Source organism: Heloderma suspectum, chromosome 6, assembly GCF_057233095.1.
Source record: "Heloderma suspectum isolate Gila_16-S chromosome 6, 16-S_ref, whole genome shotgun sequence".
NCBI classification, from domain to species: Eukaryota; Metazoa; Chordata; class Lepidosauria; order Squamata; family Helodermatidae; genus Heloderma; species Heloderma suspectum.
In genome coordinates, this window is record NC_139463.1 from 128,650,598 (window position 1) to 128,788,830 (window position 138,233).

A 138,233-nucleotide genomic window follows, 5' to 3' on the forward strand; every position below is an offset into this window, starting at 1 on the left:
TATGAGAAATACTGATTTCACTCTGGGAAATCACTCTGGGAAATCAGTTCCCAGCACATCGGTGACCGAAACTGACACCAAGTAATGTGTGTGTGTTTTATGGGTGAATAAGTAACTATATCTTCAAAGGAAGACATTGTAAAAGCAAATAAACCCATAAAGCTGTGTTGCTTTGCAGGGGATGACCATCTCTTTGTGAACCTCATGGCGTTGGTGGAATACCTCCGCCTTGTGCCCCAGGCACCCCAATTCATCCACGGCAATATCCGGTTTCATGCCGCCGTGGTGAGGGAGGGGGAGAATAGTGTGTCCCGTACCCTCTACCCATGGAAATGCTATCCAGATTTTGCCTCTGGAGGGGGGCTCATCATGCCAGGACCCTCCATCCCAGCACTCTACCGGGCCTCTTTGTGGCTCCCCGTCTTCCCCCTCGATGACGTGTATTTGGGGTTCTTGGCTTTGGCGGCTGGACTTCCCCATCAGCACAACGGACGCTTCCGAGTGTGGCGACCTACTGAGGACCAACTCACGGTCTACCAAGAGTCCTTGAGTGTCCATGGGGCCTCCACGGAGAGGATAGAGCAAGTGTGGAGGAAGCTCTGGCACCTCCGCGGAGGGAAAGCTTGAGCAACCTGGGAGCCTTCTCTGCAGCTGAGGACTGGCTGGCTTAGGGGGGCAGCTCCCTTCCCTCAGCAAGGTCTTCTGCTCCAGCTGACCCCCTGCCTCTACCCAGAGCAGGGCTGAGTGAGCAGCCTTTCCCTCAGAACCTTTACTCCCCAGGAAGAGTTCTCTCAGTTGCATGTTGATCAGGTTGCAGCCTACAGCTATTCATTTGCTCCTCAAAAGGATCTCGGACATGGAGCCAAAACTGCAGAGCAACCTTTCGTGATGGGGCTCCCTCCACATGTGTCAAGACTACAGTTTGGCCCCAAGGGCTCTGCTGGCTGTGGGATGATGGGAGTTGTCCGACACATCTGGAAGGCGCCAGATTTGGGAAGGCTGCTTTAGAGACTTGTTGGCCCCAGACACGAACAAGCCACGGAACCACCTTTTCTGCTGTCTGTTCACATTGCCTGACTATTGCTCAGTTCCTCTGCAGTGGCCCCAAACTGGGGGGGAGGGGTGGCAGGGGAGTGTTACACCCTGAATGCAATTAAACTTGCTTGCGAGCGGCAGATGCGTGAGAGAGCGCGCGCGCAGAATCTGGACACACCCCTGTGGAGCTCACTGCCACATCCAGGGTGGTGTGGATCCCCGCAGTGTAAGCCTGGGTTCCCAGACCGAGACAGTGAGAGAGCTGAAAGCACCATCCCACACAGGCGCGCGCATGCCACCGCTCTCGCTGCTTCTAGGGGCCCCGTGTGGCTCCTCCAGCTCCACCCCCGGGAGGAGGATCTATGCTGCGTTATCAGTGCCGGGCTGCTGTCGTGTTGCTGCTGTTGTTATTGATTAATAAAGTACGTTAACTTTTAGTAGATAACATGTGCCTACTGCAGAGCCATTAAACCCATTGTTCTAGAACATAATAAAAAGGCTTGTTTCATTATGAGATGGTCATGTTTCCTGATTTTCCCAGCCTCGTACATAAATATGCTTCCTGCATGATTGCTTTGTCCCATACTCCACAGAATAGCTTTCCGCAACCGGTTGCCCTCCAGATGGGTTGGGCTACGATTCCCACAAGCAGAGCTGGCTGGAGGCTTATGGGAGTTGTAGTCCAACACCTCTGGAGGGCACCAGGTTGGGGAAGGTGGCTTTGGAACCAGGCGCGGGAGGCATAATGCTTTTCTTCCACTACCATTTCTATGCAGAGGCACGAGCACTGACGTGCAAGGGGGCCTTCCGGGCAAAGCCCCTGCTGGTTTCTGCCCCTTATACTGTAGGGAAATAGCTTTAATAGGGAAAGAGGCTCCATGGTGCCCTCCTTGCAGGGAAGCTTTGCCAGGGTGGAAGCTTCTACGTCCTCCATATCCCGGGATGGAGGGCGGGGCTGTGTATAGGGCATCAGTCCCTGGGGATGGGGGGTTAAGGCGGAGCTGGTGCCAGGCCTGCAAAGGGAACAGAAAGGAAAGGGAACCAGGGCATCAAAGCTCTCTGAGGAGCAGGCAGGCTGTCAGGCCCGGCTTTCTGACACACTCTGGCATGTGGACACAGGTCACCAAGAACAGCGAAACTCTTTGTTACAGCAGATCAGGCCAGCTTTCCAGGGATCGCAGCCACACTTACATGGTCACAGCCCCAGAGAGTACAGGCCAAAGGCTACCGGCGTGTTGCTCTGCTCTAGAGAAAGTCCCGAGGCTAGAGGTCACGCAGAGTCACAGTTAAGAGTCCAAAGTCCAGCAATACATTCCCAAACGGAGTCTTAACGGTACAGGTTTCAAGGCAGACATGAGTCTAAGATTCCTGACAAGGCCAGGGAAGAAAGCATTTGGGGCATTTAAGACACTGTTCTCAGCAAAGGCTCTGCAGCCTGAGCACCGGCTTAAATACAGGGGAGGGGCTGCGAAGCCCCCTTCTGACAGGGGGATCTGGCCCGTAAGCGAGCACTCTGTGGAAGAGGGAGTCTCCCTTCTGCCTGTTTCAGCTGATGCCTCAGCCTCACGACACCTCCCCAAGCCCGCTCCTCTTCCGAGTCCTCCCGCTCAGTTCCCACAGAAGATTTCTTCAGCTGTAAATCAGAGGCCTGACCAAGGCCGAATCCTGCTGCTGTGGCTGAGAGGGCCCATCGCTGTCCTTCAGCCTGCAATCAGATGAGAAGCCAGGCAGAGCCAAGCTCTCAGGTCCTGGCCTGCCCCCGACTGGACCGGCTTCTACAGCGTCCTGATCGAAGTCGGAATCAGACCCTGGCTTCAAAGCCGCAGGGCCCACCGCAGCAGTGGAGCGAGGCCCAATGCAGGCAGACGGAAGGGCCGCCGGCAGCTGATGCGGCAGCCTGGGCAGGAAGGAGGAACGGGCAGGGAGGGGGAAAGCTGGGGAAGGGGCTTACGGAACCAAGGGTGGCACAGAGAGAGCGAACTAGGAAGATTGTTTGGTCGCCTGGTCCATGTCTCTTACTGACCTCATCTGCAAGCCATTTCAGCAGGCTGTACTGAGGGAGATGAGAGGGCGGAGCAGGGCCATTCAGCAGCCCTGCTGAAAGATGTAAGTTTTTCCTCATCTTTCCCCATCCCTTTTTCCTTATGTGTCGTGTCTTTTTAAGCCTGGGGGCAGGTGTATTGGCCCCAGAAGCGTAACCAAGTCACCGGTAGCATTAGAGGGGCCTAGAGATCAATAATGCTTGCTTAAGTTCATTATTGGTACAATTCCCTTGCTAGTAGGCCTCTGAGCAAGTTGAGATGAGTCAAAAGCCGAAATCAAGATGTGCCTGGGAAGCGCAGTTTGTTTGCCTTAAAGCTGCAGCTGGCTGTTCTGAGAACCAAACACTTCTAGTCTATGCTGGGAAGGAATGCTAGGTGGCACTTGCTGCTGTCATGCTGCCTCATTGCTAATATGTATGGTATAAAACCCATTGTACCCCACAGCTTGGGGTTCAGAGAAGCTGTCTGATCCAACCATTGGGTACGCCTGTGTGCTGTAAGTTACTCAATAAAGTACTCCTTGTAAGTAAGCCTGGATCTGATTTATCACTATCTTGGCACCTCTAAATTAAGAGTTTGAAGCCTACGGCCAAGGCAATACAATTGGCGCAGAGAGCAGGGTGCCAAGAATACTGCTATGTTCAGATTCCAAGGGAAAGAGGATGCGACTGTCGGTGTGTTAAACCATCCCCTGGTGGTCCTGAGCAGACTGAGAGCATGGGCAGAGGCTGAGCAGGACTGCACACCAGTGGGTCTGGAAACTGTGTTGGAATCTCTGCAGCTGGAAAAGTGGTCAGCTAAAGAGAAGCAGTGTGCAGGACCTCTAGCATGGCTGTTGCTGACAGCGTTGCAAACTGTCAGGCAGAAAGAGTCAGAATGGAGAGAGGAAACAGCAGAAAAGCTCAAGGATGAGCTGGAGAAAGAAGATTTAAGGCTGTTAATTAGAGAAATGTTGCAGGACAGCCTGGCCTCTAACCAGGCGTGGGAGCGTGAGGCTGAAGAAGCAGCTGTTAGCCTGATACGCTGAGCTCGGAAGAATTGCCCAAAGAGTGCCGGATTGAGCAACATCATCACCTCACCTAATTGGGATGAAATCCCTAAGAAGTGGAAATTGAAAATGAAGACCCAGAAGATGAAGACACGGAATGGAGTAAAGGTGAAAAATCAGTGCCCCCAGGGCACGGGCTAGACCCCTCTTAGAGTGGAAAGTGCGCCAGCAGACGGTCCCAAGGCAGAATGAAGCAGAGAGACCACGTTGAAGATCTCTGTCAAGGAAACAGTGTTTAGCTTTGAACTGTTTTAGAATTTCATAGAGCCTGTAGCTACTGACCATCAGCTATATGATTTCTGAAGAGTGTAACCATTAAGCTTTTGCTGTGAGATTCCCTGCGATAAAGAACTCCCACTGCTTTGAGTGTCCAGTGTTGGACTGCCTGAGCGTGTGCGCTGAAGAGATCGAGAAACCGGACAGCATGTTCCTGGCCAAGCCAAGACGCTCCTACCATGGTCCTGCAAGCTGCAAGCAAATTGTGTAAGCTAGGAGACCCAACCTGATTGAGAAAAAGAAGTTATCGTAGTAGCTGTCTCCAAAAACAGTGAGACCTGCATAGCTGGCTGGCTGACGCTGTAAGTGATGTTACAGCTGCAAACTAAGACTGTTTTCCTTTTTGATGACCCCAGTGGAAAAAGCTGACCTGAGTCATTTGTCGCCCCTGACAAGACAAAGATTTGGCAGCCGTTTACCTCATCGTGTCTTGTTTCAAACTTGGGATTTACCAATACAAACAAACTGTGAAGCTTTATTTTCAAGTCCTGCAAATCACCCCGCTGCCTCCCAAAGAAAATTGATGGCTGCGTAAAGAATGCAAGTATGAGGCGACCCCCATCTCCCCACAGCGTCCTGAGTTTCGGCACTTTGAGGGAGAAGAGAAGAATGGGGGGTGTCATGTTGAGAGTCCCTGGCTAGCCTAACTAGTGATAGACAGCCCCAAGAGTTTTTCCCCTCACTCAAGCCTCAGTTTCCTTAGTCCTTGTTTAAGAAGCATTACCAGTACAATTGCTGTTCCCTTGCTGTTGAGAGCCATGCAGTCCAAAACTGCCTTGTAGCTTTAAGTTTACTTTTGGGAAGGGGAGGGGATCGCAGCCAGTTAGCTCTCCTTTTCTCCTTGCAAAAGAGATGGCTGTGTTGTTTTTAATGTGTTTGAAATAACATAGATTTTGATTTCCAACCAGACCCATTAAAAGCTCAGAAGCACTAGCAAGGTGTTTACGAGCTCCCTCGTTAGGCAGTCGCTTCCCCTCAGCAATCTCCAAGCAATTAAGCCAGGACAGTGTGAGGGGAGGGGAGGGGAGGCCATTTTAGAGTGAAGAAGTGTGATGAGAGCGAACATAACGTCAAAGGCCAGCATCTGTAATGCAGTGGGCCTTGTGAGTTATAGCCAATTTGGTTAGAAGCAGCCTAGAAGAGTTTAAGCCCGTTCAGCTTTTAGAATGTCTGAGTCTGTGTGAGTGTATCCCTGTCAGTGTTCTCCGAGCGGAGCCAGGGGGAGTCACCCAACTCCCTGTCCACCGCTGGTTTAGCCTTGGCGGGCAGGGAAGCTGGAAGCTGTCCATGAGAACCCGACAGAGGCAGAGTGCGATTCGCAGAAAGATTGCCCGGGTTGAAGCGTCACAGCTGGAGGGCTGAGCAGTGCCGCTCTGTTTAGACAAGGCTCAAGGCCCTTGCCTGTCAAGGGATCTGGGAGGGGTGTACAGTCAGCCGCACCTTCTTCCCCTTTTGAGCTGATGCAGAGACAGGGAGCCTTTGCTGGAAGCATCTCGTCTTCATTGCCCAGAGCCTTCTCTGTTTCCATCCATCATCATCTGGGCTTTTGAGAGGCACTGTGCACATGGACTGGAACTTTAGATTGTTAAAGACTTGCCATGGAAAGTATGGTGAGGCTTTTCATAGACTTGAACTCTCGTTGCTGTGGACTGTGTGTCTGTGTGTTGGTAGTCGGCTCAGTGTATGGCGGAGAAGACAAGTGAAGGGTTAAGGCTGGTGCATGGAGCGGAGAGTTTTATGGAGAAAGTTTGAAACACGAACTACAAAACAGGCAGGTCAGAAAGAGAGAGAGAGAAAGAGAGAGATTTCTCTTCCCAGACAGGGGGAAGAAGTAATTTGGGCTGTTACATATCAACAAAGTGTGATAAATCATAGAATCATAGAACAGTAGGGCTGGAAGGGGCCTACAAGGCCATCGAGTCCAACCCCCTGCTCAGTGCAGGAATCCAAGTCAGAGCATGCCCGACAGATGGCTGTCCAGCCTCGTCTTGAACGCCTCCAGTGTGGGAGAGCCCACCGCCTCCCCAGGGAATTGGCTCCATTGTCGTATTGCTCTTACAGTCAGGAAGTTTAAGGGCTTTGTATGTGCAAAGTGAGAAAATACATCACCTAAAAGAGGAGTCCCTCTTTGAACTGATTTCAGACTGGTTTCAAGGAATCAGGGGTTGGGGGGGTGGAAGCGAGTAGTTGCAATAATTCTGACTGTAATTGGCAGCTTTATAGCTTTGTATGCTTGCTCATATGGCTGTCACATTTTAAAGTATATATTCAAGACAGCCCCCAAAGGTCTTGCCTATATAAACTTTTGGATCACATCACTTGATTGTGACCTTTGTTGGAGCGTTAGCCCCAAGGGTTGCCTTATTCTGCAGAATAAAATCATGTTGGACCAGATCTCTGCCTCCTCTCGTTCTTGGTAAACAAATGGGAAAGTCTACCAGGGAAAAGAACACAATTTTTGTAACACTCTGACTCGGATTCCTGCACTGAGCAGGGGGTTGGACTCGATGGCCTTGTAGGTCCCTTCCCACCCTACTGTTCTATGATTCTATCACAGGGTTGTTGCAAGGATAATATGGAGAGGAGCGCATAGAAGGCGGGATATAAGTTAATAATAATAAATAATCCCTTTCAAGCATCCACATGTGCCCGTACGCTCACCGCCCCCCTGCCTGTTCGCCCAGCCTCCCAGCAGCTAAAGAGCTGCTTTCTGTGTCACCTGGTGGAAGCCATCTTTGTTGAGGGCTGAGGCTCTGACCAGGAGAGCCAAATCTGGCATTGTGCAGGCTTGCCCTCAACAAAGATGGCTGCTGCCAGATGGTGCTGGAAGCTGCTCACTAGAAAGTAGGTTGCAGGGGAGGGGTCTGCACACCTGGCACAAGGCAAAGGGTTTGTGGGATTGCCTGAGAGCCCTCCAGATGTCTTGGACTACAACTCCCAGCATCCACCAGCCAGCATGGCTGAAAAAGCCCCTGCCTGGAGGCGCTTACAATCTGTTACAATCTACTATTCAACGTGGTGGTGGGGTGTATGTGTGTGTGTGCATGGGTGGGGAGACAGCAGGCCTGGCTGGTGGATGCTGGAAGTTGCAGTTCAAGAGATCCAGGGGCATCAGGTTGGGGAAGGCTGTGCTGGGCCTCGTGTGACTGGGCTGGGAGACTCAGTCTGCCCCACGCAATCGTTCTCCTACTGGCTAATCATTAAAAGAGCCACAGAGTGACCAGCTTGGGATGATCACCAGGGGGTGGGGGTGGGAGAAGCCCTGGGGGCTTATTCCAGGGGGGAGGGGAGAAGCCCCCAGGGCTTATTTACTCTCCCTGTGCGAGCCACCCCATTAGCATAATTACCCTCACCTGGTGTGGGTTGTTGTGATGTCTGAACCCAGGGAAGGAGGGGCTGGGGTGGTTTACAAACCACCCTGAAACTCCTGGCTTGTTCTAGGGTTGCTGGGTGGTCTGCAAGCGGCCCCAGCCAGCCACACTTGCCGTGCTCAGGCGTCACGATAACCTGCACCCGGCTCATCAGGCAGCTCGCAACCAGCCCACGCAGGGAGGGAGAATGAGCCACCCTGGCTTACTTTCCCTCCGATTATGTGCATCTGCCCAAGATAGACACATTTGCACAGGTCTGCCCCAAGGGGGCTCATGGCATTCTGAGAGGTGCCTTTGCACAAACAAGGACATCCTAATTTTTTTTCTTTTTCCTTTAAGAAAAACAGCTTTGGCTTAGGAGTGAAAGCACTGATGATTTCTATGCTTTGGTTGGCACAGGAGTTTGTAAGTTAAGGCACCCATGTAATGCAAGCAGAAAACACCCCCTGCAGTCTCACCTGCTGTCCTTGCTCACAACTTCGCCTCCAGGCACCCAGACTTTCCCTTGGTTGCTCAGCACCCTAATCCTCTTCCTCTGCCATTGGGAGAACAGGAGGAAAGGTGTAGGTGCCTTAAGTCAGCTCTTAAAATGAAAAAAAAAAACCCGAGTCTTGAGGCACCTTCAAGAATAATGCATTTATTCTGGTATGAGCTTATTCTGACACTGTCCACAAAAGTTTATGCCAGAATAAAATTGTTAGCCTGTAAGGCATCCCAGGAATCATGGCTGTTTTCACAGCAATACACTTAACATGGCTACCCCTCTGTAAATTCTTAAAATGGAAGTTTTACTTTAAGAATTTTCTCCTAAAATTAGGAATGCAATTAGAATAATAGTCTTAAGAATTTGCAGAACAATCTGGACAGAACTGTGTATCATTCTGGATACTAGCTGGTGTGCCCTGCCTTTTGTATCCAGAGTGGGGGTTAGTGCTCCTCTGCCTTTCAACAGATACATGACAGGCAGACATTCAACAGTGACGCTTCCCCCTCACTGCTCTTCCCATGCCATGAAACACACACCATCTGCCCAACGTCCTCTTGTTAGGCAATTGCTAAAAGACAACGGGTCCACCTTCTATTTCACCAGTGGTTTCCTGGAAACTGGAGTCTTGCTGAAAAAGATGGTACGTTAAACAGCAGCAGGACATGGTCAAGGGAGCCCCTAGCTTTTGCTGTGGCAAAGGGAGAAGCTGCACCTGCTGAATTTCCTCCCTTCCTTCACACACCTCTAAAAGGCTCAGGAAAGGAGTCCCCCCACCCCCGCCGCTCCCTAGAAGGAGCTGCCTTGCCCAAAGCCTCCCCAGATGCGTGCTTGGATGAACCCAGCAGCCCTGTGTGTGACTTGGGACGTGGGAGAGGAGAAAAGGGCATATGGCTGGCCAGGCCCTGTGAGTTGGCAGGGTGCCGGCAGAGAGCGGCTTATTCCCAGGCAAAGCCAATGGCCACCTCAGAGAGGCAGGACAGCAGGGAAATGGGAGGAGAGCAAGGGGCAGAAGGGAGCCAGGACTCCGGGGCTGCCGGGAGAGGGGTCTGAGTCTGTTGGAGACGAGGCGTGGGGCAGGCGTACAGCCCCCGGTGCAGAGGGAGCTTGTGCCGCTTCCTCACGGCCGATGATGCTCCAGCGGTCCCCAGCCACGCCAACGGCCATCTGCTCCTGGCAGGCTCCTCCCGACCACGCCGCTGCAGGCCCCCCCCCGCTGGGTGGTGCTGGGAGTTCTCCTCTCCGTCGCCCTGTGTGCCGGCCTCAGGAAGTGGCGGAACAGCCCGCCTGCCCGCCCCACATTGGCCACCCTGACCGACGGCACCTTCAGCTTCCGCCTCGACCGCAGCGCCTACGAAGCTGCCTTCCCCCACCTGCAGCGCTACAAGTGCCGGGAAGCGATTTCCAGAGACGGCTTGTGCCGGGGCTCCTCCGGCACGCCGCTGCTCCTCTTGGCAGTCAAATCCCACCCGGCCTCGGGTGCCAGGAGAGCCGCCCTCCGCCACACCTGGGCCCGGCCGAGGGAGCTGGGAGGCTTCCAGCTGCAGCCCGTTTTCCTGATGGCGACGACCTCCAATGCCAAGCACTCCCGGCTGGTGCAGCTGGAGAGCAGCACCTTCGGGGACATCCTGATGTGGGATTTCGTAGAGTCGCATCACAACCTGTCCCTCAAGGAACGCTGCTTCCTCCGATGGGTCCACGAACACTGCCAGCAAGCAGCATACGTCTTCAAAGGTAAAAAACAAGAACCCCGTGGGCCGAGATTTAAAGGGCAGTTGCAAGGGCAGTTGCAAGGGCAGTTGCAAGGGCTGCTACAGCCATCCAGAGGACTGCCGCACCCAGGGGACTGCCTCTTCCCTTATGCTCCTGCCCTGAGGTAGTCCTCTGAGGCCCTTCTCTGAGCAACCCGACTGAGATTTGGTGGGTGGCTACTTGTGAATGTGCCTTTACTGCAGTGGCCTGCAAATTATGGGATGTCCCCCCAGAGAGGGTTGTGTGGTGCCTAGTTTGTTGACTTCTTGGTGCCAGGCTAGACCTTTTGATTCTCCCAGGCCTTATAAAACTATTGTTTAATTGCTGCTTTCTTTCTAATACAGTCAGGGCCAGAAATATTGGAACAAGGATAACTGTTTTGGCAGTTGGCCTCTGTATACCACCACATTGAAGTTGAAAGGAAGCACACCCAGATGGGAGCGAAGTCAGGACTTTCAGCTGTAATTCAAGGGGTGTGACAAAAGTGGGGCGCTAACCATTCAGGAAGTACAGCCAGTGGCATACACACCTCCCCCATCATTGGTGGCTCGTAAGTAATGGAACAAATGGCTGGTGAGCAGCTGCGTGGCCAGGTGTGGCCTGTTTCCTGGGTACCCCATGACCAATCAAGCAGATAAAAGGCCTGGAGGTGGCTCTGAGTGTTACATTTGCATTTGGTAGCTGTTCACTGGAACTCCCAACATGAGGTCCAAAGAGGTGTCCATGCGAGTGAAGGAGGCCATCATTAGGCTGACGAAACAAAATAAACCCATCAGAGGGATAGCAAAAACAGTGGGAGTGACCAACACCACAGTTTGGAACATCCTGAAAAAGAAGGAATTAACTGGCAAGCTCAGCAACAGCAAAAGGCCTGGCAGACCACGGAAGACAACTAAAGTGGATGACCGCAGAATTCTGCTCATGGTGAAGAGGAACCCTTTCACAACATCTAGCCAGGTCAGGAACACTCTTGCGGAGCTAGGCATGCCATTGTCAACATCTACAGTCAATAGACGGCTTTATGAATGTAAATACAGAGGCTTCACAACAAGGTGCAAACCACTGGTAACACTCAAGAACAGACAGGCCAGATTAGCCTTTGCCAGCAAACACCTAAAAAAGCCTGCCCAGTTCTGGAATAAGATTCTTTGGACTGATGAGACCAAGATTAACTTGTACCAGAATGATGGGAAGAGAAAAGTATGGAGAAGGAAAGGAACAGCTCCTGATCCAAAGCATACCACAGCATCTGTCAAACATGGTGGAGGCAGTGCTCTGGCATGGGCATGTATGGCTGCCAATGGAACCGGGTCACTGTTTATTCATGACCTGACTGCTGATAGAAGCAGCAGGATGAATTCTGAAGTGTGTACGGCTATACTTTCTGCTCAGATTTAGCCGAGTGCTGCCAAACTGATAGGACGCCGCTTCATATTGCAGATGGATAATGACCCAAAACATACAGCCAAAGCTACCCAAGCGTTTCCCCAGGCAAAGAAGTGGGATGTTCTTCAATGGCCAAGTCAGTCACCTGATCTCAACCCAACAGAGCATGCTTTTCACTTCCTGAAGACAAGACTGAAGGCAGAAAGACCCACAAACAAGCAGCAGCTGAAGGCAGCTGCAGTAAAGGCCTGGCAAAGCATCTCGAGGGAGGAAACGCAGCATTGGGTCATGTCCATGGGTTCCAGACTTCAGGCAGTCATTGACTGCAAAGGATTTTCATCCAGGTATTAAAGGCAATCCTTAAGTTTGAAACAATGTTGGTTTGTTCCGTTACTTATGAGCCACCAACGATGGGGTGTGTGTGTGTGTGCCACTGGCTGTACTTCCTGAATGGTTAGTGCCCCACTTTTGTCAAACCCCCTGAACTACAGCTGGAAGTCCTGACTTCGCTCCCATCTGGGTGTTTCCTTTCAACTTCGATGTGGTGGCATACAGAGGCCAACTGCCAAAACAGTTATCCTTGTTCCAATATTTCTGGCCCTGACTGTATGTGTTGTGCTGCATTTTAAAGTAGTTTTCTGTTTTTGGTGCTCTATTATTTATCTCATTTAAATGCTGAAGTTTTGTTGCTGCTTTAAAAATAATACTTCTGTGTTTTATTATTGGTTTTACTGTTTCTGCTTTTATCATGGATGCGGGCCTGGGAACTTTGGCTATAGGGCGACTCATAAATTGAATGAATAAATTAATAAAAATGATACAGCTGGAGGTGTGCGTGTGCACCTGCTATTTCACTTCAATGGATGTCCTTTGAGAAAACAGGCTTGAGGGAGTTTTCTGACACAGTGGGCTCACATGCATCTAGAACTAAGCTGGTGTAATTTAAAGAGCCTGTGCATGCTCCCACCCACACAGAGAGTTCTCCCTGCGCTTGCCTCCTTGACACAATTTGCCTTGATGTTTGGATGCAAATACTGCCTTGGAGGCAAAATTGCTGGCTGGTTGTTGATTCTGTTCCAACTTTTCCCACCTTCAGTTGTCAGATAATGTCAGCCACATCTTACAAGACTGTTGTAAGGACTGCAAAGAAAAACCTATTTGGCCGTGCCTGAAATATGCAATTTAAATGACAAGTTCTTTACGTTTCAAAGGCCTTTTATGCAAAATGGGTTTTCTTTTTTTACACAAAGATAAACACATTCAATAATTTATATACCACTTACAAGATATATATAAAAAAATGTAAATATGTGTACACAGAGAGAGAGAGAGAGAGAGAGAGAGAGAGAGAGAGAGAGAGACAAACAGTATGTATATTACTGATTAAGAAACAATGCAATATCCAGAAGCAGAATTTGTAAAAAGAACCCACCCAGTAACCCTGTGTTGCCTTTGCAGGGGATGATGGCCTTTTTGTGAATCTGACGGGGCTGACGGAATACCTCACACAGACCCCCAATGCCTCCTACTTCATCCATGGCAATGTTCTGTCCCATCCAGCCGTACAGAGATTTGGGAAGTATGCTGTGCCTCAGAGCCTCCACCCTTTGGGACACTACCCCCACTTTGCCTCTGGAGGCGGGGTCCTCATGCCAGGATCCTCCCTTGCGGCACTCTACAATGCATCTCTGTGGCTCCCCGTCTTCCCCCTCGACGACGTGTATGTGGGGTTCTTGGCTTTGGCAGCGGGGGTCCCCCACCGGCACAGCGGACACATCCAACTGTGGGGACCTGCTACTGCTGAACTCACGGAGTAGTCCCAGACTGGTCTTGGGTCCTCAACAGGGAGGTTTGAGCAAATGTGGAAGGGGCTCTGGAGTGGCCATGGAGGGAAGGCCTGAGCAAAACCTGCAATGGAGGACAAGCTGGCTTGGGGGTTGGGTCTCTCCCCACCCTAACCCCAGGATCTTCTACTCCAACCAACTACTGTAGCAGCCTTTTGTTGAGAGATCCTTAACCTTTTAAAAAGAGTCTGTTGAATTTTGATAGCGTTTCTATTTCCTTGCTCCCACAAAAGACCTTCCATTTAGAACATGTAGAACAGAAAATGCAGAAGGCCTTGCATGGTTCAGTCACTTCACAGGGCTCTTGACAAAGAAACGATTCCATGCAAATACTCTCAAACAAAATGCTCCCTTGGGGTGTAGGGGTGTGGGAGGGAATACACCTGAACATTAAAAGCTGTTCCAGACAGATACAAGTGTGCAGATGTAACTCACTGCGACACACTGGATGGTGTTAATGTTCAAGCCTGGGTTCCAAAATTAGAGATATCTATGGGAGAGAGACACCGGAGTAAAAAAAATCCAGGAAAACACACACACACAAACACACACACACCAGCAAGCTGCTTCTGTTTAACAAAGGAACTCTGTACGGTTACATCAAACTTGAATCCCAATATGAAAAATCTGTGTGTGTGTGTGAGAGAGAGAGACAGACAGGCAGAGAAGTGTTGGGATGCCTGCACTCAGCTTTGAAACACTTTTTCTTCATCCTCCCTCAAATATGCATGGAGACAGAATAGCACTGCAATTGCAAAATGGGGTTTCAGTGGAAGTTTATTGAAATCCAATTGGAACCAAAACATGAAATACACACAAAAGACAGACTCAGAATTGAGGGAGGGAGGTGGGGGGAGAGAAGGCTAACACACTGGGAGGGGCAAGCAGGGTGAAAGCATTATTTAAAAAAAAAAAAAAGCTAGAGGAAAAGAGCTTAAATCCAACTTGGCAGGACTTCTCCACTCAAAAAAAGTCAACGTCTTCAGGCGCATCCAGATCTCTGTACTCTACGATTGCACGAGGGTCACCTCGGACCATCCTGTGGAGAGATGGCACGCAGGTGAGCTGGGAGGCGAGGCCGGGGTCTGTCCCCTCCCCAGCAGCATTCTCCCTCGCAGCAGCCCAAGTTCTACTCTTTGGTCTTTCTTGAGTCAGACACCCCCCCCACACACACACACACACCTACCTGTTTCGTGGCTTGTTCAGATATCCACCCTGCCCTCTGAAGGTGTCATAGTTCCCTCTTCCAGCTGCATACGGGGCAGGAGGGTAAGGTGGGCCACCTATGACAGACCAAAGGGGGAAAACATCAGAACGGCAATTGCGAATTCTTGGTTTGCCTGTGGATGCTGCTGATGGTTTGCTTCCATTCTTGTTGATTGATAAAGCAGTATATAAGTTTAGTACATAATATCTCTGTATGAAAGACTCATTAAGCTGGTCATTCCAAGCAATATGTGGAAGCTTCTACATACCTCCATATCCCAGGATGGGTGGGCGGGGCTGTCCATAGGGCATCAATCCCTGGGGGGCCTGAGGAGGGTAAGGCAACCCTGGAGCCAGGCCTGCAAAGGGAAGAGGAAAAAAGAGGAGCCAGTGTGTTGAAGCTCTCTGAGGAGCAGGCAAGCAGAAGGGCTGCCGGCAGCTGATCCTACAGCCCAGGAAGGAAAGGAGAACGGGAGGCGGGTGGGGAAGGGAGATGAAAGAGGCTTATGAAATCAAAAGCAACGTACACAGAGCGAACTGGGGACAGCGGATCACTCAGACCCAATCCTTGTTATTGGGACGAGAGTATGGGGTTTTAAGACAAAGGAGAAATGTTTTCCCACACAAGACATTCTTGCCCTGTGCAAGCCCACAGGCTGTTGAAGGCTATGGCCGCTGGCCTAAGAGGGCCTCGTACCACCGCCACACTTGCGGAGCGGGTGTTTCTGCTAACGGCATGCTAGAGACTGAGGGGATGCTGGCTCTTGCCGTTGAGCTTTTCCAGGGCACCGAGCTGGCTGGAGGTGGCTGCACGGAACTAAACCACTTCCAGGACCTGGCAAGGCCATTTGCAGGACCTTCCAGGGGCCAGGAGCAACTCCTCCCACTGCTCTCTTTCTCCACTCACCTTGTCCCGGAACAGGTGGCTGGTTGAGCTTGAGCTCGGGCAAGGCAGGCCTCTTGGCATCCATGAGGAAGTTGTTGAAGAAGGCCACCTCCTTCTTCACCTCCTCAATCTTCTCAGCATGCTTGTTGAAAATGTGCTTGCGCACAAACTCCGGGCCCTGGTGGTGGTGGAGAGGGAGAAGGTCAGGGCACATGGCCTCTTTTGCTGCCCTGCCCCACACACACTTTGGCCAACCTGGACCTCAGGAGAAGTGGGACCTGGCCGTACCTTGAACTTCTTCCCGCTGAGGGGGCACAGCCACTTGTCCTTGCCCAACTCCTGGGTGTTGGCTGTGACGAATTTCTCCACTTCCTGCTCCGGATCCTTCTTGCCCATCTTCTGGGCCTCTTCCTCAGATAGGGACTCACGGACACTGAACAAGGGTGTCAATTTATCCTCAAAGGTCTTCTGCCACTCGGCCACTGAGGGAAGGGGAGCAAAGTGAGTAGAAGGCCAGGAGTTCTGGATCTGATTCCCCTCCCAGACAACCCAATGGCCATAAGCGGAGGGAAAGCCCACCACACAGCAGAACAGGCATCTCAGTGACTCCAGCAAGCGAAGCCAGCCACAGACAGCTGAAGGCTCTGCTGTTTTAGGGTTATCGTTCCTATGAAGCTACTAGTTAAGTAGCGGGGCTATGTATCCAGGATGTCCAGATGAATCCCAGAACATTTGGACAATAGGAACTAGATGTTAGCATCATGTACCAAGGCAGTATATGAGCTAAATGTAGACTTTAAAAGCCTTTGGTAGCCTGAAATTTCAAGGTGGTGTGGATTTATTCCTGGGGTCTCTGGATAAGGGAGGTCCAGATGTATGGCTGTCGCTCAAGACAGGAAGAACACCTCATTCCATTTCATTTATTATATTTCTATACCACCCCACAGCTGAAGCTCTCTGGGCGGCTCACAAAAAATTAAAAATCATTAAAATACTTTACATAAAGTATAAAAAATCGTTCACCTAATACCCTAAAACAGACAGCACACACAACAACAACATATTTCTAAAACAATTTAAAACTATCAGGAAGAGACAATCCAGGATCTGAACAAAAAACTCATTATATGCTGCCTCAGGCCTGAGAGAAGAGGGCAGTTTTAACCTGGTGCTGAAAAGGTGACAATGCTGGCCTGAAGAGGCCTCATCAGGGAGATCATTCCAGAAAAGGGGGGCCACCAACGAGAAGGTTTTGTAGCAAGGTGCATCTACAAACCTTTGCTTTTAATCCGGTAGATGTACAAGGTCTCGGTTGATGAATAAAAGGGATTATATGTCCCACAGCTCAGTGGAGGAATCCCCTCCCCCATCTGCAATCACGAGGACCAGGACATGGCAGAGAGGGATCCCTTCTTGACCCCCAAATGTAGTGGGACAACAGACGAGGAAATGCTGGCCATCAAGACCAATCACCAAGCATCACCAAGGTCCTAAGCCACACAGCCAATCTGCACCAAAAGCCCATCACACATGGGTGGTGCTTTTGGTTGAGTCTGGTCGTGTCTTTCACACCCTGTTTTTCATACCTTCCCGATGGGTGACACGGTTGGGAGGAATGGGCCCCCGCACATGGATGATCCCGCAGCGGTTGGGCATCTCATCCTCGTTGAGGTACTCCGAGGTGTTGTAATAATCCACCGAGTGGACGATGCGCAGGTACAAGAGTAGCTTGTCCAGCACCTGCCAGGAATGAGAAGCAAGGAAGTTGGTGCCGATGTGGTCCCAAGGTCAGCTGGGGGGAGCTCATACCCCCTCCACAGTTAATCTTAAGATCAGAGCGAGCTGCCCCCACAGGCGAAGGGAAAGCCCGCCCGCCTGCCCGCCCCCCCCCAACACACACAGCAACCGTCTTGCACCCATCACCTTGACAAGCTTCTCATCCCTCTCGACAGTGATCTCTGCTGGATTCCCCTCCTTGGGGGGCTCTTCTGAGGGCTCCCCGCTTTTGCCCAACAGCTCCTCCTCCTCTGCGCTCACCTCCTCTATCAGGTAGTCGGTGATGTTCTTCAGGATGGGATTCTGGGATGGCAAGCTCTGGGGAGAGCACGTGAGCCACAGGGGGCCGTGAGTGCCAGTAGCAGGGCAATATTCTCCACAAAGGCAGAACTCCACAAGAGGAGGCTGCAGCCAAGCTGACCTGTCCCAGGGCGCACTACTCAGCTCAAAATAAAATGGGCGCTTATGATTATCGTTTATCATATTTCTACACCACCCCATAGCCGAAGCTCTCTGGGCAGTTGACCAAAATTAAAAACATTAAAAATACAATATGCAAAATTTAAAAGCACACGAACAGACAGTATACACAGAGACCACACACCTCTAAAAACAACTTTGCGCAATAAGCCAAGCCATAAACAAATTTGGGATCAAATAAAACTCATGACATCCTGCCAAATACCTGGGAAAAGAGAAAAACCTTGACCTGGAGCCAAAAAGATAACAGTGTTGGCACCAAGCGGGCCTCATAAGGGAGATCACTCCACAACTGGAGCGCCACCACCGAGAAGGCCCTTTCCCTTGCTGCCATCTTCCAAGCCTCCCTTGGAGGAGGCACCCAGAGGACCTTAAATGTTGAGTGTAGTGTACAGGTATGTTCAAGCTGGGAGAGGCACTCCATCAGGTATTGCAGCCCCAAGCCATGTAAAGTTTTCTAAGTTAAAACCAGCACTTTGAATTGGGCTTGGAAACATGCAGGTAGCATGCGGGCCAGAGTTATATGTTTGGACCTTCTGGTCCCTGTTATCAGTCTTGCTACCACATTTTGCACAAGCTGTAGCTTCTCAACCGTCTTGAAAGGCAGTCCCATGTAGAGCACATTGCAGTAATCTAACTTGGAGGTTACCACAGCACAGACAACTAAAGCCAGGATATCCCTGTCCAGATAGGGGTGTAGCTGGGCCACCAACCGAAGTTAAGAACATAACAGCCATGCTAGATCAGACCAAGGGTCCATCTAGTCCAGCATTCTGTTCACACAGTGGCCAACCAGCTGCCTACAGGAAGCCCACAGGCAGGACATGAGCGCAACTGCACCCTCCCACCCATGTTCCCCAGCAACTGATGTACATAGGTAGCACATAGCCATAAAGACTAGTAGCCACTGACAGCCTTTTCCTCCAGGAATTTGTCCACCCCCCCCCTTTTAAAGCCATCCAAACTGGTGGCCATCACTACCTCCTGTGGAAGCGAATTCCATAGTTTAACTCTGTGCTGTGTGAAGGAGTCCTTCCTTTTGTCTGTCCTGAATCTCCTACCCATCAGCTTCATGGGAGGACCCCACTGGGTTCTAGTATTTTGAGAGAGGGAGAAAAATGCCTCCCTATCCACATTCTCCACACCAGGCATGATTTTGTAGACCTCTATCATGTCTCCCCTTACCCTCTTTTCCAATCTAAACAATCCCAGCTGTTGTAACCTCCCCTCACAGAGGGAATGCTCCAGCTCCTTGATCATTTTAGTTGCCCCTTTCTGCACTTTTTCCAGCTCTACAATATATTTTTTTAGGTGTGGTGACCAGAACTGGACACAGTATTCGAAGTGTGGTCACACCGTAGATTTGTATAGGGGCGGTATGATGTTGGCAGTTTTATTCTCAATTCCTTGTCTAATTATGCCTAACATGGAGTTGGCCTTGTTTACAGCGGCTGCACATGGGGCTGACATTTTCATCGAGCTGTCCACCACAACCCCAAGATCTATTTCTTGATTGGTCACTGCTAGTTCAGGTTCCATCATTCGGTAGAAGGCACTCCATGCCACTGAGGCCACCAGCCTCAAGTGACAGACATGGTTCTAGGAGAACCCCCAAGCTACGAACCTGCTCCTTCAGGGGGAGTGCAACCCCATCCAGAACAGGTTGAGCACCCTCCATCCGGTCAGAAGAACCATCCCTGACAGTATCCCAGTCTTGTCTGGATTGAGCTTCAGTTTATTAGCCCTCATCCAGTCCACTGTTGCAGCCAGGCACTATTTTAGCACATCCACAGCCCCACTTGAAGAAGATGAAAAGGAGTAGAGCTGCATGTCATCAGCATACTGATGACAGCGCATTCCAAATGAAGACTGCACTAAACGGTTTCATGTAGATACTGAACAGCATGGGGGACAAAACAGACCCCTGCAGAACCCCATACTGGAGAATCCATGGGGCCAAGCAACATTCCCCAAGCCCCACCTTCTGGAGCTGACCCTCCAAGGAGCGAAACCACTGCAGCACAATACCTCCCACTCCCAGCTCAGACAGTCGTCCCAGAAGGACATCATGGTCAATGCTATCTAAAGCTGCCGAGAGATCAAGGAGAATCAACAGGGTCACACTCCCCGTCTCTCTCCTGACACAGATCATCACACAGGGCGACCAAGGCTGTTTCTGTGCCAAAACCCAGCCAGAACTGGATCCACAGAATCAGTCTCATCCAAGAGTGCCTGGAGCTGGCTCACAGGCACCTGCTCAAGGACCTTGTCATCCACACCAGCTCAGCTTTCCCCAACCTGGTGCCCTCCAGATGTGTTGGACTACAACTCCGAGAATCCTCTATTATTAACGGCTGATTTTCTTGAGTTGGTCATGAGGTAGTGAGTTCCGTCCACCAGTAGTACAAACTCTGCTCTAGTCCTCATTATCGCTGGCTCAGGGATCAATTGCTCCTGGCCCTTTGAATAGGTATAAAGAAGCCCGAGGTAACTCACAGCGTGCACACCCCCCCAGATGTTCCCCCAACTAACCGAGACTTCGGAGGCAGAGCGAGCCTCCCCAGCCCCCCACAGCTGGGTCCGGTCATCCATCGTGTGTATCAACTTGGCCGCCAGCTTGATGTCATTGCGCAAGATCTGTTTGTGCTGCGTGATACCGTTGATGTTGCGGACCCGCCGGGTCAGGTCACGGTTCACCCCGGGGCTCAGCTCACATTCCCGCAGCTGGGAAAGACATAAAATGAATTTAGCACAAGGGCTGAACCCTTTCCACCACAGAGAGGGATCCCCCGTCCCCTGGCAGGCACCTGTGTCTGGGGTGTGGTGCTTTAATCACACACACAGCATCACTTTTCCTCTCCACCCCAGGAAGAAGCAGGTTGAGGGGTTGGGACAAAGAGGATATATTACTCCTCTTGCAGTTGCCCACTCCCCTCTTTGCTTTACCCTGATGTTCTGAAGGTTCCAACATATCTCCTTGATGTTGACGCTGCGATCAAACGTAACCCAACCTCTTCGGAAAAACCTGAAAAGGGGAAAAGGGGAACTGTTCAGCTACTGGGCCTCTTAAACACCGCCCCCACCCAGACAGCGGGGCCACTGTTGACTAGCTTGCCCTGGCTATCCGTGGCACACATATTCTAACTTTTCTCAAACAAAGCTCACACTGGGGCTCTTTCATTGTATCCACATAACAATCTTGCAAGGTAGGCTAGGGTAAGACACAGAAACTTATTATTTCTCTTCTGAATTGTTAGAAAAACTGTAAGAAATTGATAAGTTGCCAAATGACTGGCAAATACATGATTGTTCCCACAGCTTGACCATAAAAGGTTTTGTACTGTTGATTTTTAAAATGTGTATTTTTAAAATGTGTATTCTAGGGAAGGTTTTATGACTGTTATGCTATAAATGGTTCACGGCGCTTCTCTAGCAGAAGAGCTTTTTATAAGTCGTGGAAATCTGCAAGTTGCCCAAGGTCACTTTGTAAAGATTATGGCTCCTCAGAGATTTGAACCCAGGTCTCCCACATCTGTGCGCACTGATGTGGTTCTCCAGAGATGACTGTTGCTACAACACTGACCACCCAGAGAGAAAACACAGTGGGGGGAGGGATGCCGAAATGCAAGTTACCTCCTTTCTGGCTGGGGATCTGAAAGAGCCACTCGCATAAAACCGGGGTATCTTTTGCAAAGCTGAGGGAAAGAAAGAACCCAGTTAGAGCTGGCAAGTTGGGCTACAGAGGGGAAATCAAGTCGGACAATCCCACTGTGCTCATTTGAAGAAAGCGCTCGACACGTCAGCCTCCTTGCTCTAGGGGAACCGCCCATCCCGGCTGCTGAACCACCATCTCGCGATTTGCCACCAAGTGTGCTGGAACTGTTGAATTGCTAGGTGAGCAGGGGCTGCTGGAAGCCGAAAAGCTAGGCAGAGACTTCACATGGATGGCCTGGAGCACCAGAGGCCCCTCCACCCCCCTCCGGGGTGCCCCATCACGCCTCACGACCCTTGCCTGGTCTTCTTTGGCCTGCCAGGCTCTTCCCTGCTGTGCCGTGTCAGGCGAGGCCTTGCCCCCGCTGGCATACTCACCGCCACGATTTCTGCCTGGGAGATGTTGGGGGCGATGTTGCGCACAAAGAGAGAACAGGTCTTGTGCAGGGGACGGGGCTTGGGCTCCCCTTCCTTCTCCTTGGCTTTGGGAGACTCCTCACCCTCTTTAGCTGCCGCCGCCACGGCTGCCTTCTCCTCCTTGGGCTTTTCGTCTGCAGGCCAAAACAGATGGCAAAGAAGAGTTCGGGGCAGGGGCAGGGGCAGGGGCAGGGGCAGGGGCAGGGGCAGGGGCGCGTCCACGCGGGGCGCGTCCACGCGGGGCGCGTCCACGCGGGGCGCGTCCACGCGGGGCCTGCCCCCGCCCTCTGCCTTAAGCCGCCTGGGCCCAGACCAGACACACCTCCCCACCCACAGCTTGCCCCTCAGAGCCCTCGCCCACGCACCTCCCTTATCCTCCTCTTCAGGACGCCCGCTTTCTGACTCGGTGTCAGACTCGGAAACACTGCCTTCATCGTAGCTGTCGTCTCCGCTGCGCTTCCGCTTGCGTTTGTGGCTAGTCTACGAACCGAAGGAGTGCTGCTGTCAGCCAAGCTTGTTTCCAGGGCTGAAGCTGCTTGCCCACCCCACAAGGGTTCCCTGGACTGGAATCTTATGTGATCCCGTTAAAACACCAGTCGCTCACAGCGCTAACACAGCAACACAGCAAGGCTGGCTGGGGCTGGCGGGAGTTGTACGGAACACTGCAGCACTCTGCATGGCTCCTTGGCCCTGGACCCAACAGACGCAGACTGGAGCAGGCCAAAAAGCCCTCCACCCACAACAGAGATGTCCATGCATTTGCTGGGGACAAACAGAGGAGGGGGTTGCTGTGGTCCTGCCCTGCTTGTGGGTTTCCCTTTGGGGCATCAGGCTGCCCACTGTGGAAAGCAGGTTGCTGGGCATCCTTGCCACAGGACAAGAGATGTGTTTTAACCACAGCATGTGCCTGAACCGGCAAAATAAGCCCCCCTCCCCCCTTCAGCTGATTTCCTGTGGAAGCTGCAACCCAAGAGAGACGGGTGGCTTCCCTCCCCTGCTGTGCCAGCCCTCACCCCAGTTACAACTAGACAAGCACTTTAGTGTCCAAACTGAACGTGACACAGGTGAGAAGGCCCCAAACCTTCTTTGCTTCTTTGTCTGTCTCCTCTTTCTTCTCTGCCCTTTTCTCCTCATCCTCCAATGTCTTCTTAGCTTTGTCCTCTGCAGTCTCCTCATCGCTAGTCTAGAACAGAGCAGGATGCACGTCAGAGAGGGGAAAGAGCTCAAAATGCCAGCCGGCCTCCTGCTAGGACATCTGCTCAGCTTAGAGTGGCAACAGCAGCAAGAGGGGAAGAGATGGGTCAGGGAACAGTGTGAGCGAGTTACTGGAACTGCCCCACCGTGGCTCCCCCCGCCCCCACAAGCCTTCCTTTCCAAACCTTCACCTTCTTGGCCTCCTCTTTCTTGTCGTCCTTCTCTGAGGAGCCTTTGCGGTCTACCTCCGACAGCCTGTTCTCCTCCTTCTTCCCTGGCTCAGCCTTATCCTGCCGCTCCTCCTCTTCCTCCTGATCCAGGATTTTCAAGTCGTTCTCTGTCCCACCTTCCATCTTAATGACAGCTGCAAGAACACAGGAGGCACCATCACAGCGGACGCCCCCACTTAGAATGCAGGCAGGGAAGAGGCTGGAGATGACCCAAGCCAACTAGATCCTCTCACTCCCTGCTGTTTTGCCTCCATCCCCCCACCCCAGTCTGGGGTTTTAGGGAGACCCTAATGGTGAAGATAAAAGCTCCCATCCAACTGGAGAGTCATTGCTATTTCTACCCACCACCGAAGCGCTAGCTGCTCTGAGGATGTCAACCGCCACACCTTCGAAAGTGGCCCGTGACGGGGCTCCTGCTGCTAGACTCCTCAGGGCACTTCCGAGACCGCAGCCCCCCCCCCCTCCACTGTTAAAAACAAAGCACCTGGAGCCTGTGACAAGAGAGAGCAGGGTCTCTCCAGCAGGGGCCCAATGCCTGGAACACTAGCCTGCCCTGAAGGCTTCAGAAAACCCAGTGACCACACAGTTGCCCAACCCACCCAATTCTATGATGAAGACAGCCCCTGCTTGACCGTCCAGCCTTCCGGGCCTTTCAAAACAGAGTGCCCCCTGGCCAAACAAACCTACCAGCATCGAGGACTTTGATGATGGCGTTGGCTTTGTCAATGTCCAACTGCAAGGTCTCAAACCAGCCATTGTCCATGAGGTATAGGAAGACGTTGAGGCGGTTCTGAAGGGCATTGTGGGATTCCTGTTTCCTCCTGCCGGCTTCATCTGGGTGATACTTAGACCGGAACCTGAATGGAGTCCAAATTAGCAGGGGGGTGGAGGGGAGGAAGAAAAACACAGAAAAGGAAGGGGAGACGGAGGCGTGTTAGCCAAAAAGGAACTCGGAGCAATGCCCCTCGGTCAATAACGCACGCATGCAAAGCAAGGGAGGATGGGAGAAACTCCAAGTGACTGTTTTCTGTGGAGATGACAGGGAGGAGAGGGCATTTCGGGGACAGTCTGAGGAACTTCTGGCAAAGGAAGCTGATCACTGGGAGGGCAGATGGAAACTCTGAGGGCCTTTGCCACAAGCCAGGTCAGAGCCCCTGCTCCTGGGGAGGGTGGAAGCTCCTCTCCGAAGGGGGGCGCCTCTCGGTTCTGTTGCCTGCCTGCTGAGCCTACAGAGACAGCAGGTTTTAGTGGCGGAACTTTGGGGGAGACATTTTGCATCAACTCCCCATTCAGAGCCTTTTCTACTGAGCTAGTGGGGCGTGGGAGGGGACTAAGGTCGTCCAAGAAATGGCCCCACACGGGGGGAGGACTCAGGCAGCAGCATTTCCACCTCCTTCTCTGCCAGCCTCCCTGTTTCCTGTACCCTCTTGGCTAGACCAGAACACCTCTGCAAAATTAATCTTGGGCACTTCTCTTCAGGTCCTCACTCCATCTGGCTCCTGTCTCTCTATGCATCCATGCTGCGCTTCTAGCCCCCACTTCCAAGGCTCTCCGGTTCGCCCCCTGACTCCGCTCTTTAGCCGACCCTTTGACCTCTCCCCACACCATCTGTCCTGCACAAGCTCACCTGGCCAGTGCCATTTTGGTCACGCTGCTGCTCCCCATCACTAGCCCCCCCCCCGAATCCCACTATGCCTGTGCAGGCTTCCTTGGCCACTCACTGTCATCGCCTGACCCTCGGGCCTGGCCTGGCCTATTCAAGGCTCCTCTGCCTAGCAGAGATTACGAGCCCTCGGGGCTGGGAACGCATCCTGCCCCTGCTGACGCTGCTTAATCATTGAGGGCTGGCTTAAGGACAGCCTGGCAGGATAAAGGCTCAGCCTGCCCCCTCCCCAAGTGTGTGTGTGTGTGTGTGTGTGGGGAGGACTAACTGCACCGGGGCCATTGATGAATCAACAGAGTCCAAACTCTGCTGGGAGCTCTAGGGGTTCTTTGCAGTGTCTGGGCACCCACCCTTCCTGCAATGCTGTCATTTAGAGGGGACATGCGATGCTCCCGGGGTGGGAGGGCTGGAAATGCAGCTTTGATGGGGAAGGCAGTTAAAAGGGGAGGGATGGGAATTAATACAACCAAATCCAAAACACGCCTTCTACAGTTTTACCTTGCAAATACAAGATATGCGTTTAGATTTTTTTTTTCTCTCAGCTCTGATTTAAGAAGACAGAACACATCATACATACACTGAGGGGAGTCACACTCCGAGCCTTCCAAGCGAAGAGAGTTTTCTTCGGCGGATTTTAAGAAAAAACGCACACGGGTTTACCAACATTGGCATCTCTCTCTCTCATGCTGGGCCGCAGGACTTCAAAAAGAGAAGGAGCGTGCCTGCGAGTCCCCTGCGCTGCCTACATCCTACCAGTTCACATTCAGCTAATCACTGCATTGTGCACAGTGAACACCCTAACTGTCTAAGCTACGGAGGAAAAAAAAAGCATCACCACCAGCAGAGAGAGGAAGAAAAAAAACATTCAAGGCTCTTTGGTTTTGTTTGATTTATTTATGGATTCTCCAGGTTGAGGACGGATGATTTTTGGAGTCTCCTGTGAGAGGTTCTTGGGAGGAGGGGAGAAAAGGCCATGTTATTACAGTTAACATCCAGAGCAAAAACAAAAAAAGAAATAAAGGAAATCCAAATGGTTAAAAATGAAGAGAGAAACAGCTGTGTTAGATACCCAATAGCATCTGGAAAGCTGCCACATGCCGTGTCCACCCTCATATCCTTCCTCCAGCTGCATGGCAAAGGACCCCTCCTCCACTCTGGGTGCAAACAGGCCTCACCCACCACTGTGGAGAACCTACTGCCAGCATCTCTGCCTGTCTTCTCCCCTCCTTGGCCTGCAAAATTCACCTCTGTGCCCACATGTGGGTGAGTGTTTTTCTGGGCACGGGGGGGGGGGAGGGAGAAGAACCTAGTTCTGACAGGGAGTGGCAATCCAATTCACTTGTCCCAGGACTGGAAAAATATTCCAAGTTCCCAGGCACTGGAAGCAAGGGTTTACGCTAGGATGGAAAATGCGTTAGAGGGCTTATGCAGCCATTTTTATCCATCCTTTTCCAGCTGAGAGCACCCCTGCTGATGCCCCAGGAGGAGTCTCCTCTTGAGTCCTGGAGCCTGACAGGACCTGTAAAGATCTTACAGCAGCTACTGTCACACGAGATTTATCCTCATTACTCTTTACCTTAAAGCACCTCTCTCAGATGAGAGGATGCCACACCCAGGTTATTGGCACAAGAATGCATTTTCTCTAGATTTTTACTTGAAAATAAGCTGCCCATTTTGTGTGTTCCATTGTACACTGGAATATGCAGCATCTTACAGACACAAAAAGGATTTCTGGCTCAGCTGTGAATAAACAATGTCTGTCTTAGCCTTATTTGAGCTGAGAAAATGTTCTGAGGTCCCTGAGCACCAGCATCAAACCTTAGCAAAGGATTTTGGGGACCCTGAACACACCCACATCCACTATTGCTGGCAAACTCTGAACTCAAAGGTTATCTCTTCTGAGCACTGATCACACCAACAGCTACTTTGCGCCAAGTGAACAGCTCTCGATTTACTCAAGCGCAGTAAACTAGGAGGCTACAATTCCAGGGCAAGTCTGGGACAAGATGTGCTCTAAGTCTTATTCCACCCCCCAAGATTCTGATCGAGAGCTGTTCCAGCCAGACCTGAATGATTTCTGTCTACCATCAACAGCTACATACTATGGCGTTCTAAAAAATCTGCCCCTAGCCCCTGTCATTTGATGTGCAAAGACTTATCCCCGCCCTCTAAAAGCAGCACTGCAACGCCTTTTTCTAACTTCTTGCCCTAAAGTGCCTGTGCAAAAGGGGCAATGAACAGACTCACAACTTATTCTCATTGCAAAACTGGCCGCAGTGTGTGTGTGCGCGCACACAGAAACAGCCCCCATGACAGATAGGAGACAAGTGGCAGCCTGAACCCTTGGTGCCATCCTCCCCACACACCCCGCCTGCCTTTCCCCACACTCCATGGCTTTCTCTCCTTCACTTCCACCATCTGCTCCACAAACAATTTCAGACTGTGTGTGGGGCTCGGAGGTGGCCATGGTTTCCATTGAAAAATGATCAGTTCTACAATAGGAATGGATTGTGAAAGCCAGTCTGGCCTTTAGAGACCTCCACCTACACCACTGCTTCTTTACATAGCACTTGGAACTATATAAAATGCAATGTTTCTGTTACCTAAACCTTGGTTACCCTCAAGGCCCTCTTTCTGGGCTTTTAAAAATTGTTTTGTTCTTTTAAAATGTTCCACTTTATGTTAGTTCTTATTTTACTCCGTTTTAGGGATTCTTCCAAAAAGGTGGCCTATAAATCTTAAGAATACATAAGCTTTTGTATATCTTGAATGTTAGCCTCTGCAAAAGAGATTTCAGGATTCTGAACTTGTATTCTAGAAGTATACAGAATTCAGTCACGTGAAATGAGAAGTAGAGCAATTACAGGAACTGGGAGAAATACAGACAACTGAATTAAGAAATGAAAAGCTATTTATGATAAATGGGATTCTGCAAGTAACAGAGGCGAAGTGGGGACAAGGAAGCTCTGCTTGCCTGCCTGCCGACTTAGGGTGAAAGACAACTGAGGCCTTCCATCACCAAACAGACCGCCACCAACAGAATGGTGAGGGGGCAATACCCCTGGGCCCCCAATCTGTTTTGGAGACTCGGAGGTTCCTTTCGGGCAGGTCTGTGGGGCCTGCCAGGGAGCAGAAGGGAAAGTGGCACTGCACAAGCAGAAGCCCACTTGCGCTGTGCTGGGTGCCCCCTTTGCAGATAACGTGGCACTTTCTATGCTGACTGAGGAGTCACAGCATCGGCTAACGTTGAGGCCCAAAATACAGGAGGCTATAATTAGTAATGAGCAAAGGTGACTTAAGTCATGAAGTTTAGAAGGTATGAATAAAACAGACTTCCAAAAAGGGCCGCTGGCAGAGCTGGGCTTGCATGGGCATCTCGAATAACTGCATAGAGGAGCCCTTCCCACCACTCTCACCTCCATCTTCATGCATTCGCTAGTCCGCAGCCTGGATTTCAGCCTTCTGCTCCATCCACTGCTCTGGCATGGCCTTCTCTGCAATTACTTTCCCTGTCATTAACTACACCCAACTGTATTAAGGCACACCCCACTTCACCATCTAAATCAGCCTTCTCCAACCTGATGTCCTCCAGATGTGTTGGACTACAACTCCCATGGGGCTGGGGTTATGGGAGTTGTAGTCAAACCCATCTGGAAGGCACCAAGCTGGGGAAGGCTGATCTAAATATCGGCACTTTGACCCGATGACCACAGTCACTAAATGTCACTTGACTTTGTGACAGAACTCTCAAGACCTATTAAATGCTCTGCTGCTACCTTAAGCCATGTACATTGGGAAGTGTGGATTAGCGCCCTCATCCGGAGGTCCCACAGGATGACATTTTGGGGAAGCAGAAGGCCTTAACAACGCCAGCATTCGGGACAGGGTCTCTTCAGCTCGTGGGTGTATAGAGGCACACTTTGGCTTCACAACCCCCAGGCTGCCAGTAATGAAACTGTCAAGGGGCACCAAGGGGCATGTGTGGAGTCTCCCCACTGTAAGGGGACAAGCTAGAGACAGCTTGCTACCATTCCACACTGGCACTCAAACACCACCTTGGGATCTAGACATTCTAACACGCTACACCCACCCTTGCAGGACCAGGAAGCGGCAGCCTTCCCTATGAACAAACGCCTGACAAATCTGTCGACCTGTTTGTTTACTTTACCAGCCGAGTGTGTGAGCACAGATGCATCCTTGGCGGATCAAGCCCTTCCCTCTTCCCCAAGCCCACTCTCCCCCTGCCGTCCAAGGCAAAACAGCCCAGCCCACGAGAGACGTACCACTCTTCATCCTTGTGGGCTAGGAAGAAGTCCTGCATCTGTTGGCGCCGGAAGTCCAGCTTGTAGTCATTGTAGCGCTTCACGGCTTCCGTCTCGTCCACAGAATCATCCAAGGAGAGGAGGAACTCCTTGAAACTCTTCATCACAGGAGGAGCCATGCCTAGGTCCACCTCTGCAATATTCCCCAGCCTGGAGGAAGAACAACACAGCTGTGTTCTTGCAGCTTAGTGTATCAAAGACAGGCTAATGTGGCTCCTCGTTATAAATCAACCGAGGCTGTGCAGACTCTTTTTGGGTGTACAGTAATTAGCTGTAATTATCTTATTTCAAGTTTTATTCCATACATTTATGCCTGGCTCTTCAAAGTAGCTAACAAATTAAAAGGATTCAAAACAACTAAAATGCACCACTATGACATAGCAGAAAACAAAAAGATATTAAAAGTAAGAGAAAGCCAGTGTTTGACAAGATTAAAACAGGATCTAAAACCCTCAGCAATTACGACTATTTATTAATATATTTATAACCCACTCCATTAAGAGTACCCAAACATTAAAATAATACAATCAATAAAGACACAAGAACAACAATTTCTAATAGCAACAAAGTAAAACCAATACTCAAAGCAACACACAAACCTAGCAGCACCAAGAGTGAAAGAGTACCAAAACTAAATCTAGGAACAATTAAACTAGATGTTACAAGTTAAAAGACTATTGAAATAAAAGCACCTTCAGTTTCTGAAAAACACACCCAGAGGGAGCTTGACAAATTTCAGTTGGGAGGCCTTTCCAGAGTTGGTGCAGCCACAGAGAAGACCCTGTTTCTCACACCGAATCTCCCAAAACGGCAGCAAGAGCAAGGCCTCAAATGTTAATCTTTATTCCCAGGCCAGACCTATGTGGGAGCAAGCGCTTCCTAAGGTAACCTGACCCCAAGCTGTTCAAGGGCTTTAGAAGGTTAGAACCAAAACTTAGAACCAAATAAGAAGCCAAAGGAGATGATGTAAGATCAAGGTTACATGCTCCAATGACCTGCGAGAACTGCAGAAAGGTCTGGCTGGTGTGTTTTCGGCCAGCTGAAGTTCCTGGACTGTCTATGTGGTGCTGCATTACAATAATCCAGTCTGAAGGTAACCAAAACATGGATGATGACTGAAGCCAAGCCTACTTTCTCCAGGAAAGACTGCAGCTGGTCTATCAACTTCAGGGGAGAAAAAGCACTCCCAGCACAGCTGCCACCTGAGCACCTCGGGAAAGTGATGGACCGAGGAGTAACCCCGGGCTATGGAAATGCTCCTTTCAAAGAAGTACAACTCCACCCAGGAGAGATTGAACCACCACACCAAGAGTGCCAGAGCTCTTGACGAATAGCACCTTAGTCTTAACCGGACTGAAATCTCAGTTTATTAACCCCCATCCACTCCTGAGCCAATTCCAGGCACCTGCTTATCACTCCCAATGCCTCCTTGGGACCAGACAGGAGATGAGAATGGGAGGCAGAACTGTACTTCATCTATATACTGGTGACATCTCAGCCCAAACCTCTGGATGACCTCACCCAGCAGCTTTAGGCAAATGTCTTAAGGCATGGTTTCTTCTCAAACTGGGGAGAGGTAACAAGTGGAGTACCACAGGGCTCAATGCTCTTCAACATTTTTATTAATGACTTGGAGGAGGAGGTGCAGGGAATGCTGATCAAATTTGCAGATGGCACAAAATGGGGCGGGATAGCTAATAGCCTGGAAGACAGAAACAGAATTCAAAGGGATCTTGATAGACTGGAGTACTGGGCAGAAAACAACAGAATGAAATTTAATAGGGATAACTGCCCAGTCCCCTTCATGGATCACTGCCTTGTTGTGGCGAAGGGGCTTGCGTAACTCAGTGAAGCCATAAGCTATGCCATGCAGGGCCACCCAAGACGGACAGGTCATGGCAGAGAGTTCTGACAAAACGTGGTCCACTGGAGAAGGAAATGGCAACCCACTCCAGTATTCTTGCCAAGAAAACCCCATGGAATGTATCACAAGGCTAAAAGATATGACGCCGGAAGATGAGCCCCTCAGGTCGGAAGGTGTCCAATATACTTGTGGGGAAGAGCAGAGGGTATTTCCAAGTAGCGCCAGAAAGAGTGAAGCGGCTGGGCCAAAGCCGAAAGGACACTCAGCTGTGGATGTGTCTGGTGGTGAAAAGAAAGTCCGATGCTGTAAAGAACAATATTGTTTAGGAACCTGGAATGTCAGATCAATGAATCAAGGTAAGCTGGAGGTGGTCAAACATGAGATGGCAAGATTGAACATCAACATCTTGGGAATCAGTGAACTAAAATGGACAGGCATGGGCGAATTTAATTCAGGTGACCATCATATCTACTACTGTGGGCAAGAATCCCTTAGAAGAAATGGAGTAGCACTCATAGTCAACAAAAGGGTGGGAAAAGCAGTACTGGGGTACAATCTCAAAAACGATAGAATGATCTCAGTACGAATCCAAGGCAAACCATTCAACATCACAGTAATTCAACTCTATGCCCCAACCACTGAGGCAGAAGAAGCTGAGGTTGATGGGTTCTATGAAGACCTACAACACCTTCTAGAACGAACACCAAAAAAAGATGTCCCCTTCATCATAGGGGATTGGAATGCTAAAGTAGGAAGTCAAGAAATCACCGGGATAACAGGCAGACATGGCCTTGGTGTACAAAATGAAGCAGGACAAAAGCTAATAGAGTTTTGCCAAGAGAACATGCTGATCATAGCAAACACTCTTTTCCAACAGCACAACAGGCGACTCTACACATGGACATCACCAGATGGTCAATATCGAAATCAGATTGATTATGTCCTTTGCAGCCAAAGATGGAGAAGCTCCATACAGTCAGTCAAAACAAGACCTGGAGCTGACTGTGGCTCAGTTCATGAGCTTCTTATTGCAAAATTTCGGCTTGAATTGAAGAACATAGGGAAAACCACTAAACCATTCAGGTATGACCTCAATCATATCCCTTATGAATATACACTGGAGGTGAGGAATAGATTTAAGGGATTAGACCTGACAGACAGAGCGCCTGAGGAACTATGGACGGAGGTCCGTAACATGGTTCAGGAGGCAGCAACTCAATCCATCCCAAAGAAAAAGAAATGCAAGAAAGCCAAGTGGCTGTCTGAGGATGCTTTACAAGTAGCTGAGGAAAGAAGGGAAGCGAAAAGCAATGGAGAAAGGGGAAGATATATCCAACTGAATGCAGAGTTCCAGAGAATAGCAAGGAGAGACAAGAAGGCCTTCTTAAATGAACAATGCAAAGAAATCGAGGAAAACAACAGAATGGGAAAGACTAGAGATCTCTTCAAGAAAATTGGAGATCTCAAAGGAACGTTTTGTGCAAAGACGGGCATGATAAAGGACAAAGAAGGCAGGGACCTAACAGATGCAGATGAGATTAAGAAGAGGTGGAAAGAATACACAGAAGAACTATACAAGAAAGATCTGAATGTCCCTGATAGCCATGATAGTGCGGTCACTGAACTTGAGCCAGACATCCTCAAGAGTGAAGTCAAGTGGGCCTTAGGAAGCATTAGTAACAACAAAGCTAGCGGAGAGGACAGTCTTCCAGCTGAGCTATTTAAAATCCTAAAAGATGATGCTGTTAAAGTGCTGCACTCAATATGTCAACAAATTTGGAACACTCAGCAGTGGCCACAAGACTGGAAAAGGTCAGTTTACATTCCAATTCCAAAGAAGGGCAACGCCAAAGAGTGTTCAAACTACCGCACAATTGCGCTTATTTCACATGCCAGCAAGGTGATGCTCAAAATCCTACAAGCTAGGCTTCAGTAGTATGCGAACCAAGAACTACCGGAAGTACAAGCGGGGTTTCGAAGAGGCAGAGGAACTAGAGATCAAATCGCCAACATTCGCTGCATCATGGAGAAAGCAGGAGAATTCCAGAAAAACGTCTATTTCTGCTTCATTGACTACGCTAAAGCCTTTGATTGTGTGGATCACAACAAACTGTGGCAAATTCTTAAAGTGAGGTGAATACCAGACCTCCTTACCTGTCTCCTGAGAAACCTGTACGAGGGTCAAGAAGCAACAGTAAGAACCAGACATGGAACAACCGATTGGTTCAAAATTGGGAAAGGAGTACGACAAGGCTGCATATTGTCACCCTGCTTATTTAACTTATATGCAGAGTACATCATGAGAACACTGGGTTGGATGAATCACAGGTCGGAATTAAGATTGCCGGGAGAATGATCAACAACCTCCGATATGCAGATGATACCACCTTAATGGCAGAAAGTGAAGAGGATCTAAAGAGCCTCTTGTTGAGGGTGAAAGTGGAGAGTGCAAAAGCTGGTTTGAAACTCAACATTAAAAAAACTAAGATCATGGCATCTGGCCCCATCACTTCCTGGCGTATAGCAGGGGAAGAAATGGAAGCTGTGACAGATTTTATTTTCTTGGGCTCCAAGATCACCGCAGACGGTGACTGTAGCCATGAAATTAAAGGACGCTTGCTCCTTGGGAGGAAAGCTATGGCAAACCTAGACAGCATAGTAAGAAGCAGAGACATCACCTTGCCGACAAAGTTCTGTCTAATCAAAGCTATGGTTTTCCCAGTAGTAATGTATGGCTGTGAGAGCTGGACTATACGGAAGGCTGAGCGCCGAAGAATTGATGCTTTCGAACTGTGGTGTTGGAGAAGACTCTTACGAGTCCCCTGGACTGCAAGGAGGTCAAATCAGTCCATCCTAAAGGAAATCAACCCTGAGTGCTCATTGGAAGGACAGATACTGAAGCTGAAGCTCAAATATTTTGGCCACCTCATGCGAAGAGAAAACTCTCTGGAAAAGACCCTGATGCTGGGAAAGACTGAAGGCAAAAGAAGAAGGGGACGGCAGAGGATGAGATGGCTAGATAGCATCACCGATGCAATGAATATGAACTTGAGCACGCTCCGGGAGAGAGCACAGGACAGGAAGGCCTGGCGTGCTATGGTCCATGGGGTCACGAAGAATCAGACACGACTGAACGACTGAACAACAAAATGCCCAGTTCTGCACCTAGGAAAAAGAAACCAAAGGCACAGTTACAAGATGGGGGATACGTGGCTCAACAACACTACAAGCGAGAAAGGTCTTGGAATTGCTGTCGATCACAAGCTGAATATGAGCCAACAATGTGATGTGGCTGCAAAAAAGGCCAATGCTCTTTTGGGCTGCATTCATAGAAGTATAGCTTCCAAATCCTGGGAAGTACTAGTTCCCCACCACTCAGCACTGGGTAGGCCTCATCTGGAGTACTGTGTCCAGTTCTGGGCACCACACTTTAAGAAGGATGCAGACAAGATGGAGAGGGTTCAGATGAGGGCAACAAAGATGATCAGGGGACTGGAAACAAAGTCCTATGAAGACAGACTGAAAGAACTGGGCATGTGTAGCCTTGAGAAGAGAAGACTGAGGGGAGATATGATAGCGCCCTTAAGTACTTGAAAGGTTGTCACAGAGAGGATGGCCAGGATCTCTTCTCGATCATCCCACAGTGCAGGACACGGAATTATGGGCTCAAGTTACAGGAAGCCAGATTCCGGCTGAACATCAGGAAAAACGTCCTGTCAGAGCAATACGACAATGGAACCAGTTACCTAGGGAGGTGGTGGGCTCTCCCACACTGGAGGCCTTCAAGACGAGGCTGGACAGACATCTGTCAGGGATGCTCTGACTTGGATTCCTGCATTGAGCAGGGGGTTGGACCCAATGGTCTTCTAGGCCCCTTCCAATCCTACTATTCTATGATTCTATGGGAAGCAGGATGGAACCTTGTACTCCACAGGCCAAAGGATGAAAGAGCCGTCTTCAAGTACCATCTTCTGAGTTTAGCTTTCCAGATAGGAATGGTGCCACTGAAGAGAGGTATCACATATACCAATCCCAGACAGACCACAAGAACACCATGGTGAACAGTATACAAAGCTACTAAGAGATCCAGAAGACTCAGTGGAGTAGCACTTCCCTGTCCAGCTCCCAGCACAGGTCACCTACTAGGGTTTAACAAGGCAGTTTCCACTTCAAATCCAGCCCTAAAAACAGACTGGAATGGATCCAAAGAATCAGTTTCATTCAGAAAAACCTAGAACTGAGATGCGAGCCAAGGGGATCAGGTACAGAAGTCTTGTTCGTATGCTCGCCAGTAACAGTAGTCAAATTGGCAGGTGTGCAAGAGCCTTTTCAGTGGTGGCTCCGTATTTATGACACTCCCACCCCATGAGACGTACATTTGGCTCCTTCTCTACTTCCTTTTAGGCAGGCCCTGGAGATATTTTTTTTTTTATTTCAGTCTGCTTGTAGTTAATGAGGGTAGGTTAATGCCTCTGTTGCTGCTTGCTGTTTTTAACTGGATGTATATAATGGCTTAAAAAAAATTAGGGGATGGATGGCCTGAAATTGTATATATTGCTCTGTTTTAATTTAAATGCTACTGATGTTTGTTTTAAATTGATTGTTTTATATTCGTATGTTGCCTTGGAAATCTTTTTTTTAAAGTAGCCTAGCAAGTCTTCAAAATAAATAAATATGCAACCCAAGACCTCGTTTGATGAGGAGGACTGATTTATTATGTTACTGAAATTTCTACCTAGTCTATATAGAAAATACTCAAAGTGGCCATCTGTGCTCCAAATCAAGGTATCATAACCGTGGAACTCCCGCCTTGTCGATATGTACTAAGGTCTGAGCGCCAGCATCTACCAGATTCTTTAGAAGACCATCCATTTGAGTTGTGTTTTGGCACCCAGGTTGAGCTCCAGGGCAGCTGAGCTGAGATTGTATCACGTGTTTTATTTATGTTATGACATAAAAAACAACACAAGGATATTTCTCTCTTTGTACCCACTTGCTTTTGGGTAGACTAAAAACTGAGCTCAAGAAAGCAAACAATGCTCAGCCCCAAATTCTCTGCTCTTTGGGCAGAGCAGCCTGAAGTCCTGCTTGGGAGACACGGAGACAAGATGGAGGTCACAAGGGATCGGCTTACCTGGCTTGGATTGGTAAGATGTGATGCTGTGTCACGTGCATGTCGGGATGAGCCCAAGGTTGGGGAGGTCCGTATGTTGGGCCAGTGGAGACCCCACTATAGGGCATCTCATAGCCAGTGTGGTAGGGGTCTGCCGTGTGCTCATCCCTGCAGAAGTGAGGGGGGGAAATTAAACCTTCAAGGGGATTGGGAGAAAACCTGGGTACTGATCACATGTTTTGTTTTCTTCAAGCAGGGTGTGTAGTTAAATGAAGTGGGAACTTTGACTGTAAAAGCCATTTAAGAATCCTCGCCTGGGTACTGCTTGCTAGCCCTTCTTCCTACAAGGCATAATTCAACTTGAAAAATGCATTGCTGCAGGATGCTGTGATGGCCATACTGAAAAACACCTTCAGAAAAATTAACCATGTTGAGTTAACCCCACCCATTGCCCTCCCCAAAAGCAACCTCACAGTTCAGGAGCAGAGTATTTATGCTTCTGAGCAACAGGTGCTGGGGGCAAACAACACGGAATCCTTCTTCCCATCATGCTTTATTTTATTTATTTGTTTATTAAATTTCTTGACTGCCCACCTGGCCGGTCACCTGGCCGCTCTGGGTGATGTACAACAATACAAACAGTTTAAAACAATAAAATTGCACATTAAAACATCATATTTCTAAAAGTCCCCTAACCCACCCCAAATGCCTGCCTGAACAACCACGTTTTCAATGCGTGGCAGAAGCTCACTAAAGAGGGGGCATGGCGGAGTTCCCTAGGGAGGGAGTTCCAGAGAGTGGCGGCCACCACAGAGAAGGCCCTCTCCCTCGTCCTCACCAGCCTAGCTGTCCTGGCTGATGGGACAGAGAGAAGGCCATGTGAGGCTGATCTGGTTGAGCGGCCTGTCTGGTGTTGCTGGAGGCACTCCTTAAGATATAGAGTTTTAACAATCAAAACCAACACCTTGATTTTGGCTCTGAAAACAACTGGTAACCAGTGCAACTCCTTCATGCTCTGCTTGCCAGCTTCCCAGGGCCAGGATCTCTCAAAAATACAAATGGATCACCTTTGGTCTCAACCAGCCTTCCCCAACCCGGTACCATCCATATGCTTTGGACTACAACTCCCATCACCCCCAGCCTGCATGGCTAACTGGTCTAGATGAGTGGCTGTTTCACTGCAATTCCCCCTTTGGAACCAGAAACTTAAGAACTACCTAACGCAGGATAAGAAGGAAAGAAGCAACACAAAGACAGTAAATGGCTGCCCTACCAGTCTCGCCGCATCCGTTTCTGTGGAGGGCTCAGGTCGTGGCGGGGCGGGGAGAACCGCTCTCGCCGGTTCCGATCGTAATCACGGTATTCACCTCTGCTCCGGCGCTCTCGGCCTCTGTCCCACTCCCTGTGCATAAAGAAGTACACAACTGCTAAAAAGTGTAAATTGTTGTGAACCACCCAGAGAGCTTTAGCTATTGGGCGGTATAGAAATGTAATAATAAAAAATACAGCTGTCCCCATTCTGCAGCGGGCGAGACAGAAATCAAAGCAACTTAACACTGGAGGGAGAATGCTCCTTTCCGCTCTCCATGGCACGTGCGGCAGTGCCTCTGCCAAAGAGTTCTGATGTTACATATTTTATCATATTGGACATAGAGATGGTTCCTATTTGATAGATCAGAAAACAGAGTCCAAGAGGACTTCCCTGAAACCACATAGTGAATCCACAATAAATAGGTTTCAGCTAGTCTCCTACAGCACAGATCAACTATCCAGCCCCTTCCATTTCACAGATCATATGGGCATACCTGTCGCTCCAGTCATCCCTGCGTCTATCATCACGTTCTCGAGAGCGATCGTAGTCACTCCTTTCGCGTCGAAATTTGTCTCTGCGCCTTCGGTCATATTCATCATCACTGTCCCCCATTGTGGTGGGAAATTATTGTCTGAAGAACAAGGGACAAGCAAGAGACATTTAACACAAGGGATCCAGCACAGCTGTCCTCAGGGTGACAAGCATGAACCAAGTTCCATGGCACAGCACGATTCAAAAGAAACAGAGGGAACAAGAGATGCACATCCACACCTAGCACTGGAAGAAGAGAAGGGGAAAATAATTGAGGACCACAAGAAAAGGGACCTCTCATGCACCACTAAGATGCAAACCGTCTGTTAGCTGCCTTGCTTGGCAACAAGTGTGACACAAGTGTTGTATCTTCTTTCTAATTCCTGAGTGCCAGTACCAGATCTCCTCTGTTTATGTGAGCAATTCCTACTCTTTCCCCAAATTCAACTTCTCCAAGTTCTGCCAATGCCTCTCTGTTATGATCAGGAGCCCCCTTCCCAATACACCTGGAGATCAGCATATATCTGTGTGGGTGGGTGGGGGGGGGAACATGTCTCAAAAATAATACTCCTCCCCCATGAAATCAAAGGAAAAATCTATGAAAACAGACACATAACTCATTTGAGGTATATTTTATATTAAAACAGTATGCAAATTTTAACAGCAGCAGCAGCAGTAATGGGCTGGAGCCAGACTAACTTTGTTGCAATTAGTTCCACTGATTTCCATGGAACACCTTAATCATGACCCATTCTTTCTCCCTTGTTGCCCTGTTTGTAACTATCTCCCTGAACACCTGCATGACGCCACCTCTCTTGCTTCCTTAAAACCCACCTTCTCTGTGACGCCTGAGGACACAACTCCACTTCCCACCCTGAGTCCCCATGCCCTACAGCAGCCTTTGCCAAACTGGTGCCCCCCAGATGCTTTGGACAAATGGTCATTCCTGACCATTGGCTATGCCAGCTGGGGCTGATGTGATAGTCCAAAACCACACACTGCTTCCCTGTTTACCCTACCTCCACTTCCCTCTCCTTTCTCTGATGTTTCCCCTTCGTAGTATGTTAGATTGTAAGCTCCTCAGGGCAGCGGCCTGACCTCTTCTACCCTTCAATACACACCAATGGTGCTGTATAGACACACAACTGACATTAACAGCCTAGCTACAATCCACTACATTTTTGTCTATGGGAAAACATAATTGCATACCACAAGGGAAGAGTTTAAAAATGGAAATCTGGAAATGGCCAGCTCTCAGTTATACAACTCTATTCTGATTGATGTCCACCAGGCCCCATCATTACAAGCATTCCGGTGGGACCTAAAGACTTGCTTGTTTCTCTTGGCCTATAATTGAGTTAAGACTTTATTTGGTGCCATAGTGTCTATGGTGCTATTTAGTTTTAATTATATATCTTTCACACTTTATCACTGTTTTACTGCCTCATGGTTTCACATTTCTCCGTACACCATTGGAAGGGTTTGCCCTAAAATCAGCTTATAAGTATTTAAATAAGTCATTCCCCTCCAACACAATATTAACTGTTTTAACTTAGATTCCTGCACTGAGCATGGGGTTGGACTCGATGGTCTTATAGGCCCCTTCCAACCCTACTATTCTATGATTCTATGAACTTAACTCACCCAGGTTCCTGCAGCTCCCACAATACTTACGCCCCCACACTTCTAAGTTCTAACTAACTCTGAAGATTCAGGCTTCATTCATCAAGCAGAGAATTAAGGGGCCGCTGGGAGGCTGCGCCCCCTGCCTCCCAAGAAGAACACCCAGGCAATGGGGAGCCCAAGTTGGCCCCCATACATCAGCCAGAGAAGGAATGGCCGCAAGGAGCTTGTTTTGCCCTTCCCTGCCAGAAAGAAAACCTGTAAGAACTTTGAAATTAAGAACAGCTGTTCGAGTTCCCCCCTTTTTCCCCTCCTCCCTCCCAGTCACTTGTGCTTGTGTGTCATGTCTTTTGGAGTGCAAACCTGAGAGCAGCAGCTCTCTCGTCTTCTTAATGTCTGTAAGCCACTCTGGGAGGAGCGTTTTGGGGCTGATAAACGCTGTGAATGAACCGGCCAGCAACCCCCCGCCCCCCGAGAACCAAAGCCCACCGCCCCGCCCCGGAGCTGGGCTGGCCAGCGCTGGGAGGGAGCCTGACGCGGCCCGGCCTTTCCCGAGGCGCCGCCCGCGCTCGGCCGCCCCGAGGGGAAGCTGCGCGGGGCGGGCCCCCTCCCCACGGGCCCCCTCCCCACGGGCCCCCTCCCCACGGGCCCCCCGGCTCTGGGCCCCCAAGCGGCCGCCCCCGCGAGGAGGCTCCGGCTCCTCCCCTCACCGCAGCGCAGAGCAGGCAGCGACGGCCCCCGCCCGCTCCGCTCCGCTTCCTCCTCGCGCTCGCGCTCTCCCTTGTTCCCCGCGCCGGAAGTTCCGCGCCGCCTCAGCGACCACTTCCGGCCTCTCCGCCACGGGCCGACGAATCAGACGGCGAGGAGAGTGAGCCGGACGTAGAGGCCGGCGACGGGCGAGGGGGGCAGGGCGGACTTCCGGCGGCTCTCCCGCTTTCCTCGCTGCAGGGGGACCACAAAAAGTCCGATGGGCTGTCAAAGCCCCGCCTGCCGCCCCAGAAATTGTTTGAGGAGGAGGAATCAAAAGGCGAGGAACCACAGGGCTGGGAGGACACTCTAGGCTTCGGTACTCTGTGGAGCCGGTTGATGCCGAGGCGTAGAGGGAAAGGAGGGACCATAGAGGAGGAAGAGGGGACAGGCTGGAGGGTCACTCCCGCCCACGGCTTCACCACGGAGCTGCGGAAGCCTAGAGCGACGCCGCGCGGCGCTCCCTAGACCGTGCTCCCAGGGCCGTAGAAAGGGGGCGGCCCGCAGCCGCCGCGCGGCGGGGGAAAGCGGAAGGGGGAAGGCCCTGGCCCTCTGGCGCCGCTGCCTTCGCTCCCGCGCGGGGCGGGCGCGAGCGCTGCGCGCAGACGCCGCTGGGGAAGCGCGGCGAGGGGCGCCCGGCGCCCCCCGACAGGAGGCCGCCCCGCCCCGCCTTCCTGCGGCCTCCGCTGCCCCGGCTCTTGGGCGGGGCGCTGGCGAGAGGGGCGACCGCCGGAGGGCGCGCGGGCACGAAGCCGGGCCAGCCGCGCGCCGGGCTGGGCGGGCCCGCTCGCGCCGCGCTCCAGACTCGAGCCGGACCGCAGCCGCGCCCGGTGCCTTCGAAGCGGAGGTGGTTTGGGGCGCGAAGGGCGCGGACGGGTATTTGCCCCGGGCTGGGCGATTTCCTGGCGAGGCGGGCCTGGCTGATGGCTTTCCTAGGAGATAAACACGCGCGCACCTTACAGGGACACCTTTTTCTCAGAAATTCAGACGTACTCGGGCCGTGGCAAAGATTCCAACAAGATGATGTTTTATTCAGAGGCTCAACTGTAGAATGGTTTGGGACAATGAACTGTAGGTTTATAACAGGTTGTCAGTTAGAGGGATCCGGAACAAACCCCCAGTCGCGCGCCCCCCCATCCCAAATGCTGCCATATAAGTGCAGAGGCACAAAACGCTGCCCACCTCACCCAGCCCTCCTTGTTACAATACATTCTTTAAGCTCCACGGGAAAATGCCCAACGTCGAGCAGCCTTCTCCATCCCACACTGAGAGCAGACAGACAAGGAACATCCCAGTTTAGTCCAGCATCCCCCAGAACTGGTCACGGCTCAGAAGACGGGGGAGGGGAGTCGGGAGGGAGGCACAAGGAAACAGAGAGATGTGGTTCGTGGAGGCAGGCAGAGGAAGACTCTGGCAGTAAACATTTCAAAAGAGGGTCACTGGGAGGTCCCAAAAATATCCCACAATTCCCTGAGGGTTGGCAGTGGCGCGGCAGGAAGAAAGAGATGCTTCTTCCCATTAGCCTCCGAGATGGATGCTCTGGATGATCTGGAAGATGGCTGGGAAGAGCAAGAGGAAAATATGAGATGTAAGAGGAAGAAGGTTGGAGAGACCCTAAAGCAGCGGTCCCCAACCTGGTGCCCTCCAGAAGTGTTGGACAACTCCCAGGATTCTGGGAGTTACAGTCCAACACATCTGGAGTGCACCATATTGGGGGCAGCTGCCCTAAAGCCCCAGTCCTCCATGTGGCCTGTGGGGGCCACACCATGATCACCAGACCCTGTAACAGTTCTGCTTCTTCTCATTCCCTATTCTTCTGCCTGCTCACGAGACAAAATCCTCCCCAGCTCCAGGTAGCAGCCAGAACCCCAAGGTCTGCTTCCCTTAGGATAGGGGAGGCACCACAGCTCAGTGGCAGCGCCCCTGCTCTGCCTGCAGAAGGTCCCAGGTTCAATCCCTGGCAGCATCTGCCGGTGGGGTGGAAAACCCCCTGGCTGAACCCTGCAGGGAGAGCTGCTGCTGCCCGTCATTGTCATCCAGACCAAGGGTCTGACTTAGTGTAAGGCAGCTCCCAAAGTTCCTTTGATATTTGCAGTGAGCAGGATCTTCAATATTGCAAGAAATGTAGGGTCCAGGACTGGGGCTCCACCGGCACCAGGTGCCTGGGACAGAATCACCCCACCCACACACACACACATGCTGGCTGAACTGGCCTCTCTTTTAACAAGCCGCCATACGATTTACTGATGGCTGCCTGTCGAGAAATTTCCTGGCTTGGCAGTTCATGGTGGAGAGACCTAGTCTCAAATGAAGCCCCTGGAGTGGCCATGGGCGAGTCACTCTCACCTACCTCACAGGGTTGTTGTGAGGCTAGAATGCAGCTTGGGGAGAACCGCGGGCGCCACCCTGGGCTTCTGAGAGGAAGGACAAGTAAAGCAGTGAGGAATAATGAAGTACCTGATCCGCAGACCACAAAGACAAAAAGGGCCATGAGCCACGGACCGATGGGGGCTTTCTCCTCCTGGGGCGTCTTCACAAAAGGAGACCAAGAGAGGGTTAGGGACAGGACGTTCTCCAGCCCTTCCTGCTATGCCATCAACTGCGGGGCTCCTTCCTAGGCCCTTCCCTGCTGGGGGCCCCAACTCTGCAGCAGGAGAGTCAGGGGGGCAGAAAAGAGAATCCGGCAGCTGGGATGAAAGGAACGCAGGAGGAAGAGGCAGAGAAGGGGCGGGGAGCTGGCGGTGATGTACACTGCCTCCCGCATCTCTGGATTCCAATGAGGTAACAGGACTGCAAAGTACTTTGTGCACAAGGAGAACAGAAGTGGTCCTTAAAAAAGAAAGGCACACATCATGGGTGGGCATAGCCTCTGAACGATGGTAAAGCAGCTCCCTTCAACCAGGTGTGTTGGACTACAACTCCCATCCTTGATGCGAGTTGTAGTCCGACACACCTGGCCAGCCCCTGGTTGGGAAAGGCTGGTAGTAACCACTATCCCCAGTTTGCTACCAGTATTTGTTAGCATCTTGCTGCTCCCCCCCCACCCTCCAGCTGATGCAGAACGCAGGCCCGTGCGCGTGTTTACTCGGAAGAAAGATCCACGGGGTTCAGGGGGCTGACTCCCAGGTCCCCACGCAAGGGATCGCTGCCTCTCTCTTGCGGGGGTGGGCGCTCCGACGACCCTCCTCGACACCCCCGGCCAGCTGCCCATCCCCCCATCCGGTCGCCCACCTCGCTGGGCGCGCCCCAATATTCCAGCCCCGCCCGCTCGAAAAGCGCTCAGCCCCGGGAGACCCCCGCCCCAAGAGCCCGGGGGCTGGGGGGCATGGTGCGCCGCGCAGCCCGGTGCCGGGGCGCGGTGGAGGCCCCCTCTGCGCGATGCCCTTGCTGCGCCGCTCGCTGGCCCCTCGCAAGCGCTGCACGGCGGGGCGCCGGGGCGCCCCCGGCTGTGGATGGGGCGCCTCTGGCGAGCGGTTCCCGCGCGTGCGCGGCAGCTCCGCTGCCCTCCGCCCGGAGCGCCGCCGCCGCCCGAGGGCTGCGGCCGCCTTCCTCCCTTCCGGCCGCGCAGCCCGGCGGGCGTCGCGCGCAGGGGAGCGGCGCCTCCGGGGGGCCGGGCGCTCGAAGCCGCTCGCTGCCTGTCGGCCTGCACGAGCCAAGCACGTGGCGCGGGGCGCGCATGGCGCTGCACGGCCCGGTCCTCGCGGGAGGGCCCGGCCGGGCGGGCTGGCGCGCAAGGCCCCTCCGGAGCGGCCTGCTCGTCGCTGCGCTGCACCGGGCGGGGTCGCCCAGCGCCCGACGGCCCTTCGCGCGAGAGCGAGGGGGCGCCCCCGCTTTCGAAGTGCCCCCGCGCGCCCGGCTGGGCTGGCTGCCGGAATCCCCCAGCCGGCGCGCGCCACGACCCGTTCGGCGGACGCCACGGTGCCCAAAGGCTGTCGTTTGCCCCCTCGGAGCAGGCTCTTGGGCCCGGGCCGATCGGACCAGCCGCCAGCGCGGTCCCGGCGAAAACTGCCGGGAGCGCAGCGCGCTCCCCCTCCCGCGAGCAATTCCGCCCCTCCGGTCCCCGCCGGCCCGGGCGCGCACGGCCGCTCCAGGCCACGGCGCCTGCCCGCCGGCGTGATGTGCGCAGCACCGGCCTGTCCAGGCCCCCTCGAGCATCCAGCGCTCCTCCACGGAGCGGGGCCGCATCGGCCGGGGAGACCTTAAAATATTTCCCCTCCCTTTGGTCTGCCAGCTTCTCTGAAGGGATTGCGCCGATGACCGCACCGGTATTACAGCCTTCCCAAAAAACACGGGGGTGGCTGGGGAAAACGTTAGGCTGACCTTCCAGAGGCTGCCATTTGAGGCGAGAGGGAAGCCCTACTGCAGTCCTCCCACCCTTCTGGGATGGGGAGATTGCCACTGGTTGGCTCTAGCCTCGGACTTGCAGCAGACGCTGAATTCCTCCCCCAGCCTCCCTGGGGGGGATCTCCTTTACGCCTGAATTTTGATGAAGTCCCGCCCGCCCCAGGTCTCCGGGAAGCTCCCGAGCAGGACAGGGCCCCTCTCCACTGCGTGCCCCCGGGCCGTGAGACCCCAGGCACAGCCTGCTCCTGCATGCCAAGCGCCTGGCCAGCCATCCTGCCTTGTGGCCCTTGCAGGCCTACCTCGCCCAACACCCATCCTGCCTCGCACCACGGGGCTCTCACCGGACAGCCGCTTGACCTGGGCATGGGCCGAAATCGGTGCCCCGCGGAGGTGCTGGGCGGAACTCCCAGGCCAGCATGCTGGCCGGGAATGACATGAACTGCCCCCCGCGCCTCCGGAGGGTGCCACGCTGGCGGTGGCGGGCCGCCGTGGTGCCCGAGCTCCGTGGAAACCGAGGCCGGCTCGAAGCCAGCCGCAGATCAAGCCAGCCTGGAGCCTGAGCAGAGGGGATTTGAGCCCCAGTATCTGTAACCCCTTCATGGATCATTGCCTTGTTGTGGGGAAGGAGCTTGCGTAACTCAGTGAAGCCATAAGTTATGCCGTGCAGGGCCACCCAAGATGGACAGGTCATGGCGGAAAGTTCTGACAAAATGTGGTCTACTGGAGAAGGAAATGGCAACCCACTCCAGAATTCTTGCCAAGAAAATCCCATGAAACGTATCACAAGGCTAAAAGATATGATGCCGAAAGATGAGCCCCTCAGGTCAGAAGGTGTCCAATATACTACTGGGGAAGAGCAGAGGGAATTTCGAAGTAGCGCCAGAAAGAGTGAAGCGGCTGGGCCAAAGCCGAAAGGACACTCAGCTGTGGATGTGTCTGGTGGTGAAAAGAAAGTCCGATGCTGTAAAGAATAGTTTTGCCAAGAGAACAAACTGATCATAGCAAACACTCTTTTCGCACAAGAGGCGACTCTACACATGGACATCACCAGATGGTCAATATCGAAATCAGATTGATTATGTCCTTTGCAGCCAAAGATGGAGAAGCTCCATACAGTCAGTAAAAACAAGACCTGGAGCTGACTGTGGCTCAGATCATGAGCTTCTTCTTGCAAAATTTCGGCTTAAATTGAAGAACGTACGGAAAACCACTAAACCATTCAGGTATGACCTCAATCATATCCCTGATTAATATACAGTGGAGGTGAGGAATAGATTTCAGGGATTAGACCTGATAGAACGCCTGAGGAACTATGGACGGAGGTCCGTAACATGGTTCAGGAGGCAGCAACTCAATCCATCCCAAAGAAAAAGAAATGCAAGAAAGCCAAGTGGCTGTCTGAGGAGGCTTTACAAGTAGCTGAGGAAAGAAGGGAAGCGAAAAGGAAGGGAGAAAGGGGAAGATATATCCAACTGAACGCAGAGTTCCAGAGAATAGCAAGGAGAGACAAGAAGGCCTTCTTAAATGAACAATGCAAAGAAATCGAGGAAAACAACAGAATGGGAAAGACTAGAGATCTCTTCAAGAAAATCGGAGATCTCAAGGGAACGTTTTGTGCAAAGACGGGCATGATAAAGGACAAAGAAGGCAGGGACCTAACAGAAGCAGATGAGATTAAGAAGAGGTGGAAAGAATACACAGAAGAACTATACAGGAAAGATCTGAATGTCCCTGATAGCCATGATAGTGCGGTCACTGAACTTGAGCCGGACATCCTCGAGAGTGAAGTCAAGTGGGCCTTAGGAAGCATTAGTAACAACAAAGCTAGCGGAGAGGACAGTATTCCAGCTGAGTTATTTAAAATCCTAAAAGATGATGCTGTTAAAGTGCTGCACTCAATATGCCAACAAATTTGGAACACTCAACAGTGGCCGCAAGACTGGAAAAGGTTAGTTTACATTCCAATTCCAAAGAAGGGCAATGCCAAAGAGTGTTCAAACTACCGTACAATTGCGCTCATTTCACGTGGCAGCAAGGTTATGCTCAAAATCCTACAAGCTAGGCTTCAGCAGTATGTGAACCGAGAACTATCGGAAGTACAAGCTGGGTTCCGAAGAGGCAGAGGAACTAGAATCGCCAACGTTCGCTGGATCATGGAGAAAGCAAGAGAATTCCAGAAAAACGTCTCTTTCTGCTTCATTGACTATGCTAAAGCCTTTGATTGTGTGGATCACAGCAAACCCTGGCAAATTCTTAAAGAGATGGGAGTACCAGACCACCTTACCTGTCTCCTGAGAAATCTGTACGAGGGCCAAGAAGCAACAGTAAGAACCAGACATGGAACAACCGATTGGTTCAAAATTGGGAAAGGAGTACAACAAGGCTGCATATTGTCGCCCTGCTTATTTAACTTATATGCAGAGTAGATCACGAGAAACGCCGGGTTGGATGAATCACAGGTCGGAATTAAGATTGCCGGGAGAATGATCAACAACCTCAGATACGCAGACGATACCACCCTAATGGCAGAAAGTGAAGAGGATCTAAAGAGCCTCTTGTTGAGGGTGAAAGTGGAGAGTGCAAAAGCTGGTTTGAAACTCAACATTAAAAAAACGAAGATCATGGCATCTGGCCCCATCACTGTCAGGGTGGACACTGAGCCCATAGAACCTCAGAGCAGTTCTGATTCTGAGGAGGAACAGCCGTCTGTGGGAGAGGAGCGCGCTCATCCCTCCCAGGCCCTGCAGCCGGCAGAAATTCCTCCTGCCGGCACTCCATAGATAGATAGTGGTCCTGGCAGTGAAAGAGCGCGGGAGGAGGGCTGGCTGGCTGCTCGACGCAGACGCAAAGAGCGACGAACTATGGAGGGCGCGGAAAGGGGGCATAGCGCCTGTTTGGTACGCAAGCAACGGTCGCGTCCAGAGGACCCAAGGGAAAGGGGGAGGGACTCTCCCTAGCCCATAAGTTCAGGGTCTGCAAGTGATTCTCGTTCAAACGGGGACCAAACGTTTCCAACCCAGGGCATAGGTTACTCTGCTGTTCATAGCTTAGTCGCTGGTGATGGAGTTACTAAGTTGTAAAAGGAATAAAGCCTTGAAAAGAATCCTTTGTCGGTGTCTGGAGTTGGCTACTGGAGTAGACTGAAAGAGGCTGGCTAGGGCCTCCAGACAATCACTTCCTGGCATATAGAAGGGGATGAAATGGAAGCAGTGACAGATGTTATTTTCTTGGGCTCCAAGATCACCGCAGATGGTGACTGTAGCCATGAAATTAAAAGACGCTTGCTCCTGGGGAGGAAAGCTACGGCAAACCTAGACAGCATAGTAAGAAGCGGAGACATCACCTTGCCGACAAAGGTCTGTCTAATCAAAGCTATGGTTTTCCCAGTAGTAATGTATGGCTGTGAGAGCTGGACTATAAGGAAGGCTGAGCACCGAAGAATTGATGCCTTCGAACTGTGGTGCTGGAGAAGACTCCTACGAGTCCCCCGGACTGCAAGGAGGTCAAATCAGTCAATCCTAAAGGAAATCAACCCTGAGTGCTCATTGGAAGGACAGATACTGAAGCTGAAGCTCAAATATTTTGGCCACCTAATGCGAAGAGAAAACTCTCTGGAAAAGACCTTGATGCTGGGAAAGACTGAAGGCAAAAGGAGAAGGGGACGGCAGAGGATGAGATGGCTAGATAGCATCACCGATGCAATGAATATGGACTTGAGCACACTTTGGGAGAGAGCGGAGGACAGGAAGGCCTGGCGTGCTGTGGTCCATGGGGTCACGAAGAGTCGGACGCGACTGAACAACAACAAATCTGTAAGCGAGGCAGAGGAATTCTGATCCCCCCGAGAAGCGGTTCGTTTTTTGCCAGATGTGCTACGGCTCCCTCCCTGCACTCCCATGCCCTTGCCTTCCAGATGGTGTCCATGTGGGCTGGGGCCAAGGGGAGCTGCAGCCCAGCCCACCCGGAGGGCAGCAGCTTGGGGCAGGCTGGCAAAGGTCGGGAACCCTCCCAGGAGCAACACAGACAAGGCAGCCCCCGTCTGGCCCCAGTCTCACGCTTGCCGCACCCTCGCATCAGAGTTGGGATGCAACTTCTCTCCTGGCCCGAGATCCCAAACATGCGCCCTTTTCTCTCCCGCCCCCCTATCAAATGCTTGGGCATTTTAAAGGCAGGTCTCAAGAGTGCTAAGAAAGGGCAAATCTCCCTCTCGTGCGCACACACTGCACACCTCCACCCCCAGCCTGCCTAGTGGGGGAACTGGCCTATCCCCTTTGAGGAGCTGCCCTTTCCCTTCCAGCACCGCCGGGAACCCTCCTCCCTCCCTCGGCCCTAGCGGGAGAGAGGGGCAGAAGCACAAGGCCCACTCCCTCATCCCCCCCACTCTGATGGGCCCCAAGCCCACCCCCAAAAGCCACACCAACATTTCGCTAAGCCTTTTCATTTATCTTTTAATTTTGTGGTGATTGGCAAGGCTACAAAAGATTGATCATCTTCCGTGGCATCAGGGTAACAACGCCTGTCAGACCTGGAGCATGCATCAAGGTCCTTACCAAGCCAGTAAATCACATTCCCCCTTGGGGCAAAAACAGAAAAAAGAAGGAAGGGAGAGGGAGCAGGCACAGAAAAGATCCCCAAAATGTCTCCAGGAACAAAGGAACTGAACTGCTGGAAGGGGACAAAAGGGATACAAGGGGAGGGGGAGGGGGAACAGCTTTCTCGCTCCCACAATCAACAATAAAAGTTTTACATACAATCATCTTTCTTTTCTTTTTTTTAAATGGCTGAAAGACATTTAAAAGCCTCCCTTTGGAGGCAACACCCACCGCTCCTCAACCCAGACATGGACATGCTCCACAGATGATGATTCTTCTTCACACCACAAATGGCCGGAGAAGGTTCAGGGAGAAGCATCCTGGAAGCAACTTCCTCCAAGGACCAGCCCACTAGCAAACATGATCCCTCATGGGCTTTAACAAATAGACTTTCCCCCCAAGCTAATTAACACAGTAATACTAATAAGTGGTACCGTAAGAGGCCAGGGAAGATTATGATGGCGGGGGGCAGAATAAATGCCGTTCACTGCTGTAATGGATACACAACATGTTTTTTGTTATAACAACCGTGGAAAAATTAGAAGCTTATAAACTACAGTTCCTGAGGTGTTTTTTCTCTCCTTACTGCAGCACTTGCTGGGAAGCTATTGTGAGTTTTGGAGCTGGGGGGGGGCGGGTGGTGGTGGTTGGGAGAGCCATTTCCCAGCAAGGACTGCAACAACCAGAACGCTGCAGCGCGAGCAGCGCCATCTCCGCACGTGCCCCCCCGCCCCCCAGGCAGAGTCAGGCGCTGCTCTCAGCTGGAGGAGGCGCCCGGGCCTCGGTGCTTGTCTTCGGAGGCCAGTCTGGGTCGAAGAGCAGCTCTTGGGCCAAGCGCTTGTACTTGGCCTGGGGAGGGGCCTCCCGGCAGCATGAGTACCCAGGGGCCATCTCTTCCAGCTCCAACTGAGGGGAAAAAGAGATGTCGGTGGCCGCGTGGGATGGCCTGGGGCCATGCAGGAAGCGGCCCAAACAGCAACAGGTGCAGCGGGCGCGCCGTCACTCTCTCCAGTGGGCTGTCCTGGGACACTTCCCCAACCACCTGCACTCTTGGGAGAGGGGCCTGCTTTGCCCAGCTGCCTTGACAGTCCCCAGCCCCCCTCCCCCTTTGCCCATCCCCCCGACTGCAGTGTACAGCACCGAGCACACTCCCAGAACCAATGATGATCAACTAGCCCAAGGTTGCACGAGAGCCTGAGACTGCTCTCCAACTTCCGGGCCATCAATCCTGCCTTGCTGGGATGCCACAGGGCCCTGCATTTGAGAGTCAGACGCCCTCCACTGCTGCGTCACAAGGCCCTCTATGTTCCAGGGGTCATGATCCCTTTGGCTGCAGTTGGCTTTGATGGCAGTGGGGTTTGCTTTGGAGCCATACGGGGAACCCTATTCTGAAGGCGGAGGCCTCTGCAATTAAACAAGTGGGGGCATGTTTATATTGCGGACTTTCTAAAGTCACCTCAAGGGCCCCATTTCCAGAGGGTTCGCCCCATTAGTCTGTTGCAGCAAAACCAACAAAGAGGCTTGTGACACCTTGAAGCCAGTGTGGTGCAGTCGCTGGAGGGTTGGCCCGGGAAATGAAATGGAAGGACGGCCAGTGTGGAGCAGTGGTGAGAGCGCTGGGCTGGGACTGGGGAGATCGGGGTTCTAGTCCCAACGTGGCCATGAAGCTCCCTGGGTGACTTGGGGCCAGTCACTGACTCTTAGCCCCACCTACCTCACAGGCTTTTGTGAGGATAAAATGGAGAGGAGGAGGAGGATCCTGCAAGCTGCCTTGGGTTCCTCGCAAGAGGGGAAAAGGGGGAATATAAACGTAATAATAAATTAAATAAATATATTCATCAGATGCCTCTGATGAAGTAGACGGTGTCCATGAACACTTCTGCCAGAATAAATCTGTTAGTCTTCAAGGCCTCACAAGACTCTTTGTTGTTTTTATTAAGGGCACAAAAGCATTTTAGCGATCTTGGAGCCCTTCCTCAGAAAAACGGATAAGCAGACGCTTGCTCCGTATGAACCTCCCCCTGCAAAGCTGGCTCCACCCCTCCAGGCAGGATGCCCTCTGCCCTCCTGCATGACCTGCCCTCATCTCCTCCTGAAGGCCAGAGGGAGGAGATCGCTTTTTCCCTCACCCTGGCACGTCAGCATGCTCCCGCCCCGCACGGCTCAACTGCACATTCCCCTCGTGGGGGGGGTGTCTCTGTGCGTACCTGGGGGTAGGTGGCCTGGTTTGGGTAGTCATACTTCCGCCTTGTATAGCAAACACGCTGCCACAGGGCGTCGCAGTCACAGACAAAGTTCTGTGGAGGGAGAGCAGCGGGCGGGAGCATTACAGGATGGAGCGCAGGCGGCCAACCCAAAGGCACAGTGCCCCAGGCACGGAGGGGCCCGGCCTCCCCAACCCCCCCATGTCACCTGCCACATCCCCCACACAGGAGCAGGTTCATTGCCTCACCTCGAGAGAGAGGGACAGCACCAGGTTGCCAACTGTCAAAACCAGGACGATGAGCCTCCACTCATACGGGATGCAGGCCAGCTGAGGAAAGAGCCGTTATTCCTTCTCGGCAGGATAGGGTGTGCTTCTTCCCTGCCCCTTTCTGTTGCCCACCCTCCATACAAGAGTGGCAGCCATAAGTTCTCCAGCACAAGGATTAAACCAGGAGAGATTCTGGGGGGTCTGCAGTGTGGAGCCCCCTGACTTTCCGAGCTCTGCTGCAATCTCTCCAGAGCACAGGAACAGCAGGAGCCCGTACTGCCCGTACCCTGCCCTCGGCAACCTGGCTATTCTCACGGGGAGGTGGGCAGCAAGGGTGGAATGCTGGCCAAGGAACGTCGGGGGGGAGCAGGAAAGTCCGCCCCCAGAACCAGCAGGGTGTGAGCTTGGCTCCCTCTGCTTTTGCCTTCTTGCATGGGGGCTACAGACAAGGGTGGGTTAGTCGAGTACACACAGACCTGCGAGGGAGCTGGGGGCTGCTTTCACCAGCTCTGTGCAATGGGCACTTTAACCTGGGATCACTCCAGACGGTGGGGGCCAAAGGGCCCCCCACACACAATGTGCAGATCAGCTGTAAGCAGGGAGTAGAGCGTGCCCCTCCCACATCCAAAGCCAGCCAGCCTACTATCTGCTGCCCCATCCTGGCTCGCAAACCCAAGGTCACTCGAGATAAGGCCACTGGACTGGGGAGTGCCCAGCGCCCCCCACCCTCCTGGACCACGTCGCACACGTCCTCCAGCCTGTAACCGGAGCCCGGCATAGTTGCGGAGGGAGAGACCGCGCTGGGCAGAGGCTGGGGCAGGCCGCACACCTCAAAGAAGTCGTCCAGGGCAGGGATCGGACACAGGAGCAAGAGAAGCAGGAAGCCGTAGGTGGCGAGGAAGGAGGCGACAAAGAGCCCTGCAAGGAACAGGGAGGTGGGCTCAGCCAGTGGAGCAGAAGGGAGCTGGCTGCATGAGCATGGCCGCTCTGCTGTTCATCCAGAGGGGCTCATCTTAACCCAGTTCAAAGAGGCTGACCGCGAGGAGCCAAACACCAAAGCGACGCGCCCTAACTGCCAATGGAGCCTTGCCCGACGTGGCCCGTCCCGACTTTACAACTCCCACAGTCCAACACATCTGGAGGGTGCCAGGTTGGGGAAGGCTGGGGTCCTCTCTCCCTGGAAGGGGGGGAAGAGAGGAGGGCGGGGGTGGGAGAGGGAACAGGCTCCTGTCCGCCAAAGGCCCGAGGGCACGTGGTGCAGGCCAGCCAGGGTCCTTCCTGCAAAGGTAGGCTTTATCCTCTGCCCCCCGACCGCCTCCTCTCTGCAACATGCGCCTGACGGGTCTGTTCAACCGAGCACCAGTCCCCGTGTGGGCATGGCCAAAGAGTGTGGGGTGGAGCTCCGCAGCCAGGGGACACCTGGCACTTCGGCTGGGCGGAGCCGCTCACCATTGGTGCGCGTGGGCTGCCGGAAGGGTGGGCCCTTGGCGAAGGCCAGAGCCACGATGACGTACTGGAAGCAGGAGACATAGAACAGGGTGGTGTTTTCAAAGCTGCGCACGGAGTCGCTGTCCTCCTCCTCAGGCTCCCGCCCAGCCATGCTATTTGCAAGGGTGATGTTGCTGGGATCTGACGTAATGTTGGGAGCAAGACTGCAGCTCCTGGGGGAGGAATCATAGGATAGTGGGGTTGGAAGGGGCCTACAGGACCATCGAGTCCAACCCCCTGCTCAGTGCAGGAATCCAAGTCAGAGCATCCCCGACAGATGGCTGTCCAGCCTCATCTTGAATGCCTCCAGTGTGGGAGAGCCCACCGCCTCCCTGGGGAATGGGTTCCACTGTCGTATTGCTCTGACAGTCAGGAAGTTTCTCCTGATGTTCAGCCGGAATCTGGCTTCCTGTCACTTGAGCCCATTATTCCGTGTCCTGCACTCTAGGACAATCGAGAAGAGATCCCGGCCTTCCTCTCTGTGACAACCTTTCAGGTACTTGAAGAGCGCAATCATATCTCCCCCCAGTCTTCTCTTCTCAAGGCTAAACTTGCCCAGTTCTTTCAGTCTCTCCTCATAGGGCTTTGTTTCCAGTCCCCTGATCATCCCTGTTACCCTCCTCTGAACCTTCTCCAGTGGAGAGAGAACGGCAGCACAAGCTCCTAACTTGCACAGGGCTGGGGAATCCCTTGCTGCCCTGCCCACCTGCCACACTTACCCATCTTTCTTGCGGTCATACCAGGGCTGTTCCCGGACAAGGAGAAAAGCCCCCACCTGGAAGCCCAGCGACAGCAGGATCTGGGTGAGTACGGAGAGTAGGAGCTGCGGAGAAACCAGGCTGGTGGGCGGCCGCTGGGGGACCAGTTCCTTCCATGCACTGTTCAGACTCACTGAAGGGGAGAAGAAGGGTGAAACAGAGGGGGTGACAGATGGTGGCGAGGGTCAGGCAGCCCCGTGGAGGTTCTAGTGATTTAGAGCGTGGCCAAAGGTCATGTCAACGGCCACATTCTGTACCTGGCCAGCCAGCCAGGACTCTTCTGCTTGTGTCACCCCCGCAGTCTCCCCTGCTCTCTCCACATCACCTTCCCTGGATTGCCCCACTCCTTGCAAGAGCCATGTGAATACTACCAGGTGCATGCGCGTGTGTGTACACAAACATGCATGCCCGCACACACACACACACACATGGAATATCACATTAGACACAATGTACCTGCCAACCAGATTTATGCAGAAGTTATTGCAAGACAGGCTTTAATGTACTTCATTTCAACACTGATACTCGGCCTTTTCTTCCCCCAGGAAGAAGCCCAAGGCAGCCGGCAGTTAAGTGCAAAGATATAAGGTTACCATTGATACAAACACAGTATATATCTAAACAATAAATAGAGCAGTTCGTCCATGCTGATAAACGAACACATATAAAAATAGTACAAGAGCATCATGTCGACTTTAACTAACAAAATATCACCGCTCAGTCATGTACCATAATGATACAAGCAACAAGCTCACAGTAGCAAGTGAACAACACATTAACATCAAGCAATGGGTTTGCCCAGAGCAGCAGCAGCAGCAGCAGGAGGGAACCAGATGCCAAAGTCCAAAATGCCTCTCCTGGCTCTTGGCTGCTCCAGCTGTTGTGAGCACAGAACTGAAGAAGGGCAGGAAGGAGTAACAGAGAGGCAGGGTAGGGAAACACACCCCGGCTTAAGGACAAAACAGAGACCCTGCAGTAGCGGCAGCAAGGACAGGTAACTGTGGTCTTGGTAAAGCAGGTGGGCAACTTACTAGTGAAGGCCAAAGACAGGATGATGCCCACGTCAATGAAGAGGTATTGCTTGTCTCCCAGGTTGCCCAGAATCTGGAAGAGGAATGGTGGGAAGACATCACCACCCCCATCCCTTTGGCCACTGCCTTGTCCTGCTTTCCCAGCTGCCCTCCCCAGCCCTGAAAAGCAGGGGAGTGGGGCCTTCAAGGCATCCCTGCATCCTGAGGCTCACCGAGTAGAGAAGCAGGACGCTGAGATACTGGATGATGCTGTACAGGGCCATGAACTTGAAGACGCAGAAGGAAGTCACGAGGGCAGCCCGGCCTTCCCTGGCGGGCAGAGAGATGTGTACTAGGAGAAGGCGTCTCAAGGGCCCTGCCCACAGACCCCACCATCCACATCTGCCCAAGTGGCCCTTCCTGGCTCCCACCTACCGGATGAGGTCTGGGACGCAGGAGATGTTGGGCGTCTTGGAGGTGAACGGCGAAGCCACAGAGGCCTCCAACTCCGAGAGGGAGATACCGCCGTGAGCCCGCTTCAGAGCCTGTCCGAGGGGGGGCGGGGGGAGAGAAAGGCATCGGATGCTCTTTAGGCCTATTAGCCTCTGTGCTCAGGATGCTGCATAGCACCCACCAGCCTTTGCTCCGCCCCCCCTCGTGACTGAGCCGGTTGGGCTGTGGGTCCATGCCGGCAAAGGTTTTTGGCCACAGGCTCCTCGGTCAGCCAGAGAATGACAACTCACCCCACAGTCGTTGGCTCCATCCCCGCACATGCCCACGTAGTAGCTGGAAGACAGAAGCCGGGCTATCAGGGGGGAGGGAGCCACCCCTAATGGCCTCCCCCCCTGGAGGCAGAGCTCCTATGCCAGAGGGAACTCACTCCATTGTCTGCAGGGACTCCACCAGCTGCGTCTTCTGGTCTGGGGCCATGCGGGCATAGATGGTGCCACAGAGCAGCAGCTGCAACAGACAGGCAGAAGAGCCAGCAGGGGCCTCAACAGAATGGCGCTGCGGGTGCAGGGTGGAAAACCCCCACTGGAAGGCCCCTGGGGCGGGAAGGAGCCGCTGCTTCTCCTCGTAACAAGCATCCCCCGCCCTGTGAGCCCCCATCCTTTCCAGGGGATTCCACCTGCCCCCAGGCAGACTCCCACACTTTGGTTTAGCACTGAGGGACGGGCTCCAGGCCAGGGAGGCTCACCTTGGGCAGCAGGTCAGGGAAGTGGTCCACGATAACTGCAAAGGACTTTCCACCCATGGCAAAGTGGTAACTGATATCCGGGATGCCTGGCCGGGGCGCAGGGGCCAGATCCTCCTCCTCCAACATCAGCTTGATCTCCTGGGACCCCGGAGACAGAAAGGAAAATGGCTCCACTTCCCCGAAGCCCGCCCCCCCCCCCTTCAGCCCACAAGGACTGCCCAGTTGACTCGCCTCCTTGCTTGCCTTGTCCGGCATGTCCAGCGTGGGGAGCTCATCCGCATACTGCCAGTTGATGGTGGCTGGCTGCCCATCCCTGGGGGGCAGGGCCTCAGTCAAAATCACTTTCCCCTTGGCTGGGATCATGCCACACTCCCGGCCCACGGAAATGGCTGTCAACAGGTTATCTCCTGGGCCATGGGAGGGGGGCAGGGAGAGAGGAAGACCATCACAGCAATACAGCTTCTGCTGGACTGGCTGGAAACCCCGGAGCCCTGCCCCTAATCCAACCCCTGCTCTCGAGACTTCAGCGCCCTCCCTGCAGAGGCAGGCAGCCACGCAACAGGAACCACGGCCCCTCTGCTTTTGCAATGGCCCTGGAGTGAGTGTTTCCGGAAGGCTGCGGGACGGGAGTTCTAACTGGGCTAAAGCTGAGGGGAGGGGCAGGGCTTGTGGTGACCACAAAGCCCCCCGCCATCCGAGGACTGCAGAGAAGGCTTGGGGCTCCCGCCTCCCCTGCACACCTGTCACCATGACGGAGCGGATGCAGGCTTTCCGCAGCTCGGCCAGGACAGGCGCCGTCTCAGGCTTCAGCCTGTTCTGGAGCATGACAAGCCCCAGGAAGTCCATGCTGCACTCAACGACGTCTCTGCAGGGAAAGGATGCCACAGCGGTGTGGGCAGCAAGCGGGTGGCCTGCGAGAGGCGCAAGAGCAGCCTCGGGGCGGGCGGGGGGCAGAGGCCCAAGACTGACCTGCTGATGTGCCAGACCTTGTGCCAAGTGTACTTGCTCTCCAGCCGTCGGCTGGCCAGCGCAATTACCCGCAGTCCCTGCCGCGCATAGGACTCCAGCACCGCTGAGAAGTTCTCTGGAACTGAAAGGCGCCGGCAGGCGTCAGGGTGGGCAGATGACAGCCACAGAGCCCCAGGCCTGGTTCCCCTGCCCGCGCCTCGCCCCTGCAATGCCGCCCCGCACATCTGCCCTGCCCCACCCGCTGCTTTGCTTTCCCGTGGTTGTCGCTCCTGCAGCAACAAGCACGGCAAGTGAGCCTCTTGCCGCGGTGAGCCCCGACCTGTTCTGAGGCGCGGCTGCCTGCCTGGCCCAGAGGGACCCGATACGCCAAGCCTGCCCAGAGCCAGCCACTGCCTTCTCATGGGTTGTGCTGCGGCTGCCAGGCCAGACCACCCCATCCCTGCAAAGGCAAGGCAGCCTCCGCCCCGCAGCTCACCCGTCTCCTGACGGCAGAGGCTGCCCACGGTCTCCGGGGCCCCCTTCACATAGGCCACCAGCCGCTTCTCGCCCAGCGTCCGGGTCACGACACTCATGCGCTGCAGGCTGGAGGAAAACGGGAACTGCACCAGGATGCCGATTTGGTAGACTCTCTGCAAGGGGGGGGGAGCAGAGGCAGAGGGGATGCATCAGGACACCGGGGTTCTCCAAAAAGGCAGTGAGAAGTCAGGGGGGAGGGGGCTGGCTCCACTCACCATCAGCTCCATCAGCTCCTGAAGGGAAGAGGAAAAGAGACCTCAGAGCCTGCGGCTGTCTGTAAGCCGCCCACCCCGCCCCACCGCCCGGAAGGTAAGCAGGCAGGCAGGCGCCGAGCTCTGGGGCTCTGTGGGCTGAGGGGTCAGGCTCCACAAGCTGCACTCACCTCATCCTCGGGAGCCCCCTTGGGGGCCTCAGGAAGCACCTGGCCAGGGGGGTGGACCACCGTGGGCTGGATCTGGTCATGCAAAGCCGTCTCCTCCTGGGTGGGCTCCTCCAAGACCTGTTCGGGGCAGGAGCAGGGGAGGCAGATCAGAGCACGGTGTGGGACAGGCCTTGCCCGGAGCCTGCCCCAAACGCCGTGGCTCCCCGCAGCTCCTGTTCAGGCTCTGGCAGGCTCGTCTGCAGAGCAGCAAGGAAGCACAGCAGCGCTGGGAACACCCAGAGGGCCAGCAGGGGCGGTGCGCCAGGGCCGGGCAGGCTGCTGGGGGAGGGACGGCAGAATCCTCTTGGCCCGCCAGCCCCCGGTCTGAGGAGGAACCCACCCCTGGAAGGTTCCCCGCCAGAGCCAGCCCCACCCCCCACCAGCGCCTTACCCAGCCGGTAGCCTCAAACATCTTGAGGTCGAGGGGGTCCCCTGAGAGACGTCCCCCAATGGTGGTGAGCGAGTGGCAAGCGGCCATGGCGGCTACAAAGGGCGACCTGCTCAGGCTGGGGTCATGAAGGTCCTGCCCTGCCGGAAGGAAGCTAACAGAAGAGGAAGGCACAGCTCAGGGACCCTCTTGGCGGTGTGTGTGGGGGGGCTCATCTCCCTCGACTGGCTCAGGCCTGAACGGAGCCAGGGAGGACCGATGAGCAGGCAGGCATCTTCCGGGGCGGGAAGGCAGGAGAGAGACAAGGCAGGGGGGACGGACGTGGGACTGCAGGACTTCAAGCCTATATGACTTTATTCAATGGATCTGTATCTAGACCAGGTAGAGACATATCCCAGCATGCAATGCTCACAGCCTCTACTGTAGAGAATATATTTCCCAGCAGGCAACAAGCCCAGTGGGGATCCATGTCCAACATGTATTCCAGATTGTTAAGCTGCCTCTACGAAATGCATATTGTCATGCCACAGAACCAAAGAGAGAGAGACAGACACCGTTTGTTTCCCAGCAGGAGAGGGGCCATGGCTCAGTGGCAGAGCCCCTGCTTTGCATGAAGAAAGTCCCCGGTTTGATCCCCAACAGCATCTCCAGATGGGGTGGAATTTCTCCTGCCTGAAACCCTGGAGGGAGAGCCATGGCTGCCAGTCTGTGTCAACAGTGCTGGGCTCGATGGACTGAGGGGCTCTGAATCAGCCCAAGGCGGCTTCCGAGGCTCCCATGAGATTCTGTGCCCTCTGCTTGTGGGATGGGAAGAGACCTGACATTCATCCTCACACTCACCAGCCATCCTGGGCTTGTACAAAATCCCAGAAGTCGAGCCCATCCTCAGTCAAGGTTCCTGTCTGCCAAATAGAAGCCGGACCCCATCAGCATTCGGTGAGCAAGGCTGGCGAAGAGGGCGCCTCCCCCGCCCCCCGGGGGCCCAGGGGCCGACTTGAGAGAAGAGAGGAGAGCCAGGACCTTGTCGAAGCACATCAAGTCGAGCTGCCCGCAGATATTGATGCGCTGGGGGCTGATGGAGAAGATCTGCTTCCTGCGCAGGCGCCGCTGGGCATACACCACCCCGGCTGTCATGGCGGCTGGCAACGCAGGAGGCACTGTGATGGTCAGGATGTCGAGGGACTCCAGGATGATACGGCCCACGGGCTCCTGGTGGGTTGGGAGCCGCAGAAGAGGGTGTCTGGATCAGCTGCTGGAAATGCCCGTCTCCATCAGCCTTCCCCCACCTGGCCCCCCAGAGGTGTTGGACTACAGCCCCCAGAATCTCCCAGCCAGCAGAGGCCGGTGGTGCCTTGATGCAACCAGCCTTCGGATCTGGGAGGGGAGAGGAGGAGGAGTCCTGCCTGCTGACCCTGGCAGCTGCCTGCCCCCTCCTCTCCCCCAGAGCCCCTCCTGATCCCCACCTGCCCCCTGGCAAGGAACTCACTGCCTGCTGCACGCTGCGGATCACGGAGTAGAGCATGCCAATCCCAGCAACTCCAACTAAGCAGAGGAGAAACCGGAAGGCATCTCTGTAGAGGCGGAAACCTGTTGGCTTTGGGAACAAGATGGAGCAAACCAGCTGCCCCTTGGAGGTGGAGAAACCTGGTGGAGAGAAGAGTCTGAGGCTGTGCCCCGGGAGAGAAAGAGAGGGAGCTCGGCCCCCACACTTACCCCCAGCCAGGCAGGGGCCTCAGCCCCACAGCTGCCGTTACCTGTCCGGATGACCAGTGCCCGCACAGGCTCCCCAGAGTAGTACCGAGTTTGGATGACGGAGGTGCCGCAGAAGAGCGTGTGCCGTTTATGCTCTTCCGGGTCGTAGGCTGGATCCTGGAGGGGCCCGCTGGCACCTTGGGCCGGGTCAGGCAGGGCCGTCTTGGTCACAGGGATGCTCTCGCCTGGCAAGGGGGAGAGATCAGCTCTCCAAAGGAGAACCCGCCTCCCTACCCACCCCAGGGCCAGAGGCCTCCGCCGGCACGTACCTGTCAGCATGCTCTCGTTGGCGATGGCCGTGCCACTCAGCAGCACCGCGTCACATGGCAGCGTCAGGCCCTCGGGAGGCACCAGCACAACATCCCCTGGCACCAGCTCCGTGGACAAGATCTCCTCCGTCTCTGCGAGGGAAACAAGAGCCACCCAGCTAGGAGGTGCCGCAAGACTACAGCCCAGAGTACGGCGCGCAGGGAGACACTGCGCCCCTTCCTCAAGCAATAACTGGTGGGATCCAGGGGGCTGCCTCACCCGCTCGGACGGGCAAGAGCTCGCCAGCATCTCGGGCAGACCAAGGGCCTCCCCGGGCGCGCAGTGGGAGATGCCGGGGATGGCAGAGCCAGGGCCTTCTGGGGCAAGGCCGACTTTTTTTGCAGCCACTGCGTATGGAAAGGTTGTCTGAAAGGGCCTTATGAGTGTGGAAGGACTCCACGGGATTACAGAAGGGCTGTCAGCTGCTTGCCAAGTGCTTGCCAAGCCCGGCAGCCTCCCACAGCGCTCACTCACCACACGTCCCCCTGTACACCGTCACCCGGATGATGTTGTGCGCAGCAACCATGTCGTGCAGAAGGATGTATTGCTGGTGGAGGAAGGAAAGGGGTTAGGGTCCACATCCCGAATCACAGTCATTATTATGAGCCAGTGTGGTGTAGTGGTTAGAGCGCTGGACGGGGACTCCGGAGATCTGGGTTCCAGTCCCCACTCAGCCATGAGGCTCGCTGGGTGATCTGGGCACAGTCACTGACTCTCAGCCTAGTCTGCCTCACAGGGTTGTTATGAGGATAAAAATGGAGTAGAGGTGGCCCAGGTAACCTGCCTTGGGTTCCTTGCAAGAGGAAAATGGGCGGGATATAAATGCATCTTCACCATCATCAACTTAATTTGTATCCTGCCTTCCCACAAAATATGCCCCAAGAGTCTCACAACATGACAGCAATGCAAAAGCAAGGATAGACACCAACATTTGCACTGCAATGGTACAACACTGCAATACCAAACAACCCGAACAATTCACTTCACCAATACTAACCTTATAACATTCGTAATCCATTACAAAATGGGCCGTATCAACACAGCAGCTTTTGTTATTAGCTGGGAAAGCACAAGCCTGAGCCGAGCCGCCGAGCTCTGTCCAAGGCCGCTGGGGCAGGATCACGCGGCGCAGCCCCCGCAAAAGTGCCGAGCGCAGGGGACGGCGACTGGCTTCTTACAGCCTGCAGCAGCAGATCCCTCCCACGGCCCACTCGCTTGCTCAGGTGCCGTTCCTAACGCTCCAGGAGCGACAAGGGGGCCTCCGGAAGTTCCCTTTGAGCCAGACGTGCTCCAGAGCCCCCCCCGTCATTGCCCCGAGGGCTGTTCCACACCCCCGCCCCCGCAAAGGACAGCTCAGGCTGCTGCTCTGCCTTGTCCTGCTGACTAGAAACCCCCTCCCCACCCTGGTCCCGTGGATACCTTCCGGATGGTGTAGAGGGAGGAGCAGATCGAGATGAGCGACATGAAGAGGATGGCCGAGGCATACAGGTAATAATTGTCCAGGGACCACAGCACCATGCTGAAGACTTGGAAAATGTAGAAGGGGTTCAACACCTGGACAGGGTGGGGGCGGGGTGAGAACAACGGCCAACGAAGGGCCCCAGGGCCCCAGGCTGCCCCCCACCCCACGCAAACTTACCTCCTTGATGAGGAGTTTGGGGAGGGAAGGCACTTGCACGCTGATTTGGTTGGCTCCAAAGAAAAGCCTCCTGGAGACAGAAAGGGGGTTGGGGTGGGGAGCAGGTGCACTCAGAATCAGGGAGGACAAGCGCTCTCTCTCTCCCCAGCCCGCTGTTCTCCTGGGATCTTTGCAGGCAGAAGCAGAGGCCGCCAGCTCAGCCCCGGCTCCTGCCCGCCCCGCCCCGCCCCTGCAGCTGCTCAGCACAGGCACGGCCAACTCCGGCCGCCCATCAGCCCTCTCACCGGTAGTCCTGGGTGCCCCGAGGGAGGCCCGTCCCATAGATGGTGTGCAGGGAAGAGCAAGGCTGCCCCAGGTCCAGGGCTGTGAGCCGCTGGAAAGACTGGGATTCGGCACTCCAGAGGTAGCGCGTGTTGTGGTGAACAAAACAGCGGATCTGGAAGCGCAAGGAGGCCGTTGTGAGCCCTTGCAGGGGCACAGGAGGCAGCTGCCTTATACTGAGCCAGACCCCCACCCCACCCCTGCCGGCCCAGCTCGCCTGGTATTGCCGACACTGTCCGGCAGTGACGGCTCTTCCTCCAGGGCTTCAGGCAGGAATCTTCCCCAGCCCGACCGGGAGATGCTGCGGGATCGATCCTGCATGCAAAGCCAGGGCTCCTTCCCACAGTGGGCAGGGAGGATGGCCACGGAGCCCCTCTCTCACCTCTGTCTGCTCCCCACAAGTGGGTGGGGACAGAAGCCCCTCCTCACAATCCCAGTCCTCTGGCAGGCCAGCTTGGCACAGGGGCCTCTTGCTCTCCGACAGCCGAGGGAAGCCCAAGGGGTCGGATCCAGGGGCAGAGAAAGAACCCACCCGGATCCTGGACCAAGTCCGGAACTGGTCCTGCAGGAGGAACGGGCGGGGAGGGTTAACATATGTCAGCAGGCCTGAAGCACCTACCATCGCGGCCCCTCCCCACAGGCGGAGGCAACCCAGGGCGAGTCTTTGAAGGAAGTCCGGTCACCATCGCCCCCAGCATGCCCTTTAGCCCAAGGAGGGATTCCCAGTGATGGGTTCTCCATTCCCACAACCAGGCTGTGAAGTTGGGCACGGAAGAACGGGCCCAGGCCCTTCGTCCCACCCAGACCAAAACCACACACTCTCAATCCACCCCTCACCCACAAAGAGGAGCCCTCTCACTGGGACAAATGCTTCCAGGCCCACACCTCATTTAGAGAAAAGGGGCGAGGCAAGGACAGCTCAGGCGCGCGTGATGCTGCAGAGGGGAGTCCCAGCTTTTGCCTCCCTTTAACCCTTTTAAAATTTGCATGTGAAGAGAGCAGAATCAGGATGTCCCCTCCCACAGGTTGGAAGCAAGGGATAGCGGCAGAACAGAGCAACGAAGAAGTGGGGCAGAGCGGAAAGTGGGGTGTCTGCATGCAGAACAGACAGAGAGCAGAGGGTGAAGAAATGTGGGGCACAAAACAAAGGAACAGCGGAAGCCACCTTATATTGATTCAGCCCAGTCTTGTTAGCCACGACTCCCCAGGGTTTCAGGCAGAGACCTTTCGTAGCCCTGCCTGGAGAAGCCAGGATTGAACCTGGGACCTTCTGCATGAAGCAGTGGGCCCACCCCTGAGCTATGCCCCTACCCCACTTAGGCCAGGTCAGATGAGAACAGAAGAGCCCTGATGCGGGATCAGGCCCAGGGCCTATCCGGTCCAGCCTTCTGTTCCCAGTGGCCAAGCAGCTGTCTATGGAAGCCCATCAGCAGGGCGGGAGTGCTGCAGCCCCCTCCCAGGCGTGCTCCCCTAAAGGTTTATGCAGCTCTGGTCTCCACTGGAGGGAGCACACAGCCCTCAGGACTAGTAGCCATGGGTAGCCTTCTCCTCCAGGAATTTGTCCAACCCCCTTTGAAAGCCATCCAAGTTGGTGCCCATCACTACATCTTGTGGAAGCAAATTCCATCTTTTAACTCTGCGTTGTGTGAAGAAGTCTTGCCTTCGATCCGTCCTGAATCTCCCTCCAATCAGCTTCCTGGGATGACCCCGCTGGATTCTAGTATGACGAGAGAGGGAGGAAAATGTCTCCCTCTCCACCTTCTCCACACCACATAAGCCACCTTCCTCAGTATCATCTACACCAGGGGTGCATAACCCACAGCCTGAAGGCCACATGTGGCCCCTGACAACCTGAACTGCAGCCCCTCACAGCTGCCCTGATCCCCCACTGTGGAATTCTCTCCCCCAGCGGTCCTGATACAGATTACTCTTTCCTTGCTTGCAGTGTATGTAGGCATGCATGTACCTGCATCTACCCCCAAACCCTGAGCCAGGGTCACACGCAGCCCTCAGTGCCTACAGATTTGTGCAGCCCTGCTCTCCGCTAACTGGCAATGGCGCTCCCTCCAGGGTTTCAGCAGAGAAGGCTCTTTCCCAGTGGTGCTGCTGGAACTGGACCTGGGACTGTCTGGCCACAGAGCAGGGGCGCCGCCCTTTGAGCTCCAGCCTTTTCCCAGCTGGGCAGGGTCAAGGAAGGCGAGGGCCACACTCAGTGTGAAAACTCTGGCTGGTTCCATACCGTGGTCCTCAGCAGCAGCACCTGGGCATCCCGCAGGGGCACCGCATGGCAGGTCCACTTGACGGTCAGCTCTGGCAGCCAGTAGAGGAAGAGGAGGAGGAAGCCTCCGCTGCACACAGTGCCCAGCAAGACCAGCACCAGCTTCCAGCAGCAGGGGCTGTAGCCAGAGATTTCCTGCATGGGGAAAAGGGAGTCAGGCCTGGGGGCGGAGGGGAAAGGACCCTCCCACATTGCCATGAGAACACTGCCTTGGGCCTGACCAGGGCAAGTGGGGCAAACCTAAACCCTTCCTCTTGGAGGGATGCTTTCCCCATGGAAGGAGATGTACCTGTAGGACCTATTCCTAGGATATAGAAACCTAGGAAGCAGCTTTACACAGAGTCAGACCAGCCTTGGTCCATTGAGCCCAGTACTGTCTACACTGACTGGCAGCCATGGCTCTCCCTGCAGGGTCTCAGGCAGGAAAATGTCCTAGCCTACCTGGAGATGCTGCCAGGGAATCGAACCGGGGATCTTCCGCATGCCAAGCAGGGGCTCTCCTGCTGAGCCATGGCTGAGGACAGTATGATCACCGCTCCTCAAACCTCCCTTCTGCAGCTGTCCCAACCAGGGCGGTCCAGGGGGGAGGTTTCCACCCTCTCCAGTCATGCTTAAGGGGGAACTGAGGCCTCTGGTCCATGCAGCAGTTTCAGGACGGAGGAAGCTGCCTCCTACCATGTCAGGTAGCTCCATCTAGCTCAGGAGCACCTGCACCAGCCAGCAGCACCTCTCCCGCCAGGGTCCCAGGCAGGCAGGGTCTCCCCCAGCCTGACCTGGGGATGCTGCCAGGAATACCACTGGGGGCTCCTCTTTCATGCGAGGCAGGGACTCTAGTCTGGGCAGAGGCTCTGTCCCTGAGAGAGGGGAACATGGGACCCGGAAGTGGTGGCTGCTCTGGATCCACTGGTCTGGGGCGCTCTCGGGTTCAGAGAAGAGACTACTGCACCACGTCCCACTGACCATCTCGTCTTCCTCGTCCCGGTTCACGTAGGCCTCACCCGCTCTCTCCATGTCTCCTTCCTGTGGGTTACGCACCTACCCCACCTCCAAGCTCCTAAGGGGACAGGGGAGAGAAAGAGCCCAGTGTTCTGCAGGTCAAGCGGTGTGGGCTGGTGGCTGCCCTCCAGGCCAGCAAGGGGTCGCTGTGGGGAGACACCCCAGGCACTCCTCCTCACAGCCAGGCGCACACCACACAGCCTCCCCTTGATTCCATCTCAGGTTGGCAAACATAACAGACCAGATCGTCAGGCACATGTCACACAGACCTCTCGTTGCCCCTTCCCCACCCACTCATGCTCTCTTCACTCATCAGGCGTCCAGACACATTACAGCTGCCCAGGGAACAACCAGCCCTGCCAATCGATCTGTCTCTACAGGTCAAAGCAGCCTCAGCCGCCTCCTGGAGAGCTGGCTATTCCCAGCCGCGAATGCCGGTCCCTGTGGTCCCCACACGGCGCATGGGTTCTGCCTCCTGACTGCAACCCCGTGGCTGCAGTCTGCTCAAGAGACAGGCAGGGAGGACAGCTCCGCTTTCCGCACAAGGAGGACTGTGGGCTCCTCCAGGCGAAGAACTTACGGCAGCTTTTGTCACTGTGTCAGCTGTAGGGTCCCGGATCCACTGGCCACATCCAGGACAGATAGGTTGGCAGCCTGCTCAGGAACTGCAGGGAGAGAGAAACAGGTGGACTCAGAAAGGCCCAACATCGTCCTGGGGCGAGAGCTGGAGGATGCCACCAGCCTCTTGCCGAGCCGTTTCCAGGGGTGCCAATGCCAGCGGCAAGGGGAGGGACACAACTATTTAAGGAAAGACATCACTGAAGTGTGAGGAGGAGAGAGGGCTCAGCTGACCGGCCCCAACACCGAACGAGGGGCGCCGAGGCCTCCCGCCTCCCAGCATGCTCCACGGGCCACCTGCACCACAGGCCTTTCTCCACAGACCTAGCCAGCCTCCCAGCACTGGCCTCAGCAGCGAGTGGGCTGCTACTCCAGCCCGTTCTTGGCAGCAGACAGGCACTCTGGAGGATCCAAACCGACCTGGCCGCCACGAGCAAGCCCGCGGAGATCAGTATTCGTGTCACCAGAGTGGCTATTTTTATCAGCAAATACTCTCAGCAGCAAGCGGCTGATGCTGGCTGAGCCCTTGCCGTGTGGAGCAGCACGACCAAGACCAAGGAAGGTCCCGCCACCCCCGGAGGGGGCCGTCTCAGGGGCCACCCCCAGGCTCTGGAGCGCTCTGCTGAGGGAGGAGAGGTTGGCTCCCTCACTGCTGTCCTCCCATCGGGCCAAGAGGGCTTTCCTCAGGCAGGCCGTCAGCACTGCTCAGTGGCTGAAGGAGGTTCTAATTGGTTGGGTGCTGTTTATTTCTGGTGTTTTATTGTTTGTTTTTAATTATGTTTAACTAATTTGTTTTTATGTTTTGATGAAGATTTTGTTTTTATCTGCATTTTACCATTGTTAACCGCCTTGAGTGCCATTTTTGATGGAAAGGCAGGATATAATAAAATCAATTAATAAAGGAGCAATTAAACAAGGAACAATTAAAATTGGAGACTTTCAAAATTTTGTTTTATTTTGAAAACAAAATAAAGTTTTCCTCCAGCTATAAAGGATAGAAACATGTCAAAGGTTGAGCCCTTCGAAGTCTTGTTGTTGTTGTTGTTCAGTCGTTCAGTCGTGTCCGACTCTTCGTGACCCCATGGACCACAGCACGCCAGGCTTTCCTGTCCTCCGCTCTCTCCCGGAGCGTGCTCAAGTTCATATTCATTGCATTGGTGATGCTATCTAGCCATCTCATCCTCTGCCGTCCCCTTCTCCTTTTGCCTTCAATCTTTCCCAGCATCAGGGTCTTTTCCAGGGAGTTTTCTCTTCGCATTAGGTGGCCAAAATATTGGAGCTTCAGCTTCAGTATCTGTCCTTCCAATGAGCACTCAGGGTTGATTTCCTTTAGGATGGACTGATTTGACCTCCTTGCAGTCCAGGGGACTCGTAAGAGTCTTCTCCAGCACCACAGTTCGAAAGCATCAATTCTTCGGCGCTCAGCCTTCCTTATAGTCCAGCTCTCACAGCCATACATTACTACTGGGAAAACCATAGCTTTGATTAGACGGACCTTTGTCGGCAAGGTGATGTCTCTGCTTCTTACTATGCTGTCTAGGTTGGCCATAGCTTTCCTCCCCAGGAGCAAGCGTCTTTTAATTTCATGGCTACAGTCACCGTCTGCGGTGATCTTGGAGCCCAAGAAAGTAAAATCTGTCACTGCTTCCATTTCTTCCCCTTCTATATGCCAGGAAGTGATGGGGCCAGATGCCATGATCTTGGTTTTTTTAATGTTGAGTTTCAAACCAGCTTTTGCACTCTCCTCTTTCACCCTCAACAAGAGGCTCTTTAGATCCTCTTCGCTTTCTGCCATTAGGGTGGTATCGTCTGCATATTGGAGGTTGTTGATAATTCTCCCGGCAATCTTAATTCCGACCTCTGATTCATCCAACCCGGCATTTCTCATGATGTACTCTGCATATAAGTTAAATAAGCAGGGTGACAATATGCAGCCTTGTCGTACTCCTTTCCCAATTTTCCCAATCGGTTGTTCCATGTCTGGTTCTTACTGTTGCTTCTTGACCCTCGTACAGGTTTCTCAGGAGACAGGTAAGGTGGTCTGGTACTCCCATCACTTTCAGAATTTGCCACAGTTTGTTGTGATCCACACAATCAAAGGCTTTAGCGTAGTCAATGAAGCAGAAATAGACGTTTTTCTGGAATTCTCTTGCTTTCTCCATGATGCAGCGAATGTTGGCGATTTGATCTCTAGTTCCTCTGCCTCTTCGAAACCCAGCTTGTACTTCCGGGAGTTCTCGGTTCGCATACTGCTGAAGCCTAGCTTGTAGGATTTTGAGCATCACCTTGCTGCCATGTGAAATGAGCGCAATGGTGCGGTAGTTTGAACACTCTTTGGTGTTGCCCTTCTTTGGAATTGGAATGTAAACTGACCTTTTCCAGTCTTGTGGCCACTGTTGAGTGTTCCAGATTTGTTGACATATTGAATGCAGTAAACAAATTAAAAAGTAAAGAAGAGCTGTGGGAATGGTTGAGCCAGTTCAAAGCCTGGAGTCTAGAGATGGCTTCTCTCCCCCCCACACACCTTTCTCCTTTTCTTAAAATATTTAGATAAAAAAGCGAGTAGGCATGAAATGAGTGTGTTACCCCAAGAGTTGTAGGTGTGCAGATTCCTTTTATTTTTGCAGCACAATTGCATACCCATCTGTGCTGGGGGTAAGCCCTGCTGAACTGAGGTAGTTTTATGGTCAGGTAGACTTCGAAGCCCCTTCATGGATCACTGCCTTGTTGTGGCGAAGGGGCTTGCGTAACTCAGTGAAGCCATAAGCTATGCCGTGCAGGGCCACCCAAGACGGACAGGTCATGGCACAGAGTTCTGACAAAATGTGGTCCACTGGAGAAGGAAATGGCAACCCACTCCAGTATTCTTGCCAAGAAAACCCCATGGAACGTATCACAAGGCTAAAAGAGATGATGCCGGAAGATGAGCCCCTCAGGTCGGAAGGTGTCCAATATGCTACTGGGGAAGAGCAGAGGGTATTTCCAAGTAGCACCAGAAAGAGTGAAGCGGCTGGGCCAAAGCCAAGAGGACACTCAGCTGTGGATGTGTCTGGTGGTGAAAAGAAAATTTGATGCTGTAAAGAACAATATTGTTTAGGAACCTGGAATGTCAGATCAATGAATCAAGGTAAGCTGGAGGTGGTCAAACATGAGATGGCAAGATTGAACATCGACATCTTGGGAATCAGCGAACTAAAATGGACAAGCATGGGCGAATTTAATTCAGGTGACCATCATATCTACTATTGTGGGCAAGAATCCCTTAGAAGAAATGGAGTAGCACTCATAGTCAACAAAAGGGTGGGAAAAGCAGTACTGGGGTACAATCTTAAAAATGATAGAATGATCTCAGTACGAATCCAAGGCAAACCATTCAACATCACAGTAATTCAAGTCTATGCCCCAACCACTGAGGCCGAAGAAGCTGAGGGTGATCGGTTCTATGAAGACCTACAACACCTTCTAGAACTAACACCAAAAAAAGACGTCCTCTTCATCATAGGGGATTGGAATGCTAAAGTAGGAAGTCAAGAAATCACCGGGATAACAGGCAGGCATGGCCTTGGTGTACAAAATGAAGCAGGACAAAAGCTAATAGAGTTTTGCCAAGAGAACATGCTGATCATAGCAAACACTCTTTTCCAACAGCACAAGAGGCGACTCTACACATGGACGTCACCAGATGGTCAATATCGAAATCAGATTGATTATGTCCTTTGCAGCCAAAGATGGAGAAGCTCCATACAGTCAGTAAAAACAAGACCTGGAGCTGACTGTGGCTCAGATCATGAGCTGCTTCTTGCAAAATTTCGGCTTAAATTGAAGAACGTCGGGAAAACCACTAAACCGTTCAGGTATGACCTAAATCATATCCCTGATGAATATACAGTGGAGGTGAGGAATAGATTTCAGGGATTAGACCTGATAGACAGAGTGACTGAGGAACTATGGACGGAGGTCCGTAACATTGTTCAGGAGGCAGCAACGAAATCCATCCCAAAGAAAAAGAAATGCAAGAAAGCAAAGTGGCTGTCTGAGGAGGCTTTACAAGTAGCTCACGAAAGAAGGGAAGCGAAAAGCAAGGGAGAAAGGGGAAGATATACCCAACTGAACGCAGAGTTCCAGAGAATAGCAAGGAGAGACAAGAAGGCCTTCTTAAATGAACAATGCAAAGAAATCGAGGAAAACAACAGAATGGGAAAGACTAGAGATCTCTTCAAGAAAATTGGAGATCTCAAGGGAACGTTTTGTGCAAAGATGGGCATGATAAAGGACAAAGAAGGCAGGGACCTAACAGAAGCAGATGAGATTAAGAAGAGGTGGCAAGAATACACAGAAGAACTATACAGGAAAGATCTTAATGTCCCTGATAGCCATGATAGTGCGGTCACTGAACTTGAGCCGGACATCCTCGAGAGTGAAGTCAAGTGGGCCTGAGGAAGCATTAGTAACAATAAAGCTAGCGGAGATGACAGTATTCCAGCCGAGCTATTTAAAATCCTAAAAGATGATGCTGTTAAAGTGCTGCATTCAATATGCCAACAAATCTGGAACACTCAACAGTGGCCACAAGACTGGAAAAGGTCAGTTTACATTCCAATTCCAAAGAAGGGCAACGCCAAAGAGTGTTCAAACTACCGCACCATTGCGCTCATTTCACATGGCAGCAAGGTGATGCTCAAAATCCTACAAGCTAGGCTTCAGCAGTATGCGAACCGAGAACTCCCGGAAGTACAAGCTGGGTTTAGAAGAGGCAGAGGAACTAGAGATCAAATCGCCAACATTCGCTGCATCATGGAGAAAGCAAGAGAATTCCAGAAAAACATCTATTTCTGCTTCATTGACTACGCTAAAGCCTTTGATTGTGGGGATCACAACAAACCGTGGCAAATTCTTAAAGTGATGGGAGTACCAGACCACCTTACCTGTCTCCTGAGAAACCTGTACGAGGGTCAAGAAGCAACAGTAAGAACCAGACATGGAACAACCGATTGGGAAAATTGGGAAAGGAGTACGACAAGGCTGCATATTGTCACCCTGCTTATTTAACTTATATGCAGAGTACATCATGAGAAATGCCGGGATGGATGAATCAGAGGTCGGAATTAAGATTGCCGGGAGAATTATCAACAACCTTTGATATGCAGACGATACCACCCTAATGGCAGAAAGCGAAGAGGATCTCAAGAGCCTCTTGTTGAGGGTGAAAGAGGAGAGTGCAAAAGCTGGTTTGAAACTCAACATTAAAAAAACCAAGATCATGGCATCTGGCCCCATCACTTCCTGGCATATAGAAGGGGAAGAAATGGAAGCAGTGACAGATTTTACTTTCTTGGGCTCCAAGATCACCGCAGACGGTGACTGTAGCCATGAAATTAAAAGACGCTTGCTCCTGGGGAGGAAAGCTATGGCCAACCTAGACAGCATAGTAAGAAGCAGAGACATCACCTTGCCAACAAAGGTCCGTCTAATCAAAGCTATGGTTTTCCCAGTAGTAATGTATGGCTGTGAGAGCTGGACTATAAGGAAGGCTGAGCGCCGAAGAATTGATGCTTTCGAACTGTGGTGCTGGAGAAGACTCTTACGAGTCCCCTGGACTGCAAGGAGGTCAAATCAGTCCATCCTAAAGGAAATCAACCCTGAGTGCTCATTGGAAGGACAGATACTGAAGCTGAAGCTCCAATATTTTGGCCACCTAATGCGAAGAGAAAACTCCCTGGAAAAGACCCTGATGCTGGGAAAGACTGAAGGCAAAAGGAGAAGGGGACGGCAGAGGATGAGATGGCTAGATAGCATCACAGATGCAATGAATATGAACTTGAGCACGCTCCGGGAGAGAGCGGAGGACAGGAAGGCCTGGCGCGCTATGGTCCATGGGGTCACGAAGAGTCGGACACGACTGAACGACTGAACAACAACATACTGAATAAGCTTTTATGTTTTACACCAACTTTCACAATACTCACCAACATAAATGTGCCAATAACCAAATAAAAAGGGAGGGGAAAGGGAGGAAAGGAGGCTGATCAGGGGTACAATTGAAAGGGAGAATAAAAAAAGCTACACATAACAGAGGAAGTCATCATACCATCAGGTGAAGCCCTTGTACAGGCACGTCTACATAGAAGATTAGCGAAATTCAGGTCATTTGGCCCAAGCCTTCCCTCTCCATATGCTGACCAGATCTTCAGACATCTGTCTATCTACTGAAGCCACCCAACACTCTGCAAACAGGGCCAGGCAGCTCAGAGACCTCTGCCCAAAGCCATGACAGTTACAGTGGAGTCCCATACACGTGTACTCAGAAGCAAGCCCCACCGAGTTTCATAGACCTTGCTCCCAAGTAAGTATGGGACTGCAGCCCTAAACTGATTTTTTTAAAGCAGTGCACGTTTGTAGCATGTATATATTACTCAGCAAGAAAGAGGAGGCAGAGGAGTGGATGGGTATCAACTTATTTTACCGTATGTCTTTTTAATTGGCTTTTATTTTTGGTTCCAGGGTGGCATACAAACACCTAAAATAAATACAACTGATTTCTGCAGTCAACCGGAAGCCGTGGGCTCCTCCCTGCTGCTGAAATGCCTGAAGGCAGCTCTTCTGGAGAACAGCGGCTCTGAGGCTCTCCTCTCGACAGCCCCTCAGGAGGACCTCTTTGCCATCTTTGGCTTCTTTGGCAAGAAGCCTGCCCTGGCCCCCCATGGCAAAGACACACCAAGGCAGAGAAGCCTGAGGGGAGACAGGATAGCGCTCTTCAAGGACTTGAAAGGCTGTCCCAGAGAGGAAGGCCAGGGTCTCTTCTTGATCATCCCAGAGTGCAGGACACGGAACAATGGGCTCAAGTGACAGGAAGCCAGATTCCAGCTGAACATCAGGAAAAACTTCCTGACTGTTAGAGCAATACGACAATGGAACCAATTACCTGGGAAGGCGGTGGGCTCTCCCACACTGGAGGCCTTCAAAACGAGGCTGGACAGCCATCTGCCAGGGATGCTCTGACTTGGATTCCTGCACTGAGCAGGGGGTTGGACTCGATGGTCTTACAGGCCCCTTCCAACCCTACTATTCTATGATTCTATGAAGATCAGAAGAGCCCCGAGGCCGGCCGGGGCGGGCCAAAGGGGCTCCCCCTCCACCAGCTATCCCTTTCCAATAGCGGCCATCCAGAGGCTGTGATAGTTAACAGCTGCAGAGACCTCCTCCTCCACGAATCTGTCTCCTCCCCCTTTCAAGCCAGTGCCAGTCACCACATATTGGGGCAGCAAATCCCACACCTTAATTTGCATCATGTGGAGAAGGACTTTCTCTTGTCATCGGGTACCTCTTCCCGCTCAGTTTCATGAGAAGACCCCGGCGCCCACCCTTACGAGAGAGGGAGAAAAGCTCCCCTCTCTCCGCACCAGGCATCACTTTATAAATGGGACCCCCCCAGTCCACCTGTGCATGCCACAAAGGGGGCCAGGGCCTCCTTCCAGAGGGAAGGCTGGGGTAGTGGGCACTGAGCCCTCCCTGTCTTTGCCGTTGCCACTGTGGGCGGCCCCTGGTCGCAGGCCACCTGCGGGGACAGCATGGGGGCTTAAAAGAGAAGGCGCAGCCAGCAAGTTCTCCCTTCGCAGGCAGCAGGGGTGGGGCATCTCAGGCCAAATCAGCCCTGCTGGGGTCCCCTTTTCCTAGCCATGCCCCTTCCCCTGACAGCATGTGTGCGGTTTCCCCCCATTCCGAAAGGCTGAGACACCTCTCCTGAGGCTCTGTTACTGGCAGGGAGAGCTTGAAGCTACGGCAGGAGGGTGCGTTCTGAATTCTGGCCCCACCACTTTTGCCCTGACCCCACCCACTGCTGGAATGCCCCCCCCCCCAGGGCTTCTCCAAAACGGAATTCATCAGCCCTTGGGCTGGAAGATGTCCCCATTCCCCAACCCCTGCCCTACAGAGACGCCTGACCTGGCCTCACTCTGCCCCCAGCTGCTCAGGCAGGGAGCCGTCTGGTCACAGAGCCCCCAAAGGTCCAGCCACTTCTGCAACTGACCTGCGCCAAGTCCGCCAAACTCTCCCCCACCCATCCACCTTGTCTGTTTCCTTACTTGACCTACTCCCCAATATGCTCCTGCCCCACAGATTCCCTAAACCCCCAGCTGCCAGAACCGGCCAGAGAGAAACAAATTTCCAAGTTTAGAGGTAGTTTGCCTTGGAATACCAGCAGCCAGAGAGGCAAACACTGAGGGCCTGGGCTTCCTGGAAGCTTCCAGTGGTCCACTGGACAAAGGAAACCAGGCGCTGGAGCAGGGCTCCACTCATGTTCTGAAGCCCTCCCAAGCCAACCCCTCACCACGTGCACATGACAGAAAGTTCCAAAGGCAATGTTAAGTGCTGGTTTTAACCTTTAAAGCCTTAAATGGTTCAGGCCGAAGCTACTTGAAAGACCCTCTTCTCTCATCCCAGCCTGCCCACACTCCGAGGACACCAGCAAAGGCTCTTCTCACCTGCCCACCATCAAGGGCGGTTAGGCTGGTGAGTACGAGGGACAGAGCCTTCTCATTGGTGGCCCCACACCTCTGGAGTAATTGGCTTCCATCAGGGATTCACCAGGGCCCTTCTTTGCTGATCTTGAGGAAAGCGTTTAAGGCCCACTGGTTTTCGTTGGCTTTTTCATAATCAGTATGTTGCATGTTTTATTGCTGCTCTCTGTTTTTATAGTGGTTTATAGTACTTTATTACATTTTTAGTATGTTGCCTTTGTATTAGTTTTATATAGTTTTTATCTCATACACCTCCTCGAGAGGGTTCTAACCTGAAAGGTGGCCTAAAAGGTGGGATATAAATCTAACAAATAAATATTGCTTCAAATTAAAAATAAACAAACAAACCCCCTGCCCTCACATGCGCTGCTCAGCTCCACCCCCTACCTTGCAGACACCTGGCAGCCTTCCCCCCATTCCTGAACAGGTGAGTGACAAAGGATTTCATGCATGTGCATTTGAGGTTGCGGGGGGGGGGGGGGGAGAAGGCGATATCACGCCAATATTTCCAGACAGGCGGGTTTGAGCAGCAGCTTGTTTGTTAGGCAAACAAAACCCGCGATCCAGTTTCAAGCTTCCTGAACAAGGTATGCACACAAGAGTGCACAGGGGGGGGGGGGAGCATAACACAGGTGTCCTGGCTCCCAGCTTCACATCTACGTGACTTGCTTCAATCCTTAGAGGTCCAGGGCGGGGGAAGAGGATGTCATGGGTTGGATCCAAACCAAGGTCGTTCATTCGCTCATTTATTCATTTTCTATACCACCCCATTGCTGAAGCTCTCTGGGTGGTTTCAAGGAGATGCAGGTTGCACTTGCCCCCCTCAAAATCGCTGAGTTACAAGTCAGTCATGTCTTCAGCTTTTCACACTGATTTTACTGAGGCTCAGGTGTGACTGGATCCAAACCCACAAACTCTGGGCCAACAGGAGAGGAGCTCACGAAGGTAGATTTACAGGGCAGCCCTCATCTTAAGCTTAAGGGAGCAGGGCTTGGGGGCACACAAGGACCCATGGGCTTGGTTACTCCGGAACAGAAACCATTCCCAGCCCGGCCTTCCTCAAGGCAACGCAGAGCCAAAATCCTGAGTGAGACTGGCTGGGAGTCAGGAAAGCAGGGAGCCCAAACGCCACACCTTGGGGCTCTTTGAGGAAGTCTGGGCGGGGACAGAAAGGCTTTCCAAAGGCCCAAGCACAAGCCCAGCATTCGTAGGAGCCTGGGATTGCCGTAGCCCTGGACTCAAGGATGGGCAGCTGTCCTTTGTCCCCCAAGCCCTCATGCAAGCAGAGTCCTTCCCCAGCTCCCCTTCTGGGGACTCCTCCGCTGGAGAGGCGTCACCGGCAAGCAACACCTGTGCTTTGGACTCCCCGAGGGGTAGGACTGGGCTACCCCCCCCCCTTGTGCCAATTTCCCAGCTGGCAGACAATGGAGAAAACTCTTCTCTTGCTAGAGGGTTTGGGGTTCCTTACCCTTCTCTCCCAAAGCCTGCCACAAGGCCGCGTGGTTCCACCCCTTCCCTTCCCTTCCGCTCAGTAGATTCCCAGTGCTGAGGGTAAAGGGGAAGCGGTCCAACCAGCTGTCCTCAGTTTTGCCCTAGTGATATGCTGATATGCCTTTCCTTGACTTGTGGGTGGGGGGGTAGGGGAGGCATGAAGGCACAGTCTGAGAAAAACCCCATCTAGTTGGGGACAGCACAGGACTCCTGAGTTCTTCTCAGGGAGGGAAGCCTCATGAATCACAGGTAGCCAAGATCTTCAGTCCTGATAGAAGAATCTGCCTCCTACATCCCCAGCCAGGGAGGCAGAAGCAGATGAGCCCCGATCCCAGTTGGGACAGGCACTGCAGAGGATGTTCCCCACCCATCCCTCGAGAGGAACTGCTTCATCACAGAGTGGGTGAGGCTGGTTCATGGGAGTGGTTAAGGGAGCCAATTTCGTTAGCCTCTATCCTTCATCTGCACCACAACGGCTTTTCCTCCAGGCAGAGATACAGCAGTTGGCTTGGGCTGGGTGCCGGAAGCCCACTTACTTCCCTGGAAGGAGCGTTAACCACCCTCCATTCTGGTGCCAGAACACCTGGGTTTTCTAGGGAGCTCCTCGCAGCTTAGAGAAAGATGCTCAGAGGCCTGGGAGGCCTGGGTGCATTAAAAGTAAGGTGGGTCCCAGCACGTTAGGGCAGGAGACACGGGGGCCCAAGCATCTGGATGTGGGCTCCTGGTTCCCTGCTGCTCCAGCCTCTTTTGAGAGCAGAGGAAGAGCCCTGAAGCTGGATCAGGCCAAGGCTCCATCTAGTCCAGCATTCTGTTCACACAGTGGCCAACCAGCTGCCCACAGGAAACCCACAAGCAGGACAGGAGCACAACAGCACCCTCCTGCCCATGTTCCCCAGCAACTGGTGCACATAGGCATACCACCTCTGATACTGGAGGTAGCACAGAGCCATCAGGGCTAGTAACCATCAACAGCCTTCTCCATTAATTGGTCTAAGCCCCTTTTATATCAATCACCACAACTTGAGGAAGCAAATTCTATGGTTCTCCTATGTGCAGTGTGAAGAAGCACAGCCTTTTATCGGTCCTGAATCTCTTCTGATACCCCCGCACAAAAGGGCCACAAACCTTGGCTACTCCACAAAGGTCTGGGGCCCCAAAGAAAGATTCCTGCCCTGGGCAGAGTCCTTGCAAGAGTAACAAGAAAGTCAGGGAGGCAGATTCTGACTTTTCAGGAGCAGGAAAGTTTGCTACATTTACACTATGGAACACCGAGCACATTACGGGAAGACACACATCTCCATACACCCCACAGGCCAGTTCCAAGGAGTAGTGCTGCTGGCACGTGCCCAAGAACGTTCAGAGGTGTCTGTCTCCCCTTGCCACCTTCTAGGTTCCCTGCAGGAAAGTCTGGCATGTTGGAAATGCACCTATTCCGAGAGAGAGGGGCGGAATTCTCCCCCCCCCCCACAGTCTTTGGCTGTGCTAAGGGTGAGGCCTCCACAGTACATACAGCTGTGTGGTCTGACCCTAAGGGTTCTGATGTTTTGCCAAGCAAGCTGTTTCTACCTGCCCTAGGGCAGCAGATGCTGCTTCTGAAGACTCAGCCCAGCCATTAAAACCTGATTTATTTACTTGTTTATTTGACTGAAGCTGCCTGGACCTGAAGGGAATGGGCGAGCAGCTTCCTGGCACATTGCTCAGGTTTCGATTAGGCCTTGGATCAACCTGGTTGAGTCCCTAATTCAGAACCAGGCAGGAAGACATCTGAGCTCTCTTCAGTCCCGATGGCACACTCCAAGGATTGCCCAAGATAGATTTTGAATGCCTGCACCTAGGGTCAGCGTTCTGCAACCCGGTGCCCTCCCGCTGTGCTGGACTGCAACTCCCAGAAAAAGCTGAGGAGGCAGCGCACAGCTAAGGCCTGAACATTAAGTTAGTCCTTCTCCGTGGGGGAACCAGATGTGGCTGGTGAAGATCAGGAGTAGGGAGCCAGTGGCTGTGTGATGCGAGAAGGCTGCCCGAAGATTTTGCCAAAAGAAGGTTACACAAGCAGGCAGTAAAAACCCAGGGAAACTCTCCATGCAGCCAGGAATACAACAGGAGCAGCTTGGGAATCAGAGGAAGATGGCACCCAAGAGCTGGGTCTGGCTGAGAGTTTATTTGGCTGGGGTGGAGGATTAGGGAATTTGGCCTGAGGTAAAGAAGTCATTAAGAGGCTTCTAGCAGCAACAGTGTCTCTTGAGTCCTTAAGAATTGTCACTAAGCAGTCCTTTGAAAATCCCAAAGTAAATATTAGTATTCCCTGACGTGTAAAAAAAAAATCCCTTTAATAAATTATTTAATATTTCATCTTTTCTCTCTGGTGTTAGTGCCCATCTCACACCTCAGCCTCTTATACCAGGAGAGAATGGGTGGCAGTGGAAAAGTGTTGGCTTGGGGAACTCTTTGAGTCATAGTGACAGAGAGTTCCTGAGGCCCTGAAATACAAGCATTCAGTAAAGAAAAATAAGAAACCCCCTAGGTGGGGCTGCCCAGTGAAGGAGCAGTTCCCTCATTAGTGGTGGCAGTGCTGGAGAAAAAATCCCCCATATGTTGAGGAAGGCTGGGCCTAGGTGAAGAGTGACTGTCATCCACTTCAGCTTCCAGAACTGACCCATCTCCCTTCCTCACCAGCAGCAGTGGGAAAACCTCTTTCCCAGACTGTGCCCCATGCAACAGCCCAACACCACCCCATTTTGCCCCCCAGCCCAAGGGCCCTTGTGCTCCAAGGGACAGACTTCGCCAAAGCCATGCTTAATAGCTCCACACACCCCTTCTGGCAGCTTCTTGCCAGAACAACTCCAGGCCCCAAACACCCCCACAGTGCCTTTCGCTCATCTGGCTCTGCTCGTGCAGATGCGATCTGCCAAGTAGGGTTGCAAGAATGGAGCCATGGGTCCTTGGTAGCTGCTCCTCAAGTGTGGAATTCAGCACTGGGAGTGGGGGGTGTTACTAAACCTCACATCCAAGCCTCTGTAGTTGTCTGGTCCAAGGAGCTCAGGGGCTGCTTCTATGCTCATGGCAACCCTGTGAGGGAGCACAGGCCAAGAGTGCTTTGCCCAAGACTGTGCAGAAACTTAGAGAGGATTTGAAATCAGAACCCCACATTGAAACTGAGCTGCCACTGCAACACATTGTCTTCTAGAAGGGGCGAAGGAGTTTCTTTTTAACAACTGGATAGCTTTCGGTGGCCAAGAATAGTGGGGGGGGGGGTGTCTGGAAATGTTTGTAATTTGTTCGCTTTCATTTTTTCTGGCTTGCTGTATTTACTTCGTTAGACTGAAAGCTCGACCAAAAGCATCAGAACACAAATGTTCTCAGATTTTACAATGCATCACTTACCTGGCCTGTATCAACGATAACATAGTTTTAATGCAGGAGACTCCATCATGGCAGCCATGGGCACCAATGTGCCTCAAGGATACCTCTTGGTGCATGCCAGGCTCCCCCACCCTGATTTTCATTTTATTTCTTAAGATTTAAATTATATATATATATTTTACCTGACACACTGCAAAGCAAAGGGTTGCCCTCCAGCACCATTTTTATTTAGGTTCAAAAGATTTGTTTTGTAATGGGGGCTCAGATCCCATCTCTGCCTTGTGCTTAGCTTCTTGGGTGAGTTAGTTTTCCTCTAGGCTCACCAGTTTGCCTTCTGGGAAATGACTGTTTTGTGACTGGCCTTATCCACCATGGCAGCCAATTTATGAATGGGCAAGCCCCCCCATGGCAGCCATTTTCTGAGAGTGCTCATGACACTCTCCCAAAATTCCAAATGAGCCCACTGACCCAAAAAAGCTGGGAACCCCTGCTTTAGTGGAACCATGGGAGGAGCATGGGTTACATATCCACAGAACAAGCAAAAACTTTGCCTCCCCATTAAGAACTCCTATTCCTCAAGTAACATCCTTCCACCCGACATGAACCCCTGATGCTTCCTTCCTACCCAAAATTAAGCTCTCCCTCTCCCCCGCAAAGCACCTTTGCTATCCAGGTTACAGTTTCTCTTTCCCCCTTCTTGACACTCCTGGGCAGTTTTTACATTCCACAGAATCAAGCGGTGCAACGTTTCTTGGACTGTGCCACCGCTTTGGGCGGCAGGCTTGCAAGGGGCTTGCAAGGTTGGAGGCTCCTGCTGCATGAGAAGTACTTCCTGTGCACAGGAAAGTCGGCACCTGAGGCGACACGCTCATAAGAAGACACTGGGCCAGAGATCTGTGTAGCCCAACAACCTGCTAGATCAGCCTAGCGCAGCCTTCTCCAGCCTGGTCCCCGCCAGAGGAAGAAAGTAAAACGAGGATCCATGAAATAAAAAAGGGATCCTCAGGATTTCATATGATTTTTAAAGGGGAGACCCCCCAAATCACCACCCAATCACAGAGCACATCTGCCTGTGAGGACTGAACCAGAAAAATCACGGCTCCGGCACTCATGGGCACAGCCATGGTGCAAAATAGGGATCTGAGGCAAGGATTCCTAGGGATCCTCATGATGTTTACAAGAAACAAATCCAAAACACCATCATATCAGACAGCACATCTGCCTCTACAGACTGAACCAGAAAAACTGCAGACCCGCCACTCATGGGCACAGGCACAGCACAAAAACATGGATAGGAATTTTATATGGGATCCACATGAAACCATGGTCAAATCACAGATCACACGGATGCCCAAGTACTGAACTTTACAGAGAAGAAGGCCAGGATCTCTTCTTGATCATCCCAGAGTGCAGGACATGGAATAATGGGCTCAAGTTACAGGAAGCCAGATTCCGGCTGAACATCAGGAAAAACTTCCTGAGTGTCAGAGCAATACGGCAATGGAACCAATTACCTGGGGAGGTGGTGGGCTCTCCCACACTGGAGGCCTTTAAGACTAGGCTGGACAGCCATTTGTCAGGGATGCTCTGACTTGGATTCCTGCATTGAGCAGGGGGTTGGACTCGATGGCCTTGTAGGCCCCTTCCAACCCTACTATTCTATGATTCTATGATTCTATAAACCACATTACTGATCCTGTACTTGGCTGTTCTACTACCGCACAAAAGCACTGATTCAAGGCACATATCCTCAGAACTGAACCTTAAAAATCATGGATCCTGTAATCACTTTTTTAAAACCCTGGGCTTTTAGAAATGAGTGAGCATGCTAGTGCACACTGTCTGATCTCCGGCAGTAAGTGAGAGCAGCTAAATAATCCAGAAATGTTTCATCCTTGGGTAGTTTGTCGTGATGTGCACTAGCATGTGGTCCTGCCACTATCACAGGCTCTTCTGGTGGGAACGTGGGAGAGGGCCTTCTCAGCAGCTGCCCCAAGGCTCTGGAATTCCCTTCCCAGGGAGGCGAAAGTGGTACCCTCCTTGGTATGCCTTCGCAGGCAAGTAAAAACTTTTTTGTTCCAGCAGGCCTTTGTGGATAGCTAGTCTGGACCTGTGCGAATATGATGGATGGATTGTTGTTGTTCAGTCGTTAAGTCGTCTCCGACTCTTCATGACCCCATGGACCATAGCACGCCAGGCCTTCCTGTCCTGTGCTCTCTCCCGGGGTGTGCTCAGGTTCATATTCATTGCATCGGTGATGCTATCTAGCCATCTCATCCTCTGCCGTCCCCTTCTCCTTTTGCCTTCAATCTTTCCCAGCATCAGGGTCTTTTCCAGGGAGTTTCCTCTTTGCATTCGGTGGCCAAAATATTTGAGCTTCAGCTTCAGTATCTGTCCTTCCAATGAGCACTCAGGGTTGATTTCCTTTAGGATGGACTGATCTGACCTCCTTGCAGTCCAGGGGACTCGCAAGAGTCTTCTCCAGCACCACAGTTCGAAAGCATCGATTCTTCGGCGCTCAGCCTTCCTTATAGTCCAGCTCTCACAGCCATACGTTACTACTGGGAAAACCATAGCTTTGATTAGACAGACCTTTGTCGGCAAGGTGATGTCTCTGTTTCGTACTACGCTGTCTAGGTTTGCCATAGCTTTCCTCCCAAGGAGCAAGCGTCTTTTAATTTCATGGCTACAGTCACCGTCTGCGATGATCTTGGAGCCCAAGAAAATAACATCTGTCACTGCTTCCATTTCTTCTCCTTCTATATGCCAGGAAGTGATGGGGCCAGATGCCATGATCTTGGTTTTTTTAATGTTGAGTTTCAAACCAGCTTTTGCACTCTCCACTTGCCACCACCTTGCCGGCATGTGAAATGAGCGCAATTGTACGGTAGTTTGAACACTCTTTGGCGTTGCCCTTCTTTGGAATTGGAATGTAAACTGACCTTTTCCAGTCTTGTGGCCACTGTTGAGTGTTCCAGATTTGTTGGCATATTGAGTGCAGCACTTTAACAGCATCATCTTTTAGGATTTTAAATAGCTCAGCTGGAATACTGTCATCTCTGCTAGCTTTGTTATTAGTAATGCTTCCTAAGGCCCACTTGACTTCACTCTCTACGATATCCAGCTCAAGTCCAGTGACCGCACTATCATGGCTATCAGGGACATTCAGATCTTTCCTGTATAGTTCTTCTGTGTATTCTTGCCACCTCTTCTTACTCTCATCTGCTTCTGTTAGGTCCCTGCCTTCTTTGTTCTTTATCATGCCCATCTTTGCACAAAACGTTCCCTTGAGATCTCCAATTTTCTTGAAGAGATCTCTAGTCTTTCCCATTCTGTTGTTTTCCTCGATTTCTTTTCATTGTTCATTTAAGAAGGCCTTCTTGTCTCTCCTTGCTATTCACTGGAACTCTGCATTCAGTTGGATAGATCTTCCCCTTTCTCCCTTGCTTTTCGCTTCCCTTCTTTCCTCAGCTACTTGTAAAGCCTCATCAGACAGCCACTTTGCATTCTTGCATTTCTTTTTCTTTGGGATGGATTTAGTTGCTGCTTATATTTCTTGTTGTCTTTTAAAATTTTGATATTTTATACAATTTTAATATTACTGATGATTTAATTATATTTTTAACTTTTGTATATTTCTATTTATAGGTTCCCCTTCATGGATCACTGCCTTGTTGTGGCGAAGGGGCTTGCGTAACTCAGTGAAGCCATAAGCTATGCCGTGCAGGGCCACCCAAGACGGACAGGTCATGGCACAGAGTTCTGACAAAATGTGGTCCACTGGAGAAGGAAATGGCAACCCACTCCAGTATTCTTGCCAAGAAAACCCCATGGAACGTATCACAAGGCTAAAAGAGATGACGCTGGAAGATGAGCCCCTCAGGTCGGAAGGTGTCCAATATGCTACTGGGGAAGAGCAGAGGGTATTTCCAAGTAGCGCCAGAAAGAGTGAAGCGGCTGGGCCAAACCCGAAAGGACACTCAGCTGTGGATGTGTCTGGCGGTGAAAAGAAAATCCGATGCTGTAAAGAACAATATTGTTTAGGAACCTGGAATGTCAGATCAATGAATCAAGGTAAGCTGGAGGTGGTCAAACATGAGATGGCAAGATTGAACATCGACATCTTGGGAATCAGCGAACTAAAATGGACAAGCATGGGCGAATTTAATTCAGGTGACCATCATATCTACTATTGTGGGCAAGAATCCCTTAGAAGAAATGGAGTAGCACTCATAGTCAACAAAAGGGTGGGAAAAGCAGTACTGGGGTACAATCTTAAAAATGATAGAATGATCTCAGTACGAATCCAAGGCAAACCATTCAACATCACAGTAATTCAAGTCTATGCCCCAACCACTGAGGCCGAAGAAGCTGAGGGTGATCGGTTCTATGAAGACCTACAACACCTTCTAGAACTAACACCAAAAAAAGATGTCCTCTTCATCATAGGGGATTGGAATGCTAAAGTAGGAAATCAAGAAATCACCGGGATAACAGGCAGGCATGGCCTTGGTGTACAAAATGAAGCAGGACAAAAGCTAATAGAGTTTTGCCAAGAGAACATGCTGATCATAGCAAACACTCTTTTCCAACAGCACAAGAGGCGACTCTACACATGGACGTCACCAGATGGTCAATATCGAAATCAGATTGATTATGTCCTTTGCAGCCAAAGATGGAGAAGCTCCATACAGTCAGTAAAAACAAGACCTGGAGCTGACTGTGGCTCAGATCATGAGCTGCTTCTTGCAAAATTTCGGCTTAAATTGAAGAACGTCGGGAAAACCACTAAACCGTTCAGGTATGACCTAAATCATATCCCTGATGAATATACAGTGGAGGTGAGGAATAGATTTCAGGGATTAGACCTGATAGACAGAGTGCCTGAGGAACTATGGACGGAGATCCGTAACATTGTTCAGGAGGCAGCAACGAAATCCATCCCAAAGAAAAAGAAATGCAAGAAAGCCAAGTGGCTGTCTGAGGAGGCTTTACAAGTAGCTGAGGAAAGAAGGGAAGCGAAAAGCAAGGGAGAAAGGGGAAGATATACCCAACTGAACGCAGAGTTCCAGAGAATAGCAAGGAGAGACAAGAAGGCCTTCTTAAATGAACAATGCAAAGAAATCGAGGAAAACAACAGAATGGGAAAGACTAGAGATCTCTTCAAGAAAATTGGAGATCTCAAGGGAACGTTTTGTGCAAAGACGGGCATGATAAAGGACAAAGAAGGCAGGGACCTAACAGAAGCAGATGAGATTAAGAAGAGGTGGCAAGAATACACAGAAGAACTATACAGGAAAGATCTGAATGTCCCTGATAGCCATGATAGTGCGGTCACTGAACTTGAGCCGGACATCCTCGAGAGTGAAGTCAAGTGGGCCTTAGGAAGCATTAGTAACAACAAAGCTAGCGGAGATGACAGTATTCCAGCCGAGCTATTTAAAATCCTAAAAGATGATGCTGTTAAAGTGCTGCACTCAATATGTCAACAAATCTGGAACACTCAACAGTGGCCACAAGACTGGAAAAGGTCAGTTTACATTCCAATTCCAAAGAAGGGCAACGCCAAAGAGTGTTCAAACTACCGCACAATTGCGCTCATTTCACATGCCAGCAAGGTGATGCTCAAAATCCTACAAGCTAGGCTTCAGCAGTATGCGAACCGAGAACTCCCGGAAGTACAAGCTGGGTTTAGAAGAGGCAGAGGAACTAGAGATCAAATCGCCAACATTCGCTGCATCATGGAGAAAGCAAGAGAATTCCAGAAAAACGTCTATTTCTGCTTCATTGACTACGCTAAAGCCTTTGATTGTGTGGATCACAACAAACTGTGGCAAATTCTTAAAGTGATGGGAGTACCAGACCACCTTACCTGTCTCCTGAGAAACCTGTACGAGGGTCAAGAAGCAACAGTAAGAACCAGACATGGAACAACCGATTGGTTCCAAATTGGGAAAAGAGTACGACAAGGCTGCATATTGTCACCCTGCTTATTTAACTTATATGCAGAGTACATCATGAGAAATGCCGGGTTGGATGAATCAGAGGTCGGAATTAAGATTGCTGGGAGAATTATCAACAACCTCCGATATGCAGACGATACCACCCTAATGGCAGAAAGCGAAGAGGATCTCAAGAGCCTCTTGTTGAGGGTGAAAGAGGAGAGTGCAAAAGCTGGTTTGAAACTCAACATTAAAAAAACCAAGATCATGGCATCTGGCCCCATCACTTCCTGGCATATAGAAGGGGAAGAAATGGAAGCAGTGACAGATTTTACTTTCTTGGGCTCCAAGATCACCGCGGACGGTGACTGTAGCCCTGAAATTAAAAGACGCTTGCTCCTGGGGAGGAAAGCTATGGCCAACCTAGACAGCATAGTAAGAAGCAGAGACATCACCTTGCCGACAAAGGTCCGTCTAATCAAAGCTATGGTTTTCCCAGTAGTAACGTATGGCTGTGAGAGCTGGACTATAAGGAAGGCTGAGCGCCGAAGAATTGATGCTTTCGAACTGTGGTGCTGGAGAAGACTCTTACGAGTCCCCTGGACTGCAAGGAGGTCAAATCAGTCCATCCTAAAGGAAATCAACCCTGAGTGCTCATTGGAAGGACAGATACTGAAGCTGAAGCTCCAATATTTTGGCCACCTAATGCGAAGAGAAAACTCCCTGGAAAAGACCCTGATGCTGGGAAAGACTGAAGGCAATAGGAGAAGGGGACGGCAGAGGATGAGATGGCTAGATAGCATCACCGATGCAATGAATATGAACTTGAGCACGCTCCGGGAGAGAGCGCAGGACAGGAAGGCCTGGCGTGCTATGGTCCATGGGGTCACGAAGAGTCGGACACGACTGAACAACAACAATTTATAGGTTTTAACTGTGTAAGTTTTTAATGTTGTAAAGCTGCCTTGGGTCCCAGTATTGGCAAAAAGGCAGGATATAAAAAATATAACAGCAACAACAAGGAAGTCTGGCTTGTCTCTTCCAGAACAAGCCTGAGAAATAACCCCAAACCAAACTGTGGCTTATTTCTCTGGGATGATCATGAATAGACAAACCATAGTTCCTGGTTTCATGTCACAACAAACTAGCAAGGGGGCAGAACATCCCTGGGTTGTTTCGGTGCTCCCACTCACAGCAAAGTTGATCAGGCAGTGTTTACCAGCACACTGCCACACTCACAACCCACAATTGTTGTGATATGTTTACCAGGCCTCTTCCTCCAAATCCATAATCAAATCAGCCTCATCCTTCTATACTTGCTGGCCTGTGAAAAGCAGGTATCCATTGGAGCAAGGTGTTCCCACAAAACAACAACAGCAACAACAGGTATATGAGGAATGGATCCTCATGAATCATCTGAACAATTTTTACATGGAACACCTAAAATCAAATGTTAATTCACACTTTACACTCTTATCTATGGTGTGCACCATAAAAAGCAGCATGGATCCAGCATGCTGTGCCACATCATGCTACACAAGCTTTGATCAGAAGCACGGTCCTCATGATTCTTACACACAAGATCCACCATGTAATCATAAAGATATAAAAACCTATCACTGAGGCACAAGATCTAATGGATCTTCATGGTTTTTGGAGGCACGCCCACCATCCAATTACAGCTCACATCCACCTGCAGGTAATCCAGCACAAATAGGGATGTACAGATTTTGTTCTGTCTGTGTTTGTCAGGTGTCTTTAATTCCGTTGGCCATTCATTGATGGAATTGGATTACTTTCTTTGAGAATTATCTTCCACTTGTGCAAATGCAAATTCTCACTAATGCTCATGAGCACTAATGTGCATTAACACATTACTGCAAGTATGCATTAGCACTACTGAGCAGTGATGCAAATCTCCCCCCAGAGTAAACAAATGGTCTGGAAGTTCACAGAATCCGTGCAGAAGCTGGTTTGCAGCAGAATCCGCAGGTCAGATAAACAGACATCTGAACTCATTTGAATCCACCGCAGATTTTGCCAACATCCCTAACTAAAAGTATGTTATTTTATTTCCTTGCTCTTTTCCTACTAAGAAGTGGCAAGTCAGTTAGCCATGCAACATAAATTAGCAATACACCACCAACGATTACAAAATAAAATAATATACAAAACAGCACCAATATATTATTGTATAATAATATACAAAACAGCAGCAATGTCTGTGAAGACAGCAAATATACAGATTCAGGCGGATAACACCGCAGTTTCAATTATCATTAAAAGCCTGATGAAGAAGGATGCTCTTCACCATTTCTCAGAAGGTGGAATGAGGGGAGGCCAGGCACATCTCCCACCAGAGACAGTTTCAAAGCTTTGTTGCCAACACAGAGCAGGTCCTGTACCAATGAAACTACCCTCAGACAGTGGCAGAATGCAAAGCGGAACCCTCCCTCCAAATTTTAAACAGGTGGGCTTGATCACATGGAGACGCATAGTCCTTCACATAATCTTGGTTGGGGCTGGTAATGCGTCAAAGATCAAGACCAGCATTTTGAATTTGGCATGGAAACATACCAGGAGCCAAAGTAGCTTAAAAGTATAGGCGCAATTTGCTCCAGAAAATTGGCTCCTGAGAGTAGTCTGGGAGCTGCCCACCAATATATCCACCAATCGTTCAACCACAGCATGAGAGGAAGAAGGACAAAAGTCATTCGACTGTTGATGGGCTGCATTTCCTAATTTCTACATCACCAGGGGCAGCCCTTGTGTGTGCGGTGACCATCACCGGTGATTTAATGCGGAGTCAACCTGAAATGAGCGGAAATGCGGATCAGACCCAACGACCTGCCCCTTCCAGAAACGAGCATTTCCACTTGCTTGGGGACGCTGGAAGTGCTGCCTTGCTGGTCCGCAAACGGTAGGGCCGCTTGTGCAGCGGAATTGGCGGGCCGGGCCATGTGCGAACCAGAATCGGCAGCCAGCTGCACTAGCAGATGGGCAGCACTGGATTCTGCCCTCAGACGCCACCATTTAGGAAATTCAATCCCCGAAGGTATCCAGGGCCCTGTCTATTGTCAGAGGACTTGCAGTTTGTATGACCCAAGGATGTGGACAAGGTGCTTGTTTTATGTCAGCCCAGGCATCCCTGCTCTTTGTGGCTCATGACATCCAGAAAAGGGGGGCGGGTGCCTGGCTCATTTTGAGAGGTTATCAGTTCTTCCCTACTGGTCGGAGGGGCGAGACCACTTCTGAAATAAACATCCTTGGATCCAGCAGATCTGAATAATTATAGGCCAGTAGCCAACATCCTCTTCCTGGGCAAGGTGCTTGAGAGGGTGGTGGCAGATCAAATCCCATCACTCATGGATGACACTGACTTTCTAGACCCACCTTCAGTCAGGCTTTAGGCCTGGTTTTGGCACAGAAAATGCAGTGGTCACCCTGTGGGATGAGCTTTGCAACCCAGTTGATTCTCCGGGACCTCGCAGTGGCTTGCGATACCATCAACCATGGCATCCTTCAGGATAGGCTGTTTGAGCTGCATGTGGGTGGTACAGCTTTGCAGTAGTTCTGTTCATACTTGGATGGCCATTTACAGAAGGTGGTGCTGGGATGGGTGCACTAAATTCCATGGCGTGCCTTACGGCCCAACACGGTTCCATCGTGTCCCACATGCTACTTAAAGTCTACATTGAAACCACTCAGTGAGGTCATTAGGAGATTCAGAACGCAGCGTCATCAGTATGTGGATGACACACAGCTCCACCTCTCTTTCTCATCTGATCCCGGTGGGGAAGTGGATGTGCTTAATCAGTAATGGAAATGAGGAGAATAAACTGAAGTTCAACCCAACCTTATGTTGCTTTTGCTGCAACAGACCAATACAGGGACCCCTCCAGTTGGATTCTGACTCTGGGTACTTCCTGATGGGGGGTTCCTAGCACTACCAAAGCACTGTACAGCTATTACACCTTTTTCTCCCTCTCCAATGGTTATTCTGGTAAGAAAAAAAGACAGAAGAAATGCTGGGATAACATGGGACTGTTATAAAGGAAGATGTTGCCATCTGGAATCCCCCACCCCTCTTAAATCATGCACTTGAAGCAGGGAGATTGCAGAATAAAAGCATTATGAGGAAGCACCTTTAATAATACATAAAGCAGACCCATTGATATTAATGGGATATAACTTAGTCATTAGTAACTTAATACACATTGATCAATATCCAATGTTAGTCCTACATAGACCAGATCAATTGAAATGAATGGGACTTAAGTCTCCTGCATTTCAAAGGATCTAGTCTACATACAACTAACATTGAATACTAACCATTGACTTCAGTAGGTCTATTCTAAATATGACTAGATCTGTATCAAAACCAAAGTGTTGTGGCAACTTAAAAACACTGGGTGCTTCCTCATGAGGCTTTTATTATGTACTAAGCAAGCCTCATTAACAGAACTTTAGAGCCTCCTAGCTGAGCAGAGCACAGCAGAGGAGAGGAAGCTGCTCCAGCTGGTCTAGGGGCTATACAAGCAAGCAAGCTCCCAGAGAGCAAGCAATCAGAGCGAGTGAACAGGAAGAGCAAACAGGAGTTCAGCGGGGGAGGTCAAGGGGGAGGCCCGTAATATTTTTTTAAAATTTATTTTTCTTGTAACATACACTTCCATACCAGTGGGACTCTGTTGTTAACCTCCAGTGAACAGAGGACAAAGCACAGGCTATTCCAGTACAATCAGAAAGCTAGAAACATAAAGGGAATAGAGACTATGGAAGGAAAAGACTCTCCAGTGGTGGTGCCCTGAAAGGTCTGCACAATGTTTGTTTTCTTATCTGAGAACAACATGGCCTACACCTGCAACAAGTGCAAGTTGATCACGCTGCTGGAAGAAAAAGTAAGTGGACTGGAGCGGCGACTGTCGACCCTCCGGGGAATAAGAGAACACAAAGAGTTCTTGGACAGAATGGGGGAACTACAGCAGCAAAGGGAAGACCAGAAGCTTGAAGAGCAACAGCAAGATGAGGCAGTGGGAAATGCTGAGGTGAAGAAAAATGGAGTAGAGGATACTCCGTGGAAAAGGGTGACAGTCAAGAACAGAAGAACCAGAAGCCACTCTGCACCAGCAGAGGCAGTGGAGCTGTGGAACCGCTTCCAGGTACTTGAGGATGAGACTGGAGGACAGCCTGCAGAGGAAGACTTACAGGGGACCCCGCAGGAGAGTGAGCAACAGGCTGAAGGTCAGCCAAGCAGAGGTGATGAAACCAAGGCCTACAACAGGAAGAAGGGAAGAGGAGTAGTAGTGGGAGACTCCTTGCTGCGTGGGATCAAAACCCAAGTATGTCGCCGAGACCCATGGACTCGTCAGGTATGCTGTCTCCCAGGAGGACGGATTAGAGATGTGACTGAAGGGCTGCCTGCACTCATAAAGCCCACTCCCTTTCTTCTCATCCATGTGGGAACAAATGATACCGCCAAGCAGAGCTACAAAGAAATCACATCAGACTTTGAAGCTTTGTGAAAGAAACTCAAGAACTTTGGGGCCCAGATAGTTTTCTCATCCATCCTTCCAGTAGTTAGAAGAGGGATAGAAAGGGAAAGGAAAATACTCCGGGTGAATGACTGGCTATGAAGGTGGTGCGGACTTGAGAGATTTGGATTCTGGGACCAGGGGCTATACTTCCTGGAAGATGGGCTGATGGCAAGGGACGAGGTGCACCTCACAAAGGCTGGGAAGAATGTGTTTGGCCACAGCATGAAGAACTTCATCTGGGGGGGCTTTAAACTGAATCCTACAGGGGAGGGAGACATAAAGTTGCAGGTAACAATGGACGAAGGCTCATGCACCGCAACGGAAAGAACAGCTCTAATAGCGCCCAATAATAGTCTTCACAAACATGTAGGAAGAAAGCCAGTTTATAAAGCTCATGGTCTTCAATGTCTGTAACACTAATGCCCAGAGTATGGGAAACAAACGGAACAAATTTGGACTCTTAATACAGGAGGGAAATTATGACTTGATAGGTGTAACTGAAACTCGGTGGGATGACTGCCATGACTGGAATACAGCAAATGAAGGATATAACTTGTTCAAAAAGAACAGAAGGAACAGAAAGGGAGGTGGAGTTGTACTATATGTTAAAAATACATATTTCTGCACAGAAATATGGGCAGATGAGCTTGGTAGCCCCATTGGGAGCATCTGTGTTAAAATAAATGGAGCAAAGAATAAAAGGAACATGGTGGTCGGAGTCTACTACCGGCCACCCAACCAAGGAGAAGATGAGGATGAAACTTTTGAAAAGCAAATTGCCAATGTTTCAAGGAAGCATGATGTAGTAGTAATCGGGGACTTCAATTTCCCTGATATTTGTTAGGAGGCAAATTCTGCAAAACATGGCCCCTCCAAGAGATTCCTGACTTGTGTTGCTGATAACTTCCTCCTACAGAAAAGTGGAGGAAGGAACTAGAGGATCAGCTATTCTTGACTTGATCCTAACCAACAGAGATGACTTAGTGGATCAAGTAGCAGTTACAGGAACTCTGGGGGAAAGCGACCATGTTATACTTGAGTTCTTGGTTCTAAACGAAGCAAAAGCGGAGTGTAGCCAAACACATACCCTGGATTTTAGGAAAACTAATTTTAATAAACTCAGAACAATATCAGTAAGGTCCCATGGAAAGCGACGCTAACGAGAAAAGGAGTCCAAGATGGGCGGGAGCTTTTAAAAAAGGAAATTCTCAAGGCACAATTACAAACAATTCCAACAAGAAAAAAGGGTGGAAGACAACGGAAGAAGCCAATGTGGCTTCACAAAGAGCTTAGAGATCACCTGAAAACAAAAAAGTACACATATAGGAACTGGAAGGACAGCCAAGCTACAAAGGAAGAGTACAGGCAGGTAGCACAGAATTGCAGGGATGGCGTCAGGAAGGCTAAAGCAGAGAACGAGCTGAGGTTAGTGAGGGAGGCTAAAAGCAACAAAAAGGCTTTCTTCAGATACATGCATAGTACAAGACAGAGGAAAGAAATGGTGTTTCAACTACTAAATAAGGATGGCAAATGGTAACAGATGACAAGGAAAAGGCAGAAGTGCTCAATTCCTACTTTGGCCCAGTCTTCTCCCAAAAGAGGCTCTATGAACCCCCCAGGCAAAGGCAAAGTACGGGCTGAAGGGGCAGGATTGCAGCTTGAGATTGATAGGCATATGGTCAAGGAACACCTAATTCCTTTGAATGAGTTCAAATCTCCAAGGCCAGATGAACTGCACCCTAGAGTAATAAAGGAATTGGCAGAAGAACTCTCAGAATCACTGTCTATTATCTTTGAGAAATAATGGAGGACGGGTGAAGTACCAGATGATTGGAGGATGGCTACAGTTGTCCCTGTCTTCAAAAAGGGTAAAAAGGAGGAACTTGAGAACTACAGACCAGTCAGTCTGACATCAATCCCTCTTAAAATTCTGGAGCAGATGATAAAGCAATCAGTCTGTAAGCACCCTGAAAACAATGCCGTGATTACTCGAAGCCAACATGGATTTGTCAAGAACAAATCCTGCCAGACGAATCTGATCTCATGTTTTGATCAAGTCACCTCCCTTGTGGACCATGGGAATGCTGTGGACCTCGACTTCAGCAAAGCTTTCGACAAAGTGCTCCATGACATCCTGATGATCAAGTTAGCTCAAAGTGGGCTAGATGAAACAACAATCCAGTGGATCCACAGTTGGCTACAGAATCGGACTCAAAGAGTGCTTATCAATGGGATCTTCTCAAATGGGGGAGAGATAACAAGTGGGGTACCGCAGGGCTCAGTCCTGGGCCCAGTGCTCTTCAACATTGTTATGAATGACTTGGAGGAGGAGGTGCAGGGAATGCTGATCAAATTTGCAGATGACACAAAATGGGGCGGGATAGCTAATACCCTGGAAGGCAGAAACAGACTTCAAAGTGATCTTGATAGGCTGGAGCGCTGGGCTGAAAATAACAGAATGAGATTTAACAGGGATAAATGCCAAGTTCTGCACCTAGGAAAAAGAAACCAAATGCACAGTTACAAGACGGGCGATACTTGGCTCAACAATACTACAAGTGAGAAAGATCTTGGAATTGGTTGATCACAAGCTGAATAAGAGCCAGCAATGTGATGTAGCTGCAAAGAAGGCCAAAGCTATTTTGGGCTGCAGTAATAGAAGTATAGCTTCCAAATCCCGGGAAGTACTAGTTCCCCTCTACTCAGCACCAGTTAGGCCTCATCTGGAGTACTGTGTCCAGTTCTGGGCACCACACTTTAAGAAAGATGCAGACAAGCTGGAGAGGGTTCAGAGGAGGGCAAAGAAGTTGATTAGGGGACTGGAAACAAAGCCCTGTGAGGAGAGCCTGAAAGAACTGGGCATGTTTAGCCTTGAGAAGAGAAGACTGAGGGGAGATAGGATAGTGCTCTTCAAGGACTTGAAAGGTTGTCACAGAGAGGAAGGCCAGGATCTCTTCTTGATCATCCCAGAGTGCAGGACACGGAACAAAGGGCTCAAGTTACAGGAAGCCAGATTCCGGCTGAACATCAGGAAAAACTTCCTGACTGTTAGAGCTATCCGACAATGGAACCCATTACCTAGGGAGGTGGTGGGCTCTCCCACACTGGAGGCATTCAAGACGAGGCTGGACAGCCACTTGTCAGGGATGCTTTGACTTGGATTCCTGCACTGAGCAGGGGGTTGGATTCAATGGTCTTGTAGGCCCCTTCCAACCCTACTATTCTATCATTCTATGACATTGTCGTCCACGTATAACACTCCTGTTTGCACACCAGTTATTCCATCGTTTTTTCTAACCAGAAAAAAAATTGAGGAGGAAATAGGCTTTGGAATGGTAGCATCAGGAGCCCTTTGTCCAGAAGCACTCACAAATTTATAATGACATAAGTTTACATGCCCTGGAGTTCATTTCATCAGATACATTACATGCTTTCCTCCGTTGGAAGGTATATATTATATGCGTGACTTAGAGGAAAGACAAAAATTGTAAACAGTTGGGTCACATGATAATGAAACGTAAATAGTATAAGCTGTGATAATTCAATTAAGTGACCATTCACAACAGCAGTAATTATGGATAATTACACTATCATCTTAACAATGGAAAAATAGGCTGTGCAGGTCAGGAAATCATTGTCCTTACTCAGGAGAAATGGTTAAAATCAAATATTTTGATAAGTTACTATTCAGTGGTTTCCTGCTGACCTGTTTGAACTCCCTTGGTGGAGAATGGCAGCTGTCAGGTCAGTTTTAATTGGAGAATAAAGCAACATCTCTTATGTTGAAATCAACGACACTTACAGCACAATCCTATACACACTTCCCTGGGATCAAAGCCCATTCATAGAACACAGTGTGATTTACTTCAGAGTAAACATTAATAAAAATGCACAGTTAAAGTTTGATCATATCACAGGATATTTCAGTCAGTTGCATGGACAGAAAAAAAATGGTTGGCCATATGAGTTGGTTGGCTGCAATTACACATTAATGTTAATCAAATAATTAATTGAAAATATGTCTATTATAACGTGAAATATTTTCAGAACATTTTTGTTCCCATAATCAATACAATCGTTCAACATTTACATGTTAAACTACAAACCCATACCATTGACCGTAAAAAAGGGCTGCCATCGTACTGCTTGTACTGTAGTCTGATTCTATGAATGTTCCCAGAAGAAAATCTCATCAAGTCCAATATGGCTTATGCAACAGTGGGGCCGGGGCCAGCAAGCATGCTTCTGATTTCCTCCTCTCATGTTTGCATTCAACTGAGGGACAATCCCCACAATGGGCTCATTTATATCCATTTGCATCCTTAGTAAACAAATAATAGACAACTAGCTTTTGTAGAAGTTTCTCCTAGAAAAATTTTGCTTACATATTTTCATGACTAAGGGCCAAAATGACATGATGGTAAATTAATCTTTATCAACCATGTCTGGGTTTTTGATAGGGATGTCCATCGCTGGGAAATCCATTTTTTTTTTGGTCTTGATGAACTGAACTTTGGCAAAAGGGGGGGCCCTTTGTGTTGAGCAGGTATCTTTTGGTTATTCAGTCAGTACTGCATTGCTTTTTGAATGAGAGAGGATAACCACCCACAGCTCAAACATTCATGCACCAGCTCTTTTGTTTTGCTCATGTACCACCAATTGTCAAAATGGAAAGATTTTTGTTTTGTTTTTGTATTTGGGATGCAAATGACAGTGGTTATTTTACTACTCCCCTCCACAGTTCATGGGGAGGGGATTAAACCATTCCTCCCCAGAAACAATACTGATCCAAATTAGTCCACGCAGGCATGTCCCCTTGATATCAATGAGACATGTTTTCCTAGGTGTAAGTGCCGTGTGCAGAAGAGCCTATTTGTATCAAGCCAAAGTTGTATTTCAAAAATAAAAACACCATCATATTTTCCCAGACCACCTTCTCCCCAAGTGGCACTGGATATCAGAAGCAGCTAGGTAAGCAAAGCCATTCCAGCCAGCAAAACTACCAGCATGTGTGTATGTCTGCGGGGAGTGGGGGGGGGGGGTTGACAGCAAAACAGAATCCCACTCACACCCCACACCCTCTTTTGGCAGTGCACGGAAGGCTGGAATATCGTAATCCTGCACCCTTTTATTTACACTGCAATTCTATGTAAGTCTACCCAGAAGTAAGCCTATCAACATCAATGGGACTTAGTCCTGGGTAACTATACTATATACCCTTACAGGATTGCAGCCTATAGAATTGCAGCCCCCTTTTATGGGGGTGGTGGAGGAGAGAAAAAATAACACACACAGACACACATACGGTGGGGTCTTCTGGAGAACTACGTCCTGATCCCTAAGCACTGGTTAGGCCTCATGTGGAGTACTGTGTCCAGTTCTGGGCACCACACTTTAAGAAGGATGCAGACAAGCTGGAGAGGGTTCAGAGGAGGGCAACAAAGATGATCAGGGGACTGGAAACAAAGCCCTGTGAAGAGAGACTGAAAGAACTGGGCATGTTTAGCCTCGAGAAGACTGAGGGGAGACAGGATAGCGCTCTTCAAGGACTTGAAAGGCTGTCCCAGAGAGGAAGGCCAGGATCTCTTCTCGATCATCCCAGAGTGCAGGACATGGAACAATGGGCTCAAGTGACAGGAAGCCAGATTCCGGCTGAACATCAGGAAACACGTCCTGACTGTCAGAGCAATACGACAATGGAACCCATTACCTAGGGAGGTGGTGGGCTCTCCCACACTGGAGGCGTTCAAGAGGAGCCATCCGTCAGGGATGCTCTGACTTGGATTCCTGCATTGAGCAGGGGGTTGGACTCGATGGCCTTGTAGGCCCCTTCCCACCCTACTATTCTATGATTCTATGATCCCCAAGCAGGATGGAGTCAGCTTTCCTCCTCTACCTTAACTTCTTTTGGAGGGTGGGGTTGGGGGTGGGGAGACAGAGAGATAATAGTGTGGTATAGTGGTTAGAGTGTTGGACTGGGACTTGGGAGATTGAGGTTCTAGTCCCCACTCGGCCATGAAGCCCATTTGGTGACTTTAGGCCAGTCACTGACTCTCAGCCTAACCTACCTCACAGGGTTGTTGTGAAGAGAAAATGGAGAGGAGGGGCTTCTGTGTACATACACAGACCATTTTTAAAGTACCACTTAGGAGAAGTTTGTTCTGGATCCCAGGTGGATGCAGTTTGTGAACTGAACCATACAATTATGACAGGAATGAACATTTATTGTTATTGTTGTTGTTATTATTACTCACTCGGGTCTATGGAACTCTCTGCCATGATTTGTAATAACATTTACAATGAGACCTCACTTGCTGCCTCACCTATAAAATCTTTAACTGCTGCCACCAAAACAAACCCTCTAAATGTAAAAGGAAGTCAATATCCTGGTCCCTAGGCCTTTGTATGCATTCCATGGCATTCCACCCCATCCCATGTCCTGAAGTCAAGTCATCACACTCTGTTTCCCAACTACCAGCATTGGCAGACACTGATGTGTGTATCACACAGCATATAGTATAGAACACGCACCACGCTGCAGGAAAGGGAAATGGTTGTGAAGCGTGAGGGGCCTTTAGGCAATAGAAAAAAGACAATGGCAATTGAGTAGAGGTTTTAGGAATGAGAAGATACTGAAGGAAGAGAATGGTGGGAGTTGGAAATGTTATGGATTAGTCCAACGAGATGGTTTAGAAAAGGGTTTTGTGGTCTGTGTATAAAAACCATAAGAGTCTGTACATCAAACTGAAGTGTTGTATCCATACTTTTTTTCAGTATGATCTTTCAAGAATTGTGAAATTAACCCCCATGTGGTTAATTTGTGATGCTGTGAGTATAACGAGACTCCACACTTTCGTGCAATGGAGGAGCCATGAAACGAAAGATCCATGATTTTTATGGTGAGCTTCACAGAGATGTGATTTGATAGTGGGGGATCCTACACAGAAATCCGGAACATCCATGAAGATCCAGAACTCAGACCCAAACTTTTCACCATAGTTGCACCATGAAGTTCTGGATTTCTATGGTTCAGTCCCTAGACACAGACATGATCTGTGATTTGATGGTGATTTTGGAGGCACCCCCCCCTCAAAATCCAGGGGAATCATGAGTATTCATGCCTCAGATCCATGTTTTGCAGCATGGCAGCACCACAAATTAGTGGATCCATGATTTTCATAATGCAGTCCATGGGCACAGAAATGATATGTGATTAGCTGGTTATTTTGGTGGCATCTTCTGTAAAAAAAAAAAAATCCATAGGACCCATGCCCAAATCCATGTTTTTATGCCATGGTGGTTCCATGAAGCATGGGAGGGTGATTGTTATGGATTCATGTTTTTACATCATGCTTGCTCCATGAAGTACAGGATCAATAATTTTAATACTTTGCTCTGTGGCCATGGATGTGATCTGTGATGTAATGGTGGATTTGTGGGAACACCATATTAAAATCCAGAGGACCCATAAGGAACTGCATCTTGAATCCATTTTTTTTTTCTTGCCATCCTGGATCTGAGAAATATAAGATCCATGCCACTGACATGGACTTGCTTTGTGATTCAGCTATGAGTTTGGATGTACTACATCTAAAATCCAAATGATCCATCAGGGTCCATGCCTCACATAAATGGTTCACACCATTTGAGGTGAAGCAGACCATCTGGAATCTGCTGGGAAGGAGGCGATCTGGGATTCTTAATGAGCATTCTTGGACAAAGGTGAGTTCCATAATTTGATGGGGCGGGGGGGCATGTAAAAATCAGAGGATCCATATTGAATTGTGCATCTTATCCATGGTTTTATAACATGTCGGTGCGATGAAGCCCCAAATCTGTGTGTTTTGTCACTCATTCCCTGTGCATAGATGCGTTCTGCGATATGATGGTGTCTGAAGGGCCTTTCCCTGTAAAAATCATGAGGATCCCTGCCTCAGATGCATATTTTTGTCCCAGGGCTGTGCCCATGAGCAGATGATCCGATTTTTCTGGTTTAGTCCATGGAGGCAGATGTGGTCTGTGATTTGATTGTGATTTGAGGGATTTGCTCTGTAAAAAATATATGAAATCAAGAGGATCTTTGCCTCAGATCCATGTTTTTGTGCCATGGCTGTGTCCCCAAGTGGCCGATCTGTGATTTTCACAGTCCAGTCTGTAGAGGAAGATGTAGTCTGTGATTAGATTGCGGTTTGGGGGATCTTCCCTGTAAAAATCATGAGGATCCCTGCAGATCCCTGCCTCTAATCCATGTTTTTGTGCTGTGGTGGTGCCAACAAGTGGCAGAGCCATGATCTTTGTGGTTCAGTCAGTGGAGGCGGATGTGCTCTGTGATATGATGGTGTTTGGGGGTATGTTTCTTGTAAAAATCATGACAATCCTTGCCTTGGATCAAGCTTTTGCTCTGTGGCTGTGCCACGAGTGGCGGATCCATTATTTTTCTGGTTCAGTCCACGGAGGCAGGTGCGCTCTGTGACTGGATGGTGGTTTTGTGGGTCCACCTGTGCTGGCTGAGGGATTATGGGAGTCGTACTCCAACACATCGAAGAAAAGCTAACGTAGCATTTGCCCTAAGATGTTCCTTTCCCACTTGCAGGTTTTAATGCTCCCTCACAAGCCCCACTCCCGAGGTGGCACAATCCAGATGAAACGTTGGCATCAGATCCCCCCCAGCTGCGCTGTGCACACCAGCTCGGAGAATCCCCAGTGTGACTTGCTGGCAACCTTCAATGCAACCTACGCCACGCATGCAACAGAATAAGGTGGCAAAAGACCTACCACCGCAAGTAGAAAAGCGAGGGACATATACACGCAGCCAGCGCAAAGCTCGTGCCCTTCCCCCTGAGGCGCTAGTCTTCTCCTTGCAGGGAGCTGCCTTTAAACATAGGGAGGCATTTCAAGGCGCAGCCTGACGCGGAACAACCCTCCCCGCCAGCTCGGGACCTCCTCCCGGGGCACGCGCGGGCTCGGCCATCCACGGCAGCCCCCTTCAAGCGCCGTGTTCTCACATGACACACACGAACACGCACCCAAGCCCGCCCCTCCTCCCGCGCCCCTCCGCCCGCGTGACCGGACGAGCGTGCCCCGCCCCACGTGACTCACCCGCTCCGGGCTCCTCATCACATCTCCCGGCGCCGGCGGGGAGGGGTCGCAGAAAGGGGCGGGGCCAGGGAGGGCCTTCGGCCCCCTCTCGCAGCGCGGCGGGGTCGGGGGAGAAGCGCCCGCGTTCGCGCGGCGGCCGTTGGCGGGGGGAGCGCGCGGGCCGGCCGACCCAGACAGGACCTCCCGAGGGCCGCCGGGAAAGGAGCGCGGAAGGCGCATGCGCGCTCCATCACCCCCTTCGAGCCACGCGCAAGCGCAGACGCCCGCCCCCTCCCGCACGGAGGCCTCGAACGTTTTCCCCGCCGGCCCGCCGCCCACGCTGGGCATCATGGGACATGTAGTCCGCCCCTTCGCAACGCTGGTCCTTGGACCTGAAGGGTGAACGCCGGTGTCATGCGCACGCGCGCAGCCGGCGCGGAGAGTCCGGCGCTTTGGCGCCGAGGCCGCCGCCCCGTCTGCTCCGCGGCGTCGGCTCCCGCCGCGCGTCGGCAGCGCCCCGGCCGCGGGTGCCGTGCCCGCGCGCGCGCGCCTCTCGGGCAGCTTCCTGTGAGAAGGCCAGGCGCGCGGAGGAACTGGCTCTCGGAGTGCGGCGGCGGGCGCAGAGCGCCCCGCGGGGCCCCTGAGGCGACGGCCGCCGCGGCCGGGGTCGCGCCGCCTGCGGGGCTGCCGCCGCGCCGCCTCCGCAGCGGGCGCAGCGGCGCGGCGCGGCGGGCGAAGAGGCCGAGGCCTGCGGGGCTCGCCGGGGGCGCGCTCCCCGAGCTCGGCGGGCTCCCGGGGCGTCCCCGCGCAGCCCCCAGGCGCCACCCGCGGCCCTGTGTGTGCTGGGGCCGAAGGCAGCCCGCGAGCTCGCCGCGCGGCTGGCGGGGCGCCGGGGGTGGCAGGGCGCTTCCCTGTCGAAGCGTGCTTAAGATCGTGGCCTTCGGTGCCCCTCAGCGGCCAACAGCACGTGGACATTTAGACGACGCACGGCCAGTTAAAGCCGGCAAAAACAACAAGTAATCCCCAACGGTGGTAGATATCCAGCGTCGCCCCTCCGTCACGAGGTGGCTTCCGTTTTTAAAGGCTCTTGCCACAAAATAATGCCGAAGCCAAGCATCCCTTCGCTTGGGGAATATTTTGCTTCCCCTTACCCCGCTCTCGGCCACCATCTTGGCCTGGTTTGAGGCCGCTGAGCGTTCAGTTTCACACAGGGAAAAGAAGGTAAGCGAGAGAAGACCGAGGCAGGAAAGGAAGCGGCTACGATGCCCCTCTGCAGGTGGGCTGCTTAAGCTGAGAAGAAGGCCAGTGGGCCACTGCAAGGGCGGCAGAAGCACGGCGGCCTAGGCGCTCAAGCGGCCTTGTCGGAGGAATGGAAGCCGAATGGGCAACTCCGCGTATGAATATCGGGGGGGGGGGGGGCTTGGTGTTTATTCTGCAACAGCGCAGTCTCTTTGGAGAGCTTTCGGAAAGCAGACCAAGCGCATCACCCCAAGCCAGCGTGGCGTGGGTGGTCTGAATGCTTCTGCCAGGACATGAAGGCCTCAGCGCGCAGCCAGCATATGTCAGATGCTGCTGCAGCTGGTGCGGTTTATTTGGAGCAGTCGACGACAGACTGTAGAACAATGATACTGTTCTAGTATACCTAACCCAAAGAAGACAATTGTGTTTGTTTTTAAACCAGAGGAGGAGGACAGGCTTTTGCGGAGTAAATAAATACATACTGCAGACAAAGTAGAGCCTTCAGCAACCTGTAATCAGAGGGATCTTGGATCGTGCTCCTTAGTACTAACAAAAGGCAGTTACGTCGGTGTGGAGCGGCCCTGTTTTCATCTGTGGATTGAATATGAGATGGGGGGAGTGCAGCCAGTTCTGAATGGGGGTCACACTCCCCCTGAAGGAGCAGGCACGCAGCTTGGGGGCACTCCTGGATCCATCACTGCCGCTGGAGGCTCAGGTGGCCTCCATAACCCGGAGCACCTTCTACCCGTTTTGGTTGGTAGCCCAGTCGCAACCCTGTCTGGCTGGGTCCATGCTCTGGTAACCTTTAGGTTAGATTACTGCAATGCATTGTACATCAGGGGGGTCCTTGAAATCGGTTCGGGAACTGCAGCTAGTGTAAAATTCGGCTTGCAGGTTGTTGACTGGGACTAGGCGATGTGAACAAGACTGGTACTGGCTCACCCGCACTGTTTGCCAATTTGTTTCCGGGCCAGATTCAAAGTACTGGTTTTATGCTATAAAACCCTACATGGCTCAGGACCCCAAGACTTCTAGGACCCCCTCTCCCAGCTGGAGCCTGCCCAGTCCCTGTGGTCGGCTTCAGAGGCCTGTTCTCCATGTGCCCCCTCTGAAAGGACCTTGGCAGGTGTCAGTTCTGGAACAGGCCTTTGTTTGATAACCCCACGTTTATGGAATCTTCTCTGTAAGGAAGCTCTCCTGGTGCCGACACCATCGTCTTTTCAATACCAGGCAAAGACGGGCTTATTTTTCCAGGCATGTGGACATGACTTACGGCCCAATTGTTGTGGGCTGTTTTTGTGATGTTCATTCTAGCTGTGAGGGGTTGGGGGGGAGATTTTGTGTATTTGTGGAGGAGCACATCTTGTATTGTTTTTAGATTAGGTTTTTACTGTGTTTATATTATTGTGCTGGGTATGGTTTATATTGTTTTTGGTTTTTTTCTGCTCTATTAACTATGGATTTCTGTCAGCAATGACTCCGTGCTTGCACAGGAGGAAACTTTCCTTTTTATGCATAAATTGCTGCGAGACTACTTTTTACAGTAGAAAGTGACATAAATTTTATTATTATCGCTACTATTGTTGTTGTTGTTCGGTTGTTGTTATTACTACATAGGAGGAGGAGGGCTTGGGGTGCAAGCTGGAAACACACAACATGACAAGTGGCTGTTTTTCTCTGTTCCCCTTTTATTCCTCATCAACATAACTCCTCTCCCAGAACAGATCTCTTCCCTCCGCATCCCACGCAGTAGATCATGTCCCGCTCTGATCCAGCGGTTGGGCACTGCTCCTCAGTGGCTTTCCAGGCTGCTTTTGTGCCGAAGGCGCTGCGCTTGTGTTTCCTTCTGTCCTGCACAATCTGCCATAGCCGGTGGCGGATGACATGGAGGACGCCAGAGACATCGCGCAGCAAGGCCTCCTCCAGCAGGACATCCGGGTCCGAGCCAGCATCTGCTCCCTGCATGTGGAACCACAGACTTTGCCACACACACACACACACACACACACACACAAGGTACATGGGACAGCAGAGACACTGGGCATTCTGGGATTGATGGGCAGAGATGTCCTTTGGGTCCATAGCCGAGCGTTGGTTCTGGCTTCGCCAAAGTTTAACCCAGGAGGAATGCAAGGGCTCAGCTCTGGAACATGAGGAATAATTAATAACACAGAGAGTACCTCTTGTGTGCCTCTGAACATGTGCAGAATGCGCCTGTCTTTCAACCAAGGTGTGATCTGAGCCAGGGGCCATAGCCTATTTTTCAGTGCCACAGCCCACTCCTGCAACATGTGAGACAAAAAGGGACTTTTTGTTCTGAGCCTGTGCGGAGTACCTTCTCACCACAGAGTAGTCCCAAACAGACCCCCATGTAGCTGGGGTCAGGAGGAAGTTCTTCCTGGTGCAACTTCCAGGCAGGATTGACTGGCAACTTTCAGGCCGAGCACCTCTCTCTAGAGACAAGGTGCTGGTTGCATCCCCCTGAGAAACCTGCTAATGCCATTCCATAGATTGCACCCCCCAATTCCCCATTTCCCATTAACAGCGTTTCCCACCACCACACTGACTGCCCCAGTGCTTCCTGAAGGCTGCCCTAGAGGAGGCAATGAACAGGCAGGGGATGTATCTTTACCCCCCCACCCCCACTGTCCCATCCCTGTCTGCATCCTTCACCTGCAGGAAGTACACTGTAAAGCTGGGAAAGGGCAGGAAAGGCCAATGAAAATAATCAGGGATTTGTGGCGAAGGGGCTTGCGTAACTCAGTGAAGCCATGAGCTATGCCGTGCAGGGCCACCCAAGACAGACAGGTCATGGCGGAGAGTTCTGACAAAATGTGGCCCGCTGGAGAAGGAAATGGCAACCCACTCCAGTATTCTTGCCAAGAAAACCCCATGGAACCTCTCACAAGGCTAAAAGATATGACGCCAGAAGATGAGCCCCTCAGGTCGGAAGGTGTCCAATATACTACTGGGGAAGACCAGAGGGGATTTCCAAGTAGCGCCAGAAAGAGTGAAGCGGCTGGGCCCAAGCCGAAAGGACACTCAGCTGTGGATGTGTCTGGTGGTGAAAGGAAAATCCGATGCTGTAAAGAACAATATTGTTTCGGAACCTGGAATGTATAGGAAGGCCTGGCATGCTATGGTCCATGGGGTCATGAAGAGTCGGACACGACTTAACGACTGAACAACACCTGGATAAGGACCATCTCCCTCATGAACAAATCAGCCTTCCCCAACGGGTGCCCCCAGATGTGTTGGACTACAACTCCCAGCATGCGCCAGCCAGGGGGGAGTTGTAGTCCAACACATCTGGGGGGCAACAGGTCGGGGAAGGCTGGTTTAAACTGCTTGCTCTCCCAGCCCTGGGTGACGGGGGATGTGAAGGAGATCTCGGAGGCTGAGGAGAGAGAAAGCGAGGGAAATATATTCACCCCGCCTCTCTAACCACACACAAACTTGGGTCATCTGCTAAAATTGATAGGCAGCAGGTTAAAGGCAAACAAAAAGAAGTACTTCTGCAGACAATGTATAATTTACCCAGGGGATTCATTGCCACAGGCGGTTGCGATAGCGGCCAGCATAAATAGTTTCTGAACAGAGCTCAACAAACACCTGGCAGAGGAGGCTGCCTGCGGGGAGCCAGGGGGCAGCCCCGTGTCCGGAGACAAGTGAGGCAAGACTCAACCCTGGGGAGGGCGCCTGCAGGCCGGTTGCGGCCAGGATGGCTCTGCAGCTGGAGAGGCAGCCGCTCCGACCTGGCCCCGTGGCTCTCGTGCGCTCAGACTCACCCCTTGCCCTTTCGAGAACACGAGGTAAAAGACTAGCGAGCCAGAGAGGGCCAAGAGCAAAGCCCAGGGCAGCAGCGGGAACGGGCAATCTGGGCTGGTGGGCGCTTGGTCTCTGTGCCCGAGGGAGCAGGTCGGCTCCAGCATGTCTTCCTGCACCGGGCCCAGTTCGCTGACCCGCTGCCGCCTCAGCTGGGCCTCATTCACTGGGCACCAGGCCAGTAACAGCAAGAAGCCAGACAGCTCCATGATGTTCACATAAGGATCCATGGGAGACAGGGGGTTGCTAGGGAGCAGTTGCCAGGGACACCACAGTTGGAAGCTTCCGTGGACCAATATGGACAAAGTCAAGGAACAAACCCAAGATGGGGAGGGGAACTTCTGCCTGAGTGGGGGGCTCTGGCATTGGCCCCTCAGCCCTGCCCTTGTGCGCCCGCTTGGCTGGAGCCAGCCTGTCGCTGGAGAGATTGGCCCAGGGGGCCGTGTGAGCCAGGGACACTTCCCGTGGATCAGGTTGCTGACCTACTAAGTCATCATATCTGGAGCTGGGAAGGGGTGTTTCTAACGCCAAGTCGGGGGGGTTTGTAGCCCTGGGAGATTCTGCCTTCCTGGACAGCATCTATGGCCTGGTTCATTCACCAAGCACAGTCTGTCGTCCTGTCCCTCTCGCTACGGTATACAGTGCTCCAAACTGTGGGCTCTGGGCACAGAAGAGGCAGCTGACCAGCAACTGTGGCAGCCCAGACGGCGCAGGGTGACACTATACAGCTTTTCGTCTTCTCAGAGGTGGTAACTCTACAATCTGTGCTCCCTGGGATGGGGGTTATTTAGGGCGGACCCTGGTGCCAGATTGCAGATCTGCCTCAGGGACTCTGCCTCGCACAGAGTGCTCACTGGGTCCTTTCCTGTGCAGGCTTTGCCAAACCCTGAACTGGACTGCCCCACAACACAACATCCCAAACATGGTGCTTTTCATTCCAGCAGAAGGGGGGGGGGGTGTCCTCAGTGGCACTGTTTGTCCCAGCCCTGTGGGAACACTGCGATCCTGTGGAGGAAGGGGGAGGCGGGAGCAGCAGAACAATAGCCCTTGTCACCCTGCCTCTGTTCTTTGTGGCATCAGTCCATGTTCTGCTGATGCTCGAAGCCCTCCCTCATCCAGCATGGAGATGCAGGCCCCCCGCGGCAAAGCTGGAAAGTAGCTGCAGATCTGGAGAGCCTTCTACTGTCCTGATATTCAGTGGCTGCCTCATGGGGCAAGGTGCTGCTGGCAAGCTGGCCGGTGGTTGCGTTTCAGGTGCAGGAAGGAACCCGCCCCATGGAGAGGAAAGGTGGTCTCTCCTTGTGTAGCGTCCGGCTTGCCTCACTTGCTCGAGTCAACTGCAATGCTCAAAAAACACCTTCCCTGCCAGTGCTGCACCTGCTCTTGCCTCTGGGCACTCCTGCACGGATCAAGAGGCCTGTCCGGGGGGGGGGGGGATGTGGCCAGTCCACCTTGCAGCCTGTGTTTGTGTGCTGGTGGGCAGGGGAAGGAGCTGGACTGAGTGGCCTTTGATGCTCGCACAGCCTGTTGGGAGCTGCATGGCAAAGCAGCCCTTCCTTAAACCCCAGTAGGTTTCCTGGAGCACCCAGATAATCACACACCACACAGAGCAGCATTAGCAGTTTTGTACTTTAATAACCTGAAATACTGCAAAAGTGACTTTAATATAAAATTATTGCCAGCTCTGTCCACCCCCGGCCTGCACACCTCACCCTACTTGCCAATCGTGTCTGTGGCCCCTTGAAACACCCCCACCCACCCCTTCCTATGGGATAATTGCAGAACTCCCCAAAAGACTGGCAGGGGGTGGGACATCTGGCCAGACTGGGGATCACCCCGGTCTGTGGGTGGCTTCTTCCACAAAGACCACAAACCTGCCATCTCCCCTCCCCAGCTGTGTATCATGTCTTCCGTAAAGCTCCCATTCCCCCGCCCAGAGCTGGGGGGTAAATCCAAGTTTAGATTCCACCCACTGAAGGCACGTGCTGTGGTTAGTAGAACCCTCCCTCCCTCCCTCCTCCCGCGTCCCAAGAGGCAGTTTCACACACCCACGTGCACCCCCCTCCAGCTGCCCACCCCATTCACATCTGCGGGAATCCATTAGTGAGCACCCTCTCCCCAATACACACCCCGTAGTGTCAGCCTAGCCCAACCTGACTGCTGGGGTCAGGCGGTTCCACTGGAGGGGGGCCGGGCAGCATGGAGCTGGGCCTGAAGCCGGGCCAGCTGCTCCGCGTCGGCCAGGGAGCGCAGGAGGGCGTTCTCCTGCTCCAGCGAGGCGTTGCGCTCTGACAGCTCCTTGATCTGCTCCCTCAGGACCTCCACCTCCTCCCGCACGGCGAACATCAGGTGGCTCTTCACCAAATCCTAGAGGGAGAGGGCAGACAGAACGGGCACCGTGAGGCACGCGGGAGCCCAGGACCGGGGCCCCTCCCTCGTCCACGGCAGCTGTTTCTCACTCGAGCTTGGAACATGCGTTGCGATCGCCACATTCGCCCTCACAGCAACCCTGCAAAAGGTGTTGCTCTTTGACCCCGGATCTCCAGACATGAGACCGAGCTGCTGGTCACTTGGCTGCTGCTGGCTGTCCAACACCTTCCAGCCCACCTTTCCTGGAAGACCCCGAAGACCCCCTCTGGCCAACACAAGTGCACCGGCTACTTCTCCAACCCCTTCCCCGGACACAGCGCAGATAGACACGAGGCTGTTTTTTAAGCACCAGGGCAAAGCCCTGGAGGATGTGAAGGACAGGAGACCTCGGAGCAGGTGCAGCAGGACCGATTTCAGCAGCAGCTGCAGGGATCATTTGCGTGCTGGGGGTGGGCTTTGGGGATCCGAGCAGGGGGGCAAACCGGAATCAATAAAAACCACGACCTCGACAAAAACAAAAAGTGGGGAGGGGGGATTAAAACTGTCCTGCAGGGGGCCAAAGATGGCCACAAGGCCTCCTGCAGTGGCCGCCGCTGCTCAGGGAGGGTCAGGGCTGCTGTGTGGCCCGCCGTTTTGTCCATCCCTGCCTTTGGAGCACCAGGCGCACGCCGAGGCCAAGTTCCACGCTCTCGGCAATGCCACTGCCACCGCTGCCGCGCCAGCCTGCAGGGCACGCACTGCCCCTCCCTTGACTCACCATGGCTTGTTCGATCTTGTTGTCTATGGCAATCATGCTGCTGTTGGTTCCGCTGTGAGAAAGAGATGGACGGGCAGATTAAGAGCCTGAGCAGGACCCACCTGCCTTCCACACCCCCGCCACGGCCACCGCCTGGGGCCTGCTTTGGCAAGGCTTCCCTGCCCCAGCTCAGCTCCCTCAGGGCCCCCCACAGCCCCCTGCAAACCAAATGCCCGAGGACCCGAAACCTGGCTGCGTTGGGCACAATCCCCGGAATGATTCCCCCGCCTTCCTGCACATTCTTGCAGAGCCCCCCAAACCCATGCCTTCAGTTCCCAGCCTTTTGAAAACGTAATGAGTGACTCTGAACATGTGCGGAGTGCCTTTCACGTACCACTGAGGTATATGCACCTGATGAGTTTGGCAAAGAAAGGCTCCCCGGCTGAGAGCGTGCAGCTGCAGGTGTGACACCAACCCTTGCTTTAGGCATGAAGCATCATGCAAAACCAGCACCCAGAGTTTGGACCCGTCTGTGTGGGTCTGGGGGTTAATTTCCCTTGTGAGCCACCCAGAGCGCTTTGGCTATGAGGCAATACAGAGATCAAAGGAACAGCAGACCATCACCCATCACCATATTTTGAGAATCCCAGAGTTTCAAAAGCAAGCTGCATGAGGCCACCCCTTCAGGGGCACTAACACAAAGCCCCCGTGGCGCATGGAATCAGCCACAGGCCTCTTTGGACCCGGGGCCCAGCCGCATGTTTATTCCGAGAATTTCCCCCCCACCCACCCCCCTCGGCCAAAAAAGGCCTTCCACTCCGAGCTTGTTCCTAAGCAATCTCTGAAATGCCAGCCCACCAAAGGAACACAAGGCTGGCCAGCCAGTCCAGCACCCCGTCTGCACCTGTGGCCCGTTTGGGACACCCTCCAATCTCATGCTCAGCCTTCCTCTCAACTGCCCCCGGCCCTTCGCCATATTGGCTGTTACCGTCCTCTCAAGAGTGCACAGGGGTGTGCTTGTGTGCCCCTCCCCCCATCTACCCTCATAGCAACCCTGCGAGGTTGGTAAGGCAGAGAGATCACCCAGTGAGCTGCATGGCTGAGTGGGGACTTAAGCCTGGGTCTCCCTGGCTCCAGGCCCAATATTCTTGTGCACCTGGGCCACGCTCACTCCCAGTGGTGCAGAAAGCTGCCCCCCGCCATTCCCATTTAGTCTATTGCCGTAGGCATTCCCTCCCTCTCCCCCACGCACACACTGCCCCTGCCCAGACCCCCCCCCACTACCTGTGGAGGACAAGCAGGAGGGAGACCAGGGCTTTGTCCGGCCCTTTCTCTCGTCCATCCAGCTTCCCGTGGCCTTCGGGGGCCTCCCTGGGCCTGGTCCAGGCAGGGGACGGATCCCTGGAAAGGGCTGGGGAGGTGCAGCACCGCTGCCGAGAGCGATGGGGGTCCCCTGCGGCGGGGAGCAAGCAGCAGCCGCAGCCCCGGGGCTCCCACTGGGACTCGAAGGCGTGCACCATGGACTTGACAGACCCCCCCAGGCGATCCAGCGACATGGGCTCTCCTCCAGGCCCCTCGGGCCCTGCTCTTCGGGGGTCAGGGATGGCCTGGTGCCCCAGGCCCTGCTCTCTCGCCAGTCTCCTGATCTCCTGGGAACTTTGGCTCGGCGCCAGGCTCAATTCCGGGTCTGCAGCAGCCCACTGGTGGGGCCCTCCCCTCCCCTCCCCTCCCCTCCGGCGCTGTGCTTCTTCCTCCCCAGAGCACAGGGCTGGTCCTCTTCTGGTCCTGGGTCCTACATGGCCCTGCCCCACCACTTCTTCCCTATGGGGTCTTCCTCCTAGGTGCGCGCAGAGACAGGAGGCCACTGGAGGGCTGCTCCGGCACAAGTCCCGGCTGGACGCGCGGGCACCGTGTGCAGAGATGCCCAGAGGTGCTCCCTGGCTCAGCATAAATAGCCATCTCTGTGCCCGGCTTGCGGCCCCCTCTCATTCACTCCCATTGGCCAAGCTCTGTGTGCGCGCGCGCTTGTGTGTCCACCCCCGCCTCACCCGCCCCCCTCTGGACTCCGCCACCACGATGGGAATGCAGCCAGCACAGCAGCAGCGACATCCGCTGCAGGCGCACATCCAGAAGCTCCCATGGGCTGCCCGACTTCCGCCTGCTCCCCGCCCCCAAGCGCCCCCGCCCCCAAAGGACCCGTGCCCTGGAAAGCCCCCTCAGAGGGACAGAGCACGTTCCTGGCCTCGGCTTCCCTCCTCCCCGGCCGTGTTCTTGGCTCGGCTGTGGCGAGCCTGGCGGGCTGGGGGGGGGGCACAAAGGGGCCTTTATAAACTTGCTGCCCTCTGCTGATGCCAGTTCCAGGCAGGGAGGGGGAATGCCGGGGGCCAGGACGTCACTGCGGAAACTGGGAACAGAGCCCGAAGGCATGAAGGCATTACATAACCCAGCACCAGGTGCTCCCAGAGGGGGAGGGGGAGGACCCGGGGGTCCAGCCCAGCCATGGGGAAAGGTGTGGACGGAGAGGGGGCACTTGTGCCGGGATGCCCAGGGCAGGGCATTGAGGCCTACTAGGAGACATCGTCTGTGCAGCCATAGGGGCCTGGTGGCTTTGGGGTGCTAAGAGCCAGCCCACTCCTCGGGGGGGGGGGTAGAGCTGGACACCCAGGTCTCTTTTAGGTTGCTTCCCAACACCTGTGCAAAGAGGAAGCATGCTGCCCCCTCGTGAGCCCCCATCCTCGCAGCCTGGACCTCCGTCATTCCTCCTCCTCCCGCTGACACAAAGCCAGAAGGCAGGTCCCTGGCACTTTGCCATTCATGCCATCTGGCTGGTGCAAGAAGGCAGCACCCTTAGGGCCCTGTGTGCATGCGCATGTTCATGGAACATCCACAGAACCCTGGCCTAGAACATGCAAAGTAGAAAAGTGCCTCTGAGTATGCACAGAGTGTGCATTCCCTCCTCACTGAGTAAGCACAGGCATGGAACTAGGGGGAGAAGCCAGACAGTGGGGCTTCCAGGAAAAGCAGCCCCTGCATGCCTCTCCTCTGAAGAAGCCAACCTTCTCTCCCTGGCAAAGAGCTCAGTTTAAATCCAAAGCTCGCCAATCTGATGGGATTTGATCCCACCAAAAGACATCTTTCCTGGCAGCTGTGCTGCTCAGCAAGGGCCTCACAGGGCCAGAGAGGCCTGGCTGAAGGCGGCTGGGATGGAGGTGACCCGGGGCACCTGGCCTCCCAGGGGTTAATCCCAAGCCTGGGCACTGCCTGGGGCGGGGAGGGGGGTCAGTGGCGCGTGAACTGTGTGAGCATAAGAACCAGCCCTGCTGGTTGGGTGTGGCAGGGGAAGGGAGCCTCCTTTGCCCCGGGCGCAGATTCGGAGCAGCTGGCAGGAGGGAGCAAGGCTGCTGCAAAGCCCCCCCCACCCGCATGTGGGCATTCACAGGCGCCTGCCACTCAGCCCAGGCCTGCTCCCACCCCCCCCCCCGCCTGTCCCCTGCCCTTTCGTTCCTGCTCCGCCCCACCCTCCGGAGGATTTGTCCTAGGGGCTGGGGCTGACTCTTCCAGGCCTGCTGTGCTGTGCCATGCCTGCTGAGCCTCCCGCCCAGGGCTGGCCTGGGGAAGAGCCGCCTGCCGGGAGTCGTCCCACCCCAGTGCCCTGCCCCCAGCCGCCCGCCGCGCTGGCCGCTTCACTACTTCGTTCCGGCCTTCGTGCAGCCAGACACATGCACAAGCACGGCACAAGCGCGGCCAAGAATAGCAGAATCGAATCCCTGGAGGAATGTGGCGGCTGCCGGCACGAACCAGCCTCCTCTCCTCGTGGGGCTGGGCCCACACTCCCCTGGGCTCCCCTCCGGGGGGGGTCGTCCTGATGTGTCACACCCCTGCTCTCTTGGAGGGGGGCTGCCGGGGGGCTGCCTCAGGGCTGCGGACAGCACTGCAGGCGGGGCTGTCGGGGCCCAGCGCAACCCTTTCACCTTCCTGGCTCTTCTGCTGCAGATGCTGGGTGGGGGGAGCCACATGAAAATGGGCATGCGCCTGAGTCTGGTGCCTCTTGTCGCGTCTGCCAGCTTAAGCAGTCTGGCGTGTGAAGACTGCTGCTCAGAGGTGCCGGAGGCGACACGTGTGCTCCGCACAAGGAAAGACGCGCGGGGGGGAGGGGCTGAAAACGGGACTGTGTGGGGCAGCAGCTAGAGTGCTGGAGACCCGGGTGCGAAGCCCCACTCAGCCAGCCACTCTCTCCCCGGGGGGTCGCGGGGGTCCCTGGAGTGGGACAGGAAGAACGTTTTGCCCTGCCCCGCGCACAGGAAGGGAGGCTCACAAATGCAGCGCGCCCTTTCCCACACGCTGGGGAAGGCCCCTGCTGGCGGGGCACGAAGGGACGCCTGCCAAGGGAGGGGCGCAGGAGGAGGCGTGGCCCTGCGGGTGGGCAGGCACGGACTCGGCAGGCACGCAGATGATCAGTTGTGGGCACGGCGGGGGGGCGTGCACAGGAACCGAGCTCAGGGTTGTGCTCCTAAGAACATGGGAAGAGCCCTGATGCCGGGTCGGACCAAGGCCCCATCTAGTCCAGCATCCTGCTCACACAGCGGCCCACCTCGGGGAACCCACAAGCGGGACACGAGGGCATGAGCACCTTCCCACCCATGTTCCTCAGCAACTGGTGCACGTAGGCAGACTGCTTCTGGTACTGGCTCAACAGGGGCGGGGGGAGAGCGCTGCCACTTATCTTGAGATGCCCCCCATACTGCAGCTGTAAGGGCCCCCTTATTTTGCTTTTAACCTGGAACACTAGGCAATGGCAGCCCCCCGCCCCATCTTCCCGTGCTGATTTATTGATCACTCCAGGTTACAGGCCACTTCTTCCTTAGCAGCGCTCTCCCGTCCATTGGTTTCCCACCCTCTGCGCTAGGACAAGCCATGGGGAGGCAAGGACAGCTCTTTCCAGTCGTTTGGGGTAAAAGCACAGACGCGCCTCCCCACCCCAAGACTATCCTGTGTTCCTGGACCGCCTGACAGGGTTGCGGGGCCAGGTTGCTGTTTTCCAATGCTGCAAGCACACACAGAATCCGACACCTCCATAGCAGCTGGGCTTGGGGGCCAGCAGCCACAGGGCACGGTGCCCGGGCGGTGGCAAGGCAGGGGGAGGGGAAGAAAAGGCTCGGAGGCCTTCGGCCTGCCTTTGGACACGCGAGAGCCGGGGAGCGGCTTCCCCACCGCTCCAGGCTCGGAGAGGCGACGTGAGAGGCAGGCTTGGCCGCAAAGGGTGCTTGGGCAGAGCTGGCAGAGGGTCATGCTTGAAATAGATCCCTCCAACCCCACAGTGAGGCCTGGCAAATTCCCAGAGCCAAGACGGAAATAGCCAAGTGGCACAGAAGTACCACATGCCTCACCTACCCAGGAGGCAGCAGCACTCTGAGACGTGGGGGTTTGGGGGGGGGGCTTAGCAACTGCTCTTTTCAGGCTGTTCAGCAGAGACTGTGGCTGGCTTTCTTGAAAGCCCAAGAATCCCTGCTTTTTAAAGTATGTTCCTAGTCCTCATGGCTGCAAAAATCCCTTTGAGCAGAAAGCATAGACACCAGAGATGGGGAAGGCGTGGGATCAAGACTTTGGAAATTCGCCCAGCTCCTCAGCTTCCCTCCTTCCTCCCCCACCACAGACATTGCCCCTACATTTCCCTCTAGCGGGGCCCCATAAGTCTCCTCTCCCAACACGCAGGTCACTGGGGCCAGAAAGAAGCCACAGTTGTCTGGCCCCAGAACAAACAATATTAAGAAGCAACCATGCACAAACGTGACTGCTTTGTGCAGATTGCTCCAGTCACAGAGGAAGGCTGTTGTGGTTTAGGGAGCGAGTCTCAAATCCTAACCCTTCTTAGCATAGGGTGTTGTGTCACTGCTGTGGCATCTCAGGGGGAGGTGTTATTCTGTCCTATGGCAGCTGGGGAAATGCTCCCTCCCCGCCCCTCCTCTCCTCCCAGCACTTGAAAGCACATTTGGACACATCCTCTCCTTCTGAGGACACCTCCATCCGTCCGGTTTCCTTCCTCTTACCCAAGTCTGAAAACTTCCCCCCACAGCTGAAGGCAGTTCCCAGACCTTCGCCCAAACCAATGCTTAGCAAGGAGCCACCTCCAGGGACAAGGCTCAGCCCCCTCACATAGGTTAGGGTGCCTCTGAGCATGTGCAGAGTGCAGTTCCCTCTGCCCAGTGAGTAACCACAGTTCCCCCCCCCACATGCATGCAGATCGCAGAGGGTTCAGCCTTCCAGGCCACAGGCCTGACACCCATCGCCTGAGATGCGGAGTGGGGGGATCCTTCCCCACCAGTGACAGGTGAGCAGGCAGCCTGCCCCAGGCTTGGTGCCGGGGCGCACACTCCCTGTCCGAGGAGCTGGCCTGCCACTCCAGCCCCCGCAACACTCCCCGTGCACCAGAAGGGACTCAGCTGCTGGGACCGGCCCGGGACCGGCCGCCCCTTGAGCTGCAGAGGGAGGAGTGGGCCAAGAGCGGGGGGGGGGCGCAGGGAGAAGCTGCTGGAGAAGGCCCCCTCCCCCCAGGTCTTGCCTCCCTGGGCCACAGGGCGGGTCCACCAGCCTCCCGCTCCCCCCCACACAGCTCTCTGCCGCCTGGGCTTGGCCCCCCCCCCGGCACATGGCCACACAGGCACCCCCACCTACCTGTCGTCATCGCTGTCGTGACCCCCCCCCATGCCAAACATGGACCGTGCCAGGCTGAAGCGGGCAGCGCCAAAGGGGTCTGAGGTTCTCCGGCTGGGGCTTGCATCTCGGAAAAGCGGAGGAGCCGGGGAGGACGGGCGTGAGCGGGACACTCTTGGCAAGACCTGGCAGGAGGGAGAAAGAGCGCCGCCTCAGCCAGGGCCACCCTCATGAGGGGGCACCAGGGCAGGGCTGGGGGGCCGAGGCTCCCCCTGCCCCCCCTCCTCGTGGGGCGACCAGAGGACGGCGGTTAAGGGAGCGACGACATGCGGCTGGCGAGGGTAGAGGCCCAGGGTCCCTGGGGCTGTCATCCAAGGAGTGTCAGGGGCGGATGAGGTGGAAACAAGGGACTTCTGTGTCTTCCGCAGGAGGGAACAGACAGAGCGGGATTTCTAGGAAGAGGGCTACTGGGGGGTGGGCATCGGGCGGAGCCTAGTGAGGCGCAAGGCACCTCCCCTCGCCCCCCCCACCAGAAGTTCCGTCCCACTGCCCTTCTGAGGGTCTTGCTCCCAACGGGCCCAGGGGTCTGGCTCCTTCCTTCCTCCTCAGCCCCGAATAAAGTCATCAATGGCTCCTTGTTCTGGGGAGGGAGAGGTGCGACTGGGCGGACTCCTCCGCCAGCGAGAGCTGGATCGGCCTGATGCGCGGTGGCGGCCACCACAGGTGCGGCAGCGGCATGCTGCCAAAATCCACTGCCCCCTCCCCACCACGGGCCTGTGTGGCCTCTACCCCACACCCCGATAATAACCTTGGCCTTTGCGGAGAACGGTCCACCCCGCCGGGCGCATCGGGCGCCCCACTCGCAAACGGCCCCCTCTTCAGAAGCTGGGGCCCCTCTGTGCCTGAAAGGCGAGGGGGCTGGAGCACTGGAGTGCCTCAGGGAAGGGGCCGGGGTTCGACTCCTCGGCTCCAGACACAGCCCTCGCTTGGCCGCAGCTCCCGCCCACCGCCCCAGGCACAGCGGGAGCAGTCAGCGCAGCTGGGAGCAGCACAGCAAGGGCAGCGGCACGTTCACAGCCAGGGCGTGGGAGCCCTGGCAGCCTGGCTCCCGTGGGGGGCATTTGGGGAGGCTGCCAGGCCCAGGCCCCTCCTACAGGCTCCGCTTCGGCTCAGGGGGTTCCCAGCTCCTGGCTGGGAAACAGAGGGGCCTGGGTGAGCCAAGTGAGCGGAGACCCTTGGGGGCTCACCCTCCTGGTGCTCGCGAGGGCACCGCGCCCGAGCAGAGCGCTCACCTGGCGCCGCTCCTCCGTCCCCCTCTGGATCAGCTGCGTGACGCTCTTTGGCAGCAAATGCTCCTCCAGCAGCAGGGCCTGGATGGTGCTGGGTGGGCCGGGGCCTCGGGCGCCTTCCCCAGCAGCTGGCGGCCCGTCGGCCGCTGCCAGGGGGCTCCGGAGGGGCCCAGGGCTGGGGGGAGTCCGGCTGGGGCGGAGGAGCACAGGCAAGCCGCCCCCCAGGGAGCGGGCCTGGTGGCCAGAGGGCCCTGGGGCCGGCACCACCAGCTGGGAGTGCAGGTAGGCCCCTCGGCGGTGTGGCTGGGGGCTGAAGGGACTCGGCGGTGTGGTCAGGAGCCCAGACACCTCCAGCCGGGAATCCAGGGAGTGGGGGTGCCGCGCCGAATCCACCAGCCGCCCCACCGTGTGGGGGTCGGCCTCCTGCTCGTAGAAATCCCGGCAAGTCCAGCGGCCGCGTTTGTACGGCTCTCCCGAGCCCTGGTCCAGTTTCACCACGCGGAACCGAGAGCCGGCCACGCTGGCCGGGCCCTGCGAAGTGGGGGCCGCCCCCGGGGAGTCGGGGGCCAAGGGCCCGTTCCGGGGCATGGGGCCTCCTCCGTTGGCCCGGGGGCCATCGTCCTCCAGGGCGTCCGCCTCCTCGGCAGCGACCCGCCCCCGGGGGGCCGCGGGGCTCGAGGCCCCCGTGGCCTCTGCGCCTGGCGAAGCCTCCTTCTGCGCGTAGTCGGAGGTGACGCTGGTGATCTTGAAGCCGCTCTTCTTCTTCCCTCCGCTCATGGTCGCAGCCAGCCGAGGCGGATGGCGCCAAGGGGCAGCTCAGCGGCAGCTCTCCCGGCGAAGGAGCCGCCCAGGCTGCCGGGGCCGCCGAGCCAGCTGCTAGCAGGCCATCGCCGTGCCGGGTCGCAGCTGCGGGCTAGGGCACGGGGGCCCTGCCAGGCAGACCCTGCCGCCGCGCTCCCAGCCCGCCCGGCGCAGCCGCCCGGCCAGAGGGGCCCGGGTCATTCGGCGCCGGGGGGGGGGCGGCCGGCCAGGCACGGCAGCGAGCGCCCCGGGGGCTCGGCGGCCGGGCTGGAGGCGTCGGCCTTGCTGCGGGGCCAGCGAGGGCCTAAGGCGCCCCGGCCCGGCGAGCCCGCATGGCGCCCGGCGGGCTGGGGCTTCTCCCTGCGCGGATCGGCGGCTTGCGGGCGAGGTCTGCGTGGTGCTCGCGCCTCCTGCCTCGTCCCGGCAGGCGCCCGGGCCCGGAGCTGACGGGGCCGCAGCGCTACGCTCCGAGGGCCGCCGGGGCTGGTCCCGGGGGCATCCTGGCTCCCGGGAGGGCTGCAGCCAGCCGCGGGGCCGGCGCCGGCCCCCTGCGCGGGGCGCCGCCTGCCCAGCCCAGCGCGCTGTCGGGGGCGCGTCGGGGGCCGCTCGCTCGGCGCGCGGAGCGGCCGCAGGGGCCTGGAGGCCGCTGGCCCAGTGCGGCGCCCGGAGACCTCCGCCGCTGCCGCCCCGCTCCTCGCCCGCGCGGCTCTGGCTGTTGACAAGCCCGGCCCGGCCCAGGAGGCCCGCCCCGCCTCGCCTCGCCCCGCCCCGCCCCGCGCCGCGCCGCGCCGCCTGGGGCCGCCCCCGGCCCGAGCGCGGCCGCGCCAGAGCGGTCTTAAGCCCGCCGGCGCCGGCCCCGCTGCTCGAGCCGCCCTTCCCCGCGGGGCGGCGCCGCCCCCGCGCCCGCCCTCGGGCGGCCGCGCCTGCTGCAGCCTCGCGGTGCCCGGCCGGGCCGGCTCCAGGGCGGCGCGCCCGGGCCAGGGGGGAGCCCTCGCGTGCGGCCGGGACTGCGAGAGGCCGCCCGAGGGCGTCGGGGCGGAGCCCGAGCCCGGCTGCCCGCGCGCCGGCCGGGGCGGCGCCATCGCGCCCCCTCGGCGCTGGCTGGCGGCGGCCACCCCGGAGAAGGCGCTGCGCTGCGCCGCGGGCGGGCAGCGGCCCAGGCGGGCCCTCTCGCCCCTGTCCTCGTGGCCGCGGGCAGAGGGCGGGGGCGCCCTCCCCGCGAGCCAGGGCGCAGCAGGACGCGGGCGCGGCTCCGCGCGGCGCCCCCCGACCCCGGACGCGCCGGGCGAGGGCACGCGCGCTGCACGTGCCCCGCGCGCGCTGATGGCGCCCGCTCGACAGGGGCGCTTCTGGGGACGCGCCGACCTGGGCGCGCGTGCGGAGGGCGCTTTCGCCGCCGCGGAGCCATCGCGGCCGGCCCCCGTGCTGTCTTCCGCTCCAGCGCCCCTCCGCGGGGAGCAGGATGAGGGAATAGCCGCAGGGGCGCCGGCTGACCGGGCGCCGCGGCTGGGAATCGTGGGCTCCAGGGCAGCTGCAGTCCAGCACATTTGGAGCGCACCAGGTTAGGGAAGGCTACACCAAAGGATTAGGAGCAACCTATCCCAGTCCAGCGTCCCCAGACCTTTTGGGACTACAACCCCCATCTTTCCCAATCAACATGGCTCATGGCCGTGGATGAGGGGAGCCAAAGTCCAACATCCGGGGGCTCTGCGTTGGGAAAGGCTGGATGAGGGTCTGTTCCAGGGCTAGCCAGCTGGAAACGGCAGCCGCAGAGCCTGAACCAGGCGAAGCCCACGCAGTCTCAGGAAGGGCCTGTCTCCAAAAGGGGGGATTCATTTGGTGACACAGGCCCACCTGGAAATGCTCTGATCCCACAGGTGTGGTTTCTCAGCAGTGAGGAAAAGGCACTCTGCATGTACTCCAGGACACTCCCTTCCTTGTCACCACTTCCATGTGTTCCGGCGCTCAGCCCTCCCTGACCTTATGCACTGCTCTGGATTGAGGCAGGCTCCAATTCTGTTTCCCTCCTGCCCCCCAGCATGGATCAGCAGCATACACTACTAGAGAGGGAGGGGGCTGAGCAAGGCCAAGGGGGGGGACACTCCCCAAGGGCTTCCTCCGCCAACCCCTTTCCATCCCTCAGCTTCCCGAGAGGCTGAGCCCCGGAAGGAATGCCCGCCTCTGCTGGCGTAGACAGAAAAGGCAGAGAACTCAGCCCTGGGGGAAGGGACACGGGGTGGACCAGAGGGCCCTTTGTGCATCAAAACGTTTGAAGTAAAGAATGGTGCCTCTGAGTGTATGCAGAGTGCATTTCCCTCTCCTCTGAATAAGCAAAACCAAAGCATCCCCCATGAGATTCAGAAAAAGGCACGCTGCCTATGCTGCCAGGAGCATCAGTGGCCCTCTTCCCCTCCACCAAGGCGCGAGTTGCCCACTTGGAGGCTGCGTTCACACATCACGCTAAGCCGCAGAGGGTGGCAAGCTGCTCTGGGTAGGTGGTTATGCAAACAACCTCCTGCGCTCCCGTCAGATGATCAGGAAAACAAGCTACACAGAGTAGTTTATTTCACCCCTTTGCCCCTCCTGCTCCTGTAGTCCTGCCCAGCTGGGCAGGTATCCCAGCTTCCTTTGCGGCAGGAATAGACATTGCTTGAGAGGAGCAGAGCGGCCACAGTAGTTTTGGGCGCTCTTGCTGAACAGCTCTGTAGGTGATCTCCGTAACCCATGCTGGCGCAGCAGACAACATGCTTACCCACCATAGGTAAAATAAGACTGACTGCAGGTCATGGGTTCTTAGCGTGGCTTATTTGGGAGAAATAACCCACCCCGGGGGGGATCCCACAGACAACATGCTAAGCCATCATCCGTTCTTCTGGAAAATAAACCATCAGGGGTTAGCATGTTGTGTGAACCGAGCCATAGCCTTTGAAAAGTAGGTGGCTCAAAGGCTGGTGGCGATGCACGGCCAGAGCCTCTCCTGGAAGTCTGTCCAGAGGAGACTGGCCTGTCCTGTCCCCATATATTGACCCTTGTGGGCTTCGGGGGGGGGGGCATTTGCCTAGCCACTGTGGGAAGGAGGATGCTGGATGGGATGGGCCCACCTCAGTCTGGTCCAGCTCTTGTTTGCTACCCTTTAAACCCTCCATGGCCCATCAGTGCTATCTTCTTCGTCCTCCTTCCCCTTGCTGTTTTTTACTCTGGAAAACCCCCTACTTTTGGGGGTGCCAAAAAAGCATCCTCAGCAAAACATCCAGGCTGGACAGAGACCAGGGGCAGGGAGATCACACCCTCCGATCCACTGCTCCTGCTGCCAACCCTGCAAAGGGCACTTAATGAGCGGGAAGGTGGCTGGCTTGGCTGGAGCCAAAGGAAGTGGTGCAGATCTTGCCTGGGTGGTGGGCCTACCCTGCCTCAGCCTGGACTTGGGTGCCTGGGGGAGCGGGAGGAGGAGTGTCCCCTCCCTCCCTCCCAGCTGATTCAACCAGGCGCAGGCTGGAACTATGGTGGTGGGCGGGGGGCGGTAAGGTGTTTGTTAGCAAACAGACGGCACTTGAAAGGTGCTCCAAGGCAAATCCGTATCAGCCCCAGAAAATAACGTAAGGGGTTGTGGGGAATCGGAAATCAGGGATTACCTCCCTGGGAACAGGGCCGACCCCTGATGTGGGGAGGGGAAGGCGATGGCTCTGCAGGGCAGGGCAGGGCAGGCCTTGAGGTGCTCGGCAGTGCTGGAGCCCCAGCTTTGTCTGCAGACGGTCCCAGGTTCAGTGCCCGGCATCCCCAGGCAGGGCGAGGAAAGCATCCTCCAGAACCCTGGAGAGCCCTGGCTGCCAGTGAGCTGGGCTCAATGGACGGAGACAGCTCTGGCACCTGCAAGCAACTGCTTCCCAGGGGGAGCAGGCGCCGCGCCACACCCACCTGCAGGGTTGCGCCTGCGGGAGAGAAGCTGCCACAGCCAAGATGCCACAGTTCCTGTGGCGCTTGTGGTGTGAAGGGCCCTTGAGGGCGGGCTGGGAGAGGGGGATGGCAGGAGGAAGCCCACCCTGGAGCCAGGACCCGGCCACGGCTCACTGCTGCGCTGGTCCCTGCACAGACCGCAGAAGTGACTGTGGTCCTGGCCCCACCAGGGGCCCCCAGTCTACCTTGGGTGGAGAAGACACGTGGAAGGAGGGGGCCAGTACGGAGGCCTGGCAATGGGACAGGCGCTGTGGGAGGAGTGCCCGAGTGCTGCTGCTGCACCCCAGCTGGGAACAGACTGTGGCGGGAGGAATGAGCCACTGCCGTGGGATCTGACGAAGAGCGTAGTAAGGTGCTGCTGCCACCTGGTGGACTGGCATCGCCACTTCCTCAGCCTCCCTCCTTGGTTTGCCCAAGGCAGCTGACTGGGGATCATGGGAAATGCAGTCCAACACCTCTGGGGGGCACCAGGTTGGGGAATGCTAGCCCAGAAACGTACAGCTGCCGGTCGACCATCCTTGGCTGTAGGTGCTCATGTTGGCCAGCGGAGGGGGGCATCGCACCCCCCCCTCTTTCTTCGATGATGTCTTAAGTGGTCCACGGCAGAGCTGGCTGCAGGCAAGGGGCCTATGTGTAGACAGCAAGGGACTAGCGCCCTGTGGAGGCTGTACTTTGTTTCTAAATAAAGGGCCACTAGGAGTCACACCTGCCAAGACTTCCCTAACATCCTAGGCGATTCTGTCGTGAGGGAGAGGCACTTTGCACGTGCTCAGTGGCATTATTTAAGAAGTTCCAGTGCAAAGCCAGGTCCTGGGGTAAGAATCCAAGTGCTTCTTGGATTTATGTCTCTCAGTCACAGCAGCCATGGCCTGTTTGAGGACTAGCATTGCAGAATACCTCCCAGAGGCAGTTGCACTTCAGAGTCAAGTATTTGCCCTTCAAATTTGGGTTGCCTTTTTCAGTCACTCGTGTATACTTTGACAGACTTGTTAAATCTTCTGGAACTTTTCTGCATAGCAACATAACAATAAATCCAGATTAAACACATGTTTATCAAAAACCTTCCAGGTCAGCCATAATCACTTGGAACATCAGATCGCTCAGATGTGCAAAAATGGCTGCTGAGAAAAGGTAAATTCACCTGGACCTCTTCATGGTGTTAAGAACTATCCTAGGCACAGGCAAGAAGCCCTTGCATAGGCAGCCCGCCCGCCTTCTTTCTGCTCCAGGATTGAAAACAGAAAGGGAGCTGTGCGGCACAGCCCCGCTCTGACTGAGCAGGGACCGGCTGTGCGCCCCCAAGGGGGGAGGGGGGGAGCAGTGGAGGCTGGCGGCTCCAGTTCTGGAGGGGCGGGGATTCCACGCTGGCGTCCGTTAGAACCGGCCAGAGCTCTAACGGTGCCATCCAAGGTTCTGCGCCCTATCCCCAAAGTGGGTTCAGCACCTCGGATAGCACCTCTAGCACTCCGGCGGGTTCTATCGGCAGCCCAGAGTGGAATCACCGCCCCTCCGAAACGGGAGCCGCCAGCCTGCGCGGAGGGGCGGGCAGAAGAACTGCGCCGGAAGATCGCGGCGGAGGCCTCCCGAGCCCCGCGTTCCGCCCCACCGTGGCCAGGCAGGCGCCGCAGGAGGGAGCCCATCCGCGGGACAGGGGCGCGAGAGCCGCCCGCGCACGCCCCCGCCGCTCCCAGCGCCCGGCCGCGAGGGGCGCGCGGCCTCTGGTCCTGGAGGTGCCGGGCCTTGCCGCCCTCCTCCGTGGCAATGCCCGCCCACGCGGCTTCTCGGGCTGCTGGCCCTCGGGCCTGGCCTCTCGCGGAAGCGCCTCCCGCGGCCGGGCGCCGCGCCGCGCCTGCCGGGCTCTCCCGCCGTCCGGCTCGCCGGGCGCCCCGCTGGGTTCTCGGGTCAGGGGAGAGGGCGGAGGCCGCCCGCCCGCCCGCCCGCCGCCGCCGCCGCCGCCGCGTGCCTCCGCGCGCCTTCATGCCTTGCCGTGCGCCCGGCCTAGAGCCCGATCGTCGCGGCCCCGCGCGCGGGGGAGCTGCTGCGGCCCCTCGGCCACGGGGCTGCCCTCGCGGCCCCTTTCCCAGTTCTGCGACATCCTTCGGGAGGGGCGGGAGCAAGGCGGCCGTGGCCGCTTGTCCGCGGATTGGGGCTGGGAAGAGGCGCCAAGCCCGAATCAGCCACGGGATGCCGGCACCGCCCGGCGGCCGCCGCTGCACGTGCGCCTTCTCCAGCCTGGCGCGGCAGCGGCGGGGAAGGAGGCGCCCGCCCGAGCCTGTGCTTCATGCCTCCGGAGGAGAGCGCCTTGCGGGCCGTCGGCCTGCTCGCGAACGTCCGAGGCGGGACCCCGGCAAGCCCGGAGGCCCGGCAGTGCCGCTGCTGCGCCCTCCCAGCCGCGCCCAGCCGCCCGCTCGCCTTCAGCAGGGAGCCCCCCGCGTGGCTTCCGCGAAGACCCCGAACGCCCCCTCCGCCTGGGCAGCAGGTCGTCCTCGCCCCCGCCTCCTCGCCCAGCGGGGGCCGGCTTGGTTCTCGCCGCCCGCCCGAGCCCGCCAGCGCTCTTCCGGGGGCTGCTTGGCCAGGAGGCTGCGGAAGGGCGCCTCGCGAGCGGAGAGCGGAGCGCCCGGCCTCGGCTCGGCGGGCGGCGGCGGCTTCGCTCCTCTCGGCCCTCCCCGGCCTGGGCGAGCAGGCGGCCAGCGGGAGGCCCGCGCCCCAGGCCAGGCCCCCGGGCCGAGCGGAGGGCGATGGGCCGGGTGTGACCGCGGCGGCTGGGCCTGGCCCGGGTCCGGCCGCGGGGCATGCCGAGGGCGGGTCCCCTTCTCCGCGGCGAGAGACGACGGCGCGGCCCCTCCGCCCCCCCGCCCCGCCCCGCCCCGGGGCTTCGAGCGTCCCAGCGGAGCGGCGGAGGCGGGCCCCGGGTGAATGCGGGCGGGGGCGGGCGGAGGAGCGGCGCGGGGCGCCGGCGCGGGGCAGGCACGAGGGCCGCGGGGGCTGGCCGCCCCGCCCGCCCCCTCCGCCGGGGTCCTCTCGCCCGCCGCCGCTGTCCCCGCTGCGCGCGCCCTCGCTCCCCGGCTCCTGGGCGGAGGGAGGCGCCGCCGCGGCGCTGCGTCAGCCGGAGGGCGCCCGCGAGGACGGGCGGAGGACGGCGGAGCCGCCGCGAGGCAGGTGAGCGGGGGCGCGGCGGGCGGCAGCGGGGCGCGGGCGGGCGAGGACGGGGCCCCGCCGCCTGCCGCTGCTGCTCGGCCGGGGTGGTCCTGCGCCTCCGCCCCGCCCGGCAACGTCGCCGCGGCAACGGGAGGAGGGCGAGGGGGAGGAGGGCGGCGGCGAGCGCGAGGCGGCGAGGGATGGAGGCGCCGGCGGCGCAGGTGCCCTCCTAGGAGCGGCAGGTCCGTGGGGCTCCGGGGGCGGGGAGCCTTGGGGCTGGGCCTGCGGCGGCGGCGGCGGGATGGGGGCGGACACGGACCTGCTCGGAGGCCGGCACGGGAGGGGCAGGGGCCCGCTTGGAGTGGGGAGCGGCCTTGGGCAGAGGGGCGGGCGGGCGGGGGTGCTTGGAATAAGCCCCCCGCCGCACAGGCGGCTCCTCTAAGGGCCTCCTCTCGCCCACAGCTCCATAAAGGGCCCCACCCTTTAAGCAAGGCCCAAGTCTGGCATAGGATGAAGGGACGACCCCCCTAAGCCAAGCCCCCAGTACTGCAGTGGGGACCCTCGCCCCGCGGCTCCGGGGCACCCGAGGAGAACGAGGCGGATCCGTGCCACGGTCATCTCCCCCATGAGGAGGAGGAAGAGAGGGCAAAGGCTTCCAGGGGGCAGAGGCGGGGGAAATGCCCCACAGACCTGTCCCCAGCTGTCCCCCAAGGTAGCCCCCCTCCACAGAAGGGGCAGCGGCCCAGACCGCCCAGCAGGTATGTGGGGACCTAGCGGGGGGGCGAGATGGGCAAGAACTGAGCCCGAGATATTGCCCCCCCCCCCCGTGTCTGGTGGGGATGGACGCGTGGCCCCAGGTGGATGGTGGGTCGCACGAGTCCCTGGTCCTCTGGGGAGGAGAGGGGGCTGCTGGCCTCACGCTCCTCCTGGCAGGGCTTGTTCCCTTCCGCATCCATCCATCCTTCCGCAGAGCTTGCCCCCTTCTCCCTTGCCAGCCCAGGAAGTGCCACCATGGGAAGGCGGAGACGGAAATGCACCATCAGCAAACGCTCCAGCCGTCTCCCGTGGGTGGCTGAAGTGGGCCACCTCCACCAGCCCAGTAGTCCGGGTTCTCAGCCTGGGACCTGGGAAGCAGCCTTATACTGAGTGAGGCCCTGGGTCCGCCTGGGCCGGTATTGCCAACCCTGACTGGCAATAGCAGCTCCCCAGGGTTTCAGGCAGGAGTTTTCCTAGGCCCACCTGGAGACACTGCCCGAGATCAAACCAGGGACGTTCTGCATTCGGAGTGGGGCCACCGCTGCTGAGCCACAGCTGCTCCCTGAGCCACGGCCACCAGTGGGACATGGGAACCTCCAGCCCAGCCCAGTGGGGTGGGCCCCAATTAGAGACTTCTGAGGTGTTCTTGAGAAACAAGAAGCTCAGCTGCTAGGCACCGGCTTGTGTGCTGAATGCAGGGCACAAGCTTAGCGACACTGTTTTAGGGACTAGCCCCATCCCAGCCCGAGCCCTGCTCCCGCCCCCAACACCTGGATCCACACACACACACAGACGCGTGCACCCTGCCATCTGTCCCTAACACGGTCTCTCTCCCTCAGCAGTGCCCCCTCTGGGCGCGCCCCTCCCCGCCGCGTGCCAGCCACCAGAAGATGAATGTCAGCCCCCAGGAAGCTTTGATCTTCGTCTTTCTGCAGTTCATTGAGGATCAGGGCCGGTGGACCTACGGGGCCCTGAGCCAGACGTGCCACCCCCGGGAGCTGCTGCAAAACGAAATGAACCTTTTGTACCGCAAGAGCAAGGTGGAGTGGAAACAGAGCAAGGACGACGAGCCCAAGAAGGGGTAAGCAGAGGGAGCTGGTGGCAGCAGCGCGCCCAGCCCTCTCTGTGGGTGGTTTTAGCAGGGTCGTTCTTCAACATCTGCCGACAAAGAATGCCGTCATAATTCACCCACCCATGCTGGGCAGCAAAGGCACATCCAGAGTTCTCCTTTTTGGGGGCTGACCAGCACCACTGGAACGCCCTGCTGATGGAGATGTGCCAAAGCCGGGCATGCGCAGGACTCAGAAGACCTGTAAGATCATTCCAGCTGGGCTGGCTTTAAATGGCTTGTAGCTTGCGTCTATAATGGGTGTCCAGTTGCGTGTCTACGAAGTTGTGACCTGTCCCAGGTTTGAGGACTGCAGGCCAAATAAATAGTATTAAATAATCCGAAAGCAGATTTACCCAGAATATCCCGCTCTGACCCGTGCACAGAAAAAGTCTTGGTTTTTGAGATACTCCCATCCCTTACATATTTTAAGATGGCCATTTTTATAGAACAAAACTGTGGATTACGCATTCTGCTTTCTGTTTTTCTCAGTAGACTTGCAACTGACCTCTTGGAAAGCCTATTTTGATATTGCTAATTTTATCATGTAGTGTTACAATCTTTCTAGTTCTTTTTTACAAGTCTAATATGAAAAGAATTGCTGTTGGTGTGTTGCAGCATTAATTCTGATTTTGTAATGGACCTGCAACTCACCTCCTGCAAAGCTTGTATTTATCCTGGTGCAGCTCAGGTCTTGAAAGCTTGCTTTGCTTGTCTTGATCCCCAGTGCAGTTACAAGACGAGGTGCTTTACTGGGGAACATGATAGGGGCAGTAGACTGTTACCTACTGTGCTTACTTGAGACAGCCAACATCTCCTCCCTGTCCATACCCTGCTTCCTGCTTCAGTGCCCCCAGGCACTTTTCCCAAGTACTCTTCACTTGCCATGACAGGCTAGGAAGAGGGATGGAATGGCATGAGTGAGAAGCCTCATGGCTCTAGCCAGATATGGGAGAACAAGGGCGGAGGGATGGGGGGAGATGAGTAGGTTCCCATTACCTAGGAAGATGCCTAGACAGTGACCTTATCATTTCCGGAATCCCGTGCAGGGAGGTCTTGCTCCCTTGGCTGCCTCAGCCAGGCATCATCTGCCCCTGAGCCCCTTGGCTGAGCCCCTTCCCCATCTCCCTGTCCTGAGACGTGCATCATATGCAAGGTGTCTTGCCTTGCTCCCGCAGCTTGTCCCCCCTGGCCTAATCCACCCACACTGGCAGGGTCCTTCCCCGCCTGGACCAAGTGCTGTAACCATAGCCCCGCCCACTGCCATTTTCGCAGGCTGTGGGGGGGGGGGGCGCCCAGGTGGTCTTTAGGAGATTGGGGGCTTTTGCTGAATGGTAGGGTGAATGAGAGCCAGCCTGCCTGCGGAAAAGCTGCTGTACTGATTGGCCCGTCTTTGGCGGGGCAGAGTGTGGAAGGCCCAGGGTCAGTGGCTGCTGAGGGAGGACCCAGCAAATGTGGCAGGGGGACGGACGGACGGACGGACTGTGACTTTCCCCCTTCTGAGGGTGAGACAGGCCGGCGCCAGCACTACATTGCAGAAATGGGGGCTGGGGGCCATTCCCCGCCCTTTGCATATTCAGGGGGGCTGGCCGAGGGCTGAGAGTGGCAAGGGAAAGGCCCTTTGCATAGGCACAAAGGACTTTTGTTGTTGTTATTTTTTCATATGAAACAGGGATTAAGAACAGGGTCTGGATCAAATCAAACCCTTGCTGACTTCAGCCTGGCACTGCATGTCTCAGAAGAGAGTCAGCAACAGAGATTTCTTGAAAAGGCTTTGATTTCTGCTCCTCCAGAGGATGATTCACATGGGCACTTTCGCCCATGTGAATGAGCATGTGGAACTGAACTTTGTGACATAGTGGGCAGCCTTACTACCACTCCTGCTATGAAGAACGACCATAAAGGTACCACAGCCTTCCCCCACCTTGTGCCCTCCAGATGTTTTCAACTTCAAGTCCCATCAGCCCCAGCCATCATGGCCAATGGTCGGGAATGCTGGGAGTTGTGGTCCAAAACATCTGGAGGGCACCAAGTTGGGTAAGGCTGATGTAATTCTTCCCATTTGCAAAGCGCTTTACAATCTTTAGTATGTTTGCTCCCTTGGCTACCCTGTGAGGTGGGTCACTACTGATCCCATTTTATAGGACAGGAACTGAGGCTGATTTGCCCAGGGCTAAATTGAACCCCTGGTCAAGGTGGAACTCGAACCAAAGTTGAAGATCACAGTTGCTCTCATCTTGTGAACACCCCAATGCCCACTCCCCTCAGTGGCTGCCGTGCTTATGAAACTCCCTTCCCCAAGAAGCCCATCAAAACCCTGAGCCTATCAGGTTGATGTAAGGCACTTTATTTCAGCTGCCATTTGGTAGCTGGGTTAAAATCTAATCAAGAGAAGGATTTTAGTATATGTTCTGTGTTGCCCAACTTTTTCAGTTGGGTGCTGTAACTGTTTTCCAAAACTCAGCAAGCCACAATGGCTCACAATAGGAGAATTCACACAAACAGTCACTACATCAGTTGTACCTTATGTGGAGGAAAATGGTCCAGTGTGTGTATCCCCCTAACACCCCCACCCACCCTCAGAGAGGTCATTGCAATGCTGTAGTTTTCAGGGTTATATCAGATAGTAGAAAAGAGTAAGCATAACGTGAAGCCAAACAAGAGAGTAAAAGTGTTTAAAAAGCAACGGGCAACCCACTCGCAGAGACCAAAAGCCTGTTCAGAGCTTTTCTGGGCTTCATCATGAAATGACAGCACCTAGAAAACTGAGATCCCCGAGATCCTGGAGTGCTTGAACATTCAAAGGTGGCAGCCAGTGAAAGGGAGCTTCTTCCCCAAAGAATGGCACCATTTGTACATGCAGCTGCCTGCCACGAAAGGCCAGTGGCGCGATAGGGAGGTTGAATCCCCCCCGGTGGTTGTCAGCAAAAGAGGCTCAGCCATCATAAAATCCCCCGGTTAGTAGTTGCCCCAAAGACCTCTAGCCCAGGGCAGGCTGTGCTGGGCTTTCTCACCAGCAGCCTGCCCCCAGGATGTCCTGGAGAGCCCTGAAGAAGGTGCTTCCACCGTCGCACTGCAGGTCCTCCTCGCTTGCTCCTGTAAGCAGGAAATGGTTATGTCCCCCCACTCCTCTGACAGGCTCATCCCGTGGTGGTGCTCCTGTGGTAAGCGCCAAGCAGCCATCCCCCGTTGGTGCCTCACAGACACCATTTCAGAGTCCCTGCAGGGTCTTGGAGTGCCCAGCACAGGGTCACTCTAGAGCACCGTAGGAATTTAGGGCAGCGGCTCATCGTTGCCTGCTATCAGGTGAGGGGGTGCGGAGTGGTGTCAGTGCCAGTGAGGCTTGTGGGTGCAGGTGTGGACACCAGCCCAGCTCTGGCCTCTGTGTCCTTGTCCTCTGAAAGCCCTTCTCTGAGCGTGAACCCTTATTTGCCCTCTGCTCCCGCCCGTTACCGGCACACCGGCACCCACTTAAGCCCGGAACGCGTCTCTTGGGAGTGCTGCTGCCAGGCCAAACCCTTTCAGTTTGCACAGCTGGTCCTTGTCGAATTTCATTTTGATCTGCCCACCTCTTCTCTTGGTTGAGATGGTTCTGACTGTTCAGTGTGGCCTCAGGATGCTCAATCTGTGTCTGAAGGGACTGGCAAGGAGACGGACTCCTCCATGGCTGCTTTGCAGCCTCCTCTGCTCGTACCTGTCCCAAACAAACCAGGCCTGTTTCAGTACAGGAAGTGAAGGGTTAAGGCACCAGCAGGCTGATGTTGCCAGGCTCCTGCAGGTCACCCAGACGCAGTTTCCATGGAAACCACTGGGCCATCAGCCAGCATCCTGCTGCATCCTCATGCTTTTGGTACCCAGGACCTTTCACTCCAGTGAATAAAAACGGGGTGGGGGAGGAAAGGCGATTTTGCCAACAGGGACAGTAAGAGGTGTGGCTAGGAAAGTCAGAAGGAAGACTCTTGGAAAGGGCAGCATGCATCCTGAACTGTGGGAAGGAAAGGTGTGTGTGGTAACATGAGACCAATGGATGGGTGTAGAGCAGAGAAAGAGGAGATGGTGGTGAAATGTGCTTTGGAGAGGAAGTAGGGGTCTTAAAGCTGGCAGACCCCAAGGTGGTTTGGCCAGTGTCTTACGGACCGCGGTGTGTGGAAAGGTGTGAAGAGCACATGCGGACGGTCTCAGGTTGAGGCTGGAAAAGGCCGCCCCCACCTGAAACACTGGAGAGACGCTGCCAGTCAGTGTTGACAATACTAGGCCAAATGGACCAAGGAGGTCGGCAACTTCCTAGGTAGTGAGTTTTGAAGCTGCACAGAATTCTTAAGGGACCTGCCCGAAGAACAATTCTGTGCAGCTCAAAGGCCTTCTACTCTACTGTCCGATCAAAACTGCCTCAGTTAACGGTGTCTTGTGAGTCATTCCGGATCGTGGTTGTCTTTGTTTGGTACAGACACAGCAGCTACCGCTGGAGCTATGAGCTAAGATAGCAGGAGCAGGGGTGGGGATGGGGACGGGCCAGCAGCGCTGGCTGACCCAGCTCTGCCTTGTGCGGGTTAGAGGGATGTGTTGGGTGCACATTGGGCTGGGAGGGTGGGAGACGGTGGCTGGACATACATGTGGGCTGAACAGATAAGACAGACGATTTGGGAAACAAATGGGAGTGGGGGACGAAGCTGGATGGGCTGATGGAGGGAACGGAAGAGGCTCCCCCTCACCCACCAGCTTCCCAGCAGTTTCCTGCTTGCCTGGCTGTGAATGCTGCTGCTGCAGGCACTCTGTCTCACCCAGACCTAGTGTGATAACTGGAGGTGGAATCTGGCGATGCCAGACTGGCTGGGCCCTGGCCAACGTCTCCGGTGTCTCCGGAACCAGGGAGCAGCTGAGGATTTGTTTACTCACCCGGCAGCATCTGCTGCCGGCACGCCTGGCTCTCTGCTGCCATGCCAAGAGAGGATGGCCCTGTGGGGTGTGACTGCGGAGCCCTGGCCAGCATCCTGGGAAATGGGATGGATGTCAGAATCAAGGGGCGTTTGGAGGAGGCCACTCCCAGCCTTTGGTGCTTTGCCAGCTGGAGGCGGACATACTGCAGCGCATTGCTCTGCTGTCTGCTCCCAGCAAGGACAACGTGTGTGTGTGTGGGGGGGGGAGATGCACTGAAAAGGTGTGGAAGCTGGAGCCCAGACTTTGGGAGATGGGTGTGGAGAGAACCTCTGTGAGGAGGGAGCTTCTCTCTGAGCTTGGAGGCTCACTTGAACCTGCATTGACCTGCTTGACATAATCCATTCAGCAAACTGGTTCAAAGTGCCCTCCGCTCTGTCTCTTTCCTTGCTCTGAAAAACAAGAGTTCCCAGTCATTTCAGTAAACCTCTGTGTGTTTTGGGACATCAGTTTTCCCTTAAGAAGCAAACAATTAAGCAATATCTGAGGAACAGTCTTTGTGTAAACTGGAGCATCTTTTCTGGAAGAACTGGGGCTTCCCAGGAATCAAGGTCTTCTGGGGATTTATGAAGTTGGGGCATCATATTTAGGATGCAAGATCTTCTGAAAGGAGGGGCTTTTCCTAACATCCATTCTCTCCCTGCCAAGGATGACGTTATGCGCGCTGCCCAGCCCTAAGCAGTGGGAAGCCCCTGGGGCAGCACTCCCCAGGGTTCGGTTCCCTTGGGGTGAGAGAGTGCACTGGTGTCTGTAATATTACCTGTGTTTAGCAGTATACACACAGAGCATCAGTGGAGGCGAAAGGGCCCTCCTGCAAGACAGCAGACCCACACGCTCATCAGGTCCGCAGAGAGGGAAGCTGTGCCGCACGGTCCTGTGCCTGCCGCCAGCTCTCTGCTCTCCCTTCTCGCCTCTCACTTCCTTCCAAACTGCCAGCAGCTGTTTCTCTCTCACACACCTCTGCCCTCTCCCTTCACTTGCTCCGAGCTCTGATGGTGACTCATTCAGAAGTGCAGAGAGATCCGCAAACACCAGCAGACCATCTCCTAGCCACGGCCTCCTATGGATGAAACATCATCTGGCCATTCTGGATGATTAGCCAGCCATCTGCCCAACCAAGGAATGGTCAAGCGGACTGGCTGGAACACCAGGGTGCCTAGAGATCTCTGAGGGCTCCTTCTTGTTCTGAGTTCAGTAAGCACCCTCATCGTGGGCTCCAGGAGCTCCTTGGCCAGCTTAGGGGCAAATCCCAGAAGAACAGGGACTCGTGTGCACCCCAGGGATACTGGAAGGGTGCTGGCAGGCAGGTCTTACTAGCCCCCCTCTTCAAAGCAAATCTGCCACATGGTGCCTTAAGTCCTTCAGGCAAGGGCATTCCGAATTCGGGGTGGCGTGCAGCACGATGTTGCACGCTTCTGTGCTGTATCGGGATTCAGGCGGGGCTGTGACAGGAGGCTCCTTGGCCGCTGGAGTGTGGACGCGGAGCCGTGGAGCTTGGCCTGCCTGTGGCGTCATTTCTCTCTCCCTCTTCCTTCACAGTTCGGCCAAGGAGCCCGGCGTGGGGAAGGTGCGGGACGTGGCCTCCTTCCGGCGCCATTTCAGGATGGGGTTCATGACCATGCCAGCCTCGCAGGAACATGCCCCACACCCCTGCGCCAGCAGCATGGCGCCTCGCTCCCTTTCCTGCCACTCTGTGGGCAGCATGGACAACAGTTCAGGGGACGGGGCTGCCGGATCTCGCAAGCCCCCTGCTAAGCCCAAGCGCCACCCCAGCACCAAGCTCAGCACGGAGGCCGGGGCCATCCTGGAGCCAGCAGGGAGCAAGAGAGGAAGTAAGGATGGGTCTGTATCATCTTCAGAGTAATGCCGGGATGCACTGGAGAATGCCGTGCAGCTGCCGCAGGGTGGCATTCATGGTGGCGGTGTTACTCGGGAAAGCTGTAGGGCGGGTCTTGCTGCCTGCCTGCCTGTCCCCGAGGCTCCTGCTGGCTGCTGGAGCGCCAGCACCAGAAGATGGGTTTGCCTCGTGAAGCGGGGGCGGGGCGGGGTGCAGAAGAAAAGGCAGGGGCCAAGGCTGGGGTGCCACCAGCCTGTGTGAGCTGGCTGGAGAGAAAGTTCGCAGGCAAAGGCAGTGGGAGAGCAAGAACCAGCAAGAACAGAGTCTGGTAGGGCCCCATGTCACCAGAAGTAGGGAGACTTGATGCATGCAGGGGCGGGGGGCTTAATTTCTGGGAGGTGATGCGTCATGGTTCCATCTGCGTCCCATATGTGCCCAAAGGCCTTTGCTTATTTCTGACTTTGCATGTTCCGGAGTGGAGTCCCAGCACTGCAAGCGGTGGCTGGAGCCCAGCACTGAGCGTCCTCGTTTTGCCACCACCCCGCTTGCTCCTCGTGCCTTTGGCATCCACGCTTTCTCATTCTTCTGTGTTCCTTTTCTCCATGAGGTTCCCAGAAGTCAAGTGCAGAGAGTCGAGAATCGGGGCGCAGGGTGCCCCCGCAGAAGCCAAAGCGCAGCCCCAACACCCACCTGTCGGTCTCGTTCGACGAGACATATTCGGGGCGGCTCCCGGGCCCCACTCTGGGTGGGGCGATGCCGCGCCATGGCCGCGCCCCCTCCCACAGCCACACCAAGGGCTCCGACGCTGAGGAGGATGAGCCCGTCTACATCGAGATGGTGGGGGACATTTTCCGGGCCCCCGGGGGCCCCTCTCAGATGCCCAGCACAGCCGACGAGGACTCGGATGAGAGCGAAGCCATTTACGAAGAGATGAAATATCCGCTCCCCGATGAAGGCGGGGACTCCCGCCCCAGCGGGGCCCCAGCCTCCCCACGTCATCGGCCAGCCAAGCGGGAGCCGGCCAAGGCGGTGACCAGTGCCAAGACGTCTCCATGTGAGATCCCACCACCCTTCCCCAACCTCTTGCAGCACCGGCCCCCTTTGCTGGCCTTCCCCCAGGGCAAGAAAGGCTACAAAGGCACCAGCCAGGATGGCTCCAAGTTGCCTGTTCCGTGCCACGTGAAGGAAGCTCCATCCGCCCCTATGACACCGCAGGTCCCCAGTCACCATCACCAGCGGGGGGGCGAGAGCACTGCCTTGGGTCCTTCTGGCCGCGCCCGCAGCCACTCCACACCGCTCCCCCCGCAGCCCGCTGGCCAGAACAAAGCCGAAAAAGAGATCCCCAATTCCCACAGCATGATCTGTCCGCCAGCCAGGCAGGCCCCTGTGCCGGCACCGCCACCAGCCTCAGTCCCTTCCCTGTTGCCGGTGAAAGAGAAGCCTGCTGTTTCCTACACCATGGTGTACTCAGCTGTCAAGGTCACAACGCACACCGCCCCTGCGGAGCAGAAGACGGAGAAAGAGATTTCGGTGCTGCACGGCATGCTGTGTGCCCGCCCGTCCGCTGTGCCCTCTTGTAAACAGGTGCAGAGGGCAGGCACCCTGCCTGAGCCACCTCCTCTGGGCATGGTCTGGACTTACCCTGCCCCCTGTGCAGGGATGAAGCGCCCACCAGCATACGAGAGCATCAAGAATGTGGGCGCCAAAGCTTCTTCGGCAGTGAAGATCCAGCTTCGGGACAGGGCGTTCGCTAGCATTGCCTGCTCCCACATTCTGTCCGGTGATGGATGCAGCCAGCCTGCGGGAGAGGAGGAGCCGTTTGGATGGGTGCTGCAGAGAAGAATGGGCTACACAGACCGGAAAGGGAAAGAAACAGAGAGTGAGTGGGGCCAACACAGGGACTTCTGGGGTGGCTTGGATTGTGGGGATCGGAAGGTGACCGCCCAGGCTGCTGCCCTTCAGGGGTTGCAAACCCGCCTAAGGGCAAACTGAGCCGCTCTCCTCCTGCAGGGGCTGCTGCCTCCAACCGGAGGGTGCATGGTGCTAGCCAGGAAGGAGTGGGCTCTTCTCACAGCGCTGCCATCTTCTTCCTGGCTGAGTCCACTTGCCAGTGTCAGGGGAGGAAATTTCCTCTCCAGGGGACACCTTTTCCAAGCATTTGCAGAACGAACGAGGCCTCATTGCTAAGGCGAGCCCAAGCCCTTCCTCAGTGCTGATCCCAGAGGTGCTGGGCTGGCAGCGGCAACAGCAAGGAGCCCTGACCATGCTCAGTGGCGACACTCCTGTTCCCTAATTTTCTTTGAAAAGGCTCCCTGGGACAGGAACTAGGACTCTTTCCCTCCAGGACTGGCTAACCATGGGGCCTTTCCAGGCTGTCTGCACCCCCTGAGCTTTTTCTCGGCCCTTGCAGAGGCTGCGGGTTGCCCCCAGGCGTGGGACAGCAGTGACAGTGCTCAGCCCAAAATGGAAAAGGAAGAGAAGGCTTCGCCAGGCCTGCTGCAGTCAGGTATCCCAGTCCGCGCCCTGGGGCCTGAGAGTCTTGCTGCCAAGGCGCCAGGAGGAAGGACGAGCCTGCCTGTTCCCTGCCAGACATTTCCTGCCTGTCACCGTAATGGAGGTGAGGCTGCTGTGCAAGGTGTGGGCTTTCTGCATAACCGAGTGTGTCAGGCTTGCAGACACAGCCTTCTCTGCCTGCAGGAGGGTTTGTTTGGGGGGCGAAGGATCCTTGTTTGTTCGTTGGCTGGTTTTGGCTGCAGATCTTGTACACGATGCAGCTGCAAAGAAGCAGGTGACCTTCAAATGAGGACAGACTGCAGCAAGCAAGATGGGCATGCAGAGAGAGACACCCACAGAAGTTTGCTCACTTGTTGGTTAGGCTGGATTCTCTTTGCCAGGAGGCATTCCTAGGGGTTCCTCGTCTCTCCCCTCTGCCCCAAATCGTGCCTTGTTGTGGGAGGCAGGGCATGGGGGAGGAGGATTTTGTTATTGTGCTTTATGCAGCGTATGGAGTCTGCTCCTCCCGGCCTTGTTCTTGTTCCACATCACTAGCATGCCCCTGATGACGAATGATTGGCATACAGGGCCAATCTGTGCAGAGACAGGGCCGGAAGGGGTGGGGGCTCATCGGCCTGCATGGTTCACAAATCTGCTTCCTGCCTCCCCTCCCCCAGATCTCACCGGTGGCTACCTTCTGGGCCGCTCGGCATCCACCTCTGGTGTCCGCCATGCCGCGCTTCACACGCAGAGGCCGTGCAGCCATCCCCGGGACCCAGCCAGCCTGGTATGTTGGAGTGGAGGGATTGTGGGGCAGGGGAGAGAGGGGGAAGTGCCCGGATTCTCTAAGGGGGGCGGTCTGGTGGGCTAGACCAAGGGTTTCTGGGAGCATGCCTTTCATGGCTCCATGAAAATGGAGGGGAAGGCTGGTGTCTTCAAGCAGGGGATGCTGGGATGTGGGATTGCCAGGTTCTCTGGCACAGGAGTGAAGCATAATTGTGGAAACAGCAGCTGATCATGAATGGCATTCCTGCCGCTGGGATGGGTGGGGAAGTCTAAATGGCTAGAGCAGGAGCAGGTGAGAATCAGAATTTTAAAAATCTTTGTGTCCTCTTCTTCCAGGGGAAAAAATGAAATTTGGGGGGAAAACAAATACTTGCAGAATTCCTTTTACTCTCTTGGGCCTGGAAGTCATACATAAAACCAATCTGCCATGACATTCTTATGCTGAAATAGGACGGGCAGGGTAGAAATATAGAAACAAATGTTCAGCTGTATTTATGTGAGTTTTTTTTCCAGTTCCCCCATCACTACCACCATCAAATTCAGCCGAACACAGGACACTGCCTTATACTAGGTCCGATTATTTGTCCATCTAGACTTGCATTGTGCACGATGTCAGCAGCGGCTCTTGAGGGTCTCAGGCAGACAGAGGTCTTTCCCACCACTCGCTGCTTAAGCCTCCCTCACTGGAGATGCCTGCAGGGACTGAGCCTGGGACCTCCTGCATGCAAAGCAGCTGCTCTGCCACTAACCACCCCCCCCCCCGCCCCCATACTGGCTCGTATTTGCTGACCAGGCTACAGGGAGAGCAGGAGAGCGCCGTCTGTCTTTCCCCGCCCAGAAGCTCTCGCATCACTCCGCCAACTGGCGAGGGGTGAGGCCTCTGGACCCAGGCACTTACTTATTGGGGGGGAGGGGACGGGAAGGAATGGCTGCATGGGAAGCATTTGTCCTCTTTGTGATGATCTCCCTGTTCCCACAGGCCTTGCAGCACGCACAGCTGCCGGCCCCCGGAGTCCCACAGAGCTCGCGTGAAAGGGATGGCAAGCTGCTGGAGGTAATTGAGCGCAAGCGGTGCGTCTGCAAGGAGATCAAAGCACGGCACCGTCCTGAACGCAGCCTGTGCAAGCAGGAGAGCATGCCCATCCTGCCCAGCTGGCGGAGGAACACGGAGAACCGCAAGTCCGGAACACCGCCCTGCCGCCGCCAGCAGACAGTGCTCTGGGACACGGCCATCTGACAGTGGGGGCTGAGCCCCAAGGAACCAGTGCCTTGTGCTGGCCAAGCTGGACGTGTTGCAGGGCTCACCGCTGGCAGCACAGCGGCCTGCCCATGGGCTCTGCAGGCCTGGGACAGACCAGAGACTGTGGGTTGCTTGGGGTGCTGCCCCCTACTGAGCTATGGCTGGGAAGATACTTCTGGTGAAGGAGGGTGAATTTCTCTTCAACAGTGTCTTGGATAAAAAGGGCACTGAAAACGTCAGGCCAACAACCCTGGATAACCAGCTGCCGCACTCCAAGGAACCCCTGCATAAATGGCCGCAGCCATGCCTGAGGCAGCTGCACATCAGAGGCAAGCACGTTTGCCTGTTAGGAACAGCTGCCCCCACCCCAGAGCCCCCCGCATCTATGCCAGCTGACCGACGCGTGAGATGCCGTCACTCGCCTTTCCAGGAGGCTGCGGGGGGCAAGCATAGCCATGGTGTGGCCCTGCGTGTCAGGCTCAACAGTGCCACCTCCTCCTTTGCCAAAAGATGCTGGGGTAGAAGTGCCTGGAGCACTTCCCATCCCTCACACGATTTTCCTTCCATTTCTGAAAATGCCACTGGGGAGGGCGGGGGACTGTAAATTTCACATGGGCCCCTGGCTGAGATGCCCGAAATTCCTCCTTGAAGAGTTTGGAGGAAACGGGAGGAAGGGGCTGATCTGACAAACCTGCGGTGCTGAGTTTTTGGTCTGCCAGTTATGAGAGGGGGGGAGAGAGAGAGAGAGAGAAGCCATTACCCAAGAGCAAA

General features: G+C 54.2%; 6 protein-coding genes across 21 annotated transcripts in view; 3 read left to right on the top strand and 3 right to left on the bottom strand.

The window, feature by feature from the left end:
* The window catches only part of LOC146343201 (beta-1,3-galactosyltransferase 5-like), a 7,607-nt gene extending 6,059 nt beyond the window's left edge, over positions 1-1,548 (top strand). The window contains exon 3 of one of the 2 annotated variants that reach the window (XM_084806886.1): positions 179-1,548. In XM_084806886.1, coding sequence (XP_084663012.1) covers positions 179-627 — 449 coding nt within the window. In that variant the 3' untranslated portion in view covers positions 628-1,548. The remainder of the gene's footprint in view (positions 1-178) is intronic. The other variant, XM_084806887.1, reaches the window with a different exon arrangement.
* A 5,633-nt stretch (positions 1,549-7,181) lies between these two features.
* On the top strand, positions 7,182-13,646 carry LOC146343202 (beta-1,3-galactosyltransferase 5-like). Its single transcript, XM_084806889.1, has 3 exons — positions 7,182-7,245; positions 9,437-9,990; positions 12,853-13,646. The coding sequence occupies exons 1-3, from the start codon at positions 7,205-7,207 to the stop codon at positions 13,209-13,211; spliced, it is 954 nt and encodes a 317-aa protein (XP_084663015.1). The 5' UTR covers positions 7,182-7,204; the 3' UTR covers positions 13,212-13,646.
* A 351-nt stretch (positions 13,647-13,997) lies between these two features.
* SRRT (serrate, RNA effector molecule) lies at positions 13,998-40,354 on the bottom strand. Of its 4 annotated transcripts, none has more exons than XM_084806860.1 (20): positions 40,277-40,354; positions 37,906-38,043; positions 37,374-37,502; positions 36,122-36,268; positions 29,085-29,273; positions 23,826-23,995; positions 23,100-23,272; positions 22,796-22,897; positions 22,080-22,194; positions 21,676-21,848; positions 21,220-21,281; positions 20,533-20,611; positions 20,119-20,310; positions 17,254-17,424; positions 16,917-17,070; positions 15,619-15,812; positions 15,352-15,508; positions 14,714-14,803; positions 14,425-14,521; positions 13,998-14,277 (listed from the first exon to the last, which is right to left on the bottom strand). In XM_084806860.1, the coding sequence occupies exons 2-20, from the start codon at positions 38,022-38,024 to the stop codon at positions 14,202-14,204; spliced, it is 2,589 nt and encodes an 862-aa protein (XP_084662986.1). In that variant the 5' UTR covers positions 38,025-38,043; positions 40,277-40,354; the 3' UTR covers positions 13,998-14,201. The 4 variants fall into 4 exon arrangements, with proteins under 4 accessions (XP_084662986.1, XP_084662988.1, XP_084662989.1 ...); XM_084806862.1 differs by lacking the exon at positions 40,277-40,354 and adding an exon at positions 39,930-40,019; XM_084806863.1 differs by lacking the exon at positions 36,122-36,268.
* Positions 40,355-49,082: 8,728 nt separating this feature from the next.
* On the bottom strand, positions 49,083-66,431 carry LOC146343204 (polyamine-transporting ATPase 13A3-like). 8 transcript variants are annotated; one of them, XM_084806850.1, is made up of 33 exons: positions 66,346-66,431; positions 65,730-65,823; positions 64,731-64,904; positions 64,152-64,208; positions 62,874-63,053; positions 62,455-62,606; positions 62,171-62,240; positions 61,951-62,085; positions 61,006-61,078; positions 60,492-60,623; positions 60,225-60,407; positions 59,957-60,114; positions 59,491-59,679; positions 59,311-59,372; positions 58,474-58,624; positions 58,044-58,160; positions 57,877-57,894; positions 57,621-57,774; positions 57,146-57,266; positions 56,917-57,041; positions 56,420-56,583; positions 56,177-56,314; positions 55,859-55,938; positions 55,722-55,764; positions 55,414-55,523; positions 55,212-55,308; positions 55,000-55,072; positions 53,930-54,101; positions 53,172-53,383; positions 52,552-52,640; positions 51,702-51,782; positions 51,457-51,546; positions 49,083-50,155 (listed from the first exon to the last, which is right to left on the bottom strand). In XM_084806850.1, the coding sequence occupies exons 2-33, from the start codon at positions 65,778-65,780 to the stop codon at positions 49,994-49,996; spliced, it is 3,813 nt and encodes a 1,270-aa protein (XP_084662976.1). In that variant the 5' UTR covers positions 65,781-65,823; positions 66,346-66,431; the 3' UTR covers positions 49,083-49,993. The 8 variants fall into 8 exon arrangements, 4 of the variants coding, with proteins under 4 accessions (XP_084662976.1, XP_084662975.1, XP_084662977.1 ...); XM_084806849.1 differs by having other exon boundaries at positions 56,408-56,583; XR_014784013.1 differs by having other exon boundaries at positions 49,087-50,155; positions 53,237-53,383.
* A 36,652-nt stretch (positions 66,432-103,083) lies between these two features.
* On the bottom strand, positions 103,084-117,925 carry TSC22D4 (TSC22 domain family member 4). 3 transcript variants are annotated; one of them, XM_084806882.1, is made up of 5 exons: positions 116,418-117,925; positions 115,147-115,310; positions 108,496-108,547; positions 107,498-107,735; positions 103,084-103,686 (listed from the first exon to the last, which is right to left on the bottom strand). In XM_084806882.1, the coding sequence occupies exons 1-4, from the start codon at positions 117,189-117,191 to the stop codon at positions 107,535-107,537; spliced, it is 1,191 nt and encodes a 396-aa protein (XP_084663008.1). In that variant the 5' UTR covers positions 117,192-117,925; the 3' UTR covers positions 103,084-103,686; positions 107,498-107,534. The 3 variants fall into 3 exon arrangements, with proteins under 3 accessions (XP_084663008.1, XP_084663009.1, XP_084663007.1); XM_084806883.1 differs by having other exon boundaries at positions 103,219-103,502; XM_084806881.1 differs by lacking the exon at positions 103,084-103,686 and having other exon boundaries at positions 106,978-107,735.
* Positions 117,926-124,467: 6,542 nt separating this feature from the next.
* NYAP1 (neuronal tyrosine phosphorylated phosphoinositide-3-kinase adaptor 1) overlaps positions 124,468-138,233 on the top strand; it is a 16,463-nt gene continuing 2,697 nt past the window's right edge. Inside the window, exons 1-7 of one of the 3 annotated variants that reach the window (XM_084806866.1) lie at positions 124,468-124,549; positions 125,903-126,144; positions 132,646-132,938; positions 133,551-134,822; positions 135,354-135,560; positions 136,114-136,223; positions 137,202-138,233. The exon at positions 137,202-138,233 is cut by the window's right edge and continues 2,697 nt beyond it. In XM_084806866.1, the coding sequence (XP_084662992.1) occupies positions 125,954-126,144; positions 132,646-132,938; positions 133,551-134,822; positions 135,354-135,560; positions 136,114-136,223; positions 137,202-137,459 (2,331 nt within the window). In that variant the 5' untranslated portion in view covers positions 124,468-124,549; positions 125,903-125,953 and the 3' untranslated portion in view covers positions 137,460-138,233. Of the gene's footprint in view, positions 124,550-124,812; positions 125,066-125,902; positions 126,145-132,645; positions 132,939-133,550; positions 134,823-135,353; positions 135,561-136,113; positions 136,224-137,201 lie in introns of those variants that run through there. The other 2 variants (XM_084806867.1, XM_084806868.1) reach the window with 2 other exon arrangements.

Excerpts from the sequence above, each read along its gene's own strand:
- LOC146343202 (XM_084806889.1), top strand. The coding sequence starts at position 7,205 with ATGGCTGCTGCCAGATGGTGCTGGAAGCTGCTCACTAGAAA. Across the intron at positions 7,246-9,436 it reads TGGAAGCTGCTCACTAGAAA|GCTCCTCCCGACCACGCCGC; the intron begins GTAGGTTGCAGG and ends TGCTCCTGGCAG. Across the intron at positions 9,991-12,852 it reads AGCAGCATACGTCTTCAAAG|GGGATGATGGCCTTTTTGTG; the intron begins GTAAAAAACAAG and ends TTGCCTTTGCAG.
- SRRT (XM_084806860.1), bottom strand. The coding sequence starts at position 38,024 with ATGGGGGACAGTGATGATGAATATGACCGAAGGCGCAGAGACAAATTT. Across the intron at positions 17,425-20,118 it reads GCTCTGCCTCCGAAGTCTCG|AGCTTGCCATCCCAGAATCC; the intron begins GTTAGTTGGGGG and ends TGCTCTCCCCAG. Across the intron at positions 17,071-17,253 it reads GGGATGAGAAGCTTGTCAAG|GTGCTGGACAAGCTACTCTT; the intron begins GTGATGGGTGCA and ends CATTCCTGGCAG.
- LOC146343204 (XM_084806849.1), bottom strand. The coding sequence starts at position 65,780 with ATGGAGAGAGCGGGTGAGGCCTACGTGAACCGGGACGAGGAAGACGAG. Across the intron at positions 64,905-65,729 it reads GGGACGAGGAAGACGAGATG|GAAATCTCTGGCTACAGCCC; the intron begins GTCAGTGGGACG and ends TTCCCCATGCAG. Across the intron at positions 64,209-64,730 it reads TGCTGCTGCTGAGGACCACG|AATCCAGCGGGGTCATCCCA; the intron begins GTATGGAACCAG and ends TCGTCATACTAG.
- TSC22D4 (XM_084806882.1), bottom strand. The coding sequence starts at position 117,191 with ATGAGCGGAGGGAAGAAGAAGAGCGGCTTCAAGATCACCAGCGTCACC. Across the intron at positions 115,311-116,417 it reads GGACGGAGGAGCGGCGCCAG|GTCTTGCCAAGAGTGTCCCG; the intron begins GTGAGCGCTCTG and ends CCCTCCTGCCAG. Across the intron at positions 107,736-108,495 it reads ACAAGATCGAACAAGCCATG|GATTTGGTGAAGAGCCACCT; the intron begins GTGAGTCAAGGG and ends CTCTCCCTCTAG.